Genomic DNA, 144,179 nt, shown 5'->3' on the forward strand with positions numbered 1-144,179 from the left:
CGACGCATGCGCAGTACGTTCGCGGCAAAACCGGCCCCCAGTGCGCATGCGTCTGATTCCCGCCCGACGCATGCGCAGTACGATCGCGGCAAAACCGGCCTCCAGTGCGCATGCGTCCGATTGCCGGCCCACGCATGCGCAGTACGATCGCGGCGAAACCGGCCCCCAGTGCGCATGCGTCCGATTCCCGCCCGACGCATGCGCAGTACGATCGCGGCAAAACCGGCCTCCAGTGCGCATGCGTCTGATTCCCGCCCGACGCATGCGCAGTATGATCGCGGCAAAACCGGCCTCCAGTGCGCATGCGTCTGATTGCCGGCCGACGCATGCGCAGTACGATCGCGGCAAAACCGGCCTCCAGTGCGCATGCGTCTGATTGCCGGCCGACGCATGCGCAGTACGATCGCGGCAAAACCGGCCCCAGTGCGCATGCGTCGGATTCCCGCCAGACGCATGCGCAGTACGATCGCGAAAAACCCTAGCCCTAGTACGCATGCGTCATATCAGTTCAATCCTGTCATCTTTATAATTCGCTGTATGTTCTCTATTTTATCTCTCAGTAAACACAGTGCGGACTCTGCGGTAATCACATTACTCGGCGCCTTCATGTTTCAACCTGAGGGAGAGCAGGAGAAGTTCGGATGATAACTGCTAAAAAATCGGAGATTCCGCCCCCCCCTATATTGCTATGTTGGCATCTTCCTTCTCTTCAGCGGTCACACAGTTCACTGCGCCCTCTTGTGGTGGCTCCGATCCTCACACCCCCTGTGTACATTCACATCTATGTGATGGCTGTGTGTGTATTCCTAGGTAGTGACAGGACACACAGGAAAGGTGATCACAGGGTGGGGGAGGGGCTCACATTCATCATTATACTAATAAGAAGAGGGATGTGGAGTGTAGATACTACAGCAGGGACTTTTGGTGAGCGGTGAGAAGATCTCTCTTATTTTATATGACAAAGAGAGTTTGTATCAGTTTTTACTATTTCACACTTTCACACTGCAGCGGCGCTTTGCCGGCGGGTTTGCAGCGCTGCCCCATTGTTTTCAATGGGAAGGGGCGCTTTAGGAGCGCTGCAAAGATGCGGCTTGCAGGACTTTTCTGACCGTCCTGCAATCGCTCCGCTCCAGTGTGAGAGTCCTCGGGACTTTCACATTGGAGTGAATTGAGCGGCTCTTTCAGGGAGCTATTTTTAGCACTATAACGCCTGCAAAGCGCCTGAGTGTGAAAGTAGCCTAAGGCCCCTTTCACACTGGGGCGGTGGGGGCATCGGCGGTAAAACACCGCTATTTTTAGCGGTGCTTTGTCGCCAATTTCGCGCCGCTATTCGGCTGCTAGCGGGGTGCTTTTACCCCCCGCTAGCGGCCGAGAAAGGGTTAAAACCACCGTAAAGCGCTGCTGCAGCAGTGGTATATCCGCGCTGCCCCAATGATTTCAGTGGCCAGGAGCGGTGTATACACCTCTCCTTCACCGCTCCAAAGATGCTGCTAGCAGGACTTTTTTAGCGTCCTGCCAGCGCACCCCTCCAGTGTGAAAGCCCTCGGGGCCTTCACATTGGAGACACAGCAGCGGCTCTTTCAGGGCGCTTTGCAGGCACTATTTTTAGCACTGTAGCGCCTGCAAAGCGCCAGTGTGAAAGGGGTCTTATAAAGGTTTTATGAACTTGTCACACAATGCTTGTGTGTTTTTCTCTTTCTTTCTGATGTGGACAGGCACCATATCATATCACCTGAGAGCAAAAAGATGAATGGACTACAGGAGCGCTCATCATCACCCTCGCAGCTGTTTGAGAGCTACAAGCCATCAGCTGCAATGGCTGACAGCACTTGTAGTCTATTTATTCACAGAAAACTGAATGAATGACCCCCCCGTGTGGGTGGAACCCCACATGGCTGAGATGTTTTAAAAATTGTGACAGCAAGTGTGGGGAGAATAGGCAGCTGTCACAGAGCGGGAAGTGTTGGCGGCGGGAGGTGGGGACATAAGAACATGTTACACCCTCAAATATATATCATGCACCTAAAGGTGACCTTATCCTTTAATATATAGAAAACCACTATATGTTTATGTTTTGCACTATGAAATGTGTATGAAAAAAGGACCTCACCACCTCCAAGGTCAGGATCTCTTATTGTGGGGGGGGCATTGCAGTTGGCCTATACAGCAGGCCCCCACGTGTCATTTTATTGGATGTCTTATTTATTATCCACTCACCGGCTGCAATACGTAAATATACGTTGCGGCTTTGAAGTGGTTTACCAAGGTTATGGTTGGTATATAGCAGCTATAACCCTGGTATTTTTTTTTTCAGTTGGCAATTGTTTCCATAAAAATGATCCGAGCAGCTGATTAGCTGCTGGATCGCTTTTAGATGCAGTATAGGGGGGGCGCCCTCATCGGTGCGATCTCTCAGCACCAACACAGAGCCCATCCGCATGAGTACCACCCGTGGAGGGGGGGATGTTGGGGTGGTTTGTTTGACGCCCCCCTGGCTAAGGTACCAGCCACCACCAGTATAGACCCCAGATCCCTCCATAAAGAGGACCTGTCATCCCTTTTTTCTATTACTAGGGATGTTTACATTCCTTCTAATGGGAATAAAAGTGACCCAAAAAAAAGGTACAGTGTAATATTTTTAAAAAATGAATGCGCTACATACAGAGTACAGTTTCAGGTAGTATTCTATATCGAGTACAGAGTTCAGGGGTGCACTACATACAAAGTTCAGGGATGTGCAGTGTACAGAGTGCAGGGTTGAGGAGTGCGCTATATACAAAGTATGGAGGGTTCAGCTTCCGTTCACATCTCACTTTCACTCTTCCTCGGCTCCACTCCCATCCCCCAACCCTGCACACATCTCTCTCCACAGTCCCCCCCCCCTCAAATCTTCATCATATCTCATCTACCCAGCTCTAGTATCTCCCAGCAGTGTAGGTGGCCTCTCTTTGTCACTTGCAGGTCACAGGATCTGTGCACCCGGGGGATCACAGTGCAGCTTACCACGTGATGCCCCACCCCCACATTGCACCCACATCCCCCTTGCCATGACTGCAGGGCAGGCAGAGATCTGTGAGAGCTGCTGAGAGGAACGTTGTCCTTGTAATCACAGAACACAGCAGGCTTCTGTGTGTACAAGTGACAGCGGTAAGCTGGGAGGGGAAGGCAAGAGCCGGAGGTGGTGCATGCTCTGGGTAAAAAAAAAAAAAACCCTGCGTGCAAGGGCCACATGAAATGGCCGGGGGGGGGGCTGGATTCGGCCCGTGGGCCTTGTGTTCGACACATGTGGCTTCAAGTGACCCTAAGGCTACTTGCACACTGAGGCGCTTTGCAGGGGCTATAGCGCTAAATATAGCGCCTGCAAAGCGCCCTGAAAGAGCCTCTCCTCTCACTCTGGTGTGAAAACCCCCGAGGACGGATGGTAAAAAAAAAGTCCTGCTAGCCGCATCTTTGAGGCACTGTAGGAGCAGTGTATACACCGCTCCTAAAACGCCCCTGCCCATTGAAATCCATGGGCAGCGCCGCCAAACCACCGGCAAAGCACCGCTGTGGGCAGGTTTAACCCTTTATCGGCCGCTAGCAGGGGTTAAAAGCACCCTGCTAGCAGCCAAATAGCACCGCAAAAATGACGGTAGCGCGCCGCTAAAAATACAAACTTTTTTTTTTTTTACATTCAAGATGTTTCCAGAACAGGGAGGATTATAACTTTTGCTGGTTTCTTTGGGTATTTGTGTCTCCAGTTGTTAGATGAACAATCCTGACGTTCTCCGCACTCCCAGGACAAGAAAGGATCTTTCTAATAATCACACATATAGCAATAAATGTGCTTTTATTAATGAGAAGATCATCAATTAAATGTCATGTCATCAATTTAAAAAAAAAAAAAAAAGGGTGCTCAACAAGACAGGAAATGGACAGGGAAAGAGCAGTAAAAGTATGACATCCAACCCGTCCTCACTGGATCCCAATCCCAAGTCTCTGAAGTACAGAACTCCTCCTATTTGCACCCTTTTGGTCTGATAATTATGACATTGTTTGTTCTATTGGTTCAATTAGTGCGCAAAGAAAAAAAACCAAAAACTTCTGATTCTGCTAGAAATCTAGTGAGCAGAACTTCCTGCACACTGTGCCTGTACTGCACTCGGATTAGTTAGAATTGTTCTGTACTATCTCTGAGAAATACAAAACAACTCCGACCTAGGAGACAGGGAGGTGTTCTGTAGTCCTGTCCTAGGGTGAAAAGGCTGCTCCTCTATACAGCATGATGAGTGAGCACCCTAGAACAAGAAGTGTGTTACTGGCAAGAACAGCAGATTTGGGGGAGGGACTGTTGCAGCCACCACCTTGAACCAGTAATGTATTCCATTTTTGTTCCTGAGTTTAGATACATATTACAGCTCTTCTTTCAAAGACTCGTGTCATGGCACGGACATTTACATAACTTGTATGGCAGTAGGTGCCGATACAACCACATGTGCCTAATTCAGACAAGCATTGTGAGTGTTGCTGTAACACTGCTGACATTTGCAACAAAATCATGTAGGTCTTACTACCACCGCTTCCCGCACATGGTCTAGTGTGGGGCTCGACCAATCCCAGGCACTGGGATGAAATTGCAACTAGAAATTGTCAGCCCATTAACTGTTCCACTCTCACTCCTGAGCTGCCAGCTCCGCTACAGCATCCTTTGTTTGGCTGGCGAGAGCAGGTGGGGAGTCGGGGGGTCACATGACTGGTGGTAAAGTGCAGTTCAACGCCACTGACCAACTAAGCTCCAATCCTGACTCAGAGATGCAAAATGCAGCTCTTCAGTCAGTTTGATGTTGCATCTCTGAGTCAGGATCGGAGCTTAGTTGGTCAGTGGGGGTGACGAGGAAGGGGGGGAGCTTACGTGGACAGGCCCGTCCATTGCTGCTGATTTTTGTGGGCCGTCTCTTTGCTGAATATATGGGGCTGCCCAATTCCTATTGGCCCAAGCCTCGGCCATGCAGTTCCAGGCAGCTGGTTCCTAGATTCAAAGCAAATTTGTCAAGCCATGGTCTAGTGCCCAATCACTCATACCTTTCCCCATTCAGTTGCCAGCTAGGGGATGACACAAAAGAGGCAGACATATTGACTGATGTCATTATAGGGGTGGGTGGAAGTTCAATCATGGCGACCAGCACTGAAGACAGACGGGCTGATTTAATTAAACTGGAGAGTGCAAAATCTGGTGCAGCTCTGCCTAGAAACCAATCAGCTTCTAGTTTTTATCATCAAAGCTTAAAGTGTTTGTAACCTTTATAAATCAATTCACTGTCAGTCCCTCTCCTTTATCAGGTGATAATGCACAGTGATAGTGCAATAGATGCCTCTAAAAACATTTTTTATTTTAAAGAGATCTTCAGGCCGGTCACGTGACTCCCTGCTACTCCGATCCCCGGGCTACAGCGGGAGGGGCCAAGCTCTCACTCTGATGTTAGCCAGGAGGTCACATGACCAGCATGCTGGCTGCTCTGCCCCTCCCGCTGTAGCAGAATGACCGGGAGTCACATGACCAGCTTGAAGATATCTGAAAAAAATTTATTTAGAGGCTTCATTTTCAATAAATACTTGCACTGTGAGTTGTCGCTGCATAAAGGAGCTGACAAGGACGAAGAGGACAGAGAGCTGCGGATGACGGAGGTATGTAGTAAACTGACCATGATGTCAGGGCTCAGCAGCCATTATAAACCAAGGTCAGTTTCCAGGGGGGGGCAGTGCCAGGCAGGTTTTTTTTACAGTTTAGTGAGGGGAAGGTTAGAGAGCACAAGCACTGTGTTGCTTAACCTGCTATAAGGGAACAGGATCCATTTTTTTGGGTTACAAACTCTATAATTGAACAAGCTAAAAAGGTAGAAGCTGATTGGCTACCATGCACAGCTGCACCAGATTCTGCTCTCTCCAATTTTAGCAAATCAACCCTCATAGTATGGACTATCCCACCACCTCCTATGTCAGATTTAGATAGATCTAAATAGACAGATTTAGCTGGTACAAACAGGTACATGAATGTCACACACAATAACAATTTCAGTGCAGAGTGTCTACAAAACTCTTTATGAATTCCTCCCATACTTCTCAATCAACTGCATCAAAGAAAAAAGCTGTCAAGGGCCAAGTTGTACTCAGCCATAGTGATGTGGAGAAACCTTTACAGTAAAATAATACAAGACTCAAAGAAACAAATAGTGGATTTTATTGTGGTAGGAAGGAACAATGTGTGTATTCCTTCATTGTCAGGGCAGTTAGAGAGAGAAGCCATTTTATACAGAAGTACTTGAGTTACTCTAATAAATATTGTCCATCTTTTAAAACATCTCTCACTATAAGGAGGACAGATTGGATGGAGTGTTGGAAGAGGCGATGCTGCCGCTGGATAAAGCCCCCAATACAGGAACACCCTCCAGGATTTAACCGGTTTGTCCTTTACCCGGCATAGAATGAAATGCTTTCTTCCTATAAAACATTTTTCCAGGGGCGTAAAATAGAACATAGATGTCAGGACACCTAGGTTTTAGAATGACATGTAAATGACTTTTTATATACAGTATATACACATTTAGATAAGATTTAGAGTCTTTTTCACTGCAAATATGATATCCTTTACTTGGGGTGTGCAGTTTTCTTCCAAGGTCTTGGCATAAGGCATAGGAAGATCAGCTCCAGTTACACGGAACACAGGAGAATCCAGGTAATTGAATGCAGGACGTAGAAAAGATTAATATATAAATATCTTAAGACAAGATACCAATTGACACTGACATAAAATGTAAATTCCAAGAAAGGGGGAAAAAAAGGGGGAATGGTTAGAACCCTGTTTAGTTTTTTCATAACTCTTTGGGTCTCTGTAAGCCTGATTTACCCTCACTTCCTGTCCTGCTGACAATGTTTTACCAGACAGGAAGCTACAGGAACTCTCCAACAGAACAGCGCAGACATTAAAAACAATTTGCTTTTGTAAAGTACGGGAAGGCTAGAACCTCTGTCAAATATATTTTTTTGTGTAGCTGTTGTAACCTTTTCCTGTACCAGTAAGCCAGGGAAAGGGCCTTAAAGAACAAAACCACACACTTTTTTTAATGGCAGGACAGACCCCAATGGTCCCCCACCCTGTCAGTGGTAATGTACACAGAGCCACACATGACATGCGCAGCGCCAGCTCAGAGTTCATTTACGGCTTCCACTGTGTGCCATGGTGAGGTGACTTCTGCACATGAGGAAGGGACTGAGTCTAGGTTCACACTAATAGAAAGGAAAAAGATTTCCGCGCTCACAGACCAAGGCTTGCAGCCTCCCCTTACTCACCCCCACAGGGATGAGGTAGGTAAGAAAGGTATATGTGAATAGGGGCAAGTGGCGCTACCTATGTTGGATACGTAAAGTTATGTGTTAGCTTTAGCTATATATTAACTGTGTACTCTCCTAAAAGTGGGCTAAAAATGCATTTGTTCAGAAAAAAGTATTATAAAGTGTATGTGTGCCCAATGGGATTAGTATCCCGTACCAGAGGGTGCAAACAAATATATACAAGTATAGCAAAAAATATATATATACAGATATAGCAGAAAAATCATCAGTGGTGGTGACACCAATTATAAATAATAAGTGTAGCAGTACACAGCCCCCTATTGATGTATAAGGGGTTACCATATAATACCCAAATCGTCCTTCCGGCTGTTGCGCTGGCTGGTAATGAGTCTATAATCAGTCCACAGCCAGTGCCATATACTGGTTGAGTAATTAACAATATATCTCCACTGTGTACAAATAATATGTTATGCTGGTGAAACAATCACAGCCCCCTTCTTCACCATGGAAAACAGGCAATATTAATAGGGACCAAGTGTAAAATGTGACAAAAAATAAATAATAAAAAATGTAAAAATCGAATGTGCCAAAAATATAACCAGCGTGACAAAAATTGTAAAAAGTACAAAAAAATAAATAAATAAATAAATAAAAAAAAATATATATATATATATATATACATATATATATATACATATATATATATATATATATATATATATATATATATATATATAGATAGATAATAAAAATCAGTATTGTGAAAGTCCTAACTTGAAGAAAATTCATTCAAGAGTTCCTGCGTGAGGTGACTTTAGTGATGGCAGCAATTGATATCCAGTGACTTAGGTGCTCCCCCTCAAGGGTCCCCACTCACCAGCTCCCCGCACCCCTGCAGGGGTAGTAGGCATCTAATATCCTCGATGTTATCTTGGAATCCAATGGGGTTGTCCCTAGGGGGCTTCCGCTCCAGGTGTAAATATCCTTCAGGGTTACGCCTTGTCTTTTTGTTGGGAAGAAATGGCTGCTCCTTTCACCAGACTGAGCAGTCTGCAATCAGTCTGGTGAAAGGAGCAACCCCTTATACATCAGTAGGGGGCTGTGTACTGCTACACTTATTATTTATAATTGGTGTCACCACCACTGATGATTTTTCTGCTATATCTGTATATATATATTTTTTGCTATACTTGTATATATTTGTTTGCACCCTCTGGTACAGGATACTAATCCCATTGGGCACACATACACTTTATAATACTTTTTTCTGAACAAATGCATTTTTAGCCCACTTTTAGGAAAGTACACAGTTAATATATAGCTAAAGCTAACACATAACTTTACGTATCCAACATAGGTAGCGCCACTTGCCCCTATTCACATATACCTTAGGTTCACACTAATGCAATGCGGGAAACGCAGCGAGTCCTGTACGTTTCCCACACAGCATTAAATTAATGACACCCCTGAAAAACAGCTTGCAGAATGCAGTGTGAACAGATTCAGGTGTGGACGCAGTGCAATACGAACCATACAAAACGAATGTCTCAAATTGCACTGCACAGACATTGCATGCGATTTGCATTCACAGGAAAGAAGTGTGATCCATGTGTGAATAACATGCATGCATCCCGCACCACACAAGTGTGAACCCAGGCTCAAGCAGCCAAAAAGCGTGAACTTGGAAGGAAGCCTGGGAGAAGATGGAAGCACCCAACACTGAGTGCCGGTTCACACAGGGGCGGCACGACTTGCAGGTCGCCTCAGCGAGGCGACCTGCAAACGACTTCCGAGGCGACTTGCAAAACGACTTCTGCATAGAAGTCTATGCAAGTCGCCCCCAAAGTAGTACAGGAACCTTTTTCTAAGTCGGAGCGACTTGCGTCGCTCCTATTAGAACGGTTCCGTAGCACAGAACCGAGCCTGACAGTGTAGCTCTGGAGAGCTTCCTTTGACAGGTTAAATCCGTCATATTGTGCTAGTATGCTGTGAAGATTACAGCATTAACACTGCAGGGGCCCCTTTGTTTAATTCCAGGGAGTGGATATGTATGGATTAGTTTGGGAGAATGGGGATATTGTCAAATCCACGTCTAATATCATTCAGAATTCATCAACAGGTACATTTGACCTGCAGCTGACCCCCCAGACGTGCTTCAAATGTACTTTGCATTTCCATAGAACTGTATAGAAATCCAAAACCTGTCTGATGTTGTAATCCTTCCCTACTTTATCCAAAACTAGAAAAAAAAAGTTTTTTTGGCTCAATTTACACCTTAAGGCCCCTTTCACACTTGTGGACTGTTCAGATCCGCCTGTTAGTTTTTTCAGGCGGACCTGAACGGACGCTCCATACATCTCTATGGAGCGACGGGTGTCAGTGGTGACATGTCTGCTGACATCCGATCCGCTAAATCCAGACGGATGCAAACCCTATTTTCCATCCATCTGGCGAATCAGATGAAAACGGACAGACAGTCTGTTTTCATCCGATCCCCCCATAGAGGAAAGTGGAGATCGGACCGGTCCATTTCTCCACAGTGTGCAGAGACAGACTAGTCATCCGCCGGCTCAGCCGGGATCAATGGATCGATCTCTGCTGAGCAAGTGGATGTCTAAAAACGGATGCGCACGTGTGAAAGGGGCCTTAGGGTAACTAACTTTATGTAATGCCTTGCACCTAGATTATCCCTTTGCGCCTAAGCCCTCATTCACATGAGGCGGACTCCGTTTCTATGGTCCTCCGGCTCAGCGGGAGATCTCTCCGTTGATCTCTGCTGAGCCGGCGGATGACCAGTCCCTCTCTGCTCACTGAGCGGGGAGGGGCTTGTTAGGCGCCGCTGCTGCCTATGGAGGGATCGGATGAAAATGGACAGCATGTCCGTTTTCATCAGATCTCACCCGATCCGCCAGCGACGGATCTGGACGTAGGGCCATCCGTCTGCTTTTTGCGGATCGGACCAGGTCGGATGTCAGCGTACATGTCCCCGCTGACATCCGTCGCTCCATAGGCTAACATGGAGCGCCCGTTCAGGTCCGCCGTCAAAACTGACAGGTGGACCTGAACGGTCCGATCGTGTGAAAGGGGCCTTAGGGTAAAACAAATCGAAATGCCTAAGCCCAATTTTCCAACTTTGACATGTGTTAGTAAAAAAACTGTACATATTACAACTACTTTGTGTATCCAACCGCATTTTTAACCCTAGGACAAATTGGGATTTTTTTTTTTTTTATTATAACAGATAAACTGGCCCAAAAAAGTAAATACATTTTTTTTTTTTTGCTACTACTACCAAAGAACACCCCAAAATAAAATTCTCATGATAATCGCAGCCATACCACATACAGTGAGGACAATTTTTAATCCCCTGAAGATTTTGTAAGTTTTCCCACTTACAAAGAAATGAAGTGTCTATAGTTGTTTTTATCATAGGTGTAATTTAAATGGAGACAGAATATCAACCAAAACTCCAGAAAAAAAACACATAAAACAAACACTATGAATTGAGTTGCAGTTCAGCTAGTAAATTAGGTAATTGATTTTTATATTTTTTTCCTATCTCTGCAAGGACAGAGAACGCTACAACGTCTCATCTATTCAGATAGAAAAAACAAAAAATGGGGGCGGCCTTCACAGTGACTGATCACTTTGATAGCCATTCAGAGGCCATCACAGCAATCAGGTGACCTGGAACCAGCCGCTCCGAGTTCCGATCATTAGAACGGAGCTCTCGGTGCTGGGAGCGGGCCATGGGAGATACAAATATGCCACATATTTGTGTACAGTGGGCGGGAAGGGGTTAAAGTGGATGTTAACTCAATGTCATCCTTTCTAAACTACTGCCATAGGGGTTATCTATAAGGCTATAGATGCCTCCTGCATGTATCTTTACCTGTCAAATGTCTCCCCTCTGTCTGTTATGAGACCCGAAAAACTGCAGATTCTGTGGGTGGGTCTGTTGTCTGGAGCTCGGTGGGTGGAGTCGTGATGTCACACTCCCCGCCCACCTCTACACTCCCCTTGTCAATATGCATTTTCTCCTGTGTATTTCTTACACTGAACTTCTGCTATGATCTCTAACATCCAGTGAAAAGACAGGAATCATGCTGAGGTGTGGAACAGCCAATCCTTGCAGAGCTGCTGAAGAAAGGAGTGGGGGTGGGAATTAAAAAATAATGCCTGTGTCTTCGTCTAGTTCACGAGATATGTAAATCACCTGTCACTCACAGCAAGAGGGAGGATTTGACAAAGTTTTTCTCTGTTTGTCAAGATTTATCTCACTGAACAGTAAAGGAGGATTTCTGAGAACTGGATTAACTCTTCGTGGCAAGACTGGGCTCAAATCTTATACTCTACACTATGACATTAAAAAAAAAAAATTTCGGGTTTACATCCACTTTAAAGAGGAGTTCCACCCAGGGGGTCCATTAAAAAAAAAATTAAAAGTCAGCAGCTACAAATACTGCAGATGCTGACTTTTAATTGGACACTTACCTGTCCCTGGGTCCAGCGATGCGGGGGATTGAAGCCCCGCTCGTCCCCCCCCCACCACTCGTCGGCGCCGGTATTTCAACTGTGGGCGCCGGGCTGTGGCTTCACAGCCTGGCACCCACTGCGCATGCGCGAGCGGCACCGCGCGCCATGATTGGCCGCTCAATCACCTGGGACCTGTAATGGGTCCCAGATGATTGACAGGAGGGAGGGAGCAGAGCCGAGCCCTTCCTGTGCCGAGGGGGAACTGATGTCACCAGCCCAGGCAAAGGAAGAGGCAGACTACGAGGGACCACCTAGCAACAGGCATTTAAGGTAAGTAAAAAAAAAAAAAATATCCAAATGTTTTTTTTTTGTTTTTTTTTTTTTGTTTTTTAGAATTTTTCAGGTATTTTTGTTTTTTTGGGTGGAACTCCACTTCAACCACTTGACAACTGGGCATTTAAACCCCCTTCCTAACCAGACCAATTTTCAGCTTTCTGTGCTCTCACATTTTGAATTACAGTTGAATGACAATTGCTCAGTCATGCAACACTGTACCTATATGAAATGTTTGTCCTTTTTTTCACACAAATAGAGCTTTCTTTTGGTGGTATTTAATTACAGCTGGGTTCTTTATTTTTTGCGCTACAAAAGAAAAAAGACCAAAAAATCTGTAAAAAATGCATTTTTCTTAATTTCTTAATAAAATTTTGCAAATTAGTAATTTTTCTTCATATATTTTGGCCAAAATTTATACCGCTACTTATCTTTGGTAAAAATAACCCAAATCGGTGGATATTATTTGGTCTTTGTGAAAGTTATAGAGTCCAAAAGCTATGGTGCCAATATCTGAAAATTAATCACACCTGAAGTACTGACGGCCTATCTAATTTCTTGAGGCCCTAACATGCCAGAAAAGTACAAATACCCCCAAATGACCCCTTTTTGGAAAGAAGACATTCCAAGGTATTTAGAAAGATGCATGGTGAGTTTTTTGAAGTTGTCATTTTTTCCCACAATTCTTTGCAAATCCAAGTTTTTTTTTTTACTTTTTTTTTTTCACAAAATTGTCATATTACCAGGTTATTTCTCACACACAGCATATGCATACCACAAATTACACCCCAAAACACATTCTGCTATTACTCCCGAATACGGTGATACCATATGTGTGAGTCTTTTAAACAGCGTGGCCACATACAGAGGCCCAACATGAATGGAGCACCTTCAGGAGTTCTGGAGCTCCCAGGCCAATTCTGACATTTCTCTCCTACATGTAAAAATCATCATTTATTAGCTAGAAAATTACATAGAATCCCAAAACATTATATATGTTATTTTAGCAAAGACCCTGGAGAATACAATGGTGGTCATTGCAACTTTTTATCTCGCACGGTATTTGCGCAGCAATTTTTGTAACACTTTTTAAAAAAAACAAAAAACAGTTTTGTGCTTTAAAAAAACCCAAAACAGTAAAGTTAGCCCAATGTTTTTGCATAATGTGAAAGATGAAGTTACGCCGAGTAAATAGATACCCAACATGTCACCTTTCAAAATTGCATGCGCTTGTGGAATGGCGCCAAACTTTGCTACTCAAAAATCCCCATAGGCAACGCTTTAAAATTTTTTACTGGTTACATGTTTTGAGTTACAGAGGAGGTCTAGGGCCAAAATTATTGCTCTCGCTCTACCGATCGCAGCGATACCTCACATGTGTGGTTTGAACACCGTTTTCATATGTGGGCCGGACTTACATATGCGTTCGCTTCTGCATGCGAGCACACGGGGATAGGAGCGCTTTAATTTTTTTTTTTTTTTTTTTATTGTTCATTTTACTTTATTTATTTTAGTTTGATGCTTTTTTCCAAAAAAAAAAAATTTTTGACCACTTTTATTCCTATTACAAGGAATGTAAACATCCCTTGTAATAGGAATATGGCATGCCAGGTCCTCTTTACAGTGAGATATGGGGTCAATAAGACCCCATATCTCACCTCTAGGTTGGGAAGCCTAAAATTAAAAAAAAAAAAAAAAAAAAAAAAAGATCCTGGCTTCGATCATAGCGGTGAGTCGGTAGAAGCACCGGAGGGCGGCGGGAGGGGGGGACATCCCCTCTCGCCTCCCGTAAGAACGATCAAGCCATGGAACAGCCGCTATGATCGTTCTTATGGTGTAGGGAATCGCTGGCTGAAAAAGCTGATATCTGAATGATGCCTGTAGCTGCACCCATCATTCAGATATCCCCGCACAAAGTCAAGGACGTCATATGACAGCCGGCGGGCGGGAAGTGGTTAAAACGCATTTTTTTCTTTTAACACAAAGTTGACCATTTATACAATATTTCTAACACATAGCATGTACATACCAAAAATGACACCCCAAAATAGATTCTCCTACTCCTCCCGAGTACGGTGATACCACATGTGTGAGTCTTTTACACAGCGTGGCCACATACAGAGGCCCAACATGAAGGGGAGCACCTTCAGGTGTTCTGGAGCTCCCAGGCCAATTCTGACATTTCTCTCCTACATGTAAAAATCATCATTTATTAGCTAGAAAATTACATAGAATCCCAAAACATTATATATGTTATTTTAGCAAAGACCCTGGAGAATACAATGGTGGTCATTGCAACTTTTTATCTCGCACGGTATTTGCGCAGCAATTTTTGTAACACTTTTTAAAAAAAACAAAAAACAGTTTTGTGCTTTAAAAAAACCCAAAACAGTAAAGTTAGCCCAATGTTTTTGCATAATGTGAAATATGAAGTTACGCCGAGTAAATAGATACCCAACATGTCACCTTTCAAAATTGCATGCGCTTGTGGAATGGCGCCAAACTTCGCTACTCAAAAATCCCCATAGGCAACGCTTTAAAATTTTTTACTGGTTACATGTTTTGAGTTACAGAGGAGGTCTAGGGCCAAAATTATTGCTCTCGCTCTACCGATCGCAGCGATACCTCACATGTGTGGTTTGAACACTGTTTTCATATGTGGGCCGGACTTACATATGCGTTCGCTTCTGCATGCGAGCACACGGGGACAGGAGCGCTTTAATTTTTTTTTTTTTTTTTTTATTGTTCATTTTACTTTATTTATTTTAGTTTGATGCTTTTTTCCAAAAAAAAAAATTTTTGACCACTTTTATTCCTATTACAAGGAATGTAAACATCCCTTGTAATAGGAATATGGCATGCCAGGTCCTCTTTACAGTGAGATATGGGGTCAATAAGACCCCATATCTCACCTCTAGGTTGGGAAGCCTGAAATAAAAAAAAAAAAAAAAAAAAAAGATCCTGGCTTCGATCATAGCGGTGAGTCGGTAGAAGCACCGGAGGGCGGCGGGAGGGGGGGACATCCCCTCTCGCCTCCCGTAAGAACGATCAAGCCGTGGAACAGCCGCTATGATCGTTCTTATGGTGTAGGGAATCGCTGTCTGAAAAAGCTGATATCTGAATGATGCCTGTAGCTGCACCCATCATTCAGATATCCCCGCACAAAGTCAAGGACGTCATATGACAGCCGGCGGGCGGGAAGTGGTTAAAACGCATTTTTTTCTTTTAACACAAAGTTGACCATTTATACAATATTTCTAACACATAGCATGTACATACCAAAAATGACACCCCAAAATAGATTCTCCTACTCCTCCTGAGTACGGCGATACCACATGTGTCAGACTTCCACAGCCTGGCCACATACAGAGGCCGAGTACAGCCGAGTATGGCTGGGTATGTCTGGGTATGGCGGGGTACTGCAGGGTATTGCAGAGTACTGCGGGGTATTGCAGAGTACTGCGGGGTATTGGAGAGTATTGCGGGGTATTGGAGAGTATTGCGGGGTATTGCAGAGTACTGCAGGGTATTGCAGAGTACTGCGGGGTATTGCGGGGTATTGGAGAGTATTGCGGGGTATTGGAGAGTATTGCGGGGTATTGGAGAGTACTGCGGGGTATTGGAGAGTACTGCGGGGTATTGCAGTGTACTGCAGGGTATTGCAGAGTACTGCGGGGTATTGCGGGGTATTGGAGAGTATTGCGGGGTATTGGAGAGTATTGCGGGGTATTGGAGAGTACTGCGGGGTATTGGAGAGTACTGCGGGGTATTGCAGAGTACTGCGGGGTATTGTGGGGTATTGGAGAGTATTGCGGGGTATTGCGGGGTACTGCAGAGTACTGCAGGGTATTGCAGAGTACTGCAGGGTATTGCTGAGTATTGTGGGGTGTTGCAGAGTATTGTGGGGTGTTGCAGAGTATTGCGGGGTATTGCAGAGTACTGCGGGGTATTGGAGAGTATTGCAGGGTATTGGAGAGTATTGCAGGGTATTGGAGAGTACTGCGGGGTATTGCAGAGTACTGCGGGGTATTGGAGAGTACTGCGGGGTATTGGAGAGTACTGGGGGGTATTGGAGAGTACTGCGGGGTATTGCAGAGTATTGCGGGGTATTGGAGAGTATTGCGGGGTATTGGAGAGTATTGCGGGGGTATTGCAGAGTACTGTGGGGGTATTGCAGAGTATTGTAGGGGTATTGCAGAGTATTGTGGGGGTATTGCAGAGTATTGTGGGGCATTGCAGAGTAGTGCAGGGCATTGCAGAGTATTGCACAGCATTGCAGAGCATTATGGATGGCTGAGCATGGATGGCTGGATGGTTGGATGTCTCTGTGCAGCGCTGTGGGCACTACACATCCAGTCCACAGCGCTGCAGCCATCCATCCATCCCCCTCTCCGCTCACAGTGTACCGATCGGTACACAGGAGGGGAGGAGAGGAGATGACGCCGGTCTGTTTACATGTGATCGCTCCGTCATTTGACGGAGCGATCACATGGTAAACGGCCGCGATCAGCGGCCATTTACCAGGATCCGTGATGCGCCGGGTCCTCTGGACCTGGCGGTCACGGATGCGTTCGGGTGCGCGCCCCAGGGGGCGCGCGAGAGGGGAATTCTGGGAGGACGTCATAGTACGCCCTCCCACAGTTATCCAACCGCCCTGCAGCCATCATTCGGCTATGGGTCGGTTGGTAAGTGGTTAAGCAAACACTTCACAATGCTACTGAAAAAGGCCATAACCACTTGGCTTCATCAGCAGTGGAGCTGTGAAAGGTGGTGCTTGATCTGTATTACTTCTGCCGGGTTAGCCCCCCCATATCAAAATTTTTGAAAAAATCTTATGCAGTTTGTTAGATCTTTGTTAGATCAGGTTAGATCAACCGTTGTTTGCGTTAGATCTCACACAGAAGAAGCGATATTAACAGTTATTTGCTGGGGGGGCTAACCCGTCATCAGCCCCCCCCTTATCAAAAAATTGACCAAACAGCTATTTTGGAAGCAATTTGTTAGATCCGGTATGATCAAGTGTTTTTAACGTTAGATCTCACATAATTAGACACTTATTAGGTGATTAATGAGGGGGGGCTGGCCCCCCCCTTATCAAATTTTTGGGCCAAAAATCATTCAGGCTAATAGATATTCGTTAGATCCGGTAAAGATCAAGTGTTTTTAACGTTAGATCTCACATCATTTCAGAGATATTCCACATCAATATAGAGATATTAGGTGGTACATATGGACAGGCTGGCCCCCCCTTATCGAATTTTCGGGCCAAAAATCATTCAGGCTAATAGATATTTGTTAGATCCGGTAAGATCAAGTGTTTTTAACGTTAGATCTCACATAATTAGAGACTTATTAAGTGATTAATGAGGGGGGCTGGCCCCCCTTATCAAATTTTCGGGCCAAAAATCATTCAGGCTAATAGATATTCGTTAGATCCGGTAAGATCAAGTGTTTTTAATGTTAGATCTCACATCATTTCAGAGATATTCCACATCAAAATAGAGATATTAGGTGGTACATATGGACGGGTTGGCCCCTCCTTATCAAATTTTCTGGCCAAAAATCATTCAGGCTAATAGATATTTGTTAGATCCGGTAAGATCACGTGGTTTTAACGTTAGATCTCACATCATTTCAGAGATATTCCCCATCAAAATAGAGATATTAGGTGGTACATGTGGACGGGTTAGCCCTCCTACATGCAATTTTCTGGCCAAAAATCATCTAGGCTAACAGATATTCGTTAGATCCGGAAAGATCAAGTGGTTTTAACTTTAGTGATATTAGGTGGTAGTACGTAATGATGAGATTAGATCTCACATAATTAGAGACTTATTAAGTGATTAATGAGGGGGGCTGACCCCCTCTTATCAAATTTTCTGGCCAAAAAATCACCCGGCTAATTGATATTCATTAGATCCGGTAAGATCAAGTGATTTTAATGTTTGATTATCCATAATTACAGGGATATTATGGATATTTGGTAACGATGCACGTATATCCATACTAGTGTCTATACCGGAGGCGGTGATGAGCATTTTCACATGTACCAGTGAGGAGTGCCATTGAGCATACCGAGGTATGCTGAAATTATGTGGGACATTAATCGACAGGTGTGTCCAAGCCCAGTGAAGCCTGAAGCACAGTCACAGAAGCCAGAGGGAAACTTCAGAGGGCTCTGGTGAAGGAGTCAACCATGTGCCCATCTACGGTAGCTGGCTCAAAACCAATGACACGAAGAGACAGCAGCGAAAGTTCAAACCCTTGCAGAGGGCCCCCCATTGTTGCCTCCAAACAACCCAGTGTCCTGTTTCTTTTGACAAATGCTGCCTGGTGTTGGAGAGTCAATGCACACCAGACTCCCAGAACTTAGCACAGATTTAAGCCCAATCAGAACCTCGCAGAGAGGAGCGCGGATACAAACCACCGAACAGGCCAGGGCCACCACTTCCTCCATGCTCCCTGACAAGCTGGTGGGACCTTCTCCTGTTGTTTCCATCCAAGTAAATGGAGTCTACACCAAGGCGCCTCTGGATACTGGAGCTTAAGTGACTCTTCTCTACAGAGACTTCTATGACAGGCACCTCAAGCACCTGCCTTTGCAGAAGTTGGAAGAGCTGCAGATATGGGGCATTGTGACTCAGAACTTCCCCTATGATGGCTATCTACCGGTCAAGCTGACCTTCGATCCCTCCATGGCTGGGAAAGCCAAGACTTTTGAAACTCAGGCAGTGGTCTGTTCTCGCCCACCAGGGGCCAGTAAGAGTTCTCTCATCATAGAGACCAATACTGATCTTGTCAGAAGGCTGCTGACACCTCTTGTTCTGGAGCCGGGCACTTCAACTACAAGTTTGCACCCCATGCTGAGACAAGCCTACCAGCACCTGGTACAAAAACAGAAGGGAAAGATCTGGTGCTTGGACCAGTGTGAGAAGGTGTTACAGCCTGGTAAAGTGGCCTATTTACGAGCATCTGTCAAGCTAAATTGGAAGCAAGCAGGCCCTTTCATTGTCCTTGAATCAGACGGACAGAGAGAAGACATAGGAGTGGAGATAATTCCTGAGGTAGTTTCAACCAAAGGGTTGCAAAGAAGTCACGGAAAGATCTTGGTTAGTGTCCACAACATAACAGCCTCGCCAGTGAAGATGCCGGCTCAGATGTTGCTGGGACAAATGAATCTGGCCAATCCAGTCCCACCGTCTGATTTGGTGGGGGGAGCAAAGAATGGGATCTCTGTGGAGGAGCTCTATCTGAAAAATACTCCCCTTTTGCCTGAATGGAAAGAAAGGGCCAAGACTCAGCTCCTGAGATGGCAGGCTGCATTCTCCAAGAGTGAATTTGATGTGGGGTGTAAAAAAGTGCCCAATACCAGATCCATCTCTTCGAGTGCATAAGCCGTTCAGGGAAAGAGTTTGATAGATTCCTTTAGGGGACTTGGAGGATCTGCATGAACAACTGGCAGAGTTGAAGAGGGCAGGTATCATCCGAGTCCCAGAGTCTATACGCTTCCCCAATAGTGGTGGTACAGAAGAAGAATGGGTCACTGAGGCTGGGTATTGACTACCGGACGCTGAACTTAAGGACCATTCCCGATCAATATACCACCCCAAGGATAGAAGATGTCTTGCAGAGCCTGTCAGGAGCGAAGTGGTTCAGCATGCTGGATTTGAAGAGTGGGTATCTCGATCATCCAGTGAAGCAAGTGTCGCCTTGTTTTCTGCTCAGAGAGGTTGGAATATCTGATATCTGTATACAGACTGGGAGGAAGTGGTATATGACGGAAGCACTCAAGCGGAGTGTGGGACGTTCCGTGACATTGGTGGCAAGCAGCGGGAAAGCTTCCTGAAGTCTGGGACATCCAAACCTCCAACTGGATCCAAGATCAGCATAGCAGACTTCGGTCACCCCAGCGGAGATATGGACCTGGCATCAGAGTTCCCGGGGCTGCTGCGGATCATCCTTTCAACATACACCAGGACTGTGTCTGAGGATGAGTACCTGGAGCTTAGGCAGCAAATTCGGGTGGAGCTCTGGATTGCAGCCCTCCGTCTCGCTGGTATAAAACAGGGCAAGTGCTTTCCAACCCAAGAGCAACGGGCCAGTGACCAACGGGCATTGCGGATGGCATTCCTGGTAGAGCAGCCCCAGGAGCAATGGGTGACTGAGTTGGACAGGTTGGCCCAGCAGGAGATAGAGCTGGACAATCGTTATCGGGCTCTGCAAAGGCACGCAGAGGAGGGATATTTAGGGGAGACAACAGAATGCTCTCCGGAGGGATATGACTTTGGCGGCCCTGGATTGCTGTGGGAGAGCCTTACAGATCTTTTTATGTTTGGCGATGAAGGGGAACCTGACCTTGAGGACCTGAGAGACTATAGAGAGTCTATGCTCGGTCTTGCAGGGGTCTCAGAGCTCAAACCTGATCTGGACCATTTGCTAAGGAAGGAACAGCATCTGGAAAGGGCATACAGGAAACTGCTAGAACAAGTTCAGCAGCATGCCAGAGAATCGGCAGTGGAAAATCCGGAGATTGCCGTCCCCAAACCTGAAGTGCTGACAACAGGGCAGAGCTCTGCTAACCTCTGCCCAGAAATGATAGCATCTTCTGGGTTCCATGGACAGGAGATGGTGAACCTCTATCCCCAGACATCAGTTGCAGAGACATGGGATTTGATAGACTTTTCTGCTGAGGAAGAACAACCTGATGAGCCTCCAGCAGAAGAGCTGCTATCAGGGCCAAAGTTCACTGTGTTCTGCCCAGCACCAACAGTGGCTTCGGCCTTCTTGAGAGAAGAGGTAGTCGGCCTTTCTCCCACAACACTGACAGGGACATGTGATTTTCTGCCAGCAGCATCTATGGAGTTAAAACAAACTTCTCCAGCTGAAGATCTGGTAACTGAACAGAGGGTCCAAGACCTCTGTCCCACACTTTTACCAATTCCAGAGACTGGGGATTTAATAGACGTTTCTGTAGAGGAGGAACCACCTGGAAAACCCCCAGCAGAAGTGCTGGCAACTGGACAGAGGGTCCAAGACCTCTGCCCCACACCTGCAGCAATTGTGGAGGCTCAGGGTGAGAAGATGGCAATCACTTCCCAGCAGCAGATACAGGGGGAGAAGGGAGAGGAGGTGTGTGTTGTCCCTCCCCAACAGTTGGCCAGGGTGGAGGAAGCGGGCTTTCCTCCCCAGCAAAGATCCATGCACCTGGGAGACAGTACCAGATGAGGGAATGGAAAAGGAAGCAGCCGGCTCACCTCCCCAATGGCAGCTACACAGTTTGGGAGTGGAGGAAGCCAGCCTCCTGCCCCAACGGTTAGCCGGAGTGGAGGATGCGGAGTCCCCAGCAGAAGTGCTGGCAACAGGGCAGAGTGCTACCAACCTCTGCCCAGCACCGGCAATAACTACAGAGTTCCAGGGAGGCGGGGCAGTCGGCCTCCCTCTCCAACAGTTAGCCGGAACAGATGGTGTGGGGTTTCCAGCAGAAGGGCTGGCAACAGGGCCGAGGACTGCTGGACTCTGCCCTCAACTAACAGAGGATGGATTTCCTGTGAAGGTGGATGGGACTTCAGTCTCCACCTGTATACCCCAGGGATGCTGGGCAGTGGGCCCAGATCCCCAACAGCATGACAGAGTGAGCCCAGACACCCTGTCTTCTCTCCAGCGGCAGAAAGGATTCCAGGGAGAAGAGCCAGTCCAGGCCTCTCCCCAGCGGCAGATATGTTCTCTGAGAGAGGCAGAGGTTGGCTGGGTGAGTAATACTCTGTTTGGAATAAGTTATTTGGGGTACTGTGTGGGTACAGGCATTAGAGGACTGGAACTACTGACTAACTTCGGAGTCAACCCGTCTGGGGTCTCCTCCTGTGTTAGTCTCCTGCCGAAAGGGGAGAAATGTGACGGACCTGGCCGGGACAGAGGCTGTTGGAGAGGACTGGGTGCGGGCCTGTTGCCTTTTGATTATGGGCCCTAGCATTTGGGGGGAATGGTGCTCTCTATGAGCTGTATGCCTGGGGACCCTGGGGTTGGTGTTACTTTGGATTCAGCTCCATGTCCCCCCAAAAACACACAGACTCTGGGAACCCTTTATATGCCATATTAGAATGGTGACTGATTTATACCGTTGGGACTCATACTGTTAAATGCTAATGTCATCAATTCTGCTATAATGGGTTTATTGTAAATAAGTCTAGTGTGGCTCTAGGAGTCTTTTCACCCATTGTTGTTTGTGTTAATTAACTGTGTGAAGCTCGGTGACCACAAGTCTGGGCGAAAGGTCATGTCTCAGTCACCTAGGCTGTATAAAGGATTAGATAATTAGCTCATGTTAATTAAGTTACAGTTGTATTGTTAGAGGAGGTTCCAACGGCATATAAAGTCTTGTAACTTTGATTCATAATAAACAGTCCATGTTAGCAGTGAAGCAAGTGTCGCCTTGTTTTCTGCTCAGAGAGGTTGGAATATCTGATATCTGTATACAGACTGGGAGGAAGTGGTATATGACGGAAGCACTCAAGCGGAGTGTGGGACGTTCCGTGACATTACCAAATCCCCATGCACCCCGAGGATCGGGAGAAGACCATTTTCATTAACCCGCAGGGGATCTTTGGATTTGACTGTATGCATCAAGGCCTGTCTGGTGCCCCAGCAACCTTCCAAAGGCTAATGGAGAAAACCATGGGTGACGTGAAACTGATCGAGGTGTTGGTGTACTTACACGACATCATCGTTTTCAGCAAGACCCTGGAAGAGCATGAAGAGTTTCTGCAGAAGGTCCTTAAGAGACTCCATGGTGAGGGGGTTGAAGCTGTCTCTGGAAAAGTGCCAGTTTTATCAACCCTCGGTCAACTACCTTGGTCACATTGTGTCTGCTGATGAAGTGGCCACTGACCTCCTGGCCGAGGCCTACCAACGTGACTGAGCTTGGGTCATTTCTGGGATTCTGCTCTTATTACAGAAGATTTGTCAAGGGATTCGCTAAGACACTGACCCTAATCTGGCGAAGCCTGTCAGACCAGCTGGAGGGCCAGAAAACCCAGAGAGTACATTAAGGAACACTTGACTCTGAAGTGTGAAGAGGTTTTAGGCAGCTGAAGTGAAGCCTAACAACCGCTCCAGTCATGGCCTATGAAGATCCAACCAGGCCATACGAGCTACACTTTGACGCCAGTCGAGATGGGTTAGGTGGGGTGCTATATTAAGAACATGACTGCCATCTACGGCCTGTTACCTACGTGAGTCGGAACTTGGCCCCCGCCGAGAAGAACTATCCCATGCACAAACTTGAGTTTCTGGCCTTGAAGTGGGTGGATAAGCTGAGGGATTACCTGTATGGAGTGGAGTTCGTGATCAAGACCGACAACAATGCTCTCACCTACATCCTCACTACCACCAAGTTGGACGCCACGGGTCACAAATGGTTGGCTGCTCTATCAGGGTTTATAATCAGCCTGAAGTATCGACCGGGGTCAGGAAACAAGACGCTGATGCTTTGTCAAGAAAGCCCCATTGTTCCAGAGACCCTCCAGAAGAATAGGCCCAACTGACACCTGAAGGGTACAAGCCTTATGTCAAGGAGCAGAACATCAACCTAGAGTAGGATCCAGGACCGAAGAGGTGGGAGTGTCAGCCGTTGGTGTCCCCAGATGTTATTGCAATGTCGCCCAAGTCGGGGATGAAGGTCTGCCCAAGCTGTCAAAGACCTGTGGAGGGACCAGTTAGAGGACCCTCCCTGTAGCTTGGCATTCAAGGCCTTGGAGAGCCAATGCCCTGACTAGTGGGATCGGTTTCAGGTGCACAGAGGGTTGGTCTACCGAAGGGGCCCCTCTGACGATTCTGAAGAAAAATGGCAACTATTCCTACATGAAAAACATACGGAGACAGTATTAACTGCCCTACTATCAGAAACCATGAATCAGACCGAGACAGAAGTATAGTTAAATCACACTTCTTTAATAATAATAATAAGGTAAACAGAGTAAGCGTAGTCAAAACAAGCCAGAGTTCAGTAACCGGATTGGGTAGTCAGCCAAGCAAATGTCAGAGAGCCAGAGATAAACGTAGTAGTACAGCAAGCAAGATCAGGAGCCAGAAAGAACGTCAGCCTAGCAAGTCTTCAACAGGAACGCAGGAGAAAGACTCTGTGATGTTGACAAAGGTGAAGGCAGAGATCAAGTGAGCTGGACAACTTGCTGGGTAACTGTGGAGAGAAATGGGAGCTGGCAATTAGCCGACAGCTGAGCGGCCAGCTCAGAGAAGGAAGAGCTGAGCCCAGCCCTGACACCTACATGACAACCTTGGCCACCTAGGGCCCAAGAGGACTTTTCTCCTGGTGAGGGATCGGTTCCACTGGCCCTGCATGCAGGCTGAAGTTGAGGACTATTGCCACTCCTGCATCAGATGTATCCAAAGGAAGACTTTGCCTCACCGAGCTGCCCCAATGGACCATCTTCAGAGCCAAGGACCCATGGAGCTGGTGTGCATTGACATTCTGTGCTTGGAGCCTGATTTGAGCGGGCAGGGAAATTCCCTGGTAGTGACTGACCATTTCACTCGGTATGCCCAGGCGTTTTCCACGAGGGACCAACAAGCATCCAAGATCTTCGCCGAGAAATTGTGCACTATGGTCTGTCCCAACGCATCCACTCTGATCAAGCGAGAGAGGTCAAGAGTAGTCTCATCAAGAGACTTTCAGACCTGTTGGGCATCAGGAAGTCTAAAACCACCCCGTATCATCCTCAAGGAGATCCTCAACCAGAGAGATTCAACTGAACCCTCCTGGATATACTTGGAACTCTAAGTTCAGAACAAAAGCAGCACTGGAGCAAGCATATAGTGGCTATTGTGCATGCTTATAACAGCACCGCCAATGATGCCACAGGTTACTCTCCCTATAGTTTGATGTTCAGACCGTAGGCCCAGCTGCCAGTAGACTTGGCCTTTGGCACATCCCTCGACCATACCTTAGCAACTTTCCACAGAGGGTATGTGGATCGCCTGCAGAGACGTCTGAAAACCACCTATGATAAGGCTCAAGCTGCCTCATATGCCCGAGGACAGAGAAACAAAATAAACTTTGACCTTAGGGTACGAGTGCAGGACCTACAGCCGGATGACAAGGTACTGCTGAGAAACCTGGGTGTCCCTGGAAAGCACAAGTTGGCTAACTGCTAAAAGTCGCAGCCCTATGTCGTTTGCAAGCATCTGCCCAGACAACCAGTATATCAAATCCGGCCAGAGGGAAGCACAGGCCTGCTGAAGACTTAGCATCACAATCATCTGTTGCCTCTGTCAGAAGCAGTTCATGTGCCACCACAGCCAGATTTACAGTCCACACCCACGGCCTCTCAAAGATCCCAGCCAGTGACTAGATCTCACTCTGTACCCCTTGCTGAAGATGAAAACAGCGAGGATGAAGAGAAAAGATTGTCTGTGGCCATCTCGAATGCTAGGGCCTGCCACCCCCCCTACCCTTTCTTCTCCTTCCAAGGTGACTGAGGTGACTTTCAGGCCAGAGGCTCTTGAGTTTGTACCTCAAAGTCCACCTTTTGAAGAGTTGGAAGACCCTCAATCTTCCCTGCTGACAACAGACCCCTAAGACTTTCCATCCTTCATTGAGGAAGCTGATATGCAGGAAGAAGAAGAGACCAGATTGCCTGTAACCCCAAAACCTAAAGAACAGCAAGAGCGAAGGGTTATTCACCCACCCAAAAGACTAATATATGATACTTTGAGTGAAAGCTCTGAGGAGGTCGTTCTCATTGCAAAAAGGACTCTTGAAGAAACTGACCCTTCCACTGCAGATTTGGTGGTGGACAATCCCAACTCACTGTCAGGGCTGGGCTCAGCCCTTCCTTCTCTGAGCTGGCCACTCAGCTGTTGGATAATTGCCAGCTCTTATCTCCCCACAGTTACTCAGCTGTTGATGATATCCTGCTCGTCAGTCCTGCCTATATAAGCCGTCCAGTCCAGAGGATCTCTGCCTTCGCCTTGGTCAACATCACAGAAACAATCTCCTGTGATCCTGTTCAAGACTTGCTGTTCCACTACATTGATCCCTGACTTCTGGCTTGACTGACTATCCGTTCCGGTTACTGAACTTTGGCTATGTTTTGATTACGTTTGTTCTTTTTACTTTTATTATTAAACAAGTGTGATTTAACTGTACTTCTGTCTTGGCCTGATTTCTTGGTTTCTGACACTCAGCCCCTGGCACATCTAGCTGGGCCATTCCAGTTAACCTCCCCCCCTATGCTAATTGTTGGGATGTTCCTCTGCCAGGGTTTTATGCAGATGTAAATTGTATGGTTTCCTGTGCACACTAACCTGTTTTTTTTTTTTTCCGTGTGTATATCAAAAGCATGTAACAGGTCATATACTCTTTACCTCCTTTGGTGGACCAAAGTTTCTTTGGTGGGGAGGAGTGTGTAGCGGGGCTACTCTATTACCCATGGTCCCACACCTCCCGCCATTCCTGCCAGCGACTGCCGGACTGAATAGACACTAACACAGGCACTCACTGAGGGAGAGCACACCTGTGAGTCCCTGTGGGGGATTTCTCCCCCTCCCTCTCCTCTTCCTGTGTCCCTATTGGCAGGGAGAGGAAGCCAATCAAGCAGCAGCAGAGGACCACGACCCACAATACAGCCCCATTGATTTCGACAGGGGGTGGAACTACCAAGCCCAGCCTGCTTTGCAAGAAGGGGGGCTAGCTAAAGACTTAAGCTTGTTGGTCTGAGGAGAGATCACCACTGAAGAACCATGCAAAGAAGGTTCCAAAGACCATCCAGAGACGGTTGAAGATGGATGTACCTTCTGTACCACCTAAAATCTCAATTTTTTATGGAATATCTCTGAAATGATGTGATATGTAACGTTAAAACCACTTGATCTTACCGGATCTAACGAATATCTATTATCCTGAATGATTTTTGGCCCAAAAATTTGATAAGGGGGGGCTAACCTGTCCATATGTACCACCTAATATCTCTATTTTGATGTGGAATATCTCTGAAATGATGTGAGATCTAACGTTAAAACCACTTGATCTTACCGGATCTAACGAATAACTATTAGCCTGAATGATTTTTGGCCCGAAAATTTGATAAGGGGGGGCTAACTCGTCCATATGTACCACCTAATATCTGTATTTTGATGTGGAATATCTCTGAAATGATGTGAGATCTAACGTTAAAACCACTTGATCTTACCGGATCTAATGAATATCTATTAGCCTGAATGATTTTTGGCCCGAAAATTTGATAAGGGGGGGCTAACCCGTCCATATGTACCACCTAATATCTCTATTTTGATGTGGAATATCTCTGAAATGATGTGAGATCTAACGTTAAAACCACTTGATCTTACCGGATCTAACGAATATCTATTAGCCTGAATGATTTTTGGCCCGAAAATTTGATAAGGGGGGGCTAACCCGTCCATATGTACCACCTAATATCTCTATTTTGATGTGGAATATCTCTGAAATGATGTGAGATCTAACGTTAAAACCACTTGATCTTACCGGATCTAACAAATATCTATTAGCCTGATGGATTTTTGGCCAGAAAATTTGATAAGGGGGGGCCAGCCCGTCAATATGTACCACCTAATATCTCTATTTTGATGAGGAATATCTCTGAAATTATGTGAGATCTAACATTAAAACCACTTGATCTTACCGGATCTAATGAATATCTATTAGCCTGAATGATTTTTGGCCAGAAAATTTGATAAGGGGGGCTAACCCGTCCATATGTACCACCTAATATCTCTATTTTGATGTGGAATATCTCTGAAATTATGTGAGATCTAACGTTAAAACCACTTGATCTTACCGGATCTAACGAATATCTATTAGCCTGAATGATTTTTGGCCCGAAAATTTGATAAGGGGGGGCTAACCCGTCCATATGTACCACCTAATATCTCTATTTTGATGTGGAATATCTCTGAAATGATGTGAGATCTAATGTTAAAAACACTTGATCTTACCGGATCTAACGAATATCTATTAGCCTGAATGATTTTTGGCCCGAAAATTTGATAAGGGGGGCCCCCCTCATTAATCACTTAATAAGTCTCTAATTATGTGAGATCTAACGTTAAAACCACTTGATCTTACCGGATCTAACGAATATCTATTAGCCTGAATGATTTTTGGCCAGAAAATTTGATAAGGGGGGGCTAACCCGTCCATATGTACCACCTAATATCTCTATTTTGATGTGGAATATCTCTGAAATGATGTGAGATCTAACGTTAAAAACACTTGATCTTACCGGATCTAACGAATATCTATTAGCCTGAATGATTTTTGGCCAGAAAATTTGATAAGGGGGGGCTAACCCGTCCATATGTACCACCTAATATCTCTATTTTGATGTGGAATATCTCTGAAATGATGTGAGATCTAACGTTAAAAACACTTGATCTTACCGGATCTAACGAATATCTATTAGCCTGAATGATTTTTGGCCAGAAAATTTGATAAAGGGGGGCTAACCCGTCCATATGTACCACCTAATATCTCTATCTTGATGTGGAATATCTCTGAAATGATGTGAGATCTAACGTTAAAAACACTTGATCTTACTGGATCTAATGAATATCTATTAGCCTGAATGATTTTTGGCCAGAAAATTTGATAAGGGGGGCTAACCCGTCCATATGTACCACCTAATATCTCTATTTTGATGTGGAATATCTCTGAAATGATGTGAGATCTAACGTTAAAAACACTTGATCTTACTGGATCTAACGAATATCTATTAGCCTGAATGATTTTTGGCCAGAAAACTTGATAAGGGGGGGCCAGCCCGTCCATATGTACCACCTAATATCTCTATTTTGATGAGGAATATCTCTGAAATCATGTGAGATCTAACGTTAAAACCACTTGATCTTACCGGATCTAACGAATATCTATTCGCCTGAATGATTTTTGGCCAGAAAATTTGATAAGGGGGGGCCAGCCCGTCCATATGTACCACCTAATATCTCTATTTTGATGTGGAATATCTCTGAAATGATGTTAGATCTAACGTTAATACCACTTGATCTTACCGGATCTAACGAATATCTATTAGCCTGAATGATTTTTGGCCCGAAAATTTGATAAGGGGGGGCCAGCCCCCCTCATTAATCACTTAATAAGTCTCTAATTATGTGAGATCTAATGTTAAAAACACTTGATCATACCGGATCTAACAAACTGCTTCCAAAATAGCTAACTGTTTGGTCAATTTTTTGATAAGGGGGGGCTGATGACGGGTTAGCCCCCCCCAGCAAATAACTGTTAATGCCTCCCCGAAGGCCAGACTCCGGATTAACGGGGGACTGTCGGACGCCTTCTCTGTATCAAACGGAACGCGCCAGGGTTGCCCCCTATCCCCTCTAATATTTATATTGACCATGGAACCCATGCTACGCAAACTAAGACTTAATCCCAATATCAAAGGCATAGACATCCATCATAAACAATACAAGCTGGCTGCCTATGCCGATGATATTCTACTCTTTCTCGCGGACCCTATCACAACTCTCCCCAACCTTCTGGCTGACTTTGTCCTTTTCAAATCCCTATCCAACCTACAAATCAATTTCGAAAAATCTAAAGCCCTCAATATCAATCTACCACCCGAATCTGTCAACTTATGCAAGCTCAACTTCCCATTTGCTTGGGAAAACTCCGAAATATCCTATCTGGGCATTAAAATCACTAGCAATTTAAAAGATCTATACGCCAAAAATTTCTTGCCGTTACTTAAGTCCGTCCAAACTGATCTCCAGAAATGGCACCTAGGCTCTTTCTCTTGGATGGGCAGAATAGCGGTAATAAAAATGAACGTTTTACCCAGAATCCTCTACCTCCTCCAAGCCATACCGATCAAGCTCCCATCCTCTTTCTTCGCTTCCTACAAAACTATATGCAGATCCTATGTATGGTCCGCCAAGCGCCCGCGACTTAGCTGGGAAAGACTAGTTTTACCCAAACAACTGGGAGGCCTAGGTCTCCCGGACCTTCAAAAATACCAGTGGGCTTGCCACCTGACCAGACTGGTGGATTGGCACGTCCATTGCTCTTCCAAAGACTGGATTCGGATCGAAGACTCCTTTACACACTCCCACATAGCTGACCTACCCTGGATCACCCACACTCGCATGACTTCAGAACTCTTAGCACACCCGTTCATTGGCGCTACCCTTTCGATCTTCAAATTGGCATGCAAATCGCTTGCACTTATCCCCGCGCCAGGCCCAATGACCCTTTTAGTTGACAACCCAGACTTTCCCCCGGGCTTGAAACTGAAAGACCCAACTACTGAAAAGACCCCCTCACGTGCCAGAGCACATGAATTCTTCGCGAACGGGACCCTCCTACCCTACCCCACCCTAACTGCACACTTAACGAACCACGACATACCTTTCTACAAGTATCTACAATTGAGACACTTCTTCCAATCTCATCACCGCAACCCTTCTTGGCACAGGGAACTCTCACAGCTCGAAACTCTCTGTTCTAACACAGAACCCAAAAGCCACCTAATTTCAATTATCTACTCTCTCCTTTTCTCCGGACACAAAGTCAAAGAGGACAAAATAGTGAGACATTGGGAACACGACTTATCCATAGACCTCACACCATTAGAATGGGACCGAATTTTTACCATCATGCACAAGGGCTCCATCAACGTCTCCACCCAAGAGAATAGATATAAACTGTTTTCGAAATGGTATAGGACGCCAGACAAAGTCCATCACTATCACCCCACCATAACCCCGATGTGCTGGAGATGCAAGGCATCTCGCGGCACCCTACTTCACATCTGGTGGGAGTGCACCCTTCTACAACCATTCTGGTCAGAAATTCACCGACTCATTTCCCACATCACCACGTACACCCCAACCTTCTCACCAGCCAACTATTTACTTCACCATAACTCCATACCGTGCAGTTCCTATAAAAAGTCCCTGACTCTACACCTAATTAATGCAGCCAATCTATGCATTCCCGCCTTATGGAGGAATCCCACACCTCCAACGGTACAGGACTGGATCCGTAGGGTAGACAAAATAGCCAACATGGAACAACTCATATGCCAAGCCCATGACAACCCGACCAAATTCAATACTACATGGGCGTGCTGGTTACACTATCGGCAATCCGTCACGCAGAACGTTCTACCTATACCATCAACACCGGCACCCTGAAAGCGCCTAACTGTCCTCCAACTCAGGTCCCCTCCACCTTTTCAACCGCCATCGCCCCCCCCCCCCCCAGCCCACACCCTCCTTCCCACATTAATCCGATTCTGTCCCAACCTACGAAACCCCATATCCCTGATTAAACCCTTCATTTTTCTGCAGGCTCTGACGAATTTGACCTTAACCCCCGACTCCACATTTATTATATACACACTTCTCTTATTACCTTGCCCCTCTCACCCTCCTGCGGGAGCCAGGACTATAGCCTGCCACATCGTCACCCCTCTCGATACAATTGCTAACTCTTCGTGCACCCCCCCCGTTCACAGTGATGAGCCCATTCGGGGTGAACGGAGAGGGGGCAAGAAAACTCCACGGTGTGGACATATCTTCCTTACTCTCCCCGCCACACACAATGCCAGACTCAATGTACAAGGGGGCAATGTCTATCAGCACTTCCGATCGACTGATTGTTTCTTTTGTTCCTTTTTATCTCTGTTTTTACGCCACAGGCAACTCATCCTGACTTCCCACTTACGTTGATCGCCTACGGCCTAGAAACATTTAACCCGCCTTTCATGTTTTGTTTTTTTTTTTTTTTTTTTATATATATTATATGTCGTTTATTGACTCCATTGTTACCCTCATACGGTTTGTCAACCTATTGCAAAAGTATGTTTATACGCATCAATCACCTGTATCTTTACTTACTGCAACTGTATGCTTTGTATTACTGGTGAACTTGTAATATGCAATAAATTCAATAAAAAGTTTTGAAAAAAAAAAAAAAAAAACTTAATATCGCTTCTTCTGTGTGAGATATATATATATATATATATATATATATATATATATATATATATATATATATATAGATATTTATTCATATATATAGACTATATCTATATATAGATATATCTATATATAGATACATCTATATAGATAGATAGATAGATAGATAGATCTATATATAGTTTTATATATATATATATATATATATATATATAGTATATATATTTTAGATGTTCACGTCTTTGACTGGGTTCGCACTTGTGCGATGCGTGAACCAACAAGATTCCTGTGCGGGTTTCCACATCGCACCTACATTGACATCTGCGCACCACTGCGGGTGTCAATGTAAAGTTAATGACACCCCCAGATCATTTCACAGATCGCAGTGCGAACTATGTAATGGTGCAGGAATCGGATCGCATGGATGTTCACACCCATGCTAACCAATTCCAGTGCGGACCAAATAAAGGGTCCTGTACCATTTTGGTGCAAATGCAATTTGATTTAGGGCCGGTTCCCACTGCTGCGGTGTCCGAGATTGGATGTGATTCGCACCGCACTGCAGTGCAAAATCACATCCGATCTCTGTGCGATGCGATTTCAGCCATACAGATAGTATTGCTGAATTTGCATTGCACTCGGACCAAACTCATACAGGACCCTTTTTTGGTCCACAGCAGAATCGGATCGCATGGGTGTTCACACCCATGCGATTCGATTACTGTCCGTGTTTGCAGATTGCACTGCGATATGCAAACTGATTTGGGGGTGTTGTTAACTTTTAGGCCCAGTTCACACTTGTGCGATGTCGGACATCGCACAGGCATCGCATGTAATTCACAGCACACTGCTATTCACATTACATGCGATGTCTGTGTGGTGCGATATCAGCCGTACAGATAGTATGGCTGATATCGCACCGCATTCAGTGCAAACACGCAAAGGACCCTTTTTTCTGTTCAGACCAGAATCGGATCGCATGTGTGGTTAACACATATGCGATCCGATTCATGTCTGGACTGTCAGTTCACAGTGCGATATGCAAGCTGAACTGGGGGTGTCGTTAACAATGTATTGACACTCCCCAGCGATTCTCATATGGCATTGTGAACTGACATGCGAGTCGGTGCGATGCGGTAACCCGCAGTGGATTCGCAGTGTTCTCGCATTGCACCAGTTTATCAATTTTTATGTTTATCAATTATGAAATATATTTTATTTTAATTAATTAATAAATATTTATACTTGTATACTTTATTAAAATTATTTTTTTAATGATTATAAATGTATTTTGCATTTATATGAATGGTGTATAGCTGCATTACATTCATTTACTATACACCATTCACATTTAAATAGGCACATGTATGATCTTTAAATATTGATAAAAACAATGTTTTTTTTTATAATTAGGTTAATGTATATTGTGTAGGGGGAATTTAACTTTATTATTTTATTAATATGTTGGGGAATAATGTGTGCTGATTCGTGTTACACTTTTGTATTTTATGGTTCCTCATACTGTAATCCCGCTATATCACGCGAGATTACAGTGAGAGGAGCCGTTTTGAGGATTTCCCGGCATTTGTAGATTGCTTCACAACTCAACATGAGAAGCGATCTACACACTTTCATAAACAGGCACTCAGAGGAGAGCGATCTACTCAGAGAATGCCTGAGAACTGAAAAGCTGTATTTTACCGCAGTTTCATAAAAGGACACCTTTATCTTCCACAGTTTGAGTGTACGAAGTGCACACAGCTTTAGTAGTAGAGGTCGACCAATATAATACCTATTTTTAAATTTTTTTTTAATAAAAAATTAGGTTACGATGAGTAAATAGATACCCAATAAGTCAAGATTTAATAATTGTGCACGTCTGAGAAACAATTTTTTTTAAAATTTCATTTAACCACTTACCAACCGGCCCATAGCCGAATGACGGCTGCAGGGTGGTTGGATAACTCTGGGAGGGCGTACTATGACGTCCTCCCAGAATTCCCCTCTCGCGCGCCCCCTGGGGCGCGCACCCGAAGACATCCACGACCGCTGGGTCCAGAGGACCCGGCGCATCACAGATCCCGGTAAATGGCCGCTGGTCGCGGCCGTTTACCATGTGATCGCTCCGTCAAATGACGGAGCGATCACATGTAAACAGACCGGCGTCATCTGATGACGCTGGTTCCTCTCCTCCCCTCCTGTGTATCGATCAGTACACTGTGGAGGAGAGGGGGATGGATGGATGGCTGCAGCGCTGTGGGCTGGATGTGTAGTGCCCACAGCGCTGCACAGTGACATCCAGCCATCCATCCATCCATGCTGAGCCATCCATAATGCTCTGCAATGCTGTGCAATACTCTGCAATGCCCTGCACTACTCTGCAATGCCCCACAATACTCTGCAATACCCCCACAATACTCTGCAATACCCCGCAATACTCTGCAATACCCTCACAATACTCTGCAATACCCCCACAATACTCTGCAATACCCCGCAATACTCTGCAATACCCCCACAATACTCTGCAATACCCCCACAATACTCTGCAATACCCCGCAGTACTCTGCAATACCCCGCAATACTCTGCAATACCCCGCAGTACTCTGCAATACCCTGCAGTACTCTGCAATACCCCACAATACTCTGCAATACCCCGCAGTACTCTGCAATACCCCGCAATACTCTGCAATACCCCGCAGTACACTGCAATACCCCGCAGTACTCTGCAATACTCTGCAATACCCCGCAATACTCTGCAATACCCCCCAGTACTCTGCAATACCCCGCAGTACTCTGCAATACCCCGCAGTACACTGCAATACCCTGCAATACTCTGCAATACCCCGCAGTACTCTGCAATATCCCGCCATACTCAGCCATACCCTGCAATACCCCGCCATACTCAGCCATACCCAGCCATACCCAGCCATACCCTGCCATACCCAGCCATACTGAGCCATACTCAGCCATACCAAGCCATACTCAGCCATACCGAACCATACTCAGCCATACCGAGCCATGCTCTGCCATGCTCAGCCATACTCGGCTATACTCGGCCTCTGTATGTGGCCAGGCTGTGGAAGTCTCACACATGTGGTATCGCCGTACTCAGGAGGAGTAGGAGAATCTATTTTGGGGTGTCATTTTTGGTATGTACATGCTATGTGTTAGAAATATTGTATAAATAGACAAATTTGTGTTAAAAGAAAAAAAATGCGTTTTAACCACTTCCCGCCCGCCGGCTGTCATACAACGTCCTTGACTTTGTGCAGGGATATCTAAATGATGGGTGCAGCTACAGGCATCATTCAGATATCAGCTTTTTCAGCCGGCGATTCCCTACACCATAAGAATGATCATAGCGGCTGTTCCACTGCTTGGTCATTCTTACGGGAGGCGAGAGGGGATGTCCTCCCCTCCCGCCGCCCTCCGGTGCTTCTACCGACTCACCGCTACGATCGAAGCCAGGATCTTTTTTTTTTTTTTATTTCAGGCTTCCCAACCTAGAGGTGAGATGTGGGGTCTTATTGACCCCATATCTCACTGTAAAGAGAACCCGTCATGCCATATTCCTATTACAAGGGATGTTTACATTCCTTGTAATAGGAATAAAAGTGGTCAAAAAAATGTTTTTTGGGAAAAAAGCATCAAACTAAAATAAATAAAGTAAAATGAACAATAAAAAAAAAAAAAAAATGTTTAAAGCTCTCCTTTCCCCGTGTGCTCGCATACGTAAGTCCCGCCCACATATGAAAACGGTGTTCAAACCACACATGTGAGGTATCGCTGCGATCTGTAGAGCGAGAGCAATAATTTTGGCCCTAGACCTCCTCTGTAACTCAAAACATGTAACCAGTAAAAAATGTTAAAGCGTCGCCTATGGGGATTTTTGAGTAGCGAAGTTTGGCGCCATTCCACAAGCGCGTGCAATTTTGAAAGGTGACATGTTGGGTATCTATTTACTCGGCGTAACTTCATCTTTCACATTATGCAAAAACATTGGGCTAACTTTACTGTTTTGTTTTTTTTTAAAGCGCAAAACTGTTTTTTTTTTTTACAAAAAAAAGTGTTAAAAAAATTGCTGCGCAAATACCATGCGAGATAAAAAGTTGCAATGACCACCATTGTATTCTCCAGGGTCTTTGCTAAAATAACATATATAATGTTTTGGGATTCTATGTAATTTTCTAGCTAATAAATGATGATTTTTACATGTAGGAGAGAAATGTCAGAATTGGCCTGGGAGCTCCAGAACGCCTGAAGGTGCTCCCCTGCATGTTGGGCCTCTGTATGTGGCCACGCTGTGTAAAAGACTCACACATGTGGTATCACCGTACTCGGGAGTAATAGCAGAATGTGTTTTGGGGTGTAATTTGTGGTATGCATATGCTGTGTGTGAGAAATAACCTGCTAATATGACAATTTTGTGGAAAAAAAAAAGTAAAAAAAAAAAACTTGATTTTGCAAAGAATTGTGGGAAAAAATGACAACTTCAAAAAACTCACAATGCATCTTTCTAAATACCTTGGAATGTCTTCTTTCCAAAAAGGGGTCATTTGGGGGGTATTTGTACTTTTCTGGCATGTTAGGGTCTCAAGAAATTAGATAGGCCGTCAGTACTTCAGGTGTGATCAATTTTCAGAGATTGGCACCATAGCTTTTGGACTCTATAACTTTCACAAAGACCAAATAATATCCACCGATTTGGGTTATTTTTTACCAAAGATAAGTAGCGGTATAAATTTTGGCCAAAATATATGAAGAAAAATTACTAATTTGCAAAATTTTATAACAGAAATTAAGAAAAATGCATTTTTTTACAGATTTGTCGGTCTTTTTTCTTTTATAGCGCAAAAAAATAAAGAACCCAGCGGTGATTAAATACCATTAAAAGAAAGCTCTATTTGTGTGAAGAAAAGGACAAAAATTTCATATAGGTACAGTGTTGCATGACTGAGTAATTGTGATTCAAAATGTGAGAGCACCGAAAGCTGAAAATTGGTCTGGTTAGGAAGGGGGTTTAAGTGCCCAGTTGTCAAGTGGTTAAATATATTTTTTTACACTTTAAAAAAATAATAATTTTTTTATTCAACTTTATTGATGTATAACAAACAGAAAAAAAAAGTTTTGACCAGAGATGAACCTGTAATCAATAAAGTGTATCTCATAAAATTAGAATATAATCAAAAAAAGTTAATTTATTTCAGGGTCAATTTGGTTGTTTTGCAGGCAGGCTGGTAAGTGTGCTTGGAAATATTTTTTTTTGTGATGTGTGTTGCTCTTCCATGTGTACCTTACTGCAAAGCCTAGTTATAGGTTGGTGTGGTTGCCACTTTTTTGTACAATACAATGTAAATACCTGGAAAGGTTAGACCTACAAATTAATTAGCATTAATGCAACTAACATGAAAAAATATATCTGGTGCTGGCCGGGTGTGCTTTAATACAATAACAATTATAAGACCCCTTTCATACTGGGGCACTTTGCAGGCGCTGCAGCGCTAAAAATAGCGCCTGCAAAGCGCCCTGAAACAGCCGCTGCTGTCTCTCCAATGTGAAAGCCCCGGGGGCTTTCACACTGGAGCGGTGCACTGTCAGGACGCTAAAAAAAGTCCTGCTAGCAGCATCTTTGGAGCGGTGAAGGAGCGCTGCTCCTAAACCGCTCCTGCCCATTGAAATCAATGGGGCAGTGCGGCTATACCGCCGGCATAGCGCTGCTGCAGCGAAGATTTGTGGGCGGTTTTAACCCTTTTTTGGTCACTAGCGGGGGTTAAAACCACCCCGCTAGCGGCCGTATAGCGCAGCTAAAACGATGGTAAATATAGCGCCGCTTTACCGCCGACGCCCCCACCGCCCCAGTGCGAAAGCGGCCAGCTTGCAAGAGATAAATCACAATACGTGCTTGCTGCAAATGCATTATACTTTCTGTTTAATGCTTTGCAATGTATTTTGAGTCCTATGATAATGACACACTGGGGGAAGGCATTCAATGCAATTTTTTATGTCACACAGTATTTGCGCAGCGTTTTTTTAGATGCAATTTTTTTGGAAAAAATACACTTTAACCACTTCAGCCCCGGAAGGATTTACCCCCTTCCTGACCAGAGCACTTTTTACAATTTGGTACTGCGTCGCTTTAACTGCTAATTGCGCGGTCATGCAATGCTGTACCCAAACGAAATTTGCGTCCTTTTCTTCCCACAAATAGAGCTTTCTTTTGATGGTATTTGATCACCTCTGCCGTTTTTATTTTTTGCGCTATAAACGGAAAAAGACAGAAAATTTGGAAAAAAAATGATATTTTCTACTTTTTGTTATAAAAAAAATTCAATAAACTCAATTTTAGTCATACATTTAGGCCAAAATGTATTCGGCCACATGTCTTTGGTAAAAAAAAATGTCAATAAGTGTATATTTATTGGTTTGCGCAAAAGTTATAGCACCTACAAACTAGGGTACATTTTCTGGAATTTACACAGCCTTTAATTTATGACTGCCTATGTCATTTATTGAGGTGCTAAAATGGCAGGGCAGTACAAAACCCCCACAAATGACCCCATTTTGGAAAGTAGACACCCCAAGGAAATTGCTGAGAGGCATGTTGAGCCCATTCAAGTGATTGAATGACAAAAAAAAAAAAAATTACAAAAAGTTGTCACTAAATGATATATTGCTCACACAGGCCATGGGCATATGTGGAATTGCACCCCAAAATATATTCAGCTGCTTCTCCTGAGTATGGGGATACCACATGTGTGGGACTTTTTGGGAGCCTAGCCGCGTACGGGGCCCCGAAAACCAATCACCGCCTTCAGGATTTCTAAGGGTGTAAATGTTTGATTTCACTCTTCACTGCCTATCACAGTTTTGGAGGCCATTGAATGCCCAGGTGGCAGAACCCCCCCCCCCCCCCAAATGACCCCATTTTGGAAAATAGACACCCCAAGCTATTTGCTGAGAGGCATGGTGAGTATTTTGCAGCTCTCATTTGTTTTTGAAAATGAAGGAAGACAAGAAAAAACTTTTTTTCTTTTTTCAATTTTCAAAACTTTGTGACAAAAAGTGAGGTCTGCAAAATACTCACTATACCTCTCATCAAATAGCTTGGAGTATCTACTTTCCAAAATGGGGTCATTTGGGGGGGGGGTTGTGCCACCTGGGCATTCCATGGCCTCCGAAACTGTGATAGGCAGTGAAGAGTGAAATCAAAAATTTACGCCCTTAGAAAGCCTGAAGGCGGTGCTTGGTTTTCGGGGTCCCGTACGCGGCTAGGCTCCCAAAAAGTCTCACACATGTGGTATCCCCATACTCAGGAGAAGCAACAGAATGTATTTTGGGGTGTAATTTCACATATTCCCATGGCATGTTTGAGCAATATATCATTTAGTGACAACTTTGTGCAAAAAAAAAAAAAACAAATTTGTCTCTTTCCCGCAACTTGTGTCACAATATAAAATATTCCATGGACTCGACATGCCTCTCAGCAAATAGCTTGGGGTGTCTACTTTCCAAAATGGGGTCATTTGGGGGGTGTTTTGAACTGTCCTGGCATTTTATGCACAACATTTAGAAGCTTATGTCACACATCACCCACTCTTCTAACCACTTGAAGACAAAGCCCTTTCTGACACTTTTTGTTTACATGAAAAAATTATTTTTTTTTGCAAGAAAATTACTTTGAACCCCCAAACATTATATATATTTTTTTTAAAGAAAATGCCCTACAGATTAAAATGGTGGGTGTTTCATTTTTTTTTTCACACAGTATTTGCGCAGCGATTTTTCAAATGCATTTTTTGGGGAAAAAACACACTTTTTTAAATTTTAATGCACTAAAACACACTATATTGCCCAAATGTTTGATGAAATAAAAAAGATGATCTTAGGCCGAGTACATGGATACCAAACATGACATGCTTTTAAATTGCGCACAAACGTGCAGTGGCAACAAAATAAATACATTTTTAAAAGCCTTTAAAAGCCTTACAGGTTACCACTTTAGATTTACAGAGGAGGGCTACTGCTAAAATTACTGCCCTCGATCTGACCTTTGCGGTGATACCTCACATGTATGGTGCAATTGCTGTTTACATTTGACGCCAGACCGACGCTTGCGTTCACCTTAGCGCGAGAACAGGGGGGGACAGGGGTGCTTTTTTTTTTTCTTTATTATTTTTTTGCTTTTTTATCTTATTTTTAAACTGTTCCTTTCATTTTTTTTTTTTAAATCATTTTTATTGTTATCTCAGGGAATGTAAATATCCCCTATGATAGCAATAGGTAATGACAGGTACTCTTTTTTGAAAAAATTGGGGTCTATTAGACCCTAGATTTCTCCTCTGCCCTCAAAGCATCTGACCACACCAAGATCGGTGTGATAAAATGCTTCCCCAATTTCCCAATGGCGCTGTTTACATCTGGCGAAATCTAAGTCATAAAATGCTCGTAGCTTCCGGTTTCTTAGGCCATAGAGATGTTTGGAGCCACTCTGGTCTCTGATCAGCTCTATGGTCAGCTGGCTAAATCACCGGCTGCATTCTCAGGTTCCCTGTTGAGACAGGAGAGCCAGAGAAAAACACGGAAGACGGTAGGGGAGGGGGGGCATTCCCTCCCACTGCTTGTAAAAGCAGTCTAGAGGCTAATTAGCCGACAGGATGGCTTTTACATGAAAGCCGACCGCTGGCTGAAAAGAATGATACCAAGATGATACCTAAACCTGCAGGCATCATTCTGGTATAACCACTCAAAGTCGTGAATGGCGTACCTGAAGACAAAAAAATGGTTAACAATAAAGCACAGTAAACGGTAAAGTATAAAAAATTGCATACCTGAAAAGCAAACATGATAAAACATAATAACAATAAAACATTGCAGAATAGAATACAGTAAAAAAGAACAGAACGATAGAGAGAGAATAGAGAGAGAACAATAAAACGACAACTATTTTTTTTTATTTTATATTTTTGTTTGTGGTTTTTTTTTTTTTTGTAACTAACTTTTATAACTGTAACCGGTTCCAGGTTCGGGTCTCTCAAAATGCGATGGCATCTTGGGAGACCCTGTGAAAGTGTGCCTAGTCTGTGCAGTGCTGTACCCTACGCTAATACTCAAGTAGTGAATGGTAGCATTCAAAACATTCACCAATGCAAAGACCAGGATTGTCAGGACAGGAGGGACAATAATAGCGGGTGTCACGCCTATATCCGCGCTTGCTGCAGACACATCTTTTTTGGGGGGGTTTGTTGGGTAGGGGTACTCGGGAGGACATAAAAATGCCTCTCATGCAGCCGACTGCATTTGGTTGGGGATGTGAATGGGGGAAGTACGGGTGCTGCAGAAGTGGTGGGTTCCCAATTATTAGGATTGGCAAATGCAGCAGGAAGGGCACTATGGGCACGACGGGCCTGTTTGTCTTCTTCTTGGTGGCAGCGGGACACTACTTGTGCTTGCCACCTCACCAGCTTGAACTGCACTTATGGGACTTGCCACGTCACCAAGTGTTACTGCAGTGCTGGTTTGACTACGACCGGGGTGTACTAGGCCGCTGGTGCTTGCCAGTTCATCAAAACGCTACCAAAAAAAACTGTTAGCGATCGCAGGGATCAGGCCTGGCTCTGCGAACGCTGCAGTTATGTGTTTAGCGTTTTGTAAGTGACAGTGATCGATCGATACTGCACTTGGGTGGGCTGGGCTGGGCCAGGCGGAGGGGCAAAACGCAGGTGCTAGCAGGTATCTGGGCTGATCCCGCTAACACTGCGTTTTTGGAAACCCTAAACTGCTGGGGACGCTAGTATAGATCTGATCAGATCAGATATTGATCCGTTCAGATACTATACCACTAAGGGAGGTGTACGGTGCGTGCGTGGGTGTTAGCTGTACTGGCGCTAACCTGACGCTGCTTGGGGCTAGTGTTTGCCAGTTCACCAAAACGCTACCAAAAAAACTGTTAGCGATCACAGGGATCAGGCCTGACTCTGCGAATGCTGCAGTTATGCGTTTAGTGTTTTGTAAGTGACAGTGATCGATCGATACTGCACTTGGGTGGGCTGGGCTGGGCCGGGCGGAGGGGCAAAACGCAGGTGCTAGCAGGTATCTGGGCTGATCCCGCTAACACTGCGTTTTTGGGAACCCTAAACTGCTGGGGACGCTAGTATAAATCTGATCGGATCAGATATTGATCCGTTCAGATACTATACCACTAAGGGAGGTGTACGCTGCGTGCATGGGTGTTAGCGGTACTGGCGCTAACCTGACGCTGCTTGGGGCTAGTGTTTGCCAGTTCACCAAAACGCTACCAAAAAAACTGTTAGCGATCGCAGGGATCAGGCCTGAGTCTGTGAACGCTGCAGTTATGTGTTTAGTGTTTTGTAAGTGACAGTGATCGATCGATACTGCACTTGAGTGGGCTGGGCAGGCATGTTCTACTGTGTGTGTCTGTGTTTTACACTCACAGTGATGTCTTCTCTCCTCGGCGCCGGAACGGAAAATACCGAGCCGAGGAGAGATGACATAATTTCCTTTGCTGCTGTTTAGCATACAGCAGCAAAGGAAGATTCTCATTGGCTGGGAGCGATCGCGAGGGGGGGGCCACGAAGGGATGGTCTCCCCCTCACCTCTCAACGCTCCCAGTCACAAGCCGACTGCCTCGGGCACCGGGGGGGTCTGATCGGACCCCCGCCCGCGGGAGGCAGATCACGTATGGGTACGTAATTCTGCCTGCCCGTGCCATTCTGCCGACGTATATCGGCGTGAGGTGGTCGGCAAGTGGTTAATGACCAGGCCATTTTTTTGCGATTCGGCACTGCGTTGCTTTAACTGACACTTGTGCGGTCGTGCGACACTGTACCCAAACAAAATTGACATCCTTTTTTTTCCCACAGGAGCTTTCTTTTGGTGGTATTTGACCACCTCTGCCATTTTTATTTTTTGCGCTATAAACAAAAAAAGAGTGGCAATTTTGAAAAAAAAAAAAGCAATATTTTTTACTTTTTGCTATAATAAATATCCCCCAAAAAATATATATATTTATATATAGTACATTGACAGATCCCCGTTCTAGCTTTCTGTGGAGCGATCGCATGGCCCCTATGGTAGGTAGGTTGTAGAGGGAACATTGTATATACAGCTATTATAAGAAGGGGGGGATAACACTTACCAGGTGAGGCAGCCATGTTGTGAGATTGCGTTGGCCGGGAATCGAACCCGGGTCAGCTGCTTGGAAAGCAGCTATGCTTACCACTGCACCACCAACGCGAGATAGCATGTCTTTAGGGTGTGGGAGGAAACCGGAGTACCCGGAGGAAACCCACGCAAACACAGGGAGAACATGCAGACTCCATGCAGACAGTGTATTGGTCAGGATATGATCCAAACACTCCAGTGCTGCAAGGCAGAAGTGCTAACTACTAAGCCTCTGTGCTGCCCGATCTTAAAGCAGAACTCCATCTATAAAGGGAAGTTCCGCTTTTCATCCTCTTGCTCATTCGGCTTTAAATTTCTTAAAGGAACTAGAGATACAGGTCCATGTTGTAGTGTTATGAATCTTTCATATTCTGTCCTGTAGGGACTCTGAATGGTTCTCATTCCATCCACCCTACCCATTGAGCTGTCCATATTTCCCCTTGGGTCCTTCAGCTGTTGTAGGCCTCAGTGGTCACTTCTCCAATATTGGTGATGTTCTTCGTGTGGAATGGGACAAATACATGTCCTCTGGTCTGTATAGTGTCTCTACTCCATGGATAAGCTCTGTCTTATATAAGAGGACATAAGCTAGCCATGGGTGTAACCTGAAATGTAGACAGGCAGGGACAGGACAACCCACTTGAATGTGGAAGCCTGGCTCTTCATAGATGGTAGAGAGTCCATTCCCAGTATGGTGGATTGGGCAACAAGGATGCCCTGATAGTCCATTATCATTGTCTATGATTGTCTCCACCTAATGTGCCCAGGTCTGTTGGCCGGCCTCTGGTGTTTTTATGGGCATCTGAATGGTGACCACTTGAATGGGGCACCAGCGCTACTTCTTTGACGCTCACCTAAAAGGTATTTCGACTTTTGCAGCCATATTGGGATAATACCTACTTTATATCTGTTACATGTTCTCATTCACAGAATAAAACTTAATAATAATTGTAAAGTTTGCTGCTCACCTTTAAAGAGGGAATCACGTGTGAAAAATGACAAAAACATGGCTCCTACAAATCTGATACCAGAACCCCAGCCGAGCATGCAGCCTGGCAGGTCAGGAAAGGGGGGGATGAGCGTGCACCCCCTCCACTCATGAGCCATACCAGGCCACGTGCCCTCAACATGGGGAGTGGACCTTGCAAAGGGGAACCCCCCTCCCCCCTGACAAGGCACCTCTTTATTTTGAGGTCATGTGACTGGTATGGGCGAGGAGAGGAGGGCGCGGTGTATGCTCACCCCCCTCCCCCCCCTTTCCTGGCCTGTCAGGATGTGTGCTTAGGAGGGGGTCTGGATTTTGGGTGGCCATGCTTTTTTTTTTTCCATGGGGTTTCTTAAAGTTATGCTATGTGAATGGGAACAAGTAAAAAATATAAAGTAGGTGTAAAAAACGTGGCTGAAAAATTGGAAACTTTTAGGTGATCTCAGTAGAAGCGTTGGTGCAGAGATCTGTCTTGGTACAGTCATACCTGGTCCCTGGGAGGGCCGATTACCATTTCTCAAGATAGCTGAGATGGCAGATGCCAAAAGGTCATGGATGTTTCTTCGAGCCGCACCTGGTCCCTGGGAGGGCTGATGGGAAGATCCTCTATTTACTGAAGTGGCAGCTGTCACCGGTGTGGGGACCTGTGTCGGTACAGCTGTACCTGGTCTTTGGGAGGGCTGATGGGAAGACCATCTGTTTAATGGATAGGCAGGCGCCACCAGTGTGGGGACCTGTGTTGGTACAGCCGTGCCTGGTCCCTGGGAGGGTTCCTTAGACTTTTTGTTGGTAAAGATAGCTGGTGGTATTGCTCTCTTGAAGAAAGGAGCTGATGAGAATCTTTCAAGAGAGTGATGACGTAGTGGACTCCGGTGATGATGGCTTGATTTGAAGGTCTTCTTCCTCATGTTCACTAGCAAATCATCTTCTGATCCCTCCTCCTCATCTCCTAGTTTAAAATTTCTTCCAATGTTTTGGCCATCTTCATTCCCAAAAAAGCTGCACCCCTCCTATTTAGGTGCAATCCATCAATGCTATAAAGATGGTAACCGACTGAAAAGTCAGCCCAGTTCGCCATGAAGCCAAACCCCTCCTCCCAGCAATAGTTCCTCAGCCACATGTTAAGCTCCCTAAGCTCCTGCTGCCTCTCTGGTGTGGCTCCAGGTACAGGCAGTATTTCTGAAAATACTGCCTTGGAGGTCCTTTTCTTCAATATAGTCCCTAAGTCCCTGAAATCATTTTTTAGGGCGCCCCATCTTCCTCTAACTTTGTCGTTAGTTCCAATATGTATCATGACAGCTGGGTTCTCTCCAGCCCCATCCAACAATCTGTCCATGCAATCTACAATGTTCCGAACCCGAGCGTCCGGTAAACAACATACTGTTCGGCGATACCGGTCTTTGTGACAGATCGCCCTCTGTATCCTTCCAATAACTGAGTCCCCTACCACCAGTATCTTCCTGTTTTTTGCATCTTCAACGTCACATTCTGGGTTAGTCTCAGCGTGAGAATCACATTCTGGTGGGTTCTCAATGTGAGCTTCACATTCTGGTGGCGCATCAACCTGAATTTCTTCCAGCTTTTTGGTCATCTTCTCTCCCAATAGAGTGGCACCCTGCTCATTTAAGTGCAGTCCGTCCCTGCTATAGAGCCGGTAATTTGCCGAAAAGTCAGTCCAGTTCTCCATGAACCCAAACCCCTCCTCCCTGCACCAGTTCCTCAGCCATTTGTTAAGTACCATAAGCTCCTGCTGCCTCTCTGGTGTGGCTCGAGGTACAGGCAGTATTTCTGAAAATATTGCCTTGGGGGACCTTTTCTTCAATATAGCCCCTAAGTCCTTGAAATCATTTTGTAGGGCGCTCCATCTTTCTCGAACTTTGTCATTGGTACCGATATATACCATGACAGCTGGGTCCACTCCAGCCCCATCCAACAATCTGTCCATGCAATCTACAATGTTCCGAACCCGAGCGCCCGGTAAACAACATACTGTTCGGCGATACCGGTCTTTGGGACAGATCGCCCTCTGTATCCTTCCAATAACTGAATCCCCTACCACTAATATCTGCCTATCTTTTCTTGTAACCTTGCCCCCATCTTCACTGGAGACATTCCCCTGGAATTTTGGTGGAGTATCAACATGAACGTTGCACGCTGGTGGATTCTCCATGTGGAAGTCGCACTCTGGTGGAGTGGTCATGTCACGGTCGCACTCTGGTGGAGTGGCCATGTCACCGTCGCACTCTGGTGGAGTGGCCATGTCACGGTCGCACTCTAGTGGAGTGGCCATGTCACGGTCGCACTCTGGTGGAGTGGCCATGTCGAGGTCGCACTCTGGTGGAGTGGCCATGTCGAGGTAGCACTCTGGTGCAGTGGCCATGTCGAGGTCGCACTCTGGTGGAGTGGCCATGTCGAGATCGCACTCTGGTGGAGTGGCCATGTCACGGTCACACTCTGGTGGAGTGACCATGTCACGGTCGCACTCTGGTGGAGTGGCCATGTCACGGTCGCACTCTGGTGGAGTGGCCATGTCTAGGTTGCACTCTGGTGGAGTGGCCATGTCACGGTCGCACTCTGGTGGAGTGGCCATGTCACGGTCGCACTCTGGTGGAGTGGCCATGTCACGGTCGCACTCTGGTGGAGTGGCCATGTCACGGTCGCACTCTGGTGGAGTGGCCATGTCTAGGTTGCACTCTGGTGGAGTGGCCATGTCTAGGTTGCACTCTGATGGAGTGGCCATGTCACGGTCGCACTCTGGTGGAGTGGCCATGTCACGGTCGCACTCTGGTGGAGTGGCCATGTCACGGTCGCACTCTGGTGGAGTGGCCATGTCTAGGTTGCACTCTGGTGGAGTGGCCATGTCACGGTCACACTCTGGTGGAGTGACCATGTCACGGTCGCACTCTGGTGGAGTGGCCATGTCACGGTCGCACTCTGGTGGAGTGGCCATGTCTAGGTTGCACTCTGGTGGAGTGGCCATGTCACGGTCGCACTCTGGTGGAGTGGCCATGTCACGGTCGCACTCTGGTGGAGTGGCCATGTCACGGTCACACTCTGGTGGAGTGGCCATGTCTAGGTTGCACTCTGATGGAGTGGCCATGTCACGGTCGCACTCTGGTGGAGTGGCCATGTCACGGTCGCACTCTGGTGGAGTGGCCATGTCACGGTCGCACTCTGGTGGAGTGGCCATGTCACGGTCGCACTCTGGTGGAGTGGCCATGTCTAGGTTGCACTCTGGTGGAGTGGCCATGTCACGGTCGCACTCTGGTGGAGTGGCCATGTCACGGTCGCACTCTGGTGGAGTGGCCATGTCACGGTCGCACTCTGGTGGAGTGGCCATGTCACGGTCGCACTCTGGTGGAGTGGCCATGTCTAGGTTGCACTCTGGTGGAGTGGCCATGTCACGGTCGCACTCTGGTGGAGTCTCAATTTGAATGTCACTTTTTGGCGGTGTCCCAATCTGATGATCGACAGGCCTGCCGTGTGAGCCTTGTCTGCAGTAAATACTGCAAACATCTTAAAAAAAAAAAAAGAGAGGAATTTAGATTTAGCACTTTCAACTACATTTCATATATTTTTCTTTGTACAACATCAAATTATATGACATGTGACGTGTTTGGTACCTATTTACTCAGCGCAACATCATCTTTCACATTATACAAAACAATTGGGCTAACTTTACTGTTTGTTTTTTTTTTTTTAATTCATGAAAGTGTCCCTTTTCCCAAAAAATTGCGTTTAAAACACCGCTACACAAATACCGTGTGATGTAAAATATTGCAACAATCGCCATTTTATTCTCTAGATTCTCTGCTAAAAAATATATATAATGTTTGGGGGCTCTAAGTAATTTTCTAGCAAAAAATACAGATTTTATCTTGAAAAAAAGAAAACTAACTAAATGGGACTTTATATGAGGACATTTACAAAAATGTACCTCCATCCCCAAAATGCATACAAAAAACAGAGAGGTGGGGGGGGTTTTGGGACTTTAAATGAGACATGCAGCTGGAAAGGTGACACAACATGGTAATGATATGAATATCTGATAATTGCACCATAAATGCGACCGCATCGTATTGCATAGTAATGAATGCATAAACAGTAAATTATAATAAATCAAGGAAACTTTATTTCATAGTAAGGTATATATTATTGAAACATCATAAAACAACATAATGGCATAGCAGCCCATTATGGTCATCATGGTACCATAGTAAGAATTCATCAGACTAATATTTGCATATGACTGCATCATAGTATTAATAATGTCTGATGAATGGACCACATTTGTGACCAAATAGCTTGCATGTATACAGAGTAAGAGAGTATGACATATGAATAAATATTCCATAAATATGAACCAAAATAACAAGGTGACCCATCAACATAGCAGCACGATGTAGAACGCAATGGTGAGATAAAAACAATTCAATTTTGAAGTTGTGTGTCTTCACAGTAATATAATAGCATAGCAGTTGGTGGAATCCAAACGGCATAATCTGGTAGAAATGTAGAGGGGCTGTTAATGTGAATAGCATCTAAGAGCTCTACGCGTTTCATGGATCTTTCCAATCTTCAGGAGCAGATGCAGTGTAAATGTCTATAAAAGATATTTAAGGAAATTCTCAGGGGCTGATCACAGGGCAGGTAGAGAAAATTGTTGTAATATGATCTTAAAGTAGCAATGATGGTTAGAAACCATAAAAGGTTACTTACAAGGAACCTAAGTAGATGGGTGGAGGGCACCGAGGGTGTGAGCCTGTCAGGGATAAAAGTCAAACAACCCCGGGAGCTGAGGCGGTACCTAAAGGGCAACTTTGTGAGGAATTGTTGAAAGTGAAAATCACATCTTCATGTTCTAAAAGGATGAGAATACTAAAAGTGACTATAGAGTGAAATAAATCTGAAGTAGAATAATTAGCATTGAGAAAGTGTGTGTGAATACCAGACTAAACCAAAGGGTATAGCGGTTGCAGTATTGAGAGAAAACAGAGGAAACAGTGAAAATTGTACAAATAAGTGATAATGTAATGACCGAACAGGGGGAATATAGTGAGGAGGAATAGAGTTGCATGTATATGCCTGTGCCATAGGAAAGAGTGTAACAACATTAGTGGAGGCCAAAAGAAGCCATAGTATTACCTGAGATTCCCAGAACACCAAAATGCCAGCTGAGTGGCCACCAGTAGGAAGTGTTTAGCGGGGAATGTGTATCCATTTAGGGGGAATATATATAGGTTAGAGTGCCGCCAATAGGTAACCGCCAACGCCACGTGGGCGGCTAAAATAAAGAAGGGTGACAGCTGTCGGAGCCGAACCAAGCCAGCCCGCAGCCGGCGCTTCTTATAGACGCTTGGATGGACGGCACACAGTGTCGACGTGATGGCGTCATCACGACGTCACACGCACGAAACTGGGAACGTGGCGTCGATGCGTGATGGGAAGTCCGCCCCAACCCCCACGTGACAAGGGAGGGGGAGGGCTCCCAGCACGCATCGCAGCTCCCGGGATTGCGAACCCCGGCAAGGAGACCCACCCAAAGGCCGACCACACCCCCCACACAGGGTATTGTCCGCAAGGAGGTATAAACGAGTCAAGGTTTAAAATGGTAATATAGGTACTAAATAAATACCTGTCTCTGGGAAGAAGCCTCAAAAAGGAAGAGAATTGTAGCCAAAAGTTTTAAATCATACAGGTACTAATGATGGAAGATGCCAAAATAATAGAAGTTATGATAAAACCTACGATCCTATCCACAGTAAAATTAAAAACCTTACTCAAAAAGTATAAGCCTAAATAGCACTTACATTGAATGCCACCAGTAAAAGTAATAAATATAAAAGGTAGCATGCATGTCTCCATCCCTGATATTTTGAAAAAAAGAAAACTAACTAAATGGGACTTTATATGAGGACATTTACAAAAATGTACCTCCATCCCTAAAAAAGGAATACAAAAAACAGAGAGGTGGGGGGGTTTTGGGACTTTAAATGAGACATGCAGCTGGAAAGGTGACACAACATGGTAATGATATGAATATCTGATAATTGCACCATAAATGCGACCGCATCGTATTGCATAGTAATGAATGCATAAACAGTAAATTATAATAAATCAAGGAAACTTTATTTCATAGTAAGGTATATATTATTGAAACATCATAAAACAACATAATGGCATAGCAGCCCATTATGGTCATCATGGTACCATTGTAAGAATTCATCAGACTAATATTTGCATATGACTGCATCATAGTATTAATAATGTCTGATGAATGGACCACATTTGTGACCAAATAGCTTGCATGTATACAGAGTAAGAGAGTATGACATATGAATAAATATTCCATAAATATGAACCAAAATAACAAGGTGACCCATCAACATAGCAGCACGATGTGGAACGCAATGGTGAGATAAAAACAATTGAATTGAATTGAATTGTTTTTATCTCACCATTGCGTTCCACATCGTGCTGCTATGTTGATGGGTCATCTTGTTATTTTGGTTCATATTTATGGAATATTTATTCATATGTCATACTCTCTTACTTTGTATACATGCAAGCTATTTGGTCACAAATGTGGTCCATTCATCAGACATTATTAATACTATGATGCAGTCATATGCAAATATTAGTCTGATTAATTCTTACTATGGTACCATGATGACCATAATGGGCTGCTATGCCATTATGTTGTTTTATGATGTTTCAATAATATATACCTTACTATGAAATAAAGTTTCCTTGATTTATTATAATTTACTGTTTATGCATTCATTACTATGCAATACGATGCGGTCGCACTTATGGTGCAATTATCAGATATTCATATCATTACCATGTTGTGTCACCTTTCCAGCTGCATGTCTCATTTAAAGTCCCAAAACCCCCCCACCTCTCTGTTTTTTGTATGCATTTTGGGGATGGAGGTACATTTTTGTAAATGTCCTCATATAAAGTCCCATTTAGTTAGTTTTCTTTTTTTCAAAATATCAGGGATGGAGACATGCATGCTACCTTTTATATTTATTACTTTTACTGGTGGCATTCAATGTAAGTGCTATTTAGGCTTATACTTTTTGAGTAAGGTTTTTAATTTTACTGTGGATAGGATCGTAGGTTTTATCATAACTTCTATTATTTTGGCATCTTCCATCATTTGTACCTGTATGATTTAAAACTTTTGGCTACAATTCTCTTCCTTTTTGAAGCTTCTTCCCAGAGACAGGTATTTATTTAGTACCTATATTACCATTTTAAACCTTGACTCGTTTATACCTCCTTGCGGACAATACCCTGTGTGGGGGGTGTGGTCGGCCTTTGGGTGGGTCTCCTTGCCGGGGTTCGCAATCCCGGGAGCTGCGATGCGTGCTGGGAGCCCTCCCCCTCCCTTGTCACGTGGGGGTTGGGGCGGACTTCCCATCACGCATCGACGCCACGTTCCCAGTTTCGTGCATGTGACATCGTGATGACGCCATCACGTCGACACTGTGTGCCATCCATCCAAGCGTCTATAAGAAGCGCCGGCTGCGGGCTGGCTTGGTTCGGCTCCGACAGCTGTCACCCTTCTTTATTTTAGCCGCCCAAGTGGCGTTGGCGGTTACCTATTGGCGGCACTCTAACCTATATATATTCCCCCTAAATGGATACACATTCCCCGCTAAACACTTCCTACCGGTGGCCACTCAGCTGGCATTTTGGTGTTCTGGGAATCTCAGGTAATACTATGGCTTCTTTTGGCCTCCACTAATGTTGTTACACTCTTTCCTATGGCACAGGCATATACATGCAACTCTATTCCTCCTCACTATATTCTCCCTGTTCGGTCATTACATTATCACTTATTTGTACAATTTTCACTGTTTCCTCTGTTTTCTCTCAATACTGCAACCGCTATACCCTTTGGTTTAGTCTGGTATTCACACACACTTTCTCAATGCTAATTATTCTACTTCAGATTTATTTCACTCTATAGTCACTTTTAGTATTCTCATCCTTTTAGAACATGAAGATGTGATTTTCACTTTCAACAATTCCTCACAAAGTCGCCCTTTAGGTACCGCCTCAGCTCCCGGGGTTGTTTGACTTTTATCCCTGACAGGCTCACACCCTCGGTGCCCTCCACCCATCTACTTAGGTTCCTTGTAAGTAACCTTTTATGGTTTCTAACCATCATTGCTACTTTAAGATCATATTACAACAATTTTCTCTACCTGCCCTGTGATCAGCCCTTGAGAATTTCCTTAAATATCTTTTATAGACATTTACACTGCATCTGCTCCTGAAGATTGGAAAGATCCATGAAACGCGTAGAGCTCTTAGATGCTATTCACATTAACAGCCCCTCTACATTTCTACCAGATTATGCCGTTTGGATTCCACCAACTGCTATGCTATTATATTACTGTGAAGACACACAACTTCAAAATTGAATTGTTTTTATCTCACCATTGCGTTCCACATCGTGCTGCTATGTTGATGGGTCACCTTGTTATTTTGGTTCATATTTATGGAATATTTATTCATATGTCATACTCTCTTACTCTGTATACATGCAAGCTATTTGGTCACAAATGTGGTCCATTCATCAGACATTATTAATACTATGATGCAGTCATATGCAAATATTAGTCTGATGAATTCTTACAATGGTACCATGATGACCATAATGGGCTGCTATGCCATTATGTTGTTTTATGATGTTTCAATAATATATACCTTACTATGAAATAAAGTTTCCTTGATTTATTATAATTTACTGTTTATGCATTCATTACTATGCAATACGATGCGGTCGCATTTATGGTGCAATTATCAGATATTCATATCATTACCATGTTGTGTCACCTTTCCAGCTGCATGTCTCATTTAAAGTCCCAAAACCCCCCCCACCTCTCTGTTTTTTGTGTACAGATTTTATCTTGTAAACACCAAATGTCAAAAATAGGCTTAGTCATGAAAGGGTTAAGGTTAAGTATAAAAAGGGAGAAAAAAATGCACTGGACTGCATCAAAAACACATCAAAAACATGCATGCAGAAAAGCACCTGGAACTCATCCGGACTGCGTTTCTCTGGTGTGAACCGGCCCCTAATGTACACGGGATGTTTGAAAACCTTGACAGATAGTAACCGACATTTAAAAAATGTCCCTTTTGCCGCACAAACACCTGTAAACGAATCGCAGCTAAACACAAGTTACCGCAATTACAAGCTGTTACAGGCATTTGGCATTTCAAATAGCTCTGAACATCGCATTTTTTTTTGCTTTCCAAAATATGCTTGAAAACTCAACTGCTTAGAAAGGACTATAAATGCCCCCCCCCCCCCCCCCCTCGTGTACATGTACTGATAAGATAACAGAGCAGAGTTCAGGGGCAGCTGAAAAAAATGCCCAACTGATCCTAAACGTCCGTTTACCAGCAGCAGTGTACATGAAGACAGTCGTTTTTTTTTTTTTTTAATTTGTCAGTTAGAAGCAATCCCAGGTCATGTGACAGATAGAACTCTTCTGTATAGCTACTGTAATAAAACCAAATATAGAATACTGGGATAATTATTAATTAGCAGAATGATGATGGGAAGAATTACTTTGATTTTGCATTTATAATTAAAACTGGTGATGGGACACAAGTGTTTGTCAGTTACATCAGGCAGCCAATGAGATCTAGGCATTCCTCCCACACACCTGATTCATGTCTCCTGCTGCCCAACTGCCAGTTGAAGGAGTGAGATGAGATTATATTTGAATAATAAAAATGTATCCAGTATAGAATTCTCTCCAGTTTATTACATTATAATTGAATGAAATCCTATATACCTTCTGTGTGTCTCTGTCTGGGTTTTAGGTGAATGCACACAGTGTTTAAAACTGCCCTGAACCCCCGCCTGATAGCCTTACACACCCCCCTACGAGGGGCTTTGGGCTGTGCGGGGGGCTGGTTTTCCGCTGCAACCATTTTCGATTGCATAATTGGGTCTCCTTTGATGATAAACAGAAGATCCGCTGACTTTATCGCACTTCTCTCGCTATGAAAACGCGCTATTATAAAATAATAAGCAACGTGTCTCAGAGCAACAGAACTCACGTCCTTTCCACACAAGAGAAATTCTGTGAGTGAGCCCAGCTCCTGCCAGAGCTCCTTATATCAGGACTCTCCCACTGTGACATCATCAAGTGGGATGACCATATATGGGCATGTCACATGACCTTTTTTTTTTTTTTTTTTCTAACTGACAAAGAATTCAAATTTGTAAACATGTTAACCCTTTGCTGCCCAGGACAATTTTGACATTTCTCACACACTTGTTAAAATGAACATGTTTTTTTAGCTAGAAAAATGGCTTATAATAGCCAAACATGATATATTTTCTGAAAGCAGTGACCCTGGAGAATTAAATGGTGGTTGTTGCCATATTTTATGTCACACGATATTCACGCAGCTGTTTATTAAATGCAAATTTTCAGGGAAAAAATACACTTGAATGCATTTTAGTGCACACAAACACTGTGTAATACCTATTTTATTTTTATAAAATATAAAACATGAGGTTAAGATGAATAGATGCCCAAAAAGTCAAGATCTAATAATTTTTTTATTTTTTCCAACTGACAAAAAAATTCAAATATGAATATGGTCATATCACATGACTTTTTTTTTTTCTAACTGACAAAAAAAAATTCTAATTTGTAAACATGTTAACCCTTCACTGCCAGGGACAATTTTGACATTTCTCACACACTTGTTAAATCAATCATGTTTTTTAGCAAGAAAACAGCTTATAGTACCCAAACATGATATATTTTCTGAAAATAGAGATTTGGAAATTTAAATGGTGGTTGTTGCCATATTTTATATCACACAATATTCGCGCAGCTGTTTATTAAATGCAAATTTTCAGGGAAAAATACACTTAAATGCATTTTAGTGCAAACAAACACCATATAATACCTATTTTTTTTTATAAAATATAAAAAATTAGGTTACGATGAGCAACTAGATACCCAATAAATCAAGATTTAATAATTGTGCACGTCTGAGAAACAATTTATTTTTATTTTATTTCATTTAAATATATTTTTTTACACTTTAAAAAAATAATATTTTTTTATTCAACTTTATTGATATATTACAAAAAGAAAAAAAAAGTTTTGACCAGAGATAAACCTGTAATCAATAAAGTGTATCTCATAAAATTAGAATATAATCAAAAAGTTAATTTATTTTCAAAACTCAACTGCTTAGAAAGGACTATAAATGCCCCCCCCCCCCCCCCCTCGTGTACATGTACTGATAAGATAACAGAGCAGAGTTCAGGGGCAGCTGAAAAAAACGCCCAACTGATCCTAAATGTCCGTTTACCAGCAGCAGTGTACATGAAGATAGTCGTTTTTTTTTTTTTTTTTATTTGAAATTTGTCAGTTAGAAGCAATCCCAGGTTATGTGACAGATAGAACTCTTCTGTATAACTAATGTAATAAAACCAAATATAGAATACTGGGATAATTATTAATTTGCAGAATGATGATGGGAATAATTACTTTCCTATTGCATTCATAATTAAAACTGGTGATGGGACACAAGTGTTTGTCAGTTACATCAGGCAGCCAATGAGATCTAGGCATTCCTCCCACACACCTGATTCATGTCTCCTGCTGCCCAACTGCCCAACTGCCAGTTGAAGGAGTGAGCTGAGATTATATTTGAATAATAAAAATGTATCCAGTATAGAATTCTCTCCCATTTTATTACATTTTAATTGAATGAAATCCTACATACCTTCTGCGTGTCGCTGTCTGGGTTTTAGGTGAATACAGACAGTGTTTAGAACTGCCCTGATTCCCCGCCTGATAGCCTTACACACCCCCCTATGAGGGGCTTTGGGCTGTGCGGGGGACTGGTTTTCCGCTGCAACCATTTTCGATTGCATAATTGGGTCTCCTTTGATGATAAACAGAAGATCCACTGACTTTATCGCACTTCTCTCGCTATGAAAACGCGCTATTATAAAATAATAAGCAACGTGTCTCAGAGCAACAGAACTCACGTCCTTTCCACACAAGAGAAAGTCTGAGAGTGAGCCCAGCTCCTGCCAGAGCTGGTTATAACAGGATTCTCCCACTGTGACATCATCAAGTCACATGTGACATGACCATATATGGGCATGTCACATGTGACATGCCCATATATGGGCATGTCACATGACCTTTTTCTAACTGACAAAGAATTCAAATTTGTAAACATGTTAACCCTTCGCTGCCCAGAACAATTTTGACATTTCACACATTTGTTAAAATGAACATGTTTTTTAGCTAGAAAAATGGCTTGTAATAGCCAAACATGATATATTTTCTGAAAGAAGCGACCCTGGAGAATTAAATGGTGGTTGTTGCCATATTTTATGTCACACAATATTCATGCAGCTGTTTATTAAATGCAAATTTTCAGGGAAAAAATACACTTGAATGCATTTTAGTGCACACAAACACCGTGTAATACCTATTTTATTTTTATAAAATATAAAACATGAGGTTAAGATGAATAAATAGAAGCCCAAAAAGTTAATATTTATTAATTTTTTTTATTTTTTTTCTAACTGACAAAAAAAATTCAAATTTGTAAACATGTTTTTAGCAATAAAATGGCTTATAATACCCAAACATGATATATTTTCTGAAAATAGAGATTTGGAGATTTAAATGGTGGTTGTTGCCAAATTTTTTTATCACACGATATTCGCGCAGCTGTTTATTAAATGCAAATTTTCAGGGAAAAATACACTTAAATGCATTTTAGTGCACACAAACACCATATAATACCTATTTAATTTATTTTTTTTATAAAATATTAAAAATTAGGTTACGATGAGTAGATACCCAATAAGTCAAGATTTAATAATTGTGCACGTCTGAGAAACAATTTATTTTTATTTTATTTAATTTAAATATTTTTCTTACACTTTAAAAAAATAATAATTTTTTATTCAACTTTATTGATATATAACAAAAAGAAAAAAAAGTTTTGACCAGAGATGAACCTGTAATCAATAAAGTGTATCTCATACAATTAGAATATAATCAAAAAGTTAATTTATTTCAGGGTCAATTTGGTTGTTTTGCAGGCAGGCTGGTAAGTGTGCTTGGAAATATTTTTTTTGTGATGTGTGTTGCTCTTCCATGTGTACCTTACTGCAAAGCCTAGTTATAGGTTGGTGTGGTTGCCACTTTTTTGTACAATACAATGTAAATACCTGGAAAGGTTAGACCTACAAATTAATTAGCATTAATGCAAACAACATGAAAAAATATATCTGGTGCTGGCCGGGTGTGCTTTAATACAATAACAATTATAAGACCCCTTTCACACTGGGGCACTTTGCAGGCGCTGCAGCGCAAAAAATAGCGCCTGCAAAGTGCCCTGGAACAGCCGCTGCTGTCTCTCCAATGTGAAAGCCCCGGGGGCTAAAAAAAGTCTTGCTAGCAGCATCTTTGGAGCGGTGAAGAAGCGCTGCTCCTAAACCGCTCCTGCCCATTGAAATCAATGGGGCAGCGTGGCTATACCGCCGGCATAGCGCTGCTGCAGCGGCGCTTTGCGGGCGGTTTTAACCCTTTTTGGTCCACTAGCGGGGGTTAAAACCGCCCCGCTAGCGGCCGAATAGCGCCGCTAAAATGACGGTAAACATAGCGCCGCTTTACCACCGATGCCCCCACCGCCCCAGTGTGAAAGGGGCCAGCTTGCAAGAGATAAATCACAATACGTGCTTGCTGCAAATGCATTATACTTTCTGTTTAATGCTTTGCAATGTATTTTGAGTCCCTATGATAATGACACACTGGGGGAAGGCATTCAATGCAATTTTTTATGTCACACAGTATTTGCGCAGCGTTTTTTTAGCTGCAATTTTTTGGGAAAAAATACACTTTAACCACTTCAGCCCCCTTTGCGATTCGGCACTGCGTTGCTTTAACTGACACTTGTGCGGTCGTGCGACGCTGAACCCAAACAAAATTGACATCTTTTTTTTCCCACAGGAGCTTTCTTTTGGTGGTATTTGACCACCTATGCGATTTTTATTTTTTGTGCTATAAACAAAAAAAGAGTGGCAATTTTGAAAAAAAAAAAAGAAATATTTTTTACTTTTTGCTATAATAAATATCCCCCAAAATATATATATATTTATATATAGTACATTGACAGATTCCCGTTCTGGCTCTCTGTGGAGCGATCGCATGGCCCCTATGGTAGGTAGGGTGTAGAGGGAACATTGTATATACAGCTATTATAAGAAGGGGGGGGGGTAACACTTACCAGGTGAGGCAGCCATCTTGTGAGATTGCGTTGGCCGGGAATCGAACCCGGGTCAGCTGCTTAGAAAGCAGCTATGCTTACCACTGCACCACCAACGCAAGGTAGCATGTCCTTAGGGTGTGGGAGGAAACCGGAGTACCTGGAGGGTAAACACAGGGAGAACATGTAGACTCCATGCAGACAGTGTCCTGGTCAGGATATGATCCAAACACCCCAGTGCTGCAAGGCAGAAGTGCTAACTACTAAGCCTCTGTGCTGCCCGATCTTAAAGCAGAACTCCATCTATAAAGGGAAGTTCCGCTTTTTATCCTCTTGCTCATTCGGCTTTAAATTTCCTAAAGGAACTGGAGATACAGGTCCATATTGTAGTGTTATGAATCTTTCCTATTCTGCCCTGTAGGGAGGGACTCTGAATGGTTCTCATTCCATCCACCCTACCCATTGAGCCGCCCATATTTCCCCTTGGGTTATGATATTCTTAAAGCAGAGGTTCACACAAAAATGGAACCTCCGCTTTTTGGAACCCTCCCCCCTCCGGTGTCACATTTGGCACCTTTCAGGGGGTGGGGGGTGCAGATACCTGTATAATACAGGTATTTGCACCCACTTCTGGGCATAGATTCCCGCAGGAGTCTACGCCTCCTCCCGTCACCCCTCCCCCCTGCTGTCTGCTGGGAAACACACGGGTCCCAGAGACAGCAGGGACCATCCTGATTGCGCAGTGTGGCTCACGCATGCGCAGTAGCGAACTGGGAAGTGAAGCCACAAGGCTTCACTTCCTGATTCCCTTACCGAAGATGGCGGCGGCAGGACCCCAGAGCCAATCGACAGATCGGCTTCGGGTGCCGACATCGCGGGCGCCCTGGACAGGTAAATGTCCATATTTTAAAAGTCAGCAGTATTTGTAGCTGCTGACTTTAAAAAAAAAATTTGGGGCGGAACTCCGCTTAAAGTGATGTAGAGATGCAGATCCATTTTGTAGAGTGACCTAGAGCTACAGAGTCCTTCAGCTGTTGTAGGCTTCAGTGGTCACTTCTCCAATATGATGAGTCAAAATGTGAAATATTTGGGTGTAGCCGGAGGCAGTTTGTTCGGAAGGGCTGGAGAGCGGTACAATAATGAGTGTCTGCAGGGAACAGTGAAGCATGGTGGAGGTTCCTGCAGGTTTGGGGCTGCATTTCTGCAAAAGGAGTTGGAGATTTGGTCAGGATCAATGGTGAGAAATACAGTCAGATACTTATCCATCATGCTATACCATTAGGGAGGTGTGTGAATGGCCCCAAATTTATTCTGCAGCAGGATAACGACCCCAAACATACAGCCAATGTCATTAGGAACTGTCTTCACCATAAAGAAGAACAAGGAGTTTGTCTGGGATTACATGAAAAGACAGAAGGATCTGAGGCAGCCTACATCTACAGAAGATCTGTGGTTAGTTGGCCATGTTGTTTGGAGCAACCTATCTGCCGAGTACTTTAAAAAAAAAAAACAAAACACTGTTTGCATGCGTACCTAGAAGAATTGATGCCATTTTAAAGACAAAAGGGGGGTCACACCAAATACTGGATTTTAATTTCCCTTCCATTCATTTACTTTCAATTTTGTCAATTGATAAGAAACGATAAACACTTCTATTTATGAAAGTATTCTTAAAGTGTTACTAAACCCACAGCAGTAAAATCAGTCTGTATAACAAACATGGTTTGCTGCATATACAAACTGTGGAAGGGGTTAATCTTTTGCCATCTGTAAAAAGGCTGTTTGATCCTGTCTTCTCTGATCCTCCCTTTTTCCACAGTCCCCAAGCCATCTCTGGATAGTACAGAGGATAGGGGACAAGCTGCACATGCTCGGTTTGGTATGTATTGCTAGAGAGTTTGTTTTTCTTGGGGAGAGTGCATGTGATCAGCACAGGGCCAATCAGCACTATCAAGACAGAGGGTCAGGGGTCATGCAGCCTCATAGGACAGTCATGGGAGTATGAAAACTCCTCCTACAAGCCTTAACCAGACACTGATAGAAATCACAAGACAGCTCAAACTGCTGAAAGAAAAAAAAAGGTATTTAGCAGTTAGTATTTACTAAAATAATCACATTTCCATGTTCTGTGTACTGTGGGAGACCAGATATAGTGAATGCAGGCTCCTGGGTTTAGTAACACTTCACAGCATGTTTTTCACGCCTGCCTAAACTTTTGCACAGTACTGTATATGTTTTTAGAACTGAATCTTTTGGTTATAATAAACACTTATAAAAATGCTCATTTATGCAGATATTGTTACGTTCTTACCTCACAATCAATCCCTTCCTTTGCCAGCACATTGGCAGCCTCTATACAGTGACCCACAGGACGAGAGTGAGCGACCACAGTGATCTGACTGCCTGTAGATACAGCAAAGACATGTGATACATACAATGTATACAGTTCTTATTTTGTTAGCACTGCTCATGCCTAGACTTCCAAGCCACCAGCAACCTCCCCCCTTCACAATGATCCAGATGAAACTTGCAGTGGCGGTCTAAGCTGAGACAGCGATCTCCCCGCCGATTGAAGGAAAGGGAGCCGGCTTCAGTGCACCATTCAGAGATGTAAGAGCATTATCAAAGAGAAGAAAAGGCGGCACATTTATCTACATACTAATGCACTGCACTGGGGAGCGGTACCTTTTCTTCTCTTTGATAATCCCTCCCATGACTGTAAATGCACACAGACAGTGGGGTTACTATCCAGCAGTTTTCACTTTTGATCTGGTGAGATTTTTCTACTATCAGGAATAAGAGGTAGAGGTCTGGGGGAGGGAGCAGATAAAGGCTGTGGCTAGAACACTCTAATGCCCCGTACACACGATCAGAAAATCGTACGGAAAATACCGCTTTCGAAGCGATCGTACGATAATCGGATCATTAGTACAGAGCTTTCGAGAGCCGATCAGGACAGTTCATCCGATAGTATTCTATCGGACATGCAGGAAAAAAATTTTCGTACGATTTTCGATTAATCAGTACAGCTATCGTTTCGAAAATGCAATACAGATGCATTACAACACATGACATCACTTCCGAATTTTATTTCTGTCTTGCGAGAATTTTCGTGACTTTAGTAAACTCATCGGATCATTCGTCCGATAATCTCATCGTGTGTATGGGGCATAAGGGCCCATTAACACTTGCTTTGGCTTCACAAAGCGCATACCGCTTCAACATGCTTTTAATGCTTCTTAGATTGTAAGCTCTGATTCCTACTGTATTAAAGTGTATTGTATTTGTACTGTCTACCCTCAAGTTGTAAAGCTCTACGTAAACTGTTGGCGCTATATAAATCCTGTATAATAATAATAATAATAATGCTTCGTGGTGAAGCTTCCGTGATGCTCTTTTGAAGCTTGATAGATGCTGTGTGTGTGTGTAATATACACACACACACACAATTTCTGAAGCTGAATTAAAGCCTCTCAAAAGCCGCAGGTGCTTCAAACAAGCTTTGTCAGAGTTCTAGGGAGGCTTTGAAGACAGTTTGAAGCACCACTAAAGCGACATGGGTTATAATTTTTAGGTCAAAGCAAATGCAAGGTGTAAACAGGACTGTAAGCTAACCATTTTATTTAGGGACAGGGGCTTTGACTGGCGTTCAGAGAGCTTTAAAGCGGAGTTCCACACAAAAATGGAACTTCCACTTTTCGGAACCCTCCCCCCCTCCAGTGTCACATTTGGCACCTTTCAAGGGGGAGGGGGGTGCAGATACCTGTCTAAGACAGGTATTTGCACCCACTTCCGGCATAGACTCCCATGGGAGTCTATGCCTCTTCCTGTCCCTCCGCGCTGTCTCCTGGGAATCTCACAGCTCCCAGGAGAGAGCGGGGACCACTTGGGACGCGCAGCACGACTCGCGCATTCGCAGTAGGGAACCGGGAAGTGAAGCCGCAACGCTTCACTTCCTGATTCCCTCACCTAGGATGGCGGCGGCAGCTGCTGAGAACCGAGCGGGTTCTCAGCGTCCCCTGCCGACATCGCTGGACCCTGGGACAGGTAAGTGGCCATGTATTAAAAGTCAGCAGCTGCAGTATTTGTAGCTGCTGGCTTTTAATATTTTTTTTTTTTGGCGGTTTAGGTGGACCCCCGCTTTAACAAAGTCTGTCCAAAGCCTTGTTATGAAGCAACTGTAAACTAGCTCTAAGTGTAAAAAATAAAAATTTGCCTCTTATGAGAGAACGCTACTTTGAATATATTCTGTACAGGCTGCAAGCATGTGCCTAGTAATCAGGGCAAAATATAGTGACAGGAGTCTCTTTAAGGGCTCATTTACACTTGCTTCAGCATTCGGCCAACGCTTCAACATGTTTTTATAATGCTTCGTGTGTGTGTGTAGTGTGTGTGTGTGTAGTGTGTATTTGTCATACCTGCAATTTCTCCAAAGCGAAGCTAAATTTTAATAAAGACTCTCAAAAGCTGCAGGTGCCTCAAAGCGAACTTTGCCAAAGACTTCTATGGAGGCTTTGCAGACGCTTTGAAGCACCACTAAAGCGACATGGAGTAAAATTTTTCAATTTTTCATTTTATTTTGTGACAGGAGCTTTGACTGGTGTTCAGAGAGCTTTAACAAAGCCTGTCCAACGCCTTGTTTTGAAGCAAGTGTAAACTAGCCCTAAGGGTGCAGTTTATCTCCATTCCCTTTACAGCCAGTGTCCGGAGTGACAGACGTGCCACTACATTTAAGGATTTATGTACATTTGTACAATAATTAACAAAATATTAGTTACAGAGTTTATAACCCTACTGTTAAGGAAAGGTTTTGTAAACTCAGTGGCAGACACTGGATAACTTCCTATATAAGTATGGGGCCAGAAATGGTATAAAACATCCAGAAAAAAAGAAGTGTGTACCTGGCCGTTCAATCTTTGCTTTACCAATAGGAACAACAAAATCCTTAGACTGAGCTTCTTCGGACAGTTCGAATGGAACATCGTACATCAGTTCATTCTCCAGAAAAAACCACTGTAAAAACACAAATTAATTAAAAATACAATTTAAGCACCTCATCGAATTGATGAAGGGGAGTACTTGTCTGCCTGAATCCCTGTCAATCTTCTCACCTGGATTATCATCTCGGATTGAAGCTTTCAGCAGACCCTTTGCATCTTCGGCATTCCAGGGACTCAGGACCTTCAGTCCTGCACAGTGCCCATACCAGGCGGCAAAGCACTGAGAATGCTGGGCAGCCACACCGGCCGATGCTCCGTTGGGTCCCCGGAAAACGATTGGAACAGGGACGCACCCAGCTGACATGTAATGGGTCTTAGCAGCAGAATTAATGACTTGATCAATGGCTTGCATGGAGAAGTTAAATGTCATAAACTCACATATTGGCCTCAATCCAGCCTGTAGGAATAAAGAGTTAATATACAAATATCTGCACCAAAGCAAATGGAGTTCAGTGATCTGTAATGGACACATACCATAGCAGCACCAACAGCGATACCTGCAAATCCCATCTATCAAAAAAAAAAAAAAGTCAACATTTATACATCTGACATAGAATTAGAACATTACTTTTTGTCAGCTTTTGATAAACCAGCTACACCAACACCCTAATTCAGCAGATGGCACAAAATTACAGTTTTACCTAGAAGTATGAAATGACTTCTGCCGCAGACAGCTCTTGGTTATTCTACTTTATTTTAAGAAATGTAAAATTAACAAGCTTTCCTCCAATAGTTTTCCAGGACAGCCTTCTAATGATCGATTCCTCAATCTACAAGAAAATTTATCAGAAAAGCAGATAAAAGCCCCTTCTGCCAACATCTTCCATTAATGCCAAGTGGAAGGAACTACAGAGTAATGCCATGTACACACGAGCGGACTTTACGGCAGACTTTGCCCGGCGGATGGGATTTCATCAGACAATTCGATCGTGTGTGGGCTCCAGCGGACTTTGTTTTCTCAAAAGTTGGACGGACTTAGATTTGAAACATGTTTTAAATCAATCCGTCAAAATTGAGTCCGGTCGAAAAGTCCGCTCGTCTGTATGCTAGTTCGACGGACAAAAAGCCACGCTAGGGCAGCTATTGGCTACTGGCTATGAACTTCCTTGTTTTAGTCCGGTCGTACGTCATCACGTACGAATTCAACGGACTTTGGTGGATTGTGTGTAGGCAAGTCCGTTCATTCAGAAAGTCCGTCGTAAAGTCTGTCGAAAAGTCCGCCGAGCAAAGTCTGCCGCAAAGTTCCGCTCGTGTGTACGCGGCATAAGAGAAACTAATTTAGCAAGAACAAGGAAACCAATGACTGAGATATAGGAATGCTGTCCTGGAAGATTCCTGAGAAGACCAATTACTAATGAAACATTAAAGCCCAAGTTAAGTAGGGAATAAATCAATCAGCACAAGGGACATTACTTGCAATCAAGTAGGATGTGTCCCTTGTGCTCCTGTCTGCTCTGTTAGCTGAAATTCTCCTTCATGGAGCAGCGAGTGTTAACCCCCCTGGCGGTATTCCCGAGTCTGGCTCGGGGTGAATTTTCAGTAGCAAAAGCGGTAACCCCTAGCCAAACTCGTAATCGCATCGCAGGATCCTTGTAGAGGTTACTTACCTTGTCCCCTGGATCCTGCGATGTCTCCCAGCTGTGATCTGCGAGCCGCCGTGTCTCGCTCGATTCACAGTGCCGAGCTCCGTTCCCTGCGAGCGTTGCGACGCACGGGGACGGAGTTCGGCGCCAAATTCAAAAAGTAAAACACACAGTACAGATACAGTACACTGTAATATTACAGATTACAGTACTGTATCAAATAATTACACATCCCCTTTGTCCCTAGTGGTCCGTCCAGTGCCCTGCATACAATTTATTATTATAAAAACTGTTCTTTCTGCCTGGAAACTGGAGATTGTCCATAGCAACCAAAACCGTCCATTTAAATCAAAAGTGGTTTTAGACCAGCTAGAAAACAGCGATAATAAATTAGAATCACTTGCAGAATTGAGCAATAGTGATTTGTGGGGAAATCCGTCATCAAACACTAAAAGTAACGAAAGCGATAATTCTGCAGCTGAGCAAATTTCAGTGTTTTTGATTTGATTACATTATTGAATAATTTTTATTATTATTATATTATTATTTGTTTTAATTATTTATAGTTATTTATTATATTATAATTTTTGATTTCATTTTTCAAACTTTATCATACCCGGGATGTCTACTAGACTCTTGTTTGGATAGATTTAAATGAATTATTCCTAAGAATTACAGGCCTACCATATAAAACGCCAAATTTCTGTGCAAAACAATTGTACCGCTTTCAGCATCAAAAACCTGAAATAATCATACCGCCAGGGAGGTTAATAGAACTGAAGATGCTGCGACTGTCATGCCATCAAGAGTCCCTGACTACACCCGCCCTTTCGGCTCAGCTCTTCCATTCATAGAAGCCGTACTACAGCAGCTCCTAAGAATGACATGTGATCTATATATAGATGGACCTTTCCAGCAATCACCTGTCCTCCATTTATAGATCACCGTGACACTAAGTTCTACTTTAGCAAAGGGAATGACATAGTGGTGGTGGTGGGGGGGGGCCCTTTACACATAGCAGTATAAATACAGCTGTTCTGTGAAGCTCTCAGAGGTATGTTAGAGAACCTTAGTGAACAAACAGCATCATGAAGGCCAAGGAACACACCGAACAGGTCAGGGATAAACTTGTGGAGAAGATAAAGGCAGGGTTCAGGTATAAAAAAATAATATCCCAAGCTTTGAACATGTCACTGAGTACTGTTCAATCCATAAACCGAAAATGAGAGCATGAATCAGAAAAGCCAAATACAAGACAATGTTAGAAGAAGACCTGTACAAGACCTGAGACTGGGGGGAGAGGTTCACTTTCCAGGAGGACAACGACCCTAAACATACAGCCAGAGCTACAATGGAATGGTTTACATGAAAGCATTATCATATAATAGAATGGCCCAGTCAAAGTCCAGACCTAAATTCAATTGAGAATCTGTGGCAAGACTTGAAAATTGCTGTTTACAGACGTTTTCCATCCAATCTGATAGAGCTTGAGCTGTTTTTCAAAGAAGAATGGGCAAAAATTTCACTCTAGATGTGATTTGATTGTAGCCGTATTAGTGCAATTGTGACAGAGAAAATTGAGTACTGTCCGTGATACTTTTTTTATTTGCACTAACATACAATTTTTCAGGACAAGCTTTCGGGGTATGTCCCCTTCTTCAAGGTCCAAGCAGTACTGATTCACAAATTTTTAAGCAGAATGTTAAAGAAGAAGAAAACCAAACACATACAAATCAATGGTAATAAAGATAGCAGCAGAGTTAGTGAGATAAGACAGAGGGAGAGCTAGGGGGGAATGCAGGGGGGATGCTAGTCACAGAGCGGTCGTAAAACTTTAGCATAATGTGTAAGGAAACCAATATCTAAATTCAGGCCATTATTCTTCGTGTCAAAAAGAAGTATCATTCTTAGTTCAAACGTTTTCCTTTCCTGGATAGTTCTGAAATACCCTTTAAGAACTAAGACATTGAGGTCTTCTATAGTGTGGTCCGATTGTGAGAAATGATGTCCCACAGGTGTGCATAAACTGTCTTCTTTATGTTCTTTGATGGTATGTCTGTGCAAATTCATCCTTGCTTGCAACTTCTGTCCTGTTTCACCAACATAAGATCCTTTGCTGCACTTTTTGCATTGGATGAGGTACACAACATTACTGGAGGTACAGCTGTAAGAGCCCATGATATTGGGTAAATCTTTCAAGGCACAATAACATTTCTAGGTGTTCTCTATCAGCACTTTTTGTGTTTAGGCTCAAAAAAAAAATATATGGGACCTTCAATATCATGGGATCTTACAGCTGTACCTCAAGTAATGTTGTGTACCTCATCCAATGCAAAAAGTGCAGCAAAGGATCTTATGTTGGTGAAACAGGACAGAAGTTGCAAGCGAGGATGAATTTGCACAGACATACCATCAAAGAACATAAAGAAGACAGTTTATGCACACCTGTGGGACATCATTTCTCACAATCGGACCACACTATAGAAGACCTCAGAGCCGGTTCACACGGGGGCGACTTGTCAGGCGACCTAGCCGCCTGACAAGTCGCCTCCCGTTCTGTACAATGGAACGATTCTAATCGGAGCGACGCAAGTCGCTCCGACTTAGAAGAAAGGTTCCTGTACTACTTTGGGGGCGACTTGCATAGACTTCTATACAGAAGTCGTCTTGCAAGTCGCCGCGGCAGTCGTGTGCAGGTCACCTCGGTGAGGCGGCCTGCAAGTCGTGCCGCTTCTAATGTGAACCGGCGCTTAATGTCTTAGTTCTTAAAGGGAATTTCAGAACTATCCAGGAAAGGAAAACGTTTGCACTAAGAATGATACTTCTTTTTGACACGAAGAATAATGGCCTGAATTTAGATATTGGTTTCCTTACACATTATGCTAAAGTTTTATGACCGCTCTGTGACTAGCATCCCCCCCTAGCTCTCCCTCTGTCTTATCTCACTAACTCTGCTGCTATCTTTATTACCATTGATTTGTATGTGTTTGGTTTTCTCTTTTTTTTTTTTCTTCTTCTTTAACATTCTGCTTAAAAATTTGTGAATCAGTACTGCTTGGACCTTGAAGAAGGGGACATACCCCGAAAGCTTGTCCTGAAAAATTGTATGTTAGTGCAAATAAAAAAAGTATCACGGACAGTACTCAATTTACTCTAGATGTGCAAATCTGGTAGAGACATCCCCAAAAAGACTTGCAGCTATAATTGCAGTGAAAGGAGGTTCTACAAGAGTATTGACTCAGGGGGGCTGAATACAAATGTACCCCACACTTTTCACATATTTGTAAAAGATTTGGAAAACAAATGTATCATTTTCTTTCCACTTCACAATTATGTGCCACTTTGTGTTGGTCTAACAGATAAAATCCCAATAAAATTTACATTTTTGGTTGTAACATGACAAAATGTGGAAAATTTCAAGGGGTATGAATACTTTTTCAAGGCACTGTATCTGTGAACATGGCACAACTTCCGGGATTTAGAAGGACTCAGAGATGGAATCTGACCTGAGCAAAAAATGCTTTATCCAGTATACTTCTTACCACACATTACCTCAGATATAGGAGTATCCATAATCCGTTTGTCACCATACTTCTTCCAAAGTCCCCGACTGATCTAAAGGAAAGAGGGGGAAACGTTACTGATGGATTCTCAACTAAACACACTAAGCACCTTTTTTTTTTTTTTTTTTGAGCCTAAACACAAAAAGTGCTGATAGAGAACACCTAGAAATGTTATTGTGCCTTGAAAGATTTACCCAAGTTCTTAAATTAATTCTGAAAATAAATAATAATAAAAAAGCCCTTTCTGTACCTACACAGCCTCATAGCTGTATATCTGCAGCTTTAAATCATCACTGTGGGGTTATTTACTAAAACTGTAGAGTACGAAATCTGGTGCAGCTCTGCATAGAAACCAATCAGCTTCCAGGTTCTATTGTCAAAGAATAACTGAACAAGCAGAAATTAGAAGCCGATTGGTTTCTATGCACAGCTGCACCAGATTCTGAGTGCTCCGGTTTTAGTAAATCTGCCCGTTCCTCCGACTGCTAGTCTCACGAGATTTGTAGTGAAGTTTGGTGATGACACGACTGTTCACAAAAATATATATGGTACTGTCCCTAGCAGATTATTGGTCAGTCTGGAGGGAAACCAAGGAGAATAAACCTGCGGCTGGGATATAGCCAGAAGGTTAAGTAAGTACAAAAAAAAAAAAAAAAAAAAACACACAGTAGGGCCCAACACATGAGAAAATCCAGTTGCATGATATTCAAGAAGGACAAAATAGGTTTATTCCTCTCAAGGCCTTTCAAATAATGTATTTACACTCTGCATCTGGTTACAGTTGTTTTATTAAGCTTACCGCTACTTTGTTGGCTTGTTTCCAATAGTGCCTTTTATGCGACTTTGTTTTTATGTGTAATAGTCTCTTCCTTTTGAGAATGAGGTATCCTTTTTTTCCCCCCATATTATCTCTCCATCTATTCCCCCACAGACTTGAGAAAGAAGTGTGTTCCTCTGAAATGTGTTGCCAGCCACTACCCATTCCTCAGCTACCTGAAAAAGCCGCTCTGCATAGCATGTATGTGGAGAGCTGCAAGTTTGTGCTCTTTATCTTTGCCTTCAGCCTTTTTGCGATATCTGTACTATATCTTGTTCTACTATAACAATTACTATCATTCACTGCCCCTTGTCATCCTTGGCACGGACAAACCATTGGACCTTCACTCAGTGTACACAGAAGACTGAACTGCTATTTACCATCTAGTGCCTTCTGCCTCCTGAGGCTGACAGCTGACAGCTCTCCCCATAATGAACCTTTTTTTGTGGCCAGTCCCTGATCCATAACTGGTTCAGCTGTACATCAAGGTTTTGTAACTTTCTACAGTCATAATGCAAGCTGCTGATTCAGCACATAGTTTCCTTGACATCTCTCCTTGCACCGATTCGCAGCCAGCTGTGATTTCTGGCTTCTGGACTCACAGACTGAACTTTCTAATCTCTAAGAGAGTGAACATCAGAGACTGAGTATTGACAGCTCCCCCCTCACCTAGACCACACTCTGCAGATTTCTGTTATACACAGGCCAATCTGTTGGATCCTTGTTAGAAGTGCACACTGCAGCCCTTTCACAGCCTCCCTGTATCTATTCTTCATCCTGAAATCGCTCACTACTACTACTACTACTACTACTACTACGACTACTACTACTACTACTACTACCACTCATGGAACAATCTGCTGGGTCTCAGTCCTGCAGTATTACACACTCCTCACCGGTGTTTACAGCTATGACTGACAGCTGACAATTCTACCCATCTTTCCTCTGTGGCCAATTGTGGAGCCACAGATGTGCACATGGACCAGTTTCTCTGACACTATGGGGTTGATTTACTAAAACTGGAGAGTGTAAAATCTAGTGCATTTCTGCATAGTAATCAGATTTCAGGTTTTATTGTCAAAGCCTGATTGAACAAGCTGAAGTTAGAAGCGGATTGGTTACCATGCACAGCTGCATCCAAATTTGACCTCTCCAGTTTTAGTAAATCAACCCGTGTTTCAGTTTACTTACGGTCCTTCTTGCGTATCATACAATTGGGAATTGTTTAGTCTTTTTTGCAAATTATTTTAATGATAAAAACGTCCAAAAAACCACATCCAGACATGTTCAGTGGCAAGGATCATAGAACAGAAGGGGATCAAATAGAAAAACAAAAGTCACAACACTCTGTAAAAGATACGATAATGCATAATGGTAACAAGTACAAATCATCCAAAGAGAGAAATAGGGAAGCCTGAATCACAAGCACTCCTCCATATGGAGCAGGGGGCCATGAAATGGTCATTTAACCCTGAATTTAATGATCCTTGTGCCAGGAAATACTGTTTTTTTTATACACTATTCCTGTCGCTAGAAAGAAAGGTTTACACGAGGCCTTGCAAGGATTTTTTTTTTTTACTTTGACTTATTTTGTGGCTGTATTTCCCTCCACCTCTCTTGTGGGTTCTTGAATAATCTCCCACCAATCACCAGTCATTGTGGGCAACTCCGACATGATGAAGCAAGGCCCTACCTCTAATGCCGCGTACACACGAACGGACTACACGTCGGACTGAACTCTGAAGGACTTTGACGGAGTTCCGACCAAACAGACTTGCCTACACACGATCCCACCAAAGTCCGATCGTTTCGATTGTGATGCGTACGATCGGACTAGAATAAGGAAGTTCATAGCCAGTAGCCAATAGCTGCCCTTGTGTCATTTTTGGTCCGTCGGACTAGCATACCGACGAACAGATTTTTCGATAGGAATCAAGTCCGTCGGAAAGATTTGAAACTTGTTCTATTTCTAAGGTCCGTCAGATTTTTAGACGGAAAAGGTCAGATGAAGCCCACACACGATCGAATTGTCCGATGGATTCGTTCCGTCGGACCTTTGACAAGATAGCTGCATCTACACAGAGAATAAAGCATGTAATGAGGAAAAGCTTGGCTGTAGGGAAAGCACAGACAATACTGGTGATGACTAGTCCTTTCACCTTTGCCTGTTTTTTTGGGCTCAGATTTCACAATAGAAGTCCTCTGAAATAGGTCAGCGCAAAGATAGCAGTGTGTTACTATACATATAAAATAGATATTAATGATCAAACTTGGTGTCACTTTTGGGTTGATTCTGTTTTATTCATCTTAGACTCGGATGTAATGGCCCGTGTAACAGAGTTCCCAAATCCTAATACTGCCATGATGGGATTTCACTCACCTAGTTGGAATTTTCATTAATTTTATATAATGAAGAAGTCAACTGAGTGAGGCTTGATCAGAGCCATCAAAAAAAGTAAAAATTGTTGGAGATGAGTGATCGCGGGGGAGGGGAGGAAATGATCGGAGATATGGTTTTTGGAATTTTGTCAGCTTTCATTGGTTTCCAGAAACTAAAATAATCCACCTATGTACTCTACCTTATAGGCTCCATCGTATTGTGCAACTTCCTCTCCTAGCATAAACACCCGCTCGTCTCTCTCCAGCTCTTCATCCAAAGCCTGGTTCAGAGCATCCCGAACAGTGATCTAAAACAAAATCATTTTTTTTTCTAAAGAAATTATTTACATTTACAAAGAAAGAAAGAAAAAAAAACAACATGTACTGAAAGATTAAAGAAATATTGAAAAAAAAAATTATACATCAAAGCTCCAGCCATGAAAATTGGCTGAAAATTGTCAATTTGCTAAATCATATTTCTGTCACTTTTCTTCTTTCCTGTGTGCAGCTGTTTCTATTGTAGGAGAACCAATGACAGCTTGTCGGTGTCTATCAGAGGATACATAACTAATGTATTCAAACTGGAGTAAAAGATATATTTTCCGCTTTTTAATTTTCCACGTCAGTCCCGGTTCACACTGGTGTGTTGTGGGAAACCCTGCGATTCAGTGCCGGTTCCCACATCGCACACTGACATCTACAAACCGCTGGGGATGTCAATGTAAATGTAATGACACCCCCAAATCGGGTCGTAGATCGCAGTGCGAAATGACAAATGGTGCAGGAATCAGATCACATAGGTGTGGACACTCACGAGATCCGATTCCAGTGCGGACAAAAAAAAAAAAGGTCCTGCACCATTTTGGTGTGAATGCTATGCGATTTCAGCCATACAATTTGTATGGCTGAATTTGCATCACACAGACATCGCATGTGATCTGCACAGCAATGCGGTGCGAATCACATGTGATGCCTGATCACAATATTGTGAACCTAGCCTTACCCTGAGGGATAAGATCTCAGGTCATCAGGTGTTTTCCTGCATTTAGAATGCAACAGGCACAAGTCAACAAAAATCCCACTGATTGAGTGTTACACATGGCGGTTCAGAAGCTGGGTTTGCGCTGAATTGCGCTGTATTTCATTTTGGGCAGCATGTACTATTGAGGTGCGTTTGAATTGCAAGCAAAACAGATCACTTTTTGCCTTTGCTAGTCAAAAGCTGTGTTTTCCACTCGAACAGCAAGTGTACCATTTGAACAGAACCCCGGTTGACACGAGTTCTACAATCCGATTATACAATCTCTGTACAATCCACTTTAGATTTAACAACACTATGTAACATGAGGACCCACCTAATCTTTCCAGTCAATTTGCATCCAATCAGACAGGCCCTTGTACTATGTAGTTGTTGGTAGATCTAAAGAAGATTGTAAGGTATTTGTCAAGCATTAGGGCAGGGTCAGACTAGTGATCCTGTTGTTGATGGCGGCTCCTTAGATAAATAGAACACTTACCTGACTCTACAGAGCTGCTCCTGTGGTGGCCAATATGCTACACGATCTTTGTGGTCTCCAAGGGAACAGCATGGTGTGACACCTTATTGGTGTGGCCAGTAAGGGGGTGACCCCATACAGCAGTGATGGTGAACCTTGGCACCCCAGATGTTTTGGAACTACATTTCCCATGATGATCATGCACTCTGCAGTGTAGGTGAGCATCATGGTAAATGTAGTTCTAAAACATCTGGGGTGCCAAGGTGTGCCATCACTGCCATAGAGGCAGTTGGGTGCTATCTTTGCTCTGCTAGTGAATCTGTTACAATGATATTTGCTCATGGACCTAAAAACCAAATGGCCAACAATGCCATTACAAGGTAGATGTGTATGGATTATTTTTTAGAGAATACGAATATTCACAAAGGCTGGTGGGACTTGTAGTTTTCCATTCACAGGGCACTGTGAATGAATGACATAGCCGGGCGGGGCGAGAGGAGCCCTGTATGATCACGTTATTTTCAAACAGTGACAGCAGATGGCTGTAAAAGATGTCTCCTGCCCGCTGTATATGGGGGGGGGGGGTTGGTGGTGTTATGAAGTGGCAGCAGATGCTGGAACAAGTTGCAAGCTTCAAACAAAATATGGGTGGAACTGGAACATGTTCCAAAAGGTGAAAAACAAAAAAAAAAAAAAAAACACTTAACCTTTTAACCACTTGCCGACCACTGCATGTACATATATGTCAGCAGAATGGCACAGACAGGCAAATGGGCCTACAGGTACGTCCGTTTAAATTTGGCGTTATGTTTGGCGACCCTGCCGCGAGCTCTGTGAGTGTGATCGTGGGTCCCGCGGACTTGATGTCCACGGGGATACCTGCGATCGTCTCACGGAGAGAGAGAACGGGGAAATGCTCATGTAAAAAAAGCATTTCCCCGTTCTGCCTAGTGACACTGACACTGATCACCACTCCCTGTAATCGGGAGTGGTGATCAGTGTCGTGTCACACATAGCCCCTCCCCCCCACAGTTAGAATCACTCCCTAGGACACACTTAACCCCTGCACTGCCAATCACATTTACACAGTAATCAATGCATTTTTAATCGCACTGATCGCTGTATAAATGTGAATGGTCCCAAAATAGCGCCAAAAGTGTCCGATATGTCCGCCATAATGTTGCAGTCACGATAAAAATTGCTGATCACCGCCATTACTAGTAAAAAAAAAAATATTAATAAAAATGCCACAAAACTATCCCCTATTTTGTAGACGCTATAACTTTTGCGCAAACCAATCAATAAACGCTTATTGCTATTTTTTTTTTACCAATTGCTATTTTTTTTTACCAATCAATAAACGCTTATTGCTATTTTTTTACCAAAAATATGTAGAAGAATACGTATCGGCCTAAACTGAGGAAAAAAAAGTTTTTTTTATATATTTTTTGGGGATATTTATTATAGCAAAAAGTAAAAAATATTGCTTTTTTTTCAAAATTGTCGCTCTTTTTTTGTTTATAGCGTAAAAAATAAAAACCGCAGAGGTGATAAATGTAAGCAATCCCACATTTTTGGTCTTTTTTTCTTTTATATAGTAAGAGTGGTAATAGAGATGAAGCTATGGGGGACTCTATGCCTGCAAAACTCCATCTGCCTCTGAAATACCACATTTGTCTGAAAGAGTCCTTTAAACATTAATGTTTAGTATCTTTGGCACAATAAATTCCATCGTTTTTTTATATCTAGAATTACTTTACAGAAATGTACCTTTTTACTTTTGTAAAAACATCATTAATAAAACATTTTATCTCCTGTTTTGTTTGCCAGGAGTTTTCTCGCTTATCCTTCCCAGCTGGACGACCCAGAAATCTCACCTCTACCCAGCGACCCCCCGCCCACCGACCAAGACATCATGTGGCATGAAGATTCCAAACCGGACACCAGGGGCGGATCCAGAGCCTAGTCTAGGGAGGGGCACTGCCATAAAATTTTGCGGGCAATTTGTCAGGGCAATGGCTGGTGTTGGCGCTTCAATCATCACAGCACCATGGTTGATGTGGTGTCAGGATGATTGAAGCACATTATTTATATTATTACATTGTAATGTAAAATGAAATCGTTCAACTCACCATAATGCAGAATCATTGGGAGCCCCGAGTGTGTCACTTGCTACCGTCGCCTGCACCAGATGCAGCGTGTCACTTGCCACTGTTGGCTGCCACAAGATGCGGATTGTCACTTGCCACTGTTGCCTGCCACAAGATGCGGATTGTCATTTGCCACTGTTGCCTGCCACAAGATGCGGATTGTCACTTGCCACTGTTGCCTGCCACAAGATGCGGATTGTCACTTGCCACTGTTGGCCAGTGGCAGCGTGTCCCAGAGTGAGGGCGGGCAGTGAGAGATAATGTAACTCATTACCTCATGTAACTCATCAGAATATGCATGCAAAAGCATGTTGCATTGCGGCCATCTTGGTACACCCTCATTTGTCAGCAGTAAGACTAGAGTTAGAAGTCGGCAAGCAGACATCTTTATACACCCACCGGAGTCTTGCTTTTCACAGTTATTTTTAACAGTAAACTCAGCTTATTTAGTGAAATATAAGTTGAGTTTACTGTTAAAAATAACTGTGATAAGCAAGACTCTGGTGGGTGTATAAAGATGTCCGCTTGCCGACTTACAAACACTAGGCTTACTGTGGACGAGTGCGGGAGTACCAAGATGGCCGCGACGCAACGTCCCTTCAGTCACATATTCAGAAGGGGAGCGGCGTCATCACCTGCCTGCTCGCTGCCTCGCTCAGCCTCAGTCACACGCCAGCCGCCGGCCCGCCCCAGGGCGGCGGCATGATTACTCGCTCACCCGCTGGCTCACCTGCTCGTATGTTCTCGGGGGGTGTAATTGCCCCGTTGCCCCCCCCCTGGATCCGCCCCTGCCGGACACTTCAGTTTGAAGCAGCCAATTCTTCATTCCTCACCTCACGTGCCTTGCACTAATTGCCATACCATAGGACTTGTCGGTGCATCGAGGTATCCTTGACTGCCCAGGTGGCACAGGTCTGCCATAGCGAATTGGGCAACTTCCTACTGAATTTTTTATTGGTGTGGCACAGGCTGTGGGCTTACAAGCACTTGGATTTTATAAGTCAAACATGGAAAGCATTTTGTGGAAGACCCGTGTGCGTGATGAGGACAAAAGTTTAAAACTCTGAAATTCAGTGGATCTGAACCTGATGGCCCAAAAATAAGCTCTGTGGATTTATTGTCAAGAAGAAGCACAAACTTTGATTTGGGATCAGCATAATGAACAACAAATAAAGTTGTTTTGGCCTCATTGCAGTGAATGGGCATGTGGTTTGAAATGGTTTAAGTCAGTATTGGTTATTGTAAATGAAGGATTTTAGCAAGAAAGTTGTGGGGGGTGAATTTTTTAAAGCCACCTTATTTATCAACCACCAATTCAATGCTTCCATTTAACAGAAAAAAAGAGAAAAAAAAAGCTAGTATGAGGGGAAACGACCCCAAATTGTAAATAATGGGAATGTAAATACATGTTTTTCCTACTTTTTAATGACATTATATGTTTTAATATAATATTTCCATAATCCACAAGGTTGAAAGGCCATCTCTATATAAAATGATCTTTCAGTTATATGTGGTTACTCACATAATAAATCAATAAGCTTCTTATATCTCTGTGACTCCAGTGATGAGTTATCCCGGTCATAGTTCCCTCAGCTGTCCAAGTGATGTAGCTTCACTATATGGACATACGTTTATGGACCATCACACCTATATTGGGCTTCCTATTACAAATCCTTGGGTATTAACCTCTTCCCACAGGCCATATGTATATATGTGGCCTCTCTTCGGGTGGGCTTTAATGCAGAGAGGCTGCATATATTGTAAACATTTCTGTGATGAGAGCTCTCCCAGCACAGTTTCCAGTAGGTACCAGAAAGCTCCTGATGTCTACTTGTGATGGGGAGCCAATCACAGCAATCACATGACCTGAATGCCCGCCTCCACCTGCTTGCATTTAGAAGAATTTTGGAGTGTTTCTGCCCATTAGGACAAAAGAGCCATTGTATGGTCCACTATTTACTTTGGATAAGGAGATCTGGCTCACAATTGGCATTCCAAATCATCCCAGTGGTATTAAATAGGATTGAGGTCAGGGCTCTGTGTAGGCCAGAGTTCCTCCACACCAATATGGTCAAACCAGGTATTTATGAAGCTGACTTTTTATATACACGGACACAGTAATGGTGGAGCAAAAAAGAGCCTCCTCCAGATTCTAACCAGAGGGTTGGAAGTACACAATTGTATTATATATACTATAGTATGAGAATATCTTATCTTTGTTTATTATTTGCTTTAGAACAATTTTTGGAACAGGAATTCCTCACGTGGTAGGTACGGGTGGAGAGCAGAAAGTGTGAAAAAAGCCGGAGTGTAGAATATTTTTTTTTCTGCTGATGTATACAATACGGTCTGAATTAATATTACATTTTCTTATTTCATCACTTGTGTCTTGTGGATATTCATGTCTAACTTTTTTTCTTTGTTTTTTTTTTAAGGCTTGTCCACATATGCTACAAGGACTGCCGCTGCTCTGAAAAATGATCTATGCTCAGATCACTTTTCATGGTACTTAACAAAATTACCATGCGCCCCAGCAATGCGTTTCAAAAAGTAGTGCATACAGTAGTGTGGTGTAGTACGATTTCAGCCCATTCAAATGCTGAAATTGCAATGCACAAAACTGCATGTGAATCACTGCAGAGCGTTCCTGTGTGATTCACATGCACTCACCCTTAAGCCTCATACACACGATCAGATTTCTGACAGACAAAGCCGTGGAATTTTGTCCGAAGGGCGTTGGCCGTGAACTTGTTCTGCATACAGACGGCAGAACTTTTTCAGCCAACTTTTACGAAACGATGTGGTTTTTCTGCTCTTTAGCGCCACCCTTTATGCAACTTCTGCTAATGTTGTCTGATGGCTAGCATTGGTTCTAGGCATGCGTGTTTGTACTTTGGATTTTAGTCCGACGGACTTGTGTACGCACGATCGGATAATCCGACAAGACACATTTGTTGTCAGACAATTTGAGAGCATGGCTATCCAACATTTGTTGTCAGGAATTCCGACAACAATTGTTCGATGGAGCATAAAGACGGACGGATTATCTGACAAAACCCTTCCATCACACATTTGTTGTTGGAATATCCGATCGTGTGTACGAGGCTTTAGAATATCACCCCAACACATATATACAGTAGGTGGCATTACAGGGACATTTTTTTTGTCTGTGCCGTACATTTGCAGCACATAAATAGGTGAAATGCTGAATTTAATGCACCGCAACAGACTGGTATTAAGGGGCCTTTAAAGTAATGGCATTTAGTTTGCTAAAGCCCTGTGTGTGATAAAAGCAAATGACCATTTCTTATATAAAACTTTTTACCTTTTTTCATCCTTTGTTGCATCTCAGTGCTGCAGATCTCCTGCAGCTTTTATTTTACAGCTACTTCTTATTTCTCAGGGTGTGTTTCCTGATGATAGTAACTGGACCATGCCTGTGGACCAAACATTTTAAAAAAATATTTTTTTTACTTTCTGCTATAAAACATGACGTGTACCTCTAAACTGGCCATCATGTGTAAAGCCTTTTAACCATTTGATCTCCGAAAGATTTACCCCCTTCATGACCAGGCATTTTTTGGGATACGGCATTACTGCGTTACTTTAATGTGATCGTAAACCCTCTTTTCTTTTTTTTTTTTTTTTTTACATAACAAACCTGTCATACTTGCCTCCACTGCAGCTCGTTTTGCACAGAGTGGCCCCGATCCTCGACTTCTGGGGTCCCTCGGCGGCTCCTCTCTGCATGTGATAACCCCCTAGAAGAAGCGCTCTACCGGGGGGGGTTACCTAGCGGGCATGTTCCCATATTCAGTGTCCATAGATATAAATGCCGGACTCGGCCCCGCCCCCCCCGGTGCCCACGTCTTTGGATTTTATTGACAGCAGCAGCTATCAATCTATCCAATCGAGTCGGGACCTTGTGCAGAGAGGGACAGCGCGTCCCCACCGAGGGAAGTACGGAGCTCAGACTGGGGGGCCGGTCACTACCAGAAGTTTTTTTACCTTAATGTATAGGATGCATTAAGGTGAAAAAACACGAGAGTTTACAACCCCTTTAACTGACAATTGCACGGTGGTGCGACGCCGTACACAAATAAAATTTATGTCCTTTTTTTCCCACATATAGAGCTTTCTTTTGGTGGTATTTGATCACCACTAGGTTTTTTATTTTTTGCGTTATAAACAAAAAAAGACCGACAATATAAAAAAAAAAAATATTTTTTACTTTCTGCTATAAAACATATAAAAAAAAAAAAAAAATTTCTTTATAAATGTTGGCCAAAATGTATTCTGCTACATGTCTTTGATAAAAAAAATCCCAATAAGTGTAGATTAATTGGATTGTGTAAAAGTTATAGCGTCTACAAACTAGGGTGTGTATGTATATATTATGTATATATTATATATATATATATATAAAATTATATATTGGAATTTTTATTTACTTTTAATTTTTAGTTTATACTACTAATGGTGGTGATCAACTACTTATAATGGGACTGGGATAGTGTAGCGGTCTGACACTAGGAGGAACTGACTATCTACCACTGACATCACCAGTGCCATTGATACAGCGAACAGTGATAGTTCTATACACCAGTGATGGCGAACCTTGGCACTCCAGATGTTTTGGAACTACATTTCCCATGATGCTCAACTACACTGCAGAGTGCATGAGCATTGTGGGAAATGTAGTTCCAAAACATCTGGGGTGCCAAGGTTTGCCGTTACTGCTATACACTGTCACTGTACTAAAGACACTGAGTAGGAAAGGGTTAACATCTCTCAAGTGCCTAAGTGTAAAGTGTGCTGCCTTTACTAGATCTTAGTTTCTTAGCAGGGATGAAAAACTGACAGGTCGCTCCCTCTGTACAGAGCTCTGTGTTGATTACCAACACAGAGCTCTGGGCTCTGATTGCACACAGCCAATCAGCAGGTCCCAGCTGTGAATCCTTGGCCAGGACTTGCTGACAGGCTCCCTCTGTGTGCAAACCTGGAAGTAGGCAGTGACTTTGGGTACGCTGCTTTGCCTACAGCGCCGCTCGTCCGCAGTACATTGCAGGTGGGTGCAAGTGGTTATTGAAAGCTGCAAATTATTCATAATGAAATTGGATTTAAATAAAACTTATATCAGATTTTAGTGACTGGATTTACATCTACTTTAAAGTGTATTTTCACTTTTGCAATCAAATGTTAAAAAAATTTGTTTCTTATGTGTTCCCACCTAAAAAAAAAAAAAAAAAATGTTTATACAAATATTTCTTACCTTTTCTTACCTCAGGAGAAGGTGTCAGGGCTGACTGCATGTTTTTTATAACAATGTTAGAGTCTCTGGGGTTGATTTACTAAAGGCAAATAGATTGTGCACTTTGCAGTTGCTCCAGAGTTTAGTAAATGAGGTAAAGCGTCACTTTGCAAAGAATACCCAATCACGTGCATAGAAAATAAAAAGGAAAAAAAAAACACAATTTTTGCTTGCACATGATTTAATGATGGAAGTCAGCAGAGCTTCTGCTCATTTACTAAGCTCTGGAGCAACTGCAAAGTGCACAGTCTATCTGCCTTTAGTAAATCATCCCCTCTGAGTCTGTCATAAGTCTGTCCTCATTAAAGTGCAAGTTCACCTTTACAGAAAATCTGTAAGGTGACCTTACACTGGACCCCCTCCCCCCCTCCAGTCTGCTGTGCCAGATTGCCACGATCTCCCACCGTCGGGCGCTTCACCAATCTGGGGATTTGAAACCCCCGTGACTTAGGCTCCATTCCCACTATGGCGTTCTGTTTTGCGGGCGGAATCACTGTGATTCTGCCCGTGATTCAGAAACGCCGCAAATCACGGGACGCCCTTGTGATCCCTGCTATTTTGAATGACGCCAAATCGCGGTGCGATTGTTGCCTGACGAATCGCGGTAAAATCACAGTAAAAACACGCAAACAAACTCGCAGGACGCCCAACGCCCAAAAAAAGTACAAGAACTTATTTTGGGGGTCAGGTGTCCCACGGTTCTGTTCGTGCTTTGGTGCCATTCAAAATCACAAGAGCGTCCCACGATTTGTGGTGTTTCCAAATCGCAAGCAGAATCGTGGCGATTACGTCCACAAAACAGAACGCCATGTTGGGAATGGAGCCTTAACCACATGCCGACTGGGCCATAGCCAAAAGACGGCTACAGCGCGGTCAGCTTCTCCTGGGAGGGCATCCATGGACATCCCCTGGGGCGCGCACCCGAGAACATCCGTGTCATCTGGACCCGGCGCATCACGGATCACGGCCGTTTACCATGTGATCGCTCCGTCAAATGAGGGACAGCAGGCCCAGATCCTACACAACAATAGAAATATGTGTATTCTAGAAAGTTTAAAAATCAGAAGATAAAGATTCTCCAAACACCTGGTGTTAGCACTTCAATCATCCCGGCACCATGGTTGTTATGGTGTCAGGATGATTGAAGTGCATTATTTCTATTATTACATTGTAATATAAAATGAAATCATTCAACTCACCATAATGCAGAATCAGTGGGAGCCCCGTGCGTGTCACTAGCCACGTCGACTGCCACCAGATGCCATCAGGTGTCCCCAGCGGAGTCCCTCCTTACATCAGGTGCCCCCAGCGGAGTCCCTCCTTACATGCAGCCTGTGTCACATAAAATGCAGCCTGTGTCACCACCAAATTGCAGCAGCATGTGTCACCACCAAATTGCAGCAGCCTGTGTCACCAAATTGCAGCAGCATGTGTCACCACCAAATTACAGCAGCACGTGTCACCACCAAATTGCAGCAGCACGTGTCACCACCAAATTGCAGCAGCACATGTCACCACCAAATTGCAGCAGTATGTGTCACCAAATTGCAGCAGTATGTGTCACCAAATTGCAGCAGCATGTGTCACCAAATTGCAGCAGTGTCACCAAATTGCAGCAGGATGTGTCCCCAAATTGCAGCAGTGTCACCAAATTGCAGCAGTATGTGTCACCAAATTGCAGCAGTGTCGCCAAATTGCAGCAGCATGAGTCACAAAATTGCAGCAGTGTCCCCAAATTGCAGCAGTGTCACCAAATTGCAGCAATATGTGTCCCCAAATTGCAGCAGTGTCACCAAATTGCAGCAGTGTCACCAAATTGTAGCAGTATGTGTCCCCAAATTGCAGCAGTGTCACCAAATTGCAGCAGTGTGTGTCACCACCAAACCCCCCTCCCCCCGTTACTTACTTTGCTATGTGTTGTCCTCTCCAGCGGCGTCTCCTGTGGAGAGCTCCGTTCTTCTCATACTTCCTATTTCCGAGAGAGAGAGAGAGAGAGAGAAAGAGAGAGAGAAACAGGAAGTGACATCATACTCAGATGTCAATCAAACCGCTCGGCGATAGTAATAGATACTAGCGCCGGGCGAAAGCTAAGGGAGGCTGTACGCCCGTAAATGCAGCGCCACGTCTGCAATCTTGTGATTGCATAGATGTGGCGCTTCCCATAAGTGCACTGTGTCCGGCGTCCGAACACAGTGAACTTAAGGACCGTTTTTTGTATATATATATATATATATATATATATATATATATATTTATTTTTTTAAAGGGCCAGCTTTAAAAAGTTTTTTTTTTTTTTTTTACATTTTTTTTTTGTGACTGCCTGGAGGGTGGGTGGCACTCAGGCACCCCCTATGGGCGGGTCGCCACTTTTTTAAAGGATACGTTCACATTTCATAACACGTTACACCCATATCTGGGATTAAGGATGAGCTCCAGCGTGTTTGCAAACCACACATGCAGAGCCCGCCAGGAAGTTGGCGCTGCGCTAATAACAGGCAATGAGACACTGTCCCGATACGCAGCTACAGAGATCAAGAAATGTGAAGTGGAAAAATGAGGCCAAACCTGAAACTCTAATATGTCTGATGCTGCATCTGAAATTAGTGACTACTAATAAACATATAAAAGAAAAATAAAGGGCGCAACAAACATATATAATTTATGTCAAACTAATATTAACCACTTACGGACCGCCCGCCGCAGTTTTACGTCGGCTGTTTGAAGGAGGATATCGTTGTTATGGCAGCAGCTAGCTGCCATAACCCTGATATCCTCCTTTTCAGCAGGTGGTCCGCTACAAGATGAAAGTGGTCTCTGCGGCGGATTACCAGTGCCCTCCGCCGCTTACCGGAGCCGTCGGCAGTGGCGGAGGTGATCGCGTCTTGTCACTTGCTGTGCATGGAGACAAGTGAGGGGAAGATGGCCCCCACCCGTCCCCATGATACTGCAGTTTTTCAGCTATTAAAAGTGTAAGAAAAATGCATTGAAGATCTGTGGAACTCTTCACACTGGTCAGTTGCATTTCTGTTTGCTGAATTTTTGGTGTGTGTTAAAAAAGAAAAATGCCCCTTCCTATTAAAATGAATGGAAAACGCATCAAAAACTCCCCCGCAGCTGCATTTTTGGTGGATTTTTTGAGACAGGTGTAGAAGTTTCCCCGATACATGGGACACACATGAGATATCACCGCAATGATTCCATCTCCAGACCTCCTGTGTACCTCTAAACTGGTAACCTGGAAAGGCTTTTAACCACTTGACCTCCGGAAGATTTACCCCCCTTCATGACCATACGGCACTTCGTTACTTTAGCTAACAATTGCGCAGTCGTGCGACGCTGTACACAAATAAAAGTGCTGTGCTGCCTGCTCAGTACCCGCCTATCAGTCTTATCAGAGAACATCAGTGGAGGAGAAAAATTACCTGTGTGCAAAATTTTATGACAAATGTTTTTTTTTTTTTCAAAATGTTCAGTCATTTTTCATCTGTTTAGCAAAAAATAACCCCCCCCCCCCCGAGGTGATTAACCATTTCCAGCCCAAGGATGTCATATGAGGTCCTTGACTTTCAGTGGGGACATCTGAATAATGCTGCAGCCCCGCCGCTGCCATCCGGTGCTTCTCCGGGCTCTCCTGTGACATCGGGGACCCGGAGAAAGAATCGTCCGCCACCGGATGACAACCATAGAGATTTCTGGTCACCAGTCATCTCTATGACCGTCAGAGGCCTGGGTGCGAAGTTATGACGTCACTTCTGGGTTGGGGATGTAAACAAAGCCGCGATCGCGGCTGTCAGCATGAGATTGTGAATTTTTTTTTCGATCTCATGCTTTCCAGCCTGGAGGAGAGATGTGAGGTCTTATTTACCCCACATCTCTCCATAAAGAGGACCTGTCACAATAGATTCCTATTATAAGGGATGTTTACATTCCTTGTAATAGGAATAAAAGTGATCAAAAAAAAATAAAATGTAAAAAGTGTAAAAAAAAATGTAAAAAAATAAAAATATAAAACGCCCCTGTCCCCGGTAGCTCGCACTCAGAAGTCCCACCCACATATGTAAACGCCGTTCAAACCACACATGTGAGGTATCGCCACGTGCGTTAGAGCGCGAGCAACAATTCTAGCACTAGACCTCCTCTGTAACGCTAAACTGGAAACCTGTAAAAAAAATTTAAAGCGTCGCCTATGATTTTTAAGTACCGAAGTTTGGCGCCATTCCATAAGTGTGCGCAATTTTAAAGCGTGACATGTTGGGTATCTATTTACTCGGCGTAACATCATCTTTCACATTACACAAAAAAATTGGGCTAACTTTACTGTTTTGTTATTTTTTAATTCTTGAAACTGTTTTTTTTTCCAAAAAAAAGCATCTTGAAAAATTATTGCGCAAATACCGTGCGAGATACAAAGTTTCAACGACCGCCATTTTATTCCCTAGGGTGTCTGCTAAAAAACCATATATAATGTTTGGGGGTTCTGAGTAGTTTGTGATTTTTACATGTAGGAGAGAAGTGCCAGGATAGGTCCGGTATGGAAATGGTTAAATGCCACCACAAGAAAGTTCTCTGTGTGTGAAGAAAATAATAAAAATGTCATTTGGGTTCCGCATTGTATGACCGCCCAATTGTCATTCAAAGTGTGACCAAAAGCTGAAAATTGGCCTGGGCAGGAAGGGGGTAAAAGTGTCCGGTAGGTAAGTAGTTAAAGTAGATTTTTTTTTTCCCCATAATAATTGCGTTTAAAAAACATTGTGTGATATAAAAAAATTGCACCACCCACCATTTTATTCTCTAGAGCCTCTGCTTAAACCGATATGTAATGTTTGGAGATTTCTAAGTCATTTTCTAGCAAAAAAACCTGTAAGGGGTAATTGTCCATTTATGTCCAGAGGAAGAATAAAAGGAGAGGTACTTACCTGATCCTCCTCCCCGCACCATCCGCACCCCAACACTACAAAGGTGATTGGTGACCAGAGCAGGGTCCATAGTCCTGTATTGGATGTCAGGACACCAAAGGACAGTCCAGCGGGGGATGGTATGGGGGCACCTCCTGCTGGGGGAGGGGTGGAGGATCAGGTAAGTGAAATGTTTTCTCCTCTCCCCGGGGTAATACTAGTGATTAATCATTACAGAGAGGCTGCAGATGGTTCCGGATGAGCTCCATGTGGGGGAGGGGAACCTAGAAGAAGCGGATTATTCTATAATGAGATCTCACCTATCCCCCCTGAGCAGATAAATCTCCGCTTCCTCTGAGCCCGATCCGTGTAAAATAGAACACAATAAATCCAGAAATCAGCGGCCTGCTTTTACTGCCCCCCAGGTGTAGGATTGGGGTGTAGAGGAGACTCTGATAGTCAGCGATGTTCTATGGTAGAAATCCCCACACTGCCCCCTATAGTACATCACCTTCTCTGATTACCTCTACATAGAGGCACTAGGAAAGGCCTGCTGAATGTGGATGTGTGGTGGTGAGAGGGGGGATGGGCCCCTCAGCACACATCATAATACACATCTTATCATTCCATATAATATCATATAGAGACATAGACCCCTCCCCCTCTGTACCTGGGCGGAGTCATTATGGAGGATCTTCTCACTTTTCCCGGAAACGTCCAAAAAAATCCAAACCAATGAGATCGTTCCAAAAAACTGTCTCCTCAACTGCGCATGCGTTGGATTCACAGCCTCCTAATACGCATGCGTCGGATTCCAGGATTCAATACGATCACGGAAAAACCGGCCCCTAGTACGCATGCGTCGGATTCCCGGCCGACGCATGCTCAGTACAATCGCGTAAAAAACGGCCCCCAGTGCGCATGCGTCGGATTCCCGGCCGACACATGCGCAGTACGATCGCGGCAAAACCGGCCTCCAGTGCGCATGCGTCGGATTCCCGCCCAACGCATGCGCAGTACGATCGCGGAAAACCCGACTCCCAGTGCGCATGCGTCGGATTCCCGGCGGACGCATGCGTAATACGATCGCGGCAAAACCGACCTCCAGTGCGCATGCGTCGTATTCCCGGCCGACGCATGCGCAGTACGATCGCGGCAAAACCGGCCTCCAGTGCGCATGCGTCGGATTCCCGGTCGACGCATGCGCAGTACGATCGCGGCAAAACCGGCCTCCAGTGCGCATGCGTCGGATTCCCGCCCGACGCATGCGCAGTACGATCGCGGAAAACCCGACTCCCAGTGCGCATGCGTCGGATTCCCGGTGGACGTATGCGTAATACGATCGCGGCAAAACCGGCCTCCAGTGCGCATGCGTCGGATTCCCGGCGGACGCATGCGTAATACGATCGCGGCAAAACCGACCTCCAGTGCGCATGCGTCGTATTCCCGGCCGACGCATGCGCAGTACGATCGCGGCAAAACCGGCCTCCAGTGCGCATGCGTCGGATTCCCGGTCGACGCATGCGCAGTACGATCGCGGCAAAACCGGCCTCAAGTGCGCATGCGTCGGATTCCCGCCCGACGCATGCGCAGTACGATCGCGGAAAACCCGACTCCCAGTGCGCATGCGTCGGATTCCCGGTGGACGCATGCGTAATACGATCGCGGCAAAACCGGCCTCCAGTGCGCATGCGTCGGATTCCCGGTCGACGCATGCGCCGTACGATCGCGGCAAAACCGGCCCCCAGTGCGCATGCGTCGAATTCCCGCCCGACGCATGCGCAGTATGATCGCGGAAAACCCGACTCCCAGTGCGCATGCGTCGGATTCCCGACAGACGCATGCGCAGTACGATCGCGAAAAAACCTAGCCCTAGTACGCATGCGTCGGATCAGGGGCATACGCATGCGCACTACGATCGCGGCAAAATCGGCCCCTAGTACGCATGCGCCGTATTCCCGGCCGACGCATGCGCATTAGAGTCCCGGGAATGGTGCATAGTTCAATCCTGTCATCTTTATGATTCGCTGTATGTTCTCTATTTTATCTCTCAGTAAACACAGTGCGGACTCTGCGGTAATCACATTACTCAGCGCCTTCATGTTTCAACCTGAGGGAGAGCAGGAGAAGATCGGATGATAACTGCTAAAAAATCGGAGATTCCGCCCCCCCCCTATATTGCTATGTTGGTATCTTCCTTCTCTTCAGCGGTCACACAGTTCACTGCGCCCTCTTGTGGTGGCTCCGATCCTCACACCCCCTGTGTACATTCACATCTATGTGATGGCTGTGTGTGTATTCCTAGGTAGTGACAGGACACACAGGAAAGGTGATCACAGGGTGGGGGAGGGGCTCACATTCATCATTATACTAATAAGAAGAGGGATGTGGAGTGTAGATACTACAGCAGGGACTTTTGGTGAGCGGTGAGAAGATCTCTCTTATTTTATATGACAAAGCGAGTTTGTATCAGTTTTTACTATTTCACATTGCAGCGGCACTTTGCCGGCAGGTTTGCAGCGTTGCCCCATTGTTTTCAATGGGAAGGGGCGCTTTAGGAGCGGTGAATACATCACTCCTATAGCGCAGCAAAGATGTGGCTTGCAGGACTTTTCTGACCGTCCTGCAATCGCTCCGCTCCAGTGTGAGAGTCCTCGGGACTTTCACATTGGAGTGAATTGAGCGGCTCTTTCAGGGAGCTATTTTTAGCACTATAACGCCTGCAAAGTGCCTCAGTGTGAAAGTAGCCCAAGGCCCTTTTCACACCGGGGCGGTGGGGGAATCGGCGGTAAAACACCGCTATTTTTAGTGGTGCTTTGTCGCCAATTTCCGCCGCTATTCGGCTGCTAGCGGGGTGCTTTTACCCCCCTGCTAGCGGCCGAGAAAGGATTAAAACCAGCGTAAAACGCCCCATTGATTTCAATGGCCAGGAGCGGTGTATACACCTCTCCTTCACCGCTCCAAAGATGCTGCTAGCTGGACTTTTTTAGCGTCCTGCCAGCGCACCCCTCCAGTGTGAAAGCCCTCGGGGCCTTCACATTGGAGACACAGCAGCGGCTCTTTCAGGGCGCTTTGCAGGCACTATTTTTAGCACTGTAGCGCCTGCAAAGCGCCAGTGTGAAAGGGGTCTTATAAAGGTTTTATGAACTTGTCACACAATGCTTGTGTGTTTTTCTCTTTTTTCTGATGTGGACAGGGACCATATCATATCACCTGAGAGCAAAATGATGAATGGACTACAGGAGCGCTCATCATCACCCTCGCAGCTGTTTGAGAACTACAAGCCATCAACTGCAATGGCTGACAGCACTTGTAGTCTATTTATTCACAGAAAACTGAATGAATGACCCCCCCCCCTGTGTGGGTGGAACCCCACATGGCTGAGATGTTTTAAAAATTGTGACAGCGAGTGTGGGGAGAATAGTCAGCTGTCACAGAGCGGGAAGTGTTGGCGGCGGGAGGTGGGTACATAAGAACATGTTACACCCTCAATATATATCATGCACCTAAAGGTGACCTTATCCTTTAATATATAGAAAACCACTATATGTTTATGTTTTGCACTATGAAATGTGTATGAAAAAAGGACCTCACCACCTCCAAGGTCAGGATCTCTTATTGTGGGGGGGCATTGCAGTTGGCCTATACAGCAGGCCCCCACGTGTCATTTTATTGGATGTCTTATTTATTATCCACTCACCGGCTGCAATACGTAAATATACGTTGCGGCTTTAAAGTGGTTTACCAAGGTTATGGTTGGTATATAGCAGCTATAACCCTGGTATTTTTTTTTTTCAGTTGGCGATTGTTTCCATAAAAGTGATCCGAGCAGCTGATTAGCTGCTGGATCGCTTTTAGATGCAGTATAGGGGGGGGGCGCCCTCATCGGAGCGATCTCTCAGCACCAACACAGAGCCCATCCGCATGAGTACCACCCGTGGAGGGGGGGATGTTGGGGTGGTTTGTTTGACGCCCCCCTGGCTAAGGTACCAGCCACCACCAGTATAGACCCCAGATCCCTCCATAAAGAGGACCTGTCATCCCTTTTTTCTATTACTAGGTATGTTTATATTCCTTCTAATGGGAATAAAAGTGACCCAAAAAAAAGGTACAGTGTAATATTTTAAAAAAATGAATGCGCTACATACAGAGTACAGTTTCAGGTAGTATTCTATATCGAGTGCAGAGTTCAGGGGTGCACTACATACAAAGTTCAGGGATGTGCAGTGTACAGAGTGCAGGGTTGAGGAGTGCGCTATATACAAAGTATGGAGGGTTCAGCTTCCGTTCACATCTCACTTTCACTCCTCCTCGGCTCCACTCCCATCCCCCAACCCTGCACATGTCTCTCTCCACAGTCCCCCCCCCCCAAATCTTCATCATATCTCATCTACCCAGCTCTAGTATCTCCCAGCAGTGTAGGTGGCCTCTCTTTGTCACTTGCAGGTCACATGATCTGTGCACCCGGGGGATCACAGTGCAGCTTACCACGTGATGCCCCACCCCCACATTGCACCCACATCCCCCTTGCCATGACTGCAGGGCAGGCAGAGATCTGTGAGAGCTGCTGAGAGGAAAGTTGTCCTTGTAATCACAGAACTTAGCTGGCTTCTGTGTGTACAAGTGACAGCGGTAAGCTGGGAGGGGAAGGCAGGATCCAGAGGTGGTGCATGTTCTGGGTAAAAAAACAAAAAACAAACCCTGCGTGCAAGGGCCACATGAAATGGCTGGGGGGGGGGGGCTGGATTCGGCCTGTGGGCCTTGTGTTTGACACATGTGGCTTCAAGTGACCCTAAGGCTACTTGCACACTGAGGCGCTTTGCAGGGGCTAAATATAGCCCCTGCAAAGCGCCCTGAAAGAGCCTCTCCTCTCTCTCTGGTGTGAAAACCCCGAGGACGGATGGTAAAAAAAAAAGTCCTGCTAGCCGCATCTTTGAGGCGCTGTAGGAGCAGTGTATACACCGCTCCTAAAACGCCCCTGCCCATTGAAATCCATGGGCAGCGCCGCCAAACCACCGGCAAAGCACCGCTGTGGGCAGGTTTAACCCTTTATCGGCCGCTAGCAGGGGTTAAAAGCACCCTGCTAGCAGCCAAATAGCACCGCAAAAATGACGGTAGAGCGCCGCTAAAAATACCGGCGCTTTACCGACGCCTCAGTGTGAAAGTAGCCTTAGATCCATGACTCAAAAAAGCCAATCACAATCAAGCTGCAATTAGTTTTACAAGTCACAAACTTTTTTTTTTTTTTTTACATTCAAGATGTTTCCAGAACAGGGAGGATTATAACTTTTACTGGTTTCTTTGGGTATTTGTGTCTCCAGTTGTTAGATGAACAATCCTGACGTTCTCCGCACTCCCAGGACAAGAAAGGATCTTTCTAATAATCACACATATAGCAATAAATGTGCTTTTATTAATGAGAAGATCATCAATGAAATGTCATGTCATGAATTTAAAAAAAAAAAAGGTGCTCAACAAGACAGGAAATGGACAGGGAAAGAGCAGTAAAAGTATGACATCCAACCCGTCCTCACTGGATCCCAATCCCAAGTCTCTGAAGTACAGAACTCCTCTTATTTGCACCCTTTTGGTCTGATAATTATGACATTGTTTGTTCTATTGGTTCAATTAGTGCGCAAAGAAAAAAAAACAAAAACTTCTGATTCTGCTAGAAATCTAGTGAGCAGAACTTCCTGCACACTGAGCCTGTACTGCACTCGGATTAGTTAGAATTGTTCTGTACTATCTCTGAGAAATACAAAACAACTCCGAACTAGGAGACAGGGAGGTGTTCTGTAGTCCTGTCCTAGGGTGAAAAGGCTGCTCCTCTATACAGCATGATGAGTGAGCACCCTAGAACAAGAAGTGTGTTACTGGCAAGAACAGCAGATTTGGGGGAGGGACTAATGCAGCCACCATCTTGAACCAGCAATGTATTTCATTCTTGTTCCTGAGTTTAGATACATATTACAGTTCTTCTTTCAAAGACTCGTGTCATGGCACGGACATTTACATAACTTGTATGGCAGTAGGTGCCGATACAACCACATGTGCCTAATTCAGACAAGCATTGTGAGTGTTGCTGTAACACTGCTGACATTTGCAACAAAATCATGTAGCTCTTACTACCACTGCTTCCCGCACATGGTCTAGTGTGGGGCTCGACCAATCCCAGGCACTGGGGTGAAATTGCAACTAGAAATTGTCAGGCCATTAACTGTTCCACTCTCACTCCTGAGCTGCCAGCTCCGCTACAGCATCCTTTGTTTGGCTGGCGAGAGCAGGTGGGGAGTCGGGGGTCACATGACTGGTGGTAAAGTGCAGTTCAACGCCACTGACCAACTAAGCTCCAATCCTGACTCAGAGATGCAACATGCAGCTCTTCAGTCAGTTTGATGTTGCATCTCTGAGTCAGGATCGGAGCTTAGTTGGTCAGTGGGGGTGATGAGGAAGGGGGGGAGCTTTCGTGGACAGGCCCGTCCATTGCTGCTGATTTTTTGGGCCGTCCCTTTGCTGAATATATGGGGCTGCCCAATTCCTATTGGCCCAAGCCTCGGCCATGCAGTTCCAGGCAGCTGGTTCCTAGATTCAAAGCAAATATGTCAAGCCCTGGTCTAGTGCCCAATCACTCATACCTTTCCCCATTCAGTTGCCAGCTAGGCGATGCCACAAAAGAGTCAGACATATTGACTGATGTCATTATATGGCTGGGTGGAAGTTCAATCATGCTGAGCAGCACTGAAGACAGACGGGCTGATTTAATTAAACTGGAGAGTACAAAATCTGGTGCAGCTCTGCCTAGAAACCAATCAGCTTCTAGTTTTTATCATAAAAGCTTAAAGTGTTTGTAACCTTTATAAATCAATTCACTGTCAGTCCCTCTCCTTTATCAGGTGATAATGCACAGTGTAAGTGCAATAGATGCCTCTAAAAACATTTTTTATTTTAAAGAGATCTTCAGGCCGGTCACGTGATTCCCTGCTACTCCTATCCCCGGGCTACAGTGGGAGGGGCCAAGCTCTCACTCTGATGTTAGCCAGGAGGTCACATGACCAGCATGCTGGCTGCTCTGCCCCTCGCGCTGTAGCAGAATGACCGGGAGTCACATGACCAGCTTGAAGATATCTGAAAAAAAATTATTTAGAGGCTTCGTTTTCAATAAATACTTGCACTGTGAGTTGTCGCTGCATAAAGGAGCTGACAAGGACGAAGAGGACAGAGAGCTGCGGATGACGGAGGTATGTAGTAAACTGACCACCATGTCAGGGCTCAGCAGCCATTAAAAACCAAGGTCAGTTTCCAGGGGAGGGCACTGCCAGGCAGGTTTTTTTTTTACAGTTTAGTGAGGGGAAGGTTAGAGAGCACAAGCACTGTGCTGCTTAACCTGCTATAAGGGAACAGGATCCATTCTTTGGGTTACAAACTCTATAATTGAACAAGCTAAAAAGGTAGAAGCTGGGGGGCGTGTCCAGGATGGCGACGGGAGAGGACGCTCAGTAACAGAGCTCCTGGAGACTGCTTTTTATCCTTCCTATAACCCCGGATCTAGTGCCAATCCTGTGCCGATCGAGAGCCCAGAGGATCGGCGGGGACCCCGGGTCATGCCCAGCGGCAAATCCAGAAGGTCCAAATCGGCAACGGCACATCCTGAAGGAGCGAGGACACGGAGCCAGGCGGCCATTACAACGCACATGGCGTCCCAGATGGAGGCAGCGGACTCTCCTCCAGCTACGGCTGCTGATCTAGCTGCAGCCATTCAAACAATTGCCTCGGGTCAGGCGGCCCTAATGGACAAGATAGATCACGTCCAAACCAATGTGGACTTTATCCGAAGAGACCTGGACTCCTTCCGCGGCCGCATGGCGGAGGTGGAGCAGCGGGTCTCCGGGACTGAGGACACTGTACGTGATCACTCAGGGGACCTACACACATTGAAGGCGAGGGTGAAAGCCCTGGAGAGTAGGGCAGAAGATGCCGAGAATAGGAACAGGAGGAGCAATCTCCGCATCGTCGGCCTCCCGGAGGGAGCTGAAGGTATGGACCCTACTGCATTCACAGAGCGACTCCTGAAGGATCTGCTCCCCGGGGCGAGATTCTCTCCCTTCTTCACTATAGAAAGGGCCCACCGCATGCCAGCGACACGGGGGCCGCAGGGCTCCCCCCCTCGCACATTCATATTTAAAATGCTCCATTTTAAGGATAGGGATATGATACTGAGAGAAGCCAGAGCACTGCAAGAGCTGAAATATGAGAACACGCGGCTGATGATATTCCCTGACTTTTCCATGGAGACACAGAGGCAGCGTAAATCGTTCGATACAGTGCGCGCCAAACTGCGGGCCAAAGGTATAAAGTATAGTATGCTTTTTCCGGCACGTCTCCGGGTGGAGGATGGAGAGTCCACCCGCTTTTTCACCTCGCCGGCGGAAGCCTCCTCCTGGATAGAGACGGTACGCAGGCACTAAATATTGCTGGTTATATACCCTCTCATTTATACATCCCCACACGGATGCAACAGTGTGATCCCGGTGTTGAAAAGGAGTCAGATGGCTGAGCAGACCAACTCTCCAGACCTAATTAATGACGGAGATCCTCACTCCAATAATGCCCACCTCCTATCAGGGCTGCTCTGGGTTTCCCGTGTGCCAGAGAAATACGAGCAGGGACTTGCATGAGACATCCTGAAACACACGGCAGTCCTCTCTTTACTGCTGGCTTTCCCTATGTTCCTCTAAGGGGAGTGGGAGGGTTGCCGCCGCACGGAATGTGAACTATGAGCCCTGCTTGGGATCCAGCTTAAGGGGGGGTCCCGTTCCTTCCCCGCCATGCTGCTGGATTTTTCTGTACCATGGGACTTCTCTGTGCAGGGGGAGGTTGAGAAGAGGTGCAGCGTGTCCCGTCATGCCTAGCTCTGCAATACAGCTAAGACTGCACTCCTTAGAAATGTTGTGGATTACTTTATGGTTCTAGTTCTACAGGTTTGCAACTAAGTTTTCCTACCCCCAGCTTATGCTGGGAGACTGCACTGGTCCCACATATCTCAGTCTCCATCAACCGGTCCATGTACTGTACTCCAGAGGACGGGACTCCGGTGCCTTCTTGTACACGATACCTCCATGGAGGCATGTTGCCTCTAGTTGTCTCGGGAATAAGGCTCCCTCCGGTTGGGGTGGGGGGTGGCGGGGAGGGGGGTGGGGGGAAGGTTGGGGGGGTTTTTGTTTGGTGTGTACGCAAGTATGTTAAGGGAAGTCAGTTCAATCAGTGTGTTATGTGCTATATATTGCATGTTGAAATGGTTACACAATCTGGCAAGGCATATGTGACGGTGGGCGGCTCGCGATTGGTGGTGATGTCATATCCTGCTTTTAATGTACGATGGTGGCTTAATGTCTTTATGTAAAATTGTCTCCTGGAACACCAGGGGTCTAAACTCCAAGGTTAAACGATCACTGGTGTTCCAGTTCCTGCAGAGACAGTCCCCCCACATATGCATACTCCAGGAGACGCATCTTGTGGGAGGGAAAACAATGAGCTTGCGTAGGCCCTGGGTGGGGCATGCGTACCATTCTACCTACTCTAACCTGGCAAGAGGGGTGAGTGTCCTGGTGCGCAAATCCCTCCCCTTCCGTTTGCTAGCTCTAGATATAGACCCCGGAGGGCGATACATAATCATTCATGCTATCATAATGAACCTGGAGCTGGTGGTGGTGGGACTCTATATCCCCCCTCCTGCCTCGGTCTCCTTTCTTTATCAACTGATCTCTAAAGTTTCACAATATGCCACTGATAATGTTCTGCTGCTGGGGGACTTTAATATGGTCCCGGATCCTGAAGTGGATAGGATGTCTAGGTCATCGGGCCCCTTGTCCGACCTTAATGCGTGGGCAGAGACCTTCAATCTTACAGATGTCTGGCGATGGAGAAATCCTCGGGTGCAGGCATTTACCTGTCACTCAGCCACGTACAAAACTTTTTCTAGAATAGACCTGGTCTACTCAGGGGGAACGATCCTGTCTAGTATTAAAGACATTGTTATTCTCCCCAGAGGGATCTCGGATCATGCCCCTGTCTCCCTGCAGCTAGAACTAACAAACCGCGCTCCAGAAGGGCTATGGCGACTTTCCAGATTCTGGTTATCTGACTCAAGGGTGGATGTCCCGTGTAGAGCTGATCTGGCTGAATTCTGGGTGAACTGGGATAGATCTATCCCTGTCCCGGTTGTCTGGGATGCATTTAAGGTGTGTATGAGAGGTAAGTTTCAGGACCGAGTAGGAAAAGTTCGTAGAGGGGCCCGTGGGGAACTTGAGAGGGCAGAAGCTAGGGTGAGTGGGCTGGAGGCGGCCTATGTTAGAGATCGTACCTCTCAGGCGTATGCTTCCTTGCAGGAGGCGCTGAGGGACGTCTCTCTCATACGCATATCAAATACAAAACTCCATCTTCTGCATCAGAGCCAGCGGATTTTCGAGCAGGGGGAGAGAAGTGGTCGCTTATTGGCCTGGCTGTCAAGGGAGTATTCCTCCCCAGTATCTATACCCTGTATCCGGTCCTCTGATGGAGAAGCCCTAACGGATCCCTCGCAAATAAATGAACAATTTGCAACTTACTATCAAGAACTTTATAGCTCTAGAGTACAATTCACTGAACCTGAGTTGCAGGCGTACCTTGAGGGGATAGACTTGCCATGCCTAACAGACGCTACTAGAGAGAGATTGGATGGTCCTCTTACTCTCAAGGAGCTCCAGCTAGCGGTGAAATCCCTCCAGAGCGGCAAGACACCGGGACCGGATGGTTACCCGGCGGAATTCTATAAACAATATACAGAAGAAATCTTGCCTATCTACAGGGAGGTGTTGCTGAAAACATTTGAGAGTGGAGTTCTCCCCTCGTCTATGTCCGAGGCGGTAATTGTTGTCCTCCCTAAGCCTGGTAGGGATCCGGAGCTGTGTTCCTCCTACCGCCCAATCTCGTTACTAAACGTGGACCTCAAAATACTTGCCAAGGCCTTGGCGGGGCGCCTAAATTCAGTGATCACAGCTTTGATCCACCCGGACCAGTCCGGGTTTATGCCGGGCAGAGGGACAGACATAAACATACGCAGGCTCCTGACGCATTTGGATGCGGCACCGGAGGGCAGCCCGGGGGTAGTGGTGTCCTTGGACGCCGAGAAAGCGTTTGATTCCGTTGAATGGGAATACCTCTGGGCTGTCCTCCGGAAGTTCGGGTTCGGACCGACGTTTATTGGGTGGCTGCGCCTATTGTACGCCTCACCCAGGGCTAGGGTACGTACGAGTAATTCATTATCAAGGGAGTTTCCCCTGGGCCGGGGAACTAGACAGGGGTGTCCGCTGTCACCGGGGCTGTTTGCCCTGGCGGTGGAGCCCCTAGCGGCCAAAATTCGGGCAGAATCCGGGATCAGGGGGCTTCAAATGGGAGTGGTGGAGGAGAAAATATCCTTGTATGCAGATGACACCATCCTGTATTTGAATGATGTCTCCTCCTCACTCCCAGTGGCTCTGCGGTTGGTAGATGAATTTGGGTCCTTCTCGGGAGTTAGGATCAATTGGAGTAAATCTCTGATTTATCCCTTGAGCCCTAACAGACCTAGACCTCCTAGTCAGAGTCAATTGGTATGGGTAGATAGGTTTAAATATCTGGGGATTCAGATAGGAGGACCAGTGGCCCAGTATTTGGATCTCAACCTAAACCCCTTACTGGCGCAGTTCTCTAAAAAGTGCACTGAATGGAGGTCGCTCCCCCTGACGCCAGTGGGGAGAGTGAATTTAATTAAGATGGTATTCCTCCCAAAATTCCTCTATCTGTTTAGGAACAGCCCAGTACAGATACCGGCCTCCTACTTTGCCAAAATAAAAGCTATAATCACCTCCTTTCTGTGGTTGGGGAAGGTGCCCAGGTTGGCGCTGACTACTCTGCAGCTGACATTAGGACAAGGGGGGTTGGCTCTTCCGGACTTCCAGGCATACTATTGGGCGGCTATATTGGTGACAGCCCGATGGTGGTTCTCCCAGCCCAGGGATAACCCCGCAGTAACCCTAGAGGCTGCGATCCTGGGCTCATATGCCGCTCTCAGCAACCTGGTGTTCCGTGGACCCAAGGCCTACCCGAACTTGACGACCCCAATGCGCACTACCATTGCGGTCTGGCAGAAGGCCAGGGCGAGTTTTCGGTCTGCAGGTAAAATATCCCCTCACACACCTCTATGGGGCAACCCCAATCTTCCTCACTTACGAACGGTGCCGGACCCACAGGTCTGGGCAACTAAAGGTATAATGAATCTTAGACATCTGGTAACGGGGGGAAGGTTGATGACATTCCAGGAATTAAAAGGGAAATATGGACTGCCCAATTGGATGTTCTTTCGCTTCCTGCAGGTGAGGCACGCATTCCAGCATCAGTTTCCCGGGGGCATCAACCTTGAGTCAGACCCTGTGGAGAAGCTGCTCTCCACAAAAATTTTGGTAGCTCCTCTCTCGACAATATATTTTCATATAACAGCTGCCAGGCCCACAAAACTGGGGAAACTATTCCTAAAGTGGAAGGAGGACTTGCCCTCTCTCGAGGAGGAGGAGTGGAGACGTGTCTCTCTTCATACGTCTCCAGCTTGATCTCTGCCAGAGACCGGTTCCTGCAACTAAAATTCCTGCATAGGGCCTATTATACGCCACGCAAATTGGCAGTTATTTATCCAGACAGGTCTCCGGCTTGCCCGCGATGCGGAGATTTGGACGCCTCTTTTTTGCACATGACGTGGTCGTGTCCTAGATTGCGGGGGTATTGGGAGCAGGTCCTGGCGGACGTCAACCAGACAGTGGAGACTACGATTCCACTATGCCCACGTGCATTGCTGCTGAATGTATTGGTGGACTCTGGTGTAGGGAAATATGCCAAATTGTTTATAGCATTTGCCACATATTACGCCCGAAGGGAGATTCTGTTGAGATGGAAGTTGAGTGAGCCGCCTACCGTCAATGCCTGGAGAAAGACTCTAAATACTGTTTTGCCATTATATAAAATAACATATGTTAACAGGAATTGTCCGTCTAAATTTGATAAGATATGGTCTTCGTGGATCGACTCCTGGGGATCTCTCCCATTGGAGGTCTCTCCACCTAGCCCTGGTTTGGATCCGTAGATCAGACTGGTAGAGATCTAATGCATGCCAATTTACGAAAGGCTATTGCTGGTGGGCTTCCATTCTCCCCTCCCTCTTCCCGGTCCCTCTCCCCCTCCCTTCCCATATGATCCTGTCGGTCTCCCCCCCCCCCCCCCCCCAGATGCTCATTCTGTAATAATTAGTTAGAGTAAGGGGATCTCCCCCTTCGACAGAGAATCACTGCTAAATCCTGAATAATTCAACAATTGTCTGACCCTTTGGACATATCTACTGGTAATGCAAATACCTATGTGATGATTTCAATTGATGTAATACACTAACGTTCCTTCTTTTTCACTTGTATGATGCACTGTACACTGACGTGTTTGTTTCGATTGCAATAAAATTTACCTTTGTAAAAAAAAAAAAAAAAAAAGGTAGAAGCTGATTGGCTACCATGCACAGCTGCACCAGATTCTGCTCTCTCCAATTTTAGCAAGTCAACCCTCATAGTATGGACTATCCCACCACCTCCTATGTCAGATTTAGATAGATCTAAATAGACAGATTTAGCTGGTACAAACAGGTACATGAATGTCACACACAATAACAATTTCAGTGCAGAGTGTCTACAAAACTCTTTATGAATTCCTCCCATACTTCTCAATCAACTGCATCAAAGAAAAAAGCTGTCAAGGGCCAAGTTGTACTCAGCCATAGTGATGTGGAGAAACCTTTACAGTAAAATAATACAAGACTCAAAGAAACAAATAGTGGATTTTATTGTGGTAGGAAGGAACAATGTGTGTATTCCTTCATTGTCAGGACAGTTAGAGAGAGAAGCCATTTTATACAGAAGTACTTGAGTTACTCTAATAAATATTGTCCATCTTTTAAAACATCTCTCACTATAAGGAGGACAGATTGGATGGAGTGTTGGAAGAGGCGATGCTGCCGCTGGATAAAGCCCCCAATACAGGAACACCCTCCAGGATTTAACCGGTTTGTCCTTTACCCGGCATAGAATGAAATGCTTTCTTCCTATAAAACATTTTTCCAGGGACGTAAAATAGAACATAGATGTCAGGACACCTAGGTTTTAGAATGACATGTAAATGACCTTTAAATGACTTTTTATATACAGTATATACACATTTAGATAAGATTTAGAGTCTTTTTCACTGCAAATATGATATCCTTTACTTGGGGTGTGCAGTTTTCTTCCAAGGTCTTGGCATAAGGCATGGGAAGATCAGCTCCAGTTACACGGAACACAGGAGAATCCAGGTAATTGAATGCAGGACCTAGAAAAGATTAATAAATAAATATGGTATCTTAAGACAAGACAATTGACACCGACATAAAATGTAAATTCCATGGAAGGAAGGAAGGAAAAAAAAAAAAAAAAGGGGGTGGGCTTCACAGTGACTGATCACTTTGATAGCCAACCAGAGGCCATCACAGCAATCAGGTGACCTGGAACCAGCCGCTCCGAGTCCTGATCGTTAGAACGGGGCTCTCGGTGAGATCCCGGTCTCTGTGCTGGGAGCGGGCCATGGGAGATACAAATATGCCGCATATTTGTGTAAAGTGGGCAGGAAGGGGTTAAGCAAACACTTCACACTGCTACTGGAAAAGGCCATAACCTCTTGGCTTTATCAGCAGTGGAGCTGTGAAAGGTGGTGCTTGATCTGTATTTTATGAGTCAGTGGCATTAAATAAATATCTAGCTTAAATAATATCTAGCTATTACAGCAGATAAACAAAAATTGATTGCCAGGATGGTAATTTTCCCCTGCAGCCACCTGCGTGGCTTGGCCCTTTCTTCATCATCATGACGCTGTTATAGAGATGATGAAGGCTGAGGTTCATATAAGGGAAAAAAAAAAAGAGAGAGACGATCGTTCTGAATGTAGGCAAGAGACTCCATCCTGCAGATACTAAATCTTGTGTGACACTTTGAATGACAAGTTATTGTTTGGTTTTATTTCTGTAATAAGGGACAGCTCAGAAATGTTACCATGCAATGAAATAATTACTTACTGGGTGAAGTGAATAGACAATGCAGGTTTGTAGGCTCCCAAGACACAATCAAATATATAAGTTAGCAAGTGGGAAATGCATCAAGGGTTCTGTGTATATCTGTGTGCACTCACACATCTCATCATAGATCTATCAATCCATTTATCTTCAAACACTCAAACATGTGTGGAAGTGCACACAGCTTTAGTAGTAGAGGTCGACTGATATGGGTTTTTCCCTGGCCGATATTTAGAATTCAGGGCGGCCGATATATGATGCCCATTTTTGCAGCCACTTTTTGTGGACGATTTTTCCTTTTTTTTGGCAGGTGATACTGGTTGCCACTGATAGGTGACACTGGTTGCCACTGATAGGTGACACTGGTTGCCACTGATGGGTGGCACTGGCAGGTTTCACACTGAGCAGATTTGTCAGTTACACTATATGTAACTGAATGCAGAGAGAGACCAGCTGTCAGAATTCAGCGGTGATGTCGGGGTGGGCGGGACCCTGCAGCTAACACCAGACAATGATTGGGCTGCTTAAGAAAGGGGCAGGGCCACATACACGTAGCGGCCTGCCCAGATCCCATTGGCTGGTGTTTGATAGCTGCTGGGTCCCACCCACCCCCGACATCACCGCTGAATTCTGACAGCTTCTCTCTCGCTGCATTCAGTTGCAATTGTCAGTTTCACACACTGAGCAGCAAAACTGCCAGTGGAGTGTGAGGAAGGGAGGAGTGCAGTCAGTAATCGGCCAAATTTGCACCAGAAAGAAAAAAAAGGCAAACCTCTATTTAGTGGGTCAGTAGAATAGCATGTGTGAAATGGAGAACGCAAAAACAATTCCAATAAATCTATAAATAAATAAAAGTATTAGTGCCACGCTTTACTCCAGCTGGTATAGATAGCGGCACCATGATGTGTATTAGGAGACCTTTTCAGAGACATGTAAATACACATCTTCATTGTAGTCTTACCTTCCATAATCCTGGCACAGATTTCAGCTCCTACACCAAACTGAGGCCACCCTCCCTCGATTGTGACCAGATGGTTGGTCTTCACAATGCTGGCCTCTATAGTTTCAATGTCCATTGGTTGGATTGTGCGTAAGTTGATGACCTACAAAAAGGACAAGGATTTAAGGCCTCATGCACACAGGACATTTATTTTTATTTACCTCTCCTAGAAGCCAGCAGCGTTTTTTGCAGAAAAAAATGCCTGACGTTTGTGAAAGTGTCTAAGCTTTTACAGGCATCAAGCTCTTGGAACATTAATTCATTTCATTGGCCAGAATAATTAAATTTATTCAGGCCAGTGAGATGAATTAATGCTCAAGCACTAGCTTTTAGGCGCGTTTAGCAGAAGCAAGTGTTTTTTCTGCCCAAACGCTGCTGCTCCTGGACACACCAGTAATGGGTTTTTTCCCCTCTATAAGCCTCTAAAAGCTCCTGCCACTAAATGCTGCTAAAAGCCTATGTGTGCTTGGAGACACAGACCAACATGGAGGGGTGTTTAGATGCAGGAAAACAAAAAAAAAAAAACACACCCACACCAGATGCCCCTAGAAGCAGCTGTTCCTAGATTGTAAGCTCTAATGAGCAGGGCCCTCTGATTCTTCCTGTATTGAATTGTACTGTCTGCCCTCATGTTGTAAAGCGCTGTGCAAACTGTTGCTGCTATATAAATCCTGTATTATAATAATAACATCCAGTGTTCATGAGGCCTTAAAGTTATAGTAACAAGTGCTACAACTGTATGTTACAGAAAATATTTTAGCTTTACCACAAAAGCACATGATGTACAGTACTGTGCAAAAGTTTTAGACAAAATCAATGATAGTATATACTAGGGAGTCCCATGTGTGAGCCACTAATGTTCACAAACTACATAATAATGATAACTAATGTAATGCAAATTAAGAATGCTTTCAGGAATAAAAAGTGTTTATAGTTTAACACTTAACAAAATTGAAAGTAAATGAACAGAAGAGAAATCCAAATTTGGTATGACTACTCTTTGGCTTTAAACAGCATCAATTCTTCTCGGTACACACAGTGCGCAGTTTTTGAAGGAATTGGGCAGGTAGGTTGTTGGAGAACACAGGCTGCCGCAATTCTTTCAGTCTTATCACAGTCTAAGCAACCTGATATCAAAAGTTTATTACTTTTTACAAATTTTTCTAGTAACATTTTTTATTTTATTTTTTTCTTCAATTACAATACTGTTCTATGACCTATTGACTATACATTTACAATGTATCACTTACTGTATATTTGATATGCAATATTCTCTTGTATCACCATATTTTTCTAAATAAAAAGTTTGTATACAAAAATCCTTCAGTCTTTTCATGTTAACCCATGACAGACTTGATGTTGAGATCAGGGCTCTGTGGGGGCAAACTATCTCCTTGTTCTTCTTTACACTGAAGACAGTTATGTTTTCTATATTTCCATTTTCACTTTTATGTCGTTTTTATGTTTCCATGCATAGGACGTGGAATCAAGGGTTTGCATGAAAACATAGGAACTGGGGTGCAGAAAAATGGCAGCAGGTGCTCTGGACTGATGAGTCAAAATGTGAAATATTTGGGTGTAGTGGGAGGCAGTTTGTTCGGAAGGACTGGAGAGCGGTACAATAATGAGTGTCTGCAGGGAAGAGGGAAGCATGGTGGAGGTTCCTGCAGGTTTGGGGCTGCATTTCTGCAAAAGGAGTTGGAGATTTGGTCAGGATCAATGGTGAGAAATACAGTCAGATACTTATCCATCATGCTATACCATTAGGGAGGTGTGTGATTGGCCCCACATTTATTCTGCAGCAGGATAACGACCCCAAACATACAGCCAATGTCATTAGGAACTGTCTTCACCGTAAAGAAGAACAAGGAGTCTGAAAAGACAGAAGGCTCTGAGGCAGCCTACATCCACAGAAGATCTGTGGTTAGTTGCCCATGTTGTTTGGAGCAACCTACCTGCCGAGTACTTTCAAAAAAAAAAAAGTTTGCATGCGTACCTAGAAGAATTGATGCAGTTTTAAAGACAAAAGGGGGGGTCACACCAAATACTGGATTTGAATTCTCTTCCATTCATTTACTTTCAATTTTGTCAATTGATAAGAAACTATAAACACTTCTATTTCTGAAAGTATTCTTAAAGTGTTACTAAACCCACAGCAGTAAAATCAGTCTGTATAACAAACATGGTTTGCTGCATATACAAACTGTGGAAGGGGTTAATCTTTGGCCATCTGTAAAAAGGCTGTTTGATCCTGTCTTCTCTGATCATCCCTTTTTCCACAGTCCCCAAGCCATCTCTGGATAGTACAGAGGTTAGGGGGACAAGCTGCACATGCTCGGTTTGGTGTGTATTGCTAGGGAGTTTGTTTTTCTTGGGGAGAGTGCATGTGATCAGCACAGGGCCAATCAGCACTGTCGAGACAGAGGGTCAGGGGTCATGCAGCCTCATAGGACGGTCATGGGAGAATGAAAACTCCTCCTACAAGACTGCTCAAACTGCTAATGGGAAAAAAGGTATTTAGCAGTTTCTATTTACTAAAATAATCACATTTCCATGTTCTGTGTACTGTAGGAGACCAGATATAGTGAATGCAGGCTCCTGGGTTTAGTAACACTTCACAGCATATTTTTCACGCCTTTTTAGAACTGAATCTTTTGGTTATAATAAACGCTTATAAAAATGCTCATTTATGCAGATATTGTTACGTTCTTACCTCACAATCAATCCCTTCCTTTGCCAGCACAGTGGCAGCCTCTATACAGTGACCCACAGGACGAGAGTGAGCGACCACAGTGATCTGACTGCCTGTAGATACAGCAAAGACATGTGATACATACAATGTATACAGTTCTTATTTTGTTAGCACTGCTCATGCCTAGACTTCCAAGCCACCAGCAACCTCCCCCCTTCACAATGATCCAAATGAAACTTCCAGTGGCGGTCTAAGCTGAGACAGCGATCTCCCCGCCGATTGAAGGAAAGGGAGCTGGCTTTAGTGCACCAGAGATGTAAGAGGATTATCAAAGAGAAGAAAAGGCGGCACATTTATCTACATACTAATGCACTGCACTGGTGAGCGGCACCTTTTCTTATCTTTGATAATCCTTCCCATGACTGTAAATGCACACAGACAGTGGGGTTACTGTGACGGACCTGGCCGGGACAGAGGCTGTTGGAGAGGACTGGGTGCGGGCCTGTTGCCTTTTGATTATGGGCCCTAGCATTTGGGGGAATGGTGCTCTCTGTGAGCTGTATCCCTGGGGACCCTGGGGTTGGTGTTGCTTTGGATTCAGCTCCATGTCCCCCCAAAAACACACAGACTCTGGGAACCCTTTATATGCCATATTAGAATGGTGACTGATTTATACCGTTGGGACTCGTACTGTTAAATGCTAATGTCATCAATTCTGCTATAATGTGTTTATTGTAAATGTCTAGTGTGGCTCTAAGAGTCTTTTCACCCATTGTTGTTTGTGTTAATTAACTGCGTGAAGCTCGGTGACCAGAAGTCTGGGCGAAAGGTCATGTCTCAGTCACCTAGGCTGTATAAAGGATTAGATAATTAGCTCATGTTAATTAAGTTACAGTTGTATTGTTAGAGGAGGTTCCAACGGCATATAAAGTCTTGTAATTTTGATTCTAAATAAAGTGAGTTCATGGTAGCAACAAGCAAGTGTCGCCTTGTTTTGTGCTCAGAGAGGTTGGAATATCTGATATCTGTATACAGACTGGGAGGAAGTGGTATATGACGGAAGCACTCAAGCGGAGTGTGGGACGTTCCGTGACATTGGTGGCAAACAGCGGGAAAGCTTCCTACAGTCTGGGACATCCAAACTTCCATCTGGATCCAAGGTCCAGATAGCAGGAGAGGTACAGATACCAGCCGCAATGGATGAGGAATTCAGAAGGAGGTTGCGAGAGATGCAGATACAGCACAGAGGACCAGTATCAAAGCAGGTCCTGCTGGGATGGTGTGATTCTATTCGCTGCAAACTCTGGAAGGAAGCGCTAGCCCATGAGCAGCGACACCAGGGAAAAGTTCTCCCCTCCATCGAGGAAAGGTACTGGTCGCAGTACGGACTGCGGGTGCGGTTTTTGGGAGAAAAACCACACAAGAAGCAGACAGCTGAATTAAGCAGACTGGTCTGGGCAGAGATAAAGCTGGATGAGAGCTACAGAGCCCTCCGGTAGCATGTATCCCAAGCATGTCCCTGGATAGCGGATGACAGCCCAACGGAAGGCTTAAGCTACGGCGGCTTGGGACTGTTGTTTGTGAAGCTGACAGGGGACCCTAACTTTGGGAGTGATTTAGAGTGGCGGGTGGATGAAATCATGGATTTCAGAGAAGGGCTACTGAACATTGTGGAAGTGCACTGGGCACAGGAAGATTTGGAGTTTCTGGCCGTTCAGGAATGGGAGCTAGAGATCGCCTACAGACGGCTGCTAGACATTGCTCAGTGCCAGGGCTGGGCTCCCTTTGCCTGGGACTATCAGGAAATACCAGCTGACAACCCTGAAATCATGGCTGAAGAGTCGGCAATGTGGCAGAGCAATAGTGTGCTTTGCCAACCTGCCCCCGCAGCTATGGAGGCGGAGGTCTTATGGCAGATGCAGCAAGTGCTGACTGACCTTGATGATCCTGTTTCTGCATGGAATGATCTTGGATGGAGGAATGTGCCTGTCCAGCAGCATGCCAGAGAATCTGCAGTGGAAAATCTGGAGATTGCCATCCCCAAACCTGAAGTGCTGACAACAGGGCAGAGCTCTGCTAACCTCTGCCCAGCACTGATAGCATCTTCTGGATTCCATGGACAGGAGATGGGGAACCTCCACCCCAGACACCAGTTGCAGAGACAGGGGATTTGATAGACTTTTCTGCTGAGGAAGAACCATCGAGTGAGCCCCCAGCAGAAGAGTTGGGATTAGGGCCAAACTTCATTGCGCTCTGCTCAGCACTGATGGCATTTTCTGAGTTCCACGGACAGGAGATGGTGAACCTCTATCCACAGACACTAGTTATAGAGGTAGGGAATTTAATAGACTTTTCTGCTGAGGTAGAACAACCTGATGAGCCTCCAGCAGAAGAGCTGCTATTGGGGCTAAACTTCACTGTGCTCTGCCCCGCACCAACAGCAGTATCTGTGGAGTTACAGGGAACTTCCCCAGTTGAAGCACCGGCAACCGGGCAGAGTGCTACCAACCTCTGGCCATCACCTGCAACAACTACAGAGTTCCAGGGAAGTGGGGCAGTCGGCCTCCCTCCCCAACAGGTAGCCAGAGCAGATGGTGTGGGGTTTCCAGCAGAAGGGCTGGCAACAGGGCCGAGTACTGCTGGACTCTGCCCTCAACTAACAGGAGGTGGATTTCCTGTGAAGGTGGATGGGACTTCAGTCTCCACCTGTATACCCCAGGGATGCTAGGCAGTCGGCCCAGATCCCCAACAGCATGACAGAGTGAGCCCATTCCCCCTTTCTTCTCTCCAGCGGCAGAAAGGACTCAAGGGAGAAGGGCCAGTCCAGGGCTCTCCCCAGCGGCAGATATGTTCTCTGAGAGAGGCAGAGGTTGGCTGCGTGAGTAATACTCTGTTTGGAACAATTTGTTTGGGGTACTGTGTGGGTACAGGCAGTAGAGGACTGGAACTACTGACTAACTTCGGAGTCAACCCGTCTGGGGTCTCCTCCTGTGTTAGTCTCCTGCCGAAAGGGGAGAAATGTGACGGACCTGGCCGGGACAGAGGCTGTTGGAGAGGACTGGGTGCGGGCCTGTTGCCTTTTGATTATGGGCCCTAGCATTTGGGGGAATGGTGCTCTCTGTGAGCTGTATGCCTGGGGACCCTGGGGTTGGTGTTGCTTTGGATTCAGCTCCATGTCCCCCCAAAAACACACAGACTCTGGGAACCCTTTATATGCCATATTAGAATGGTGACTGATTTATACCGTTGGGACTCGTACTGTTAAATGCTAATGTCATCAATTCTGCTATAATGTGTTTATTGTAAATAAGTCTAGTGTGGCTCTAAGAGTCTTTTCACCCATTGTTGTTTGTGTTAATTAACTGTGTGAAGCTCGGTGACCACAAGTCTGGGCGAAAGGTCATGTCTCAGTCACCTAGGCTGTATAAAGGATTAGATAATTAGCTCATGTTAATTAAGTTACAGTTGTATTGTTAGAGGAGGTTCCAACGGCATATAAAGTCTTGTAATTTTGATTCTAAATAAAGTGAGTTCATGGTAGCAACAAGCAAGTGTCGCCTTGTTTTGTGCTCAGAGAGGTTGGAATATCTGATATCTGTATACAGACTGGGAGGAAGTGGTATATGACGGAAGCACTCAAGCAGAGTGTGGGACGTTCCGTGACAGTTACTATCCAGCAGTTTTCACTTTTGATCTGGTGAGATTTTTCTACTACCAGGAATAAGAGGTAGAGGTCTGGCGGAGGGAGCAGATAAAGGCTGTGGCTAGAACACTCTAAGGGCTCATTAACACTTGCTTTGACTTCACAAAGCGCATACCGCTTCAACATGCATTTATGATGTGGTTTTGATGCTTCGGTGGTGCTTTAATGAAGCTTCAGTGAAGTGTCGGACATGTTTCCGTAAAGCTCTTTTGAAGCCTGTGTGTGTTATTCTCACACAAATTTCTCCAAAGCAAAGCTGAATTAAAGAATCTCAAAAGCCGCTGGTGCTTCAAACAAGCTTTGTCAGAGTTCTAGGAAGGCTTTCAGGACAGTTTGAAGCACCACTAAAGCAACAAGGGTTATCATTTTTGAAGTCAAAGCAAATGCAAGGTGTAAACAGGACTGTAAGCTAACCATTTTATTTAGGGACCGTGGTTTTGACTGGTGTTCAGAGAGCTTTAACAAAGCGTGTCCAAAGCCTTGTTTTGAAGCAAGTGTAAACTAGCCCTAACAAAGAAAAGAGAACGGCGCCCTCTAAATGCAGCGTGTTTTACAATAGGTTTAATGTAAATGGAATAAAAACACTCACATGGGAGCAGCAATTTTCCAGCGTTTTTACTAGAAATACATATAGAAAAAACGGGTCATTTGACACTGGTCTGAACCTTCAAAGGGATATTTGTCTGCGGGTGTTCAATATACCACCTAACTTTGTATTTGCGAGTGTTTGCATAAGCCAGATAATGAAGTAAGCTTCCACTGAAGCCTACTCACACGGGCCTTGGTAAGGGAAGGGATTTTACCCCCCCATTCATCTGCTCTCCCCACAAAAAGCTCACCTATTCAACAGAGCTGCTGCATTACACTCTTCTACTCTCCATAACCGTTTCCATACCAGGGGACTTCCATTACTATTCAAGACTACTCCTGCAGCCACCCGTGTATAAATTAGTCTGCTCCCCCTTTGTCATTGTATCAGGGCAGGTACTGTATCATTTGGTGTACTAACCAATACTGCTCTCTATGAACTGAAGATTATTTAGCTTATTGAAATTTATTACAGTCGACCACCTGCATTATTTTTCTTTAGTTTGTACTGTTAGCTGCCAATAGTGGGTGAATGTTTGATTGACCGAGGGGTGTTGTTCGTGGTGATTACCTATTCCATGATAACGTTAACATAAATTTTAAATTCTATGGTGGAGGTATTGTGGTATCTCATATTTATTGTGGGTGGAATTGATTTTTTATCCCCAATAAAGAATCCTGTTTACTATATTTGATGGGTGTTCCCCTCTATAGAATCCTTTTCCCAGCCCCTTGGGGTTCCTTCTCCTGCCTTTTTCCCGTCCCCTTTTTTTTTGTTTATGTTATTTGAAATACAGTAGTTCATCTGCATAGTCCCCGAATGGTGTTTAATTCACGGGCCGATGGGAACGATCATCAAATCCTGTGGCTGTCTGGTCGTACTGCATGCCCACAGCGCTTCTGGGAGGCTGGGATGAAGATCGTGGATGCTCCGTGATGTCGTCACATCCGGGAACGGGGTCGGCAGGCAGTGCTTCGCGTTTGGAGCATGCGTGCTCCTTCCTCAGGCTCATGTGCCCGGATGTGACATCACGGAGCATCCACGAGGTGAGTGTTTTTATTCCATTTACATTAAACATATTGTAAAACACGCTGCATTTAGAGGGCGCCGTTCTCTTCTTTGTTCGAGCCTCTTCTACCTTTTATGGACTGGCAGCCTTCTATATATTCAGCAACTATAATCCTTACATGGACGTATTTATTATGGATTTGTTTTGAAATACCCATGTTCACCACCAAGTTCCCCTCTCCCTGTTTATGTCCCCCTTTCAGCTACTAATATACAGCCACATCCAGAGTGTGCCATATTAACCCCTTGTTTTTAAACTAGTCCTAAGGGTGCAGTTTATCTCCATTCCCTTTACAGCGTGTGTCCAGTGTCCGGAGTGACAGACCTGCCACTACATTTAAGGATGTATGTAAATTTGTACAATAATTAACAAAAAATTAGTTAGAGTTTCTAACCCTACTGTTAAGGAAAGGTTTTGTAAAATCAGTGGCAGACACTGGATAACTTCCTATATAAGTAATGGGCAGAAATGGTATAATGGTATCCAGAAAAAAGAAGTGGGTACCTGGCCGTTCAATCTTTGCTTTACCAATAGGAACAACAAAGTCTTTAGACTGAGCTTCCTCGGACAGTTCGAATGGAACACCGTACATTAGTTCATTCTCCCAAAAAAAACCACTGTAAAAAAAAAAAAAAAAATACAATTTATAGGACCTCATCGAATCGATGAAGGGGAGTACTTGTCTGCCTGAATCCCTATAAATCTTCTCACCTGGATTATCATCTTGGATTGAAGCTTTCAGCAGACCCTTTGCATCTTCAGCATTCCAGGGACTCACGACCTTCAGTCCTGGACAGTGCCCATACCAGGCGGCAAAGCACTGAGAGTGCTGGGCAGCCACACCGGCCGATGCTCCGTTGGGTCCCCGGAAAACGATTGGAACAGGGACGCGCCCAGCTGACATGTAATAGGTCTTAGCAGCAGAACTAATGACTTGATCAATGGCTTGCATGGAGAAGTTAAATGTCATAAACTCACATATTGGCCTCAATCCAGCCTGTAGGAATAAAAAGAGAATTAATATACAAACATCTGCACCAAAGCAAATGGAGTCCAGTGATCTGTAATGGACACATACCATAGCAGCACCAACAGCGATACCTGCAAATCCCATCTATCAAAAAAAAAAAAAAGAAAAGAAAAAAAAAGTCAACATTTATACATCTGACATAGAATAAGAACATTACTTTTTGTCAGATTTTGATAAACCAGCTACACCAACACCCTAATTTAGCAGATGGCACAAAATTACAGTTTTACCTAGAAGTATGAAATGACTTCTGACGCAGACAGCTCTTGGTTATTCTACTTTATTTTAAGAAATGTAAAATGAACAAGATTTCCCCCAATAGTTTTCCAGGACAGCCTTCTAACGATCGATTCCTCAATCTATTTCCTCAAAATTATCAGAAAAGCAGATAAAAGCCCCTTCTGGCAACATCTTCCATTAATGCCAAGTGGAAGGAACTACAGAGTAAGAAACTAATTTAGCAAGAACATGGAAACCAATGACTGAGATATAGGGATGCTGTCCTGGAAGATTCCTGAGAAGACCCATTACTAATGAAACATTAAAGCCCAAGTTTAGTAGGGAATAAATCAATCAGCACAAGGGACATTACTTGCAATCAAGTAGGATGTGTCCCTTGTGCTCCTGTCTGCACTGTTAGCTGAAATTCTCCTTCATGGAGCAGCGAGTGTTAATAGAACTGAAGATGCTGCGACTGTCACGCCATCAAGAGTCCCTGACTACACCCGCCCTCCCTGCCAGCAATTCCATTCATAGAAGCCGTACTACAGCTCCTAAGAATGACATGTGATCTATGAATAGATGGACCTTTCCAGCAATCACCTGTCCTCCATTTACAGATCACGTGACACTAAGTTCTACTTTAGCAAAGGGAATGACATAGTGACATAGTGGTGGTGGGGGTGCCTTTACACATAGCAGTATAAATACAGCTGTTCTGTGAAGCCCTCAGAGGTTTGTTAGAGAACCTTAGTGAACAAACAGCATCATGAAGGCCAAGGAACACACCATACAGGTCAGGGATAAACTTGTGGAGAGGATAAAAGCAGGGTTCGTCTATAAAAAAAAAAAAAATCCCAAGCTTTAAACATCTCACGGAGCACTGTTCAATCCATAATCCGAAAATGAGAGCATGAATCAGAGAAGCCAAATACAGGGCAATCTTAGAAGAAGACCTGTAAAAGACCTGAGAATGGGGGGAGAGGTTCACCTTCCAGGAGGACAACGACCCTAAACATACAGCCAGAGCTACAATAGAATGGTTTACATGAAAGCATTATCATATAATAGAATGGCCCAGTCAAAGTCCAGACCTAACTTCAATTGAGAATCTGTGGCCCGACTTGAAAATTGCTGTTCACAGACATTTTCTATCCAATCTGATAGAGCTGGAGCTGTTTTTCAAAGAAGAATGGGCAAAAATTTCACTCTAGATGTGCAAATCTGGTAGAGACATCCCCAAAAAGACTTGCAGCTGTAATTGCAGTGAAAGGAGGTTCTACAAGAGTATTGACTCAGGGGGGCTGAATACAAATGTACCCCACACTTTTCACATATTTGTAAAAGATTTGGAAAACAAATGTATCATTTTCCTTCCACTTCACAATTATGTGCCACTTTGTGTTGGTCTATCAAATAAAATCTCAATAAAATACATTTCCGTGTTTGGTTGTAACATGACAAAATGTGGAAAATGTCAAGGGGTATGAATACTTTTTCAAGGCACGGTATCTGTGAACATGGCACAACTTCAGGGATTTGGAAGCACTCAGAGATGGAATCTGACCTGAGCAAAAAATGTTTTATCCAGTATACTTCTTACCACACATTACCTCAGATATAGGAGTATCCATAATCCGTTTGTCACCAAACTTCTTTCAAAGTCCCCGACTGATCTAAAGGAAAGAGGGGGAAACGTTACTGCATGGATTCCGAACTAAACACACTAAGCACCTTTTTTTTTGTTTAAAGTGAACCTGAACACAAAAAGTGCTGATAGAGAACACCTAGAAATGTTATTGTGTCTTGAAAGATTTACCCAAGTTCTTAAAGAGGAGTTCCACCCACGGGGTCCATTAAAAAAAAAAAAAATTAAAAGTCAGCAGCTACAAATACTGCAGCTGCTGACTTTTAATTGGACACTTACCTCTCCCAGGGTCCAGCGATGCAGAAGATCGAAGCCCCGCTCGTCCCCCCCTCCGCTCCTCTGTGCCGGCATTTCAACTGTGGGCACCGGGCTGTGGCTTCACAGCCTGGCACCCACTGCGCATGCGCGAGCGGCGCCGTGCACCGTGATTGGACGCTCAATCACCTGGGACCTGTAATGGGTCCCAGATGATTGACAGGAGGGAGGGAGCAAAGCCGAGCCCTTCCTGTGCCGAGACGGAAGTGATGTCACCAGCCCAGGCAAAGGAAGAGGCAGACTACGAGGGACCACCTAGCAACAGGCATTTAGAGGTAAGTGAAAAAAAAAAAATATCCAAATTTTTTTTGTTTTGTTTTTTTAGAATTTTTTAGGTATTTTTGTTTTTTTGGGTGGAACCCCACTTTAAATTACTCCTGAAAAAAAAAAAAATCCTGTACTTACACTTCCCCTATAGCTGTATGTCTGCAGCTCTAAATCATCACTGTGGGGTTATTTAGTAAAATTGGAGAGTACAAAATCTGGTGCAGCTCTGCATAGAAACCAATCAGCTTCCAGGTTCTATTGTCAAAGCTTTACTGCCGGTTCACACAGGGGCAACACGACTTGCACGCCGACTCACAGAGGCGACCTTCACACGACTTCAGCGGCGACTTGCAAAACGACTTCTGTATAGAAGTCAATGCAAGTCGCCTGAAGTCGCCCCAGAAGTAGTACAGGAACTTTTTTCTAAGTCGGAACGACTTGAGTCGCTCCTATTAGAACGGTTCCGTAGTACAGAACGGGACGCGACTTGTCAGGTGGCTAAGTCGCCTGCGACTGCTAGTCTCACGAGATTTGTAGTGAAGTTTGGAGATGACACGACTGTTCACAAAAATATATATGGTACTGTCCCTATCAGATTATTGGTCAGTCTGGAGGGTTAAGGTTAAGTAAATACAAAAAAACAAAACAAAACAAAAAAAAAAACCACAGTAGGGCCCAACACATGGGAAAATCCAGTTGCATGATATTCAAGAAGGACAAAATAGGTTTATTCCTCTCAAGGCCTTTCAAATAATGTATTTACACTCTGCATCTGGTTACTGTTGTTTTAGCTTACCACTACTTTTTTGGCTTGTTTCCAATCGTGCCTTTTATGCGACTTTGTTTTTATGTGTAATAGTCTCCTTCTTTTGAGAATGAGGTATCCTTTTTTCCCCCATATTATCTCTCCATCTATTCCCCACAGACTTGAGAAAGAAGTGTGTTCCTCTGAAATGTGTTGCCAGCCACTACCCATTCCTCAGCTACCTGAAAAAGCCTCTCTGCATAGCATGTATGTGGAGAGCTGCAAGTTTGTGCTCTTTATCTTTGCCTTCAGCCTTTTTGCGATATCATCTGTACTATATCTTGTTGTACTATAACAATTACTATCATTCACTGCCCCTTGTCATCCTTGGCACGGACAAACCATTGGACCTTCACTCAGTGTACACAGAAGACTGAACTGCTCTTTTACCATCTAGTGCCTTCTGCCTCCTGAGGCTGACAGCTGACAGCTCTCCCCATAATGAACCTTTTTTTTGTGGCCAGTCCCTGATCCATAACTGGTTCAGCTGTACATCAAGGTTTTGTAACTTTCTACAGTCATAATGCAAGCTGCTGATTCAGCACATAGTTTCCTTGACATCTCTCCTTGCACCGATTCGCAGCCAGCTGTGATTTACAGCTTCTGGACTTACAGACTGAACTTTCTAATCTATAAGACAGTGAACATCAGAGCCTGAGTATTGACAGCTCCCCCCTCAACTAGACCACACTCTGCAGATTTCTGTTATACACAGGCCAATCTGTTGGATCCTTGTTAGGAGTGCACACTGCAGCCCTTTCACAGCCTCCCTGTATCTATTCTTCATCCTGAAATCACTCACTACTACTACTACTACTACTACTACTACTACTACTACTACTACTACGACTACTACTACCACTCATGGAACAATCTGCTGGGTCTCAGTCCTGCAGTATTACACACTCCTCACCGGTGTTTACAGCTATGACTGACAGCTGACAATTCTACCCATCTTTCCTCTGTGGCCAATTGTGGAGCCACAGATGTGCACATGGACCAGCTTCTCTGACACTATGGGGTTGATTTACTAAAACTGGAGAGTGTAAAATCTAGTGCATTTCTGCATAGTAATCAGATTTCAGGTTTTAATGTCAAAGCCTGATTGAACAAGCTGAAGTTAGAAGCGGATTGGTTACCATGCACAGCTGTATCCGAATTTGACCTCTCCAGTTTTAGTAAATCAACCCGTGTTTCAGTTTACTTACGGTCCTTCTTGCGTATCATACAATTGTGAATTGTTTAGTCTTTTTTGCAAATTATTTTTACGATAAAAACGTCCAAAAAACCACATCCAGACATGTTCAGCGGCAAGGATCATAGAACAGAAGGGGATCAAATAGAAAAACAAAAGTCACAACACTCTGTAAAAGATACGATAATGTATAGTGGTAACAAGAACAAATCATCCAAAGAGAGAAATAGGGAAGCCAGAATCACAAACACTCCTCCATATGGAGCAGGGGGCCATGAAATGGTCATTTACCCTGAATTTAATGATCCTTGTGCCAGGCAATACTGTTTTTTTTATACACTATTCCTGTCGCTAGAAAGAAAGCTTTACACGAGGCCTTTTTTTTTTACTTTGACTTATTTTGTGGCTGTATTTCCCTCCACCTCTCTTGTGGGTTCTTGAATAATCTCCCACCAATCACCAGTCATTGTGGGCAGCTCCGACATGAAGAAGCAAGGCCCTACCTCTAATGCCGCGTACACACGAGCGGACTACACGTCGGACTGAACTCTGAAGGACTTTGACGGAGTTCCGACCAAACAGACTTGCCCACACACGATCCCACCAAAGTCCGATCGTTTCGATTGTGATGGCGTACGATCGGACTAGAATAGGGAAGTTCATAGCCAGTAGCCAATAGCTGCCCTTGTGTCATTTTTGGTCCGTCGGACTAGCATACAGACGAACGGATTTTTCGATAGGAATCAAGTCCGTCGGAAAGATTGGAAACTTGTTCTATTTCTAAGGTCCGTCAGATTTTTAGACGGAAAAGGTCCGATGAAGCCCATACACGATCCAATTGTCGGACCTTTGACAAGCTAGCTGCATCTACTCAGAGAACAAAGCATGTAATGAGGAAAAGCTTGGCTGTAGGGAAAGCACAGACAATACTGGTGATGACTAGTCCTTTGACCTCTGCCTGTTTTTCTGGGCTCAGCTTTCACAATAGAAGTCTTCTGAAATAGGTCAGCGCAAAGACAGCAATGTGTTACTATACATATAAAATAAATATTAATGATCAAACTTGGTGTCACTTTTGGGTTGATTCTGTTTTATTCATCTTAGACTCGGATGTAACGGCCCGTGTAACAGAGTTCCCAAATCCTAATACTGCCAACATGATGGGATTTCACTCACCTAATTGAAATTTTCATTAATTTTATATAATGAAGAAGTCAACTGAGTGAGGCTTGATCAGAGTCATCAATAAAAGTAAGGCCCCTTTCACACAAGGCGGACTCCGTTTCTACGGAGCCCGCCTCGGTCCGCCGGCTCAGCGGGAAATCTTTCTGTTGATCTCCGCTGAGCCGGCAGATGACAGGTCCCTCTCTGCTCACTGAGCGGGGAGGGGCTTGTCAGGCGCCGCTGCCGCCTATGGAGGGATCAGATGAAAACGGACAGCATGTCCGTTTTCATCAGATCTCACCCGATCCGCCAGCGACGCACCTGGACGTAGAGCCATCCGTCTGCTTTTAGCGGATCGGACGGGGTCGGATGTCAGCGGACATGTCTCCGCTGACATCCGACGCTCCATAGACTAACATGGAGCGCCCGTTCAGGTCCGCCGTCAAAACTGACAGGCAGACCTGAACGGTCTGATCGTGTGAAAGGGGCCTTAGACTTGTGGGAGATGAGTGATCGCGGGGGAGGGGAGGAAATGATCGGAGATATGGTTTTTCGGAATCTTGTCAGCTTTCATTGGTTTCCAGAAACTAAAATAATCCACCTGTGTACTCTACCTTATAGGCTCCATCGTATTGTGCAACTTCCTCTCCTAGCATAAACACCCGCTCGTCTCTCTCCAGCTCTTCATCCAAAGCCTGGTTCAGAGCATCCCGAACAGTGATCTAAAACAAAATCTTTTTTTTTTCTAAAGAAATTATTTACATTTACAAAGAAAGAAAGAAAAAAAACAACATGTACTGAAAGTTTAAAGAAATATAAAAAAAAAAATTATACATCAAAGCTCCAGCCATAAAAATTGGCTGAAAATTGTCAATTTGCTAAATCATATTTCTGTCACTTTTCTTCTTTCCTGTGTGGAGCTGTTTCTATTGTAGGAGAACCAATGGCAGCTTGTCGGGGTCTATCAGAGGATACATAACTGATGTATTCAAACTGGAGTAAAAGATATATTTTCCGCTTTTTAATTTTCCACGTTAGTCCCGGTTCACATTGGTGTGTTGTGGGAAACCCTGCGATTCAGTGCCGGTTCCCTCATCGCACACTGACATCTACAAACCGCTGGGGGTGTCAATGTAAATGTAATTACACCCCCAAATCGGGTCGCAGATCGCAGTGCGAAATGTTAAATGGTGCAGGAATCAGATCACATAGGTGTGGACACCCACGAGATCCGATTCCAGTGCAGACAAAAAAAAATCCTGCACCATTTTGGTGTGAATGCTATGCGATTTCAGCCATACAATTTGTATGGCTGAATTTGCATCACATAGACATCGCATGTGATCTGCACAGCAATGCGGTGCGAATCACATGTGATGCCTGATCACAATATTGTGAACCTAGCCTTTCCCTGAGGGATAAGATCTCAGGTCATCAGGTGTTTTCCTGCATTTAGAATGCAACAGGCACAAGTCAACAAAAATCCCACTGATTGAGTGTTACACATGGCGGTTCAGAAGCTGGGTTTGAGTTGAATTGTATTTCATTTTGGGCAGCATGTACTATTGAGGTGCGTTTGAACTGCAAGCAAAACAGATCACTTTTTGCCTTTGCTAGTCAAAAACTGTGTTTTCCACTCAAACAGCAAGTGTACCGTTTGAACAGAACACCGGTTGACACGAGTTCTACAATCCGATTATACAATCTCTGTACAATCCAATTTAGATTTAACAACACTATGTAACATGAGGACCCACCTAATCTTTCCAGTCAATTTGCATCCAATCAGACAGGCCCATGTACTACGTAGTTGTTGGTAGATCTAAAGAAGATTGTAAGGTATGTGTCAAGTATTAGGGCCGGGTCAGACTAGTGATCCTGTTGTTGATGGTCGGCTCCTTAGATAAATAGAACACTTACCTGACTCTACAGAGCTGCTCCTGCGGTGGCCAATATGCTACACGATCTTTGTGGTCTCCAAGGGAACAGCATGGTGTGACACCTTATTGGTGGGGACAGTAAGGGGGTGACCCCATACAGCAGTGATGGCGAACCTTGGCACCCCAGATGTTTTGGAACTACATTTCCCATGATGATCATGCACTCTGCAGTGTAGGTGAGCATCATGGTAAATGTAGTTCCAAAACATCTGGGGTGCCAAGGTGTGCCATCACTGCCATAGAGGCAGTTGGGTGCTTTCTTTGCTCTGCTAGTGAATCTGTTACAATGCTAGTTGGTCATGGACCTAAAAACCAAATGGCCAACAATGCCATTACAAGGTAGATGTGTATGGATTATTTTTTAGAGAATATGAATATTCACAAAGGCTGGTGGGACTTGTAGTTTTCCACTCACAGGGCACTGTGAATGAATGACGTAGCCGGGCGGGGTGAGAGGAGCCCTGTATGATCACGTTATTTTCAAACAGTGACAGCAGATGCCTGTAAAAGATGTCTGCCCGCTGTATATGGGGGGGGGGGGGGGGGTTATGAAGTGGCAGCAGATGCTGGAACAAGTTACAAGCTTCAAACAAAATATGGGTGGAACTGGAACATGTTCTAAAAGGTAAAAAAAAAAAAAAAACACTTAAACTTTTAACCACTTGCCGACCGCCGCATGTACATATACGTCGGCAGAATGGCACGGACAGGCAGATGGGCGTACAGGTACATCCCTTTAAATTTGCCGCCATGTGGCGGTGTGCGCCCTGCCGCTGGCGCGACCTTGCCGCTTCGTGAGTGTGATCGCGGGTCCCGCGGCCTCCATGTCCGCAGGGATACCCGCGATCGTCTCATGGAGAGGAAGAATGGGGAAATGCTAATGTAAAAAAGCATTTCCCCGTTCTGCCTAGTGACAATGACACTGATCACCGCTCCCTGAAATCAGGATCAGTGTCGTATCACACATAGCCTATCCCCCCCACAGTTAGAACACACCCCTAGGACACACTTAACCCCTGCACTGCCAGTCACATTTACACAGTAATCAATGCATTTTTAATCGCACTGATCGCTGTATAAATGTGAACTGTCCCAAAATAGCGCCAAAAGTGTCTGATCTGTCCGCCATAATGTCGCCATTACTAGTAAAAAAAAAAAAATATTAATAAAAATGCCATAAAACTATCCCCTATTTTATAGACGCTATAACTTTTGCGCAAACCAATCAATAAACGCTTATTGTGATTTTTTTTTTTACCAAAAATATGTAAGAGAATACGTATCGGCCTAAACTGAGGAAAAAAAATGTTTGTTTTATATAATTTTTGGGGGTACCATATTTATCGGCGTATAACACACACTTTTTTCCCCTTAAAATGAGGGTAAATCGCAGGTGCGTGTTATACACCGATCCCCGCCGATCTCCGCTGATTGTGATTAGAGGAGTGAGCGGAGCCGACATACACAAAGCCGAGTGTACTTCGGCTGGACTCGACTCCTCTCGCAGTCCTGCCCCTGACTGTGAGCAGAGCCGAGTCTAGCCGAAGTACACTCGGCTTTCTGCATCTCGGCGCCGCTTGTTCCTCTCCTCCGGCGGCGCAAATTTTAAATGACACTGGGAAGGCTGCAAAGACACTAGGGAGGCTGCAAAGACACTGGGAAGGCTGCAATGACACTGGGAAGGCTGCAAAGACACTGGGAAGGCTGCAAAGACACTGGGAAGGCTGCAATGACACTGGGAAGGCTGCAATGACACTGGGAAGGCTGCAATGACACTGGGAAGGCTGCAAAGACACTGGGAAGGCTGCAATGACACTGGGAAGGCTGAAATGACACTGGGAAGGCTGCAAAGACACTGGGAAGGCTGCAATGACACTGGGAAGGCTGCAATGACACTGGGAAGGCTGCAATAATGACACAGGGCTGCAAAGACACTGGGGAAGGCTGCAGATGGACACTGATAAGGCTGCATTGATGGGCATTTAAATGTAAGTTTTTTCCTTAAACTTCCCTCCTAAAAGTTTTTTTCCTTAAAATTCCCTCCTAAACTTGTGGTGCGTGTTATACGCCGATAAATACGGTATTTATTATAGGAAAAAAGTAAAAAATATTGCTTTTTTTCAAAATTGTCGCTCTTTTTTTGTTTATAGCGTAAAAAATAAAAACCGCCGAGGTGATAAATGTAAGCAATCCCACATTTTTGGTCTTTTTTTCTTTTATATAGTAAGAGTGGTAATAGAGATGAAGCCATGGGGGACTCTAAACCTGCAAAACTCCATCTGCCTCTGAAATACCACATTTGTCTGAAAGAGTCCTTTAAACATTAATGTTTAGTATCTTTGGCACAATAAATTCCATCGTTTTTTTATATCTAGAATTACTTTACAGAAATGTACCTTTTTTACTTTTGTAAGAATGTCATCAATAAAACATTTTATCTCCTGTTTTGATTGCCAGGAGTTTTGTCGCTTATCCTTCCCAGCTGGACGACCCAGAAATCTCACCTCTACCCAGCGACCCCCCGCCCACCGTCCAAGACATCATGTGGCATGAAGATTCCAACCCGGACACCTTAGTTTGAAGCGGACAATTCTTCATTCCTCACCTCACGTGCCTTGCACTAATTGCCATACCATTGGACTTGTCAGTGCATCGAGGTATCCTTGACTGCCCAGATGGCACAGGTCTGCCATAACGAATTGGGCAACTTCCTACTGTATTTGTTTATTGGTGTGGCACAGGCTGTGGGCTTACAAGCACTTGGATTTTATAAGTCAAACATGGAAAGCACTTTGTGGAAGACCCGTGTGCGTTATCAGGACAAAAGCTTAAAACTCTGAAATTCAGTGGATCTGAACCTGATGGCCCAAAATTAAGCTCTGCGGATTTTGTGTCAAGAAGAAGCACAAACTTTGATTTGGGATCAGCATAACGAACAACAAATAAAGTTGTTTTGGCCTCATCGCAGTGAATGGGCATGTGGTTTGAAATGGTTTAAGTCAATATTGGTTATTTTAAATGAAGGATTTTAGCAAGAAAGTTGTGGGGGGTGACCACGCCCCCTTATGACCTCACAGTCCCAGCATGCCCCGGGACTGTGATGTCATAAGGGAGCGGGGTCACCGCCTATATAAGTCCGTTGCGGAGCGCACAGAGACCATTCCGGCTGGAGAGAGCGTCGTGTCAACATCTCTGGAAGGGAAGAGGGAAGAAGACGATCCAGAAGTCCGGACCACCGCTGTCAAAAGAGCGCCAGAAGATAGCGGTGGAGCCGGCAGAAGATGTGGACACCGGGAGAAGACGCCAGAGAGGCCCGAAGTCGGAAGAAGACCCCCGAAGTCGGAAGAGGACCCCCGAAGTCGGAAGAAGACCCCAGAGCTGCCTAATAAATTACTTTAAAAACCTGTGTACTGTGTTTTTTATTGACACTTTTTTCCCTAGGTGAATGGATAGGGGTACAATGTACCCCATACTCATTCACATAGGGTGGGGGGCCGGGATCAGGGGGCCCCCTTATTAAAGGGGGCTCCCGGAATCCGATAAGTGCCCCGCCCGCAGACCCCGACAACCAACGGCCAGGGTTGTCGGGAAGAGGCCCTTGTCCTCATCAACATGGGGACAAGGTGCTTTGTGGTGGGGGGCCCGCAGGGCGCCCCCTTTCCCCAAAGCACCCACCCCCCATGTTGAGGGCATGCAGCCTGGTACGGCTCAGGAGGGGGGGCGCTCGCTCGTCCCCATCCCCTTTCCTGACCGGCCGGGCTGCGTGCTCGGATAAGGGTCTGGTATGGGCTTTGGGGGGACCCCCACGCCGTTTTTTAAGCATAGGGGGTTCCTCTTAATATCCATACCAGACCTAAGGGCCTGGTATGCCCCTGGAGGGGAACCCATGCCGGTTTTTTATTTAAAATTTGGCGTGGAGTTCCCCCTCAAGATTCATACCAAACACAGTGCCTGGCATTGGCAGGGATCCAAGTCGGATCCCCGCACCAGTGTCAACCCGGTTTGCAAGGTGTCAATCTCGGCAAAAAAAAAGTGGCAAGATTGACACAATATCAGACAACAATACACAAGTTGACCAAAGGGTGGTGGTAAAGAGCTGAAAAACCACGTGATATGGTGAAATTTGGCTGGAAAAGTCCTGTCGTCTGTATGCAAGACAAACTTTTGGGCAACGCCCTTTGTACAAAAATCCAAGGGAAAGTTTGTACAAAGTCCTATCGTGTGTATGGGGCTTTAGAGATGTAAAAAGCTGGCAGGTGAGACGACTTACCGGTGTCCATCCTAAAGTAATATGTCAGATTCGGTGGACACCAGTGAGTCCCATTACCTGTGGGGGGAGTTGGCCTTTAAAGATTTTTTGATGGTACAGCTCGATTTTTACACATGATCACCAAAGTTTTTTTGTTTTTTTTAATATATATATAAAATAGTTATACCGTATATACTCGAGTATAAGTCATTCCGAGTATAAGTCGAGGCCCCTAATTTACCACAAAAAACTGGGAAAAAATTATTGACCCGAGTATAAGACGAGGGTGAGAAATGCAGAGGGTCAACAATGCCCATCTGCAGCTGCATGCCTCCCTGTGTCCTGTGCAGCCTACCTGTACCCTGTACATGTGTGTCCTGTACATGTGTGTCCTGTACATGTGTGTCCTGTACATGTGTGTCCTGTGTTCCTGTGTGCATGTGTCCTGTACATGTCCTGTGTGCATGTGCAGCCTCCCTGTGTCCTGTGCAGCCTCCCTGTGGCGATCTCCATCCTGTGGCGGCCAGCGTGTGATGATAGTGTTCGGTGGCCATTCCACAGTTCAAAAGCCGCGCCTCCTCCTCGTCTGTGATAGGCTGACTGCCTATCACTGACATTCTCTCATTCTCATACCACAGACGAGGATGAGAGAATGTCCGTGATAGGCTGTACACTGACAGCTGTTCAGCCTATCACAGATGAGCAGGAGGCGCGGCTTTTGAAAGCTGGAATAGCCGCCGAACACTATCATAACACGCCGACCGCCGTCTGCCTGCATGACACGCTGATCATGCAGACAGACGGCGGTGACTCGAGTATAAGTCGAAGGGGGCACTTTCAGCCCCAAAAAAAAGGCTGAAAAATTTGACTTATACTAGAATATATACGGTAATCTGCTGGTCAGGTATCAATAATATCTTTGTTTATTATTTGCTTTAGAACAATTTTTGGAACAGGAATTCCTCACGTGGTAGGTACGGGTGGAAAGCAGAAAGTGTGAAAAAAGCCGGAGTCGGAGTGTAGACTTGGGTTTTTTTTGGTAAATATTTTTTTTCCTGCTAATGTATACAATACGGTCTGAATTAATATTAAATTTTCTTATTTCATCTCTTGTGTCTTGTGGATATTCATGTCTAACTTTTTGTCTTTGGCTTTTTTTAAGGCTTGTCCACATATGCTACAAGGACTGCCACTGCTCTGAAAAATGATCTAGGCTCAGATCACTTTTCATGGTACTTAACAAAATTACCATGCACCGCAACAATGCGTTTCTTAACCGGTTCAATACAGGGCATTTTCACCCCCTTCCTTCCCAGACCAATTTTTAGTTTTCAGCACTGTCGCACTTTAAACGACAATTGCGCGAAGGTGCGACATTGTACCCAAACAAAATTGACGTCCTTTTTTCCACAGAAATAGAGCTTTCTTTTGGTGGTATTTGATCACCTCTGCGGTTTTTATTTTTTGCGCTATAAACAAAAGAAGAGCAACAATTTTGAAAAAAACACAATATTTTTTACTTTTTGCTATAATAATTATCCCAATTTTTTTTTAAAAAACAATTTTTTTCCTCAGTTTCGGCCGATACGTATTCTTCTACATATTTTTGGTAAAAAAAAAAAATCGCAATAAGCGTATATTGATTGGTTTGTGCAAAAATTATAGCGTCTACAAAATACGGGATAGATTTATGGCATTTAAACAAAAAAAAATTAGTAATAGCGGCGATCGCGATTTTTTTTCGTGACTGCGACAATATGGCGGACACATCGGACACTTTTGACACATTTTTGGGACCATTCACATTTATACAGCGATCAATGCTATAAAATTGCATTGATTACTGTATTAATGTGACAGGCAGGGAAGGGGTTACCAATAGGGGGACACAAGGGGTTAATTATGTTTCCTAAGGGAGTGATTCTAACTGTAGGGGGCGGGAACGTACAAGGGGGGGAGACTGATCAGTGTTCCTCTGTACTGGGAACACAGATCGGTCTCCTCTCAACTTACAGGATGTGGATCCACGGTCCGACCCGGTTAACGGGCAATCGTGGGTGCCCGGCAGACACATGCACCGGGTCCCGAGCAACACGGCGGGCGCGCGCACGCGCCCCCTAGAAAGCCGGCCAGCCCAGGCCGTCATATGATGTCCACCCAGGATGGGAGGTCCCATCTGTGGACGTCATTTAACAATGGCCGGGTAGTGAAGTGGTTAAAGTAGTGCATACTTAGGGGGCGGGCAATTTGTTTGTAGGCGTGACATAGCAAAATAGTAAAATGCGGCACGCAAAGCGCGCGCGGCGAAAATTGGGCATGGTTTACGTGGAATAGTGGGTGTGGATTAAACGGGCGTGGCTAAAAGGGGTGTGGTTAGAGTCTGAGTTGAATGAGGGATGGAGGGAGAAAGAAAGGACAGCAGGCCCAGATCCTACAACACATTAGAAATATGTGTATTCCAGAAAGTTTAACAAATCAGCAGATAAAGTTACTCCAAACACCTGGGGTTAGCGCATCAATCATCCCGGCACCATGGTTGTTATGGTGTCAGGGTGATTGTAGTGCATTATTTCTATTACTACATTGTAATATAAAATGAAATCATTCAACTCACCATAATGCAGAATCAGTGCAAGCCCTGAGCGTGTCACTTGCCACGTCGCCTGCCACCAGATGCCATCAGGTGCCTCCCCAGCAGAGTCCGTCCTTGCATCAGGTGCCTCCCCAGCAGGGTCTGTCCTTGCATCAGGTGCCTCCCCAGCAGAGTCCGTCCTTGCATCAGGTGCCTCCCCAGCAGAGTCCGTCCTTGCATCAGGTGCCTCCTCAGCAGAGTCCGTCCTTGCATCAGGTGCCTCCCTAGCAGAGTCCGTCCTTGCATCAGGTGCCTCCCTAGCAGAGTCCGTCCTTGCATCAGGTGCCCCCAGCAGAGTCTGTCCTTGTATCAGGTGCCCCCAGCAGCAGTGGTGTAGCGTGGGTTGTCAGGGCCCTGGTGTAAGGCAAGAAATTTGCACCCCCTAACCTATGGACTTTTAGCACTCCCCGGGTCCCTTCCCTTCCTACAATAGTACTTACTACAGCCTGATTTCTACACTGACCTACATGATTCCTAAACTGACCATTACACTTACATACCTGAAAGAAAGGACAGCAGGCCCAGATCATACAACACAATAGAAATATGTGTATTCAAGAAAGTTTAACAAATCAGCAGATAAAGTTACTCCAAACACCTGGGGTTAGCGCATCAATCATCCCGGCACCATGGTTGTTATGGTGTCAGGGTGATTGAAGCGCATTATTTCTATTACTACATTGTAATATAAAATGAAATCATTCAACTCACCATAATGCAGAATCAGTGCAAGCCCTGAGCGCGTCACTTGCCACGTCGCCTGCCACCAGATGCCATCAGGTGCCTCCCCAGCAGAGTCCGCCCTTGCATCAGGTGCCTCCCTAGCAGAGTCCGTCCTTGCATCAGGTGCCTCCCTAGCAGAGTCCGTCCTTGCATCAGGTGCCTCCCTAGCAGAGTCTGTCCTTGCATCAGGTGCCCCCAGCAGCAGTGGTGTAGCGTGGGTTGTCAGGGCCCTGGTGTAAGGCAAGAAATTTGCACCCCCTAACCTATGGACTTTTAGCACTCCCCGGGTCCCTTCCCTTCCTACAATAGTACTTACCACAGCCTGATTTCTACACTGACCTACATGATTCCTAGAATGACCATTACACTTACATACCTGTCCACTGCACTGACCTACCCGATTCCTATACTGACCAGTACATTGACCTACCTGTCCACTACACACTGTCCACTACATTGACCACTACACTACACTGATTACCACTATACAACACTACCACTATCATGTCCAGAAGATGGTACCTGCGGTGCGGGAGGATGTGGGGCTGACCTAGGCCAAGCTGGGGGTTCGAGGAGTCTTCCAAATGGAGCCTTGTGAAAGGGGGGAGCCAGGACCATCAGTGTCCCCAGCCAGCGGAGCCCCGGTCCTTCTATCAGTGTCCCCGCTCGTCGGACACACGGGGGCAGAGGGTTGGTGGCGGCGGCGGGTGGGGGTTGATCAATTCCTTGTGTTCAGTGCCGTTTTTAGCCAAAAACATTCCCGATTTTCCCGGGACAAAAGCCAAATCCCAGAAAAATAATCGGGAAGAGCTTAAATCGGGACAAGGGTCCCAAAATCAGGATTGTCCCGGGAAAATCGGGACTGTTGGCAACTATGTGACCTACCTACGTGACACACACTGACCTACCAGACACACACTGACCTACCTATCTGACATACACTGACCTACATGACATGCCTGACACGTACTAACCTACCTGACACACACTGACCTACCTATCTGACATACACTGACCTACCTATCTGACATACACTGACCTACCTATCTGACATACACTGACCTACCTGTCCTTGCCCCCTTAAAGCCCAAGTTTATTTATTTAAAATTAGCCAAGGGGCAGTCAAATGCAGCCACTGTGCCCGTCAATTGCAGCCACTGTGCCTCGTCACATGAAGCCACTGTGCCCCGTCAATTGCAGCCACTGTTCCCCGCCTCAATAGCCCCATGCCTGTGTGTAATAAAAGCAAATGACCATTTCTTATATAAAACTTTTTACCTTTTTTCATCCTTTGTTCCATCTCAGTGCTGCAGATCTCCTGCAGCTTTTATTTTACAGCTACTTCTTATTTCTCAGGGTGTGTTTCCTGATGATAGTAACTGGACCATGCCTGTGGACCAAACATTTTGAAAAAATATTTTTTTTTACTTTCTGCTATAAAACATCATGTGTACCTCTAAACTGGCCATCATGTGTAAAGCCTTTTAACCATTTGACCTGCGGAAGATTTACCCCCTTCATGACCAAGCATTTTTTTGTGATACGGCATTACTGCGTTACTTTAAAGTGATTGTAAACCCTCCTTTTTTTTTTTTAACATAACAAACATGTCATACTTGCCTCCACTGTGCAGCTCGTTTTTCACAGAGTGGCCCCGAACCTGGTCTTCTGGGGTCCCTCGGCGGCTCTCGTGGCTCCTCTCCGCATCAGATAACCCCCCCAGGAGAAGCGCGTCATTGGATTTGATTGACAGCAGCGGGAGCCAATGGCTGCGCTGCAATCAATCTATCCAATCGAGCCGGGACCCCGTGCAGAGAGGGACAGCGCGTCCCCGGCGAGAGAAGTACGAGGCTCAGACTGGGGTATAGCCGTGCTGCCCATTGATTTCAATTCGCAGGAGCGGTGGAGGAGCGGTATACACACCATTCTTTCACCGCTCCAAAGATGCTGCTAGCAGGACTTTTTTTACCATCCTGCCAGCGCACCGCTCCAGTGTGAAAGCCCTCGGGGCCTTCACATTGGAGACACAGCAGCAGCTCTTTCAGGGCGCATTGCAGGAGCTATTTTTAGCACTGTATCGCCTGCAAAGCGCCCCAGTGTGAAAGGGGTCTAAGTGTAAAGTGTGCTGCTTTTACTAGATCTCAGTTTCTTATCCCTGCGAATATTTCTTACCTTTTCTTACCTTAGGAGAAGGTGTCATGGCTAAGTGCAAGTTTTTTGGTTTTTTTTTAAATAATGTTAGAGTCTCTGGGGTTGATTTACTAAAGGCAAAAAGATTGTGCACTTTGCAGTTGCTCCAGAGCTTAGTAAATGAGGTAAAGCTTCACTTTGCAAAGAATACCCAATCGCGTGCATAGAAAATAAGTATTAAAAAAAAACACAATATTTGCTTGCACTTGATTGGATGTTGGAAGTCAGCAGAGCTTCTCCTCATTTACTAAGCTCTGGAGCAACTGCACTTTGCAAAGTGCACAGTCTATTTGCCTTTAGTAAATCCACCCCTCTGAGTCTGTCCTAAGTCTGTCCTCATTAAAGTGCAAGTTCACCTTTTTACAGAAAACACCTTACACTGGACCCTCCCCCCCTCCAGTCTGCTGTGCCATATTGCCACGATCTCCCCCGGTCAGGCAGTTCACCAATCTGGGGATTTGAAACCCCCGCGACTTAGGCTCCATTCACACCATGGTGTTCTGTTTTGCGGGCGGAATCGCTGCGATTCTGCCCGTGATTCGGAAACGCCGCAAATCACGGGACGCCCTTGCGATCCCTGCTATTTTGAATGATGCCAAATCGCGGTGCGATTGTTGCCTGATGATTCGTGGTAAAATCACAGTGAAAACACGCAAACAAACTTGCGGGACACCCAACACCCAAAAAAAGTACAAGAACTTATTTTGGGGGTCAGGTGTCCCACGGTTCTGTTCGCGCTTTGGTGAGATTCAAAATAGCGGTGATCGCAAGAGCATCCCGCGATTTGCGGTGTTTCCGAATCGCAAGCAGAATGGTGGCGATTCCACCCGCAAAACAGAACGCCATGGTGATAATGGAGCCTTAATCGCATGTCAGTATTGCTAAGCCAGTAGGGATTACCGGGATTCTAATTGGTCAGACGGCGCTGACCAATCAGAAGCCCATACTGTCGGAACGGAGAGAAGACGCCACCAGGATTTCAAATCCCTGTACTGCTAAGGCGGCTTTTCGGTGTCTGAGAGCGGGAGATGACGGCAATCTGGTACAGGGGGATAGGGAGGGGTCAAGGTCAAGTGTAAGAGGGGGAGGGGGTACAGATTTTCTATAAAAGGTGAATTTACACTTTAACATACAATTCAAGAAGCCCGACCTCTACACCTTTAACCCTTTGTTAGGACAGACAGTGTTCAAATCTATCTACAATGGATAATGAAGATCTGTCGGCACAGTACAGACGGGGTTAATTATGGCAAACACGGCTGCCCTCCCCCCTCATAAACAAAGAGAACTACCTAGAATTTTACCTTTCTGGAGGGTCCAGACTACAGCATCTAAATAGAAGGAACCAGCAATTTTTTAAAATTTTTACATTATGTGATTGGGGGACACGTGTCACATATAAAGTAGATGTTCTCTCAATTTGCTGCAAAAGTGGACATACACTTAAGGATCTTTAGTAATGCATAGTTGCCAACATTGGAAAAAAAAAAAATGTGGGACACTTTTGTGGCTGTAGGCGGAGCCGTACAATAATTAGGGGGTGGGGCATTCGTTTGTAGGCGTGGCTTAGGAAAAATATACAAGTGCTGAAAAATGGGCGTGGGTTACGCGACATAGTGGGCGTGGATTGAATGGGCGTGGCTCAAGAGGGTGTGGTTAGAGTCTGAGATGAATGAGGGATGGAGAGGGAAAGGGGGAGAGGGGGAAAGGGGGAGAGGGGGAGAGGGAAATGACGGACAGCAGCCCCAGATGCTACACAATAAAAATATGTGTATTCTAGAAAGTTTAACAATCAGCAGATAAAGATACTCCAAGCACCTGGTGTTAGCACTTCAATCATCCCGGCACCATGGTTGTTATGGTGTCAGGATGATTGAAGTGCATTATTTCTATTATTACATTGTAATATAAAATGAAATCATTCAACTCACCATAATGCAGAATCAGTGGGATCCCTGAGCGTGTCACTAGCCACGTCGCCTGCCGTCCGTCCTTGCGTCAGATGTCCCAGCAGAGTCCGTCCTTACATCATATGTCCCCAGCGGAGCCCCCTTACATCATATGTCCCCAGCGGAGCCCCCCCCCCGTGCTGCCTGCTCACTACCCGCCTATCAGTCTTATCAGCGAACATCAGTGGAGGAGAAAAATTACCTGTGTGCAAAATTTTATGACAAATTTTTTTTTTTCAAAATGTTCAGTCATTTTTCATCTGTTTAGCAAAAAATAACCCCCCCCCCGAGGTGATTAACCATTTCCAGCCCAAGGATGTCTTATGAGGATCTTGACTTTCAGTGGGGATATCTGAATGATGCTACAGCTACCCCCCCCCCCCTCCCCCCGCCATCTGGTGCTTCTCCAGGCTCTCCTATGACATCGGGGACCCGGAGAAAGAATTGGCCGCCGGATGACAACCATAGAGATTTCAGGTGACCAGGTGGTCACCAGTCATCTCTATGACCGTTAGAGGCCTGGGCGCGACGTTATGACGTCACTTCTGGGCTGCGGATGTAAACAAAGCCGCGACCGTGTGAAGAAAATAATAAAAATGTCATTTGGGTTCAGCATTGTATGACCGCCCAATTGTCATTCAAAGTGTGACCGAAAGCTGAAAATTGGCCTGGGCAGGAAGGGGGTAAAAGTGTCCGCTAGGTAAGTGGTTAAAGTAGATTTTTTTTCCCCATAATAATTGCGTTTGAAAAACATTGTGTGATATAAAAAAATTGCACCACCCACCATTTTATTCTCTAGAGCCTCTGCTTAAACCAATATGTAATGTTTGGAGATTTCTAAGTCATTTTCTAGCAAAAAAACCTGTAAGGGGTAATTGTCCATTTATGTCCAGAGGAAGAATAAAAGGAGAGGTACTTACCTGATCCTCCTCCCCGCACCATCCGCACCCCAACATTACAAAGGTGATTGGTGACCAGAGCAGGGTCCATAGTCCTGTATTGGATGTCAGGACACCAAAGGACAGTCCAGCGGGGGATGGTATGGGGGCACCTCGTGCTGGGGGAGGGGTGGAGGATCAGGTAAGTGAAATGTTTTCTCCTCTCCCCGGGGTAATACTAGTGATTAATCATTACAGAGAGGCTGCAGATGGTTCCGGATGAGCTCCATGTGGGGGAGGGGAACCTAGAAGAAGCGGATTATTCTATAATGAGATCTCACCTATCCCCCCTGAGCAGATAAATCTCCGCTTCCTCTGAGCCCGATCCGTGTAAAATAGAACACAATAAATCCAGAAATCAGCGGCCTGCTTTTACTACCCCCCAGGTGTAGGATTGGGGTGTAGAGGAGACTCTGATAGTCAGCGATGTTCTATGGTAGAAATCCCCACACTGCCCCCTATAGTACATCACCTTCTCTGATTACCTCTACATAGAGGCACTAGGAAAGGCCTGCTGAATGTGGATGTGTGGTGGTGAGAGGGGGGATGGGCCCCTCAGCACACATCATAATACACATCTTATCATTCCATATAATATCATATAGAGACATAGACCCCTCCCCCTCTGTACCTGGGCGGAGTCATTATGGAGGATCTTCTCACTTTTCACGGAAACGTCCAAACAAATCCAAACCAATGAGATCGTTCCAAAAAACTGTCTCCTCAACTGCGCATGCGTTGGATTCACAGCCTCCTAATACGCATGCGTTGGATTCCAGGCTTCAAGGCCAACGCATGCGCAGTACTATCGCGGCAAAACCGGCCCCCAGTGCGCATGCGTCGGTTTTCCGACCGACGCATGCGCAGTACGATCGCGGCAAAAACGGCCCCCAGTGCGCATGCGTCGGATTCACGGCCCACACATGCGCAGTACGATCGCGGAAAACCCGACTCCCAGTGCACATGCGTCGGATTCCCGGCCGACGCATGCGCAGTACGATCGCGAAAAAACCTAGCCCTAGTACGCATGCGTCGGATTCCCGGCCGACGCATGTGCATTAGAGTCCCGGGAATGGTGCATAGTTCAATCCTGTCATCTTTATAATTCGCTGTATATTCTGTATTTTATCTCTCAGTAAACACAGTGCGGACTCTGCGGCAATCACATTACTCAGCGCCTTCATGTTTCAACCTGAGGGAGAGCAGGAGAAGATCGGATGATAACCTAAAAAATCGGAGATTCCGCCCCCCCCCTATATTGCTATGTTGGTATCTTCCTTCTCTTCAGCGGTCACACAGTTCACTGCGCCCTCTTGTGGTGGCTCCGATCCTCACACCCCCTGTGTACATTCATATCTATGTGATGGCTGTGTGTGTATTCCTAGGTAGTGACAGGACACACAGGAAAGGTGATCACAGGGTGGGGGAGGGGCTCACATTCATCATTATACTAATAAGAAGAGGGATGTGGGGTGTAGATACTACAGCAGGGACTTTTGGTGAGCGGTGAGAAGATCTCTTATTTTATATGACAAAGCGAGTTTGTATCAGTTTTTACTATTTAACACTTTCACACTGCAGCGGCGCTTTGCCGGCGGGTTTGCAGCTCTGCCCCATTGTTTTCAATGGGAAGGGGCACTTTAGGAGCGGTGAATACATCACTCCTATAGCGCGGCAAAGATGCGGCTTGAAGGACTTTTCTGACCGTCCTGCAATCGCTCCGCTCCAGTGTGAGAGTCCTCGGGACTTTCACATTGGAGTGAATTGAGCGGCTCTTTCAGGGAGCTATTTTTAGCACTATAACGCCTGCAAAGTGCCTGAGTGTGAAAGTAGCCTAAGGCCCCTTTCACACCGGGGCGGTGGGGGCATCGGCGGTAAAACACCGCTATTTTTAGCGGTGCTTTGTCACCAATTTCGCGCCGCTATTCAGCTGCTAGCGAGGTGCTTTTACCCCCCGCTAGCGGCCGAGAAAGGGTTAAAACCACCGTAAAGCGCTGCTACAGCAGCGGTATATCCGCGCTGCCCCAATGATTTCAGTGGCCAGGAGCGGTGTATACACCTCTCCTTCACCGCTCCAAAGATGCTGCTAGCAGGACTTTTTTAGCGTCCTGCCAGCGCACCCCTCCAGTGTGAAAGCCCTCGGAGCCTTCACATTGGAGACACAGCAGCGGCTCTTTCAGGGCGCTTTGCAGGCACTATTTTTAGCACTGTAGCGCCTGAAAAGCGCCCCAGTGTGAAAGGGGTCTTATAAAGGTTTTATGAACTTGTCACACAATGCTTCTGTGTTTTTCTCTTTCTTTCTGATGTGGACAGGCACCATATCATATCACCTGAGAGCAAAAAGATGAATGGACTACAGGAGCGCTCATCATCACCCTCGCAGCTGTTTGAGAACTACAAGCCATCAGCTGCAATGGCTGACAGCACTTGTAGTCTATTTATTCACAGAAAACTGAATGAATGACCTCCCCGTGTGGGTGGAACCCCACATGGCTGAGATGTTTTAAAAATTGTGACAGCGAGTGTGGGGAGAATAGTCAGCTGTCACAGAGCGGGAAGTGTTGGCGGCGGGAGGTGGGTACATAAGAACATGTTACACCCTCAATATGTATCATGCACCTAAAGGTGACCTTATCCTTTAATATATAGAAAACCACTATATGTTTATGTTTTGCACTATGAAATGTGTATGAAAAAAGGACCTCACCACCTCCAAGGTCAGGATCTCTTATTGTGGTGGGGGGGTCATTGCAGTTGGCCTATACAGCAGGCCCCCATTTTATTGGATGTCTTATTTATTATCCACTCACCGGCTGCAATACGTAAATATACGTTGCGGCTTTGAAGTGGTTTACCAAGGTTATGGTTGGTATATAGCAGCTATAACCCTGGTATTTTTTTTTCAGTTGGCGATTGTTTCCATAAAAGTGATCCGAGCAGCTGATTAGCTGCTGGATCGCTTTTAGATGCAGTATAGGGGGGGGGCACCCTCATCGGAGCGATCTCTCAGCACCAACACAGAGCCCATGCGCATGAGTACCACCCGTTGAGGGGGGGGATGTTGGGGTGGTTTGTTTGACGCCCCCCTGGCTAAGGTACCAGCCACCACCAGTATAGACCCCAGATCTCTCCATAAAGAGGACCTGTCATCCCTTTTTTCTATTACTAGGGATGTTTACATTCCTTCTAATGGAAATAAAAGTGACCCAAAAAAAAGGTACAGTGTAATATTTTAAAAAAATGAATGCGCTACTATATCGAGTGCAGAGTTCAGGGGTGCACTACATACAAAGTTCAGGGATGTGCAGTGTACAGAGTGCAGGGTTGAGGAGTGCGCTATATACAAAGTATGGAGGGTTCAGCTTCCGTTCACATCTCACTTTCACTCCTCCACTCCCATCCCCCAACCCTGCACACATCTCTCTCCACAGTCCCCCCCCCCCCCCCCAAATCTTCATCATATCTCATCTACCCAGCTCTAGTATCTCCCAGCAGTGTAGGTGGCCTCTCTTTGTCACTTGCAGGTCACAGGATCTGTGCACCCGGGGGATCACAGTGCAGCTTACCACGTGATGCCCCACCCCCACATTGCACCCACATCCCCCTTGCCATGACTGCAGGGCAGGCAGAGATCTGTGAGAGCTGCTGAGAGGAAAGTTGTCCTTGTAATCACAGAACACAGCCGGCTTCTGTGTGTACAAGTGACAGCGGTAAGCTGGGAGGGGAAGGCAGGAGCCAGAGGTGGTGCATGTTCTGGGTAAAAAAACAAAAAACAAACCCTGCGTGCAAGGGCCACATGAAATGGCTGGGGGGGGGGCTGGATTCGGCCCGTGGGCCTTGTGTTTGACACATGTGGCTTCAAGTGACCCTAAGACTACTTGCACACTGAGGCGCTTTCCAGGGGCTATAGCGCTAAATATAGCGCCTGCAAAGCGCCCTGAAAGAGCCTCTCCTCTCACTCTGGTGTGAAAACCCCGAGGACGGATGGTAAAAAAAAAGTCCTGCTAGCCGCATCGTTGAGGTACTGTAGGAGCAGTGTATACACCGCTCCTAAAATGCCCCTGCCCATTGAAATCCATGGGCAGTGCCGCCAAACCACCGGCAAAGCACCGCTGTGGGCGGGTTTAACCCTTTATCGGCCGCTAGCAGGGGTTAAAAGCGCCCTGCTAGCAGCCAAATAGCACCGCAAAAATGACGGTAGAGCGCCGCTAAAAATACCCGCGCTTTACCGACGCCTCAGTGTGAAAATAGCCTTAGATCCATGACTCAAAAAAGCCAATCACAATCAAGCTGCAATTAGTTTTACAAGTCACAAACTTTTTTTTTTTTTTTTACATTCAAGATGTTTCCAGAACAGGGAGGATTATAACTTTTGCTGGTTTCTTTGGGTATTTGTGTCTCCAGTTGTTAGGTGAACAATCCTGACGTTCTCCGCACTCCCAGGACAAGAAAGGATCTTTCTAATAATCACACATATAGCAATTTATTACTAAGAAGATCATCAATTAAATGTCATGTCATGAATTTAAAAAAAAAAAAAGTGCTCAACAAGACAGGAAATGGACAGGGAAAGAGCAGTAAAAGTATGACATCCAACCCGTCCTCACTGGATCCCAATCCCAAGTCTCTGAAGTACAGAACTCCTCTTATTTGCACCCTTTTGGTCTGATAATTATGACATTGTTTGTTCTATTGGTTCAATTAGTGCGCAAAGAAAAAAAAACAAAAACTTCTGATTCTGCTAGAAATCTAGTGAGCAGAACTTCCTGCACACTGAGCCTGTACTGCACTCGGATTAGTTAGAATTGTTCTGTACTATCTCTGAGAAATTCAAAACAACTCCGACCTAGGAGACAGGGAGGTGTTCTGTAGTCCTGTCCTAGGGTGAAAAGGCTGCTCCTCTATACAGCATGATGAGTGAGCACCCTAGAACAAGAAGTGTGTTACTGGCAAGAACAGCAGATTTGGGGGAGGGACTATTGCAGCCACCATCTTGAACCAGTAATGTATTCCATTTTTGTTCCTGAGTTTAGATACATATTACAGCTCTTCTTTCAAAGACTCGTGTCATGGCACGGACATTTACATAACTTGTATGGCAGTAGGTGCCGATACAACCACATGTGCCTAATTCAGACAAGCATTGTGAGTGTTGCTGTAACACTGCTGACATTTGCAACAAAATCATGTAGCTCTTACTACCGCCGCTTCCCGCACATGGTCTAGTGTGGGGCTCGACCAATCCCAGGCACCGGGGTGAAATTGCAACTAGAAATTGTCAGGCCATTAACTGTTCCACTCTCACTCCTGAGCTGCCAGCTCCGCTACAGCATCCTTTGTTTGGCTGGCGAGAGCAGGTGGGGAGTCGGGGGTCACATGACTGGTGGTAAAGTGCAGTTCAACGCCACTGACCAACTAAGCTCCAATCCTGACTCAGAGATGCAACATGCAGCTCTTCAGTCAGTTTGATGTTGCATCTCTGAGTCAGGATCGGAGCTTAGTTGGTCAGTGGGGGTGACGAGGAAGGGGGGAGCTTTCATGGACAGGCCCATCCATTGCTGCTGATTTTTTTTGGGCAGTCCCTTTGCTGAATATATGGAGCTGCCCAATTCCTATTGGCCCAAGCCTCGGCCATGCAGTTCCAGGCAGCTGGTTCCTAGATTGAAAGCAAATTTGTCAAGCCATGGTCTAGTGCCCAATCACTCATACCTTTCCCCATTCAGTTGCCAGCTAGGCGATGCCACAAAAGAGTCAGACATATTGACTGATGTCATTATATGGCTGGGTGGAAGTTCAATCATGCTGAGCAGCACTGAAGACAGACGGGCTGATTTAATTAAACGGGAGAGTGCAAAATCTGGTGCAGCTCTGCCTAGAAACCAATCAGCTTCTAGTTTTTATCATCAAAGCTTAAAGTGTTTGTAACCTTTATAAATCAATTCACTGTCAGTCCCTCTCCTTTATCAGGTGATAATGCACAGTGTAAGTGCAATAGATGCCTCTAAAAACATTTTTTATTTTAACCACTTGAGCCCCGGACCATTATGTTGCCTAAGGACCAGAGGTCTTTTTCCAATTTGGCACTGCGTCACTTTAACTGCTAATTGCGCGGTCATGCAATGCTGTACCCAAACGAAATTTGCGTCCTTTTCTTCCCACAAATAGAGCTTTCTTTTGATGGTATTTTATCACCTCTGCAGTTTTTATTTTTTGCGCTATAAACGGAAAAAGACCGAAAATTTTGAAAAAAAAATGATATTTTCTACTTTTTGTTATAAAAAAAATCCAATAAACTAAATTTTAGTCATACATTTAGGCCAAAATGTATTCGGCCACATGTCTTTGGTAAAAAAAATGTCAATAAGCATATATTTATTGGTTTGCGCAAAAGTTATAGCGTCTACGAACTAGGGTACATTTTCTGTAATTTACACAGCTTTTAGTTTATGACTGCCTATGTCATATCTTGAGGTGCTAAAATGGCAGGGCAGTACAAACCCCCCCCAAATGACCCCATTTTGGAAAGTAGACACCCCAAGGAAATTGCTGAGAGGCATGTTGAACCCATTGAATATTTATTTTTTTTGTCCCAAGTGATTGAATAAAGACAAAAAAAAAAAAAAAATATTTACAAAAAGTTGTCACTAAATGATATATTGCTCACACAGGCCATGGGCCTATGTGGAATTGCACCCCAAAATACATTCAGCTGCTTCTCCTGAGTACGGGGATACCACATGTGTGGGACTTTTTGGGAGCTTAGCCGCGTACGGGGCCCCGAAAACCAAGCACCGCCTTTAGGATTTCTAAGGGTGTAAATTTTTGATTTCACTCTTCACTGCCTATCACAGTTTCGGAGGCCATGGAATGCCCAGGTGGCACAAAACCCCCCCAAATGACCCCATTTTGGAAAGTAGACACCCCAAGCTATTTGCTGAGATGCATATTGAGTCCATGGAATGTTTTATATTTTGACACAAGTTGCGGGAAAGTGACACCTATTTTTTTTTTTTTTTTTGCACAAAGTTGTCACTAAATGATATATTGCTCACACAGGCCATGGGCATATGTGGAATTGCACCCCAAAATACATTTAGCTGCTTCTCCTGAGTATGGGGATACCACATGTGTGGTACTTTTTGGGAGCCTAGCCGCGTACGGGGCCCCGAAAACCATGCACCGCCTTCAGGATTTCTAAGGGTGAAAATTTTTTATTTTACTCTTCACTGCCTATCACAGTTTCGGAGGCCATGGAATGCCCAGGTGGCACAAACCCCCCCAAATGACCCCATTTTGGAAAGTAGACACCCCAAGCTATTTGCTGAGAGGCATGGTGAGTATTTTGCAGCTCTCATTTGTTTTTGAAAATGAAGAAAGACAAGAAAAAACTTTTTTTTTTTTCTTTTTTCAATTTTCAAAACTTTGTGACAAAAAGTGAGGTCTGCAAAATACTCACTATACCTCTCAGCAAATAGCTTGGGGTGTCTACTTTCCAAAATGGGGTCATTTGGGGGGGTTTTGTGCCACCTGGGCTTTCCATGGCCTCCGAAACTGTGATAGGCAGTGAAGAGTGAAATCAAAAATTCACGCCCTTAGAAAGCCTGAAGGCGGTGCTTGGTTTTCGGGGTCCCGTACGCGGCTAGGCTCCCAAAAAGTCTCACACATGTGGTATCCCCGTACTCAGGAGAAGCAGCAGAATGTATTTTGGGGTGTAATTTCACATATTCCCATAGCATGTTTGAGCAATATATCATTTAGTGACAACTTTGTGCAAAAAAAAAAAAAAAAATTTGTCTCTTTCCCGCAACTTGTGTCACAGTATAAAATATTCCATGGACTCGACATGCCTCTCAGCAAATAGCTTGGGGTGTCTACTTTCCAAAATGGGGTCATTTGGGGGGGGTTTGAACTGTCCTGGCATTTTATGCACAACATTTAGAAGCTTATGTCACACATCACCAACTCTTCTAACCACTTGAAGACAAAGCCCTTTCTGACACTCATTGTTTACATGAAAAGTTATTTTTTTTTGCAAAAAAATTACTTTGAACCCCCAAACATTATATATTTTTTTAAAGCAAATGCCCTACAGATTAAAATGGTGGGTGTTTCATTTTTTTTTTTCACACAGTATTTGCGCAGCGATTTTTCAAACGCATTTTTTGGGGAAAAAACACACTTTTTTAAATTTTAATGCACTAAAACACACTATATTGCCCAAATGTTTGATGAAATAAAAAAGATGATCTTAGGCCGAGTACATGGATACCAAACATGACATGCTTTAAAATTGCGCACAAACGTGCAGTGGCAACAAATTAAATACATTTTTAAAAGCCTTTAAAAGCCTTTACAGGTTACCACTTTAGATTTACAGAGGAGGTCTACTGCAAAAATTACTGCCCTCGATCTGACCTTCACGGCGATACCTCACATGCATGGTGCAATTGCTGTTTACGTTTGACGACAGACCGCCGCTTGCGTTCGCCTTAGCGCGAGAGCAGGGGGTGACAGGGGTGCTTTTTTTTTTTTTTTTTTTTTTTTTTTCTTTATTTTTTTTTGCTTTTTTATCTTATTTTTAAACTGTTCCTTTCATTTTTTTTTTTTTTTTAATCATTTTTATTGTTATCTCGGGCAATGTAAATATCCCCTATGATAGCAATAGGTAGTGACAGGTACTCTTTTTTGAAAAAATTGGGGTCTATTAGACCCTAGATCTCTCCTCTGCCCTCAAAGCATCTGATGACACCAAGATCGGTGTGATAAAATGCTTCCCCAATTTCCCAATGGCGCTATTTACATCCGGCGAAATCTAAGTCATAAAATGCTCGTAGCTTCCGGTTTCTTAGGCCATAGAGATGTTTGGAGCCACTCTGGTCTCTGATCAGCTCTATGGTCAGCTGGCTGAATCACCGGCTGCATTCTCAGGTTCCCTGTTGAGACAGGAGAGCCAGAGAAAAACACGGAAGACGGTGGGGGGGGGCATTCCCTCCCACGGCTTGTAAAAGCAGTCTAGAGGCTAATTAGCCACTAGGATTGCTTTTACATGAAAGCCGACCGCTGGCTGAAAAGAATGATACCAAGATGATACCTAAACCTGCAGGCATCATTCTGGTATAACCATTCAAAGTCGTGAATGGCGTACCTGAAGACAAAAAAATGGTTAACAATAAAGCACAGTAAACTGTAAAGTATAAAAAATTGCATACCTGAAAAGCAAACATGATAAAACATAATAACAATAAAACATTGCAGAATAGAATACAGTAAAAAAAGAGCAGAACAAGAGAGAGAGAATAGAGAGAGAGAGAGAACAATAAAATGACAACTATTTTTTTTTATTTTATATATATATTTTTTTTTTTACACTTTTTTTGTAACTAACTTTTATAACGGTAACCGGTTCCAGGTTCGGGTCTCTCAAAATGCGATGGCATCTTGGGAGACCCTGTGAAAGTGTGCCTAGTCTGTGCAATGCTGTACCCTACGCTAATACTCAACTAGTGAATGGTAGCGTTCAAAACATTCACCAATGCAAAGACCAGGATTGTCAGGACAGGAGGGACAATAATATCGGGTGTCACGCCTATATTCGCGCTTGCTGCAGACACGACATCTTTTTTGGGGGGGTTCGTTGGGTAGGGGTACTCGGGAGGACATAAAGAAAATGCCTCTCATGCAGCCGACTGCATTTGGTTGGGGATGTGAATGGGGGAAGTACGGGCGCTGCAGAAGCGGTGGGTTCCCAATTAGGATTGACAAATGCAGCAGGAAGGGCACTATGGGCACGACGGGCCTGTGTTTGTCTTCTTGGTGGCAGCGGGACACTACTTGTGCTTGCCACCTCACCAGCTTGAACTGCACTTATGGGACTCGCCACGTCACCAAGTGTTACTGCAGTGCTGGTTTGACTACGACCGGGGTGTACTAGGCTGCTGGCGCTTGCCAGTTCAATAAAAAGCTACCAAAAAAACTGTTTGTTTGCGATCGCAGGGATCAGGCCTGACTCTGCGAACGCTGCAGTTATGCATTTAGTGTTTTGTAAGTGACAGTGATCGATCGATACTGCACTTGGGTGGGCTGGGCTGGGCCGGGCGGAGGGGCAAAATGCAGGTGCTAGCAGGTATCTGGGCTGATCCTGCTAACACTGCGTTTTTGGGAACCCTAAACTGCTGGGGACGCCAGTATAGATCTGATCGGATCAGATATTGAACCGTTCAGATACTATACCACTAAGGGAGGCGTATGCTGCGTGCGTGGGTGTTAGCGGTACTGGCGCCAATCTGACGCTGCTTGGGGCTGGTGCTTGCCAGTTCACCAAAATACTACCAAAAAAACTGTTAGCGATCGCAGGGATCAGGCCTGACTCTGCGAACGCTGCAGTTATGCATTTAGTGTTTTGTAAGTGTCAGTGATCGATCGATACTGCACTTGGGTGGGCTGGGCTGGGCCGGGCGGAGGGGCAAAACGCAGGTGCTAGCAGGTATCTGGGCTGATCCCGCTAACACTGCGTTTTTGGGAACCCTAAACTGCTGGGGACGCTAGTATAGATCTGATCGGATCAGATATTGATCCGTTCAGATACTATACCACTAAGGGAGCTGTACGGTGCGTGCGTGGGTGTTAGCGCTACTGGCGCTAACCTGACGCTGCCTGGGGCTGGTGCTTGCCAGTTCACCAAAATGCTACCAAAAAAACTGTTAGCGATCGCAGGGATCAGGCCTGACTCTGCGAACGCTGCAGTTATGCGTTTAGTGTTTTGTAAGTGACAGTGATCGATCGATACTGCACTTGGGCTGGGCCGGGCGGAGGGGCAAAACGCAGGTGCTAGCAGGTATCTGGGCTGATCCCGCTAACACTGTGTTTTTGGGAACCCTAAACTGCTGGGGACGCTAGTATAGATCTGATCGGATCAGATATTGATCCGATCAGATGCTATACCACTAAGGGAGGCGTATGCTGCGTGCGTGGGTGTTAGCGGTACTGGCACTAATCTGACGCTGCCTGGGGCGACGCATATCACCGCCGGGCGATCAGGGGGCTAAACCTTTATTCGGTAATAAACGGCGGGTGCCCTGACACTATAAAAAATAAACAAACTAACCAGCGTCACCCGTAACACATACGGTGATCAGTGGTGAAAGGGTTAACTAGGGGGCCATCAAGGGGTTAAAACATTTATTAGATAGTATATGGGGGTCCCTGTCGCTATAAAACGCTGACGGCGAACCTAAATATTTAGGTCCCTAACTAGCGTCACCAGCGACACTAATACAGCGATCAGAAAAATGATCGCTTAGCGACACTGGTGACAGGGGGTGATCAAGGGGTTAAAACTTTATTAGGGGGGGTTAGGGGGGTATCCTAGACCTACAGGGGGGTAATACTAACTGTCCCAACACTGTAACTGTCACAAACTGACACCAATGCAGTAATCAGAAAAAAAAAATAAAAAAACTGCTGGTGTCAGTTTGTGACGGGGGGGGGGGGGGGTGATTGGGGGGGGATCGGGGGGCGATCGGGGGGGGATCGGGGGGGGGGATCGGGGTGTTTAGTGTGCCTGGCATGTTCTACTGTGTGTGTAGTGTTGGTGCACTCACATACCTGTGTTCTCTCCTCGGGCCGGAACGGAAATTACCGAGCCGAGGAGAGATGACATCATTTCCTTTGCTGCTGTTTAGCATACAGCAGCAAAGGAATGATGTGATTGGCCGGCGGCGATCGCGAGGGGGGGGCCACGAACGGATGGCCTCCCCCTCATCTCCGATCGCCGTGGGACAGAAGACGACCGCCTCGGGCACCGGGGGGGGGGGTCCGATCGGACCCCCCACCCGCGGAAGGCAAATCACGTATATGTACGTGATTTTGCCTGTCCGTGCCACCTTGCCGACGTAAATCGGCGTGAGGCGGTCGTCAAGTGGTTAAAGAGATCTTCAGGCCGGTCACGTGACTCCCTGCTACTCCGATCCCCGGGCTACAGCGGGAGGGGCCAAGCTCTCACTCTGTTAGCCAGGAGGTCACATGACCAGCATGCTGGCTGTTCTGCCCCTCCCGCTGTAGCAGAATGACCGGGAGTCACATGACCAGCTTGAAGATATCTGAAAAAATTATTTAGAGGCTTCATTTTCAATAAATACACACTGGGGCACTGTGAGTTGTCGCTGCATAAAGGAGCTGACAGGGAGGGAGAGGACAGAGAGCTGCGGATGACGGAGGTATGTAGTAAACTGACCACGATGTCAGGGCTCAGCAGCCATTATAAACCAAGGTCAGTTTACAGGGGGGGGCAGTGCCAAGCAGGTTTTGTACAGTTTAGTGAGGGGAAGGTTAGAGAGCACAAGCACTGTGCTGCTTAACCTGCTATAAGGGAACAGGATCAATTTTCCAAGCTAAAAAGGTAGAAGCTGATTGGCTACCATGCACAGCTGCACCAGATTCTGCTCTCTCCAATTTTAGCAAATCAACCCTCATAGTATGGACTATCCCACCACCTCCTATGTCAGATTTAGATAGATCTAAATAGACAGATTTAGCTGGTACAAACATGTACATGAATGTCACACTCAATAACAATTTCAGTGCAGAGTGTCTACAAAACTCTTTATGAATTCCTCCCATACTTCTCAATCAACTGCATCAAAGAAAAAGCTGTCAAGGGCCAAGTTGTACTCAGCCATAGTGATGTGGAGAAACCTTTACAGTAAAATAATACAAGACTCAAAGAAACAAATAGTGGATTTTATTGTGGTAGGAAGGAACAATGTGTGTATTCCTTCATTGTCAGGACAGTTAGATAGAGAAGCCATTTTATACAGAAGTACTTGAGTTACTCTAATAAATATTGTCCATCTTTTAAAACATCTCTCACTATAAGGAGGACAGATTGGATGGAGTGTTGGAAGAGGCTCTGCTGCCACTGGATAAAGCCC

General features: G+C 44.9%; 2 protein-coding genes and 2 non-coding genes across 4 annotated transcripts; all 4 read right to left on the minus strand.

Moving 5' to 3' along the window:
- Positions 1 to 6,548: 6,548 nt before the first annotated feature.
- Positions 6,549 to 76,497, minus strand: LOC141102861 (pyruvate dehydrogenase E1 component subunit beta, mitochondrial-like). Its single transcript, XM_073591891.1, has 8 exons — positions 76,438 to 76,497; positions 72,131 to 72,238; positions 68,724 to 68,786; positions 64,063 to 64,098; positions 63,697 to 63,985; positions 63,490 to 63,597; positions 60,900 to 60,991; positions 6,549 to 6,733 (listed from the first exon to the last, which is right to left on the minus strand). The coding sequence occupies exons 1-8, from the start codon at positions 76,495 to 76,497 to the stop codon at positions 6,581 to 6,583; spliced, it is 909 nt and encodes a 302-aa protein (XP_073447992.1). The 3' UTR covers positions 6,549 to 6,580.
- Positions 43,312 to 43,383, minus strand: TRNAG-UCC (transfer RNA glycine (anticodon UCC)). Its single transcript has one exon. It is a non-coding gene; the product is annotated as a tRNA-Gly (tRNA).
- On the minus strand, positions 58,636 to 58,707 carry TRNAR-UCU (transfer RNA arginine (anticodon UCU)). The gene has a single exon. It is a non-coding gene; the product is annotated as a tRNA-Arg (tRNA).
- A 23,154-nt stretch (positions 76,498 to 99,651) lies between the features above and the next one.
- On the minus strand, positions 99,652 to 112,884 carry LOC141103005 (pyruvate dehydrogenase E1 component subunit beta, mitochondrial-like). The gene is made up of 7 exons (XM_073592119.1): positions 112,849 to 112,884; positions 111,065 to 111,100; positions 110,695 to 110,983; positions 110,491 to 110,598; positions 104,647 to 104,738; positions 101,895 to 102,036; positions 99,652 to 100,197 (listed from the first exon to the last, which is right to left on the minus strand). The coding sequence occupies exons 1-7, from the start codon at positions 112,867 to 112,869 to the stop codon at positions 100,049 to 100,051; spliced, it is 837 nt and encodes a 278-aa protein (XP_073448220.1). The 5' UTR covers positions 112,870 to 112,884; the 3' UTR covers positions 99,652 to 100,048.
- Positions 112,885 to 144,179: the final 31,295 nt, after the last annotated feature.

Source organism: Aquarana catesbeiana, linkage group LG07 (genome assembly GCF_042186555.1).
Source record: "Aquarana catesbeiana isolate 2022-GZ linkage group LG07, ASM4218655v1, whole genome shotgun sequence".
NCBI lineage: Eukaryota > Metazoa > Chordata > Amphibia > Anura > Ranidae > Aquarana > Aquarana catesbeiana.

Coding starts and splice junctions, on each gene's coding strand:
- LOC141102861 (XM_073591891.1), bottom strand. CDS start 76,497: ATGGCAGACCTGTGCCACCTGGGCAGTCAAGGATACCTCGATGCACCG. Junction 63,986..64,062: donor TCGCTGTTGGTGCTGCTATG/GTATGTGTCCAT, acceptor TTATTCCTACAG/GCTGGATTGAGGCCAATATG. Junction 63,598..63,696: donor CCGAGATGATAATCCAGGTG/AGAAGATTGACA, acceptor TTTTACAGTGGT/TTTTTCTGGAGAATGAACTG.
- LOC141103005 (XM_073592119.1), bottom strand. CDS start 112,869: ATGGATACTCCTATATCTGAG. Junction 111,101..112,848: donor TGGATACTCCTATATCTGAG/GTAATGTGTGGT, acceptor TTTTTTTGATAG/ATGGGATTTGCAGGTATCGC. Junction 110,599..110,694: donor CCAAGATGATAATCCAGGTG/AGAAGATTTATA, acceptor TTTACAGTGGTT/TTTTTTGGGAGAATGAACTA.